The sequence below is a fragment of the Cavia porcellus genome, unplaced genomic scaffold (genome assembly GCF_034190915.1).
Source record: "Cavia porcellus strain 051 isolate PalLab524CR breed Dunkin Hartley unplaced genomic scaffold, mCavPor4.1 scaffold_7, whole genome shotgun sequence".
Lineage (NCBI taxonomy): Eukaryota > Metazoa > Chordata > Mammalia > Rodentia > Caviidae > Cavia > Cavia porcellus.
The window spans coordinates 3687607-3821958 of record NW_026947490.1 but is presented as its reverse complement, the minus strand read 5'-3'; positions in this window follow the sequence as shown (position 1 = coordinate 3821958).

Below are 134352 nucleotides of genomic sequence, written 5' to 3'. Positions count from 1 at the left end.
TTAGGGTTGGGGCTTAGGGTTAGGGTTTTGATTAGGTTTAGGGTTATTGTAAGGGTTAATGTTAGGGTTAGGTTTAGGATTGGGTTAGCATTAGGTTTAGCATTAGGTTTAGGGTTAGGTGTGAGTGATAGGGTTAGTGTTAGGCTTCAGGTTTCGGTTAGGTTTAGTGTTATGAATAGATTAAAGTTTAGTGCTAGCGTTAAGGTTAGGCTTAGGGTTAGGGTTAGGTTTAGGGTTAGGGTTAGGTTGTGGGTTAGTGTAGCATTTTATGGTTTGGGTTATGGTTAGGTTTTAGGGTTAGGGTTATATTTAGGCTTTGGGTTAGGGTTAGGGTTAGCGTTATGTGTTAGGGATAGGGTTAGGATTTGGCTTCGGGTTATGGTTATGGTTAGGGTTATGATTAGGTTTAGAGTTAGGGTTATGTTTGCCGTTAGGTTTAGGTTAATTGTAGGTTTAGTGTTAGGTTTAGGTGTTAGGTGTTAGGGAGAGTTTTAGGGTTAGGGTTAGGGTTAAGGTTAGGTTTAGCATTAGTTTTATGGTTAGGGTTAGGGTTAGGGTTAGAGTTAGTGTTAGGTTTAGGGTTAGGGTTAGGAGTTAGGTGTTAGGGCTTAGGTTTAAGGTTGGGGTTAATGTCAGAGTTAGAGTTAGGTTTAAGCATAGGGTTACGGGTTAGGTGTTAGGGACAGGGTTAGTGTTAGGGTTCGGGTTACTCTTAGCGTTAGGGTTATGAATAGGTTTAGGGTTAGGGTTGGGGTTAGCGTTAGGTTTATGTTTGGGTTTAGGTAAGGGTTAGGGTTAGGGTTTAGGGTTAGGGTTAGCATTAGGTTTAGGTTTAGGGTTAGTGTTAGGGTTAGGGTTAGGCTTAGAGTTTCGGGTTAGGTTTATGGTTAGGGTTAGAGTAATTGTTACCATTTAGGGTTAGTCTTATAATTAGTGTTAGGGTTATGGTTAGTGTTAGGGTTAGTTATAGGGTTATGTTTAAGGTCTGACTTAGGTTTAGTGTTAGGGGTTAGGGTTAGTGTGAGGGTTAGGGTTATATTTTGGGGTTAGTGTTATGGGTAGAGTTAGGTTTAGGGTTATGGTTAGGGTTAGGTATAGGGTAAGGTTTAGGATTAGAGTGAGAGATTATGGTTAGGGTAAGTGTTCAGGTTAGGGTTTGGTTTAGGTTTACAGCTTAGGGTTAGGGTTATGATTAGGTTTAGGTTTAGGGTTAGGGTTACGGTTAGGGTTAGGGTTAGGATTAGTGTTAGGTTTCGCTTAGGGTTAGGTTTTAGGTGTTGGGCATAGGGTTAGTGTTAGGTTTCGGTTTACCCTTAGTGTTAGGGTTATGAATAGTTTTAGGTTAGGGCTGTGTTTAGTGTTAGGTTTCGGTTTTGGTTCAGGGTTAGGTTTAGGGTTAGGGTTAGGATTAGGGTTTGGGTAAGTGTTAGGTTTAGGCTTAGGGTTAGGGCTTAGGTGTTAGGAATAGGTTTAGTGTTAGGTTTCCTGTTACCCTTAGGGTTAGGGTTAAGAATATGTTTAGGGTTCGGGTTGGGGTTAGCATTAGGTTTAGATTTAGGCTTAGTGTTAGGCTTAACCTTAGGTTTAGGGTTAGTTTTAGTTTTAGGATTAGGTTTAGTTTTAGGGTTAGGGTTAGGATTAGGTTTAGAGCTTAGGGTTATATTTAGGGTTAGGGTTAGCTTTAGGTGTAGGTTTAGGTTTAGGTTTAGGTTTACGGTTAGCATTAGGGTTAGGTTTAGGGTTAGGGCTTAGGGTTAGGGTTATGATTAGGTTTAGGCTTAGGGTAAGTGTTAGTGTTAGGGTTAGGTTTAGGTTTAGGGTTAGCATTAGTTTTCAGGTAAAGTGTAGTGTTTGGGTTAATGCTAGGTTTAGGATTAGTCTTAGGTGTAGGGTTAGGTGTGAGGGATTAGGGTTCTGGTTAGTGTTTGGGTTAGAAGGTTAGAGAGTTTTGGTTAAGGTTAGTGTTAGGGTTAGACGTTTAGAGTTAGGGTTAGGATTAGGGTTAGGGTTAGATGGTTAGAGTTAGGGTTGGGTTATGTTTAGGGTTAGTGTTAGGGTTAGGGTTAGCATTAGCGTTAGGGTTAGATTTAGGATTAGGGTTACATTTATATTTAGGGTTAGGGTTAGGCTTAGGTTTAGGTTTAGGATTAGGTTTAGGATTAAGTTTAGGGTTAGCATTAATGTTATCATTAGGGTAAGTGTTAGGGTTAGGTTTAGGTTTAGGGTTAGGCTAAGGGGTAGGGTTAGAGTGTTAGAGTTAGGGTTAGCGTTAGGGTTAGGACTAGAGGGTTATAGCTAGGGTTGGGTTATGTTTAGGGATAATGTTAGGGTTAGTGTAAGGGTTAGGGTTAGGGTTAGGTTTGCGGTTAGGTTTAGAGTTAGGTTTAAGGTTAGCATTAGCGTTAGTGTTAGGGTTAGGATTAAGGTTTGGGTTAGCGTTAGGATTAGGATTAGGGTTATGGTTATGGTTATGTTTATGGTTAGGGTTAGGGTTAGAGGGTTAGAGTTAATGGTGGGTTATGTTTTGCATTAGGGTTAGAGGGTTAGGTTTAGGTTTATGTTCAGAGTTATGCTTCGAGTTAGGGTTAGGATTAGTGTTAGGGTGTTTGGTTTAGGTTTTGAGTTATGGTTATGGTTATGGTTAGAGGGTTAGAGGGTTAGGGTTAGGATTAGTGTTAGCGGGTGAGATTTAGGGTGAGGTTTAGCATTAGAAGGTTAGATTTATGGTTGCGTTATGTTTATTGTTAGTGTTAGAGTGTTTGGTTTAGGTTTAGGTTTAGGGTTAGGGTTAGGGTTAGGGTTCGGGTTAGGGTTAGAGCATTAGGTTTAGGGTTAGGGTTAGGGTTAGGATTAGGGTTTGGTTTAGTGTTAGGTTTAGGCTTAGGGTCAGGGGTTAGGTGTTAGGGATAGGTTTAGTGTTAGGTTTCCTGTTACCCTTAGGGTTAGGGTTATGAATAGTTTTAGGGTTCGGGTTTGGTTAGAATTAGGTTTAGATTTAGGCTTAGGTTTAGGCCTAACCATAGGTTTAGGGTTAGTTTTAATTTTAGGATTAGGTTTAGTTTTAGGGTTAGGTTAATTTTAGAGCTAAGGGTTAGATTTAGGGTTAGGGTTAGGTTTAGGTTTAGGTTTAGGTTTAGGTTTAGGTTTAGGTTTAGGTTTAGGTTTACCGTTAGGGTTCGGTTTAGGGTTAGGGCTTAGGTTTAGGGTTATGATTAAGTTTAGGCTTAGGGTAAGTGTTAGTGTTAGGATTAGGATTAGGTTTAGGTTTAGCATTAGTTTTCGGTTAAATATAGTGTTTGGGTTAGTGCTAGGGTTAGGATTAGTCTTAGGTTTAGGGTTAGGTGTGAGGAATTGGCGTTAGGGTTAGGGTTAGGTTAAGGGTTAGGGTGAAGTGTTGGGTGTTATGGTTATGGTTAGGGTTAGGGTTAGCGTTGGGCTTAACATTAGCGTTAGGTTTAATTTTAGTGTTAGGGTTAGGGTTAGTGTTAGGGTTAGGGTTTAGGGTTAGGGTTTGTGTGAGGGTTAGATTTAGGGTTAGATTTAGTTTTAGGGTTAGGGTTAGGTTTACAGCTTATGGTTAATGTTAGGGTTGGGGCTTAGGGTTAGGTTTTTGATTAGGTTTAGGGTTATTGTAAGGGTTAATGTTAGGGTTAGGTTTAGGATGGGTTAGCATTAGGTTTAGCATTAGGTATAGGGTTAGGTGTGAGTGATAGGGTTAGTGTTAGGCTTCAGGTTTCGGTTAGGGTTAGTGTTATGATTAGGTTAACGTTTAGTGTTAGCATTAATGTTAGGCTTAGGGTTAGGGTTAGGTTTAGGGTTAGGGTTAGGTTTGGGTTTAGTCTAGTATTTTATGGTTTGGGTTATGGTTAGGCTTTAGGGTTAGGGTTATGGTTAGCCTTTGGTTTAGGGTTAGGGTTACCGTTATGTGGTATGTGTTAGGTGTTAGGGATAGGGTTAGGGTTTGGCTTCGGTTTATGGTTATGGTTAGGGTTATGATTAAGTTTAGAGTTAGGGTTATGTTTGCCGTTAGGTTTGAGTTTAGTTTTAGGTTTAGTGTTAGGTTTAGGGGTTAGGTGTTAGGGATAGTTTTAGGGTTAGGGTTAGGGTTAAGGTTAGGTTTAGCATTAGTTTTAGGGTTAGGGTTAGGGTTAGGGTTAGAGTTAGGGTTAGGGTTAGGATTAGGGTTAGAGGGTGAGAGTTAGGGTTAGGTTTAGCATTAGAGGGTTAGAGTTAGGGTTGCATTATGTTTATGGATAGTGTTAGATGGTTTGGTTTAGGTTTAGGTTTAGGGTTAGGGTTAGGGTTCGGGTTAGGGTTAGACCGTTAGGGTTAGGGTTAGGGTTAGGGTTAGGATTAGGTTTTGGTTTAGTGTTAGGTTTAGGCTTAGGTGCAGGGGTTAGGTGTTAGGGATAGGTTTAGTGTTAGGTTTCCTGTTACCCTTAGGGTTAGGGTTATGAATAGGTTTAGGGTTCGGGTTGGTGTTAGCATTAGGTTTAGATTTAGGCTTAGGGTTAGCCCTAACCTTAGGTTTAGGGTTAGTTTTAATTTTAGGATTAGGTTTAATTTTAAGGTTAGGTTTAATTTTAGAGCTTAGGGTTAGATTTAGGTTTAGGTTTAGGTTTAGGTTTAGGTTTAGGTTTAGGTTTAGGTTTACGGTTAGGGTTCGGTTTAGGGTTAGGGCTTAGGGTTAGGGTTATGATTAGGTTTAGGCTTAGGGTAAGTGTTAGTGTTAGGGTTAGGTTTAGGTTTAGGGTTAGCATTAGTTTTCGGGTAAAGTGTAGTGTTTGGGTTAGTGCTAGGGTTAGGATTAGTCTTAGGTTTAGGGTTAGGTGTGAGGGATTAGGGTTAGGGTTAGGGTTAGGTTTAGGGTGAGGGTGAAGTGTTGGTTATTATGGTTATGGTTAGGGTTAGGTTTAGCGTTGGGCTTAATATTAGCGTTAGGGTTAATTTTAGTGTTAGGGTTAGGGTTAGTGTTAGGGTTAGGGTTTAGGGTTAGGGTTAGTGTTAGGGTTAGGATTAGGGTTAGATTTAGTTTTAGGGTTAGATTTAGGGTTAGGTTTACAGCTTAGGGTTAATGTTAGGGTTGGGGCTTAGGGTTAGAGTTTTGATTACGTTTAGTGTTATTGTAAGGGTTAATGTTAGGGTTCGGTTTAGGATTGGGTTAGCATTAGGTTTAGCGTTAGGTTTAGAGTTATGTGTCAGTGATAGGGTTAGTGTTAGGCTTCAGGTTTCGATTAGGGTTAGTGTTATGAATAGGTTAACGTTTAGTGCTAGCGTTAAGGTTAGGCTTAGGATTAGGGTTAGGTTTAGGGTTAGGGTTAGGTTTTGGGTTAGTCTAGCATTTTATGGTTTGGGTTATGGTTAGGCTTTAGGGTTAGGATTTTGGTTAGGCTTTGGGTTAGTGTTAGGGTTAGCGTTATGTGTTAGGTGTTAGGTGTTAGGGATAGGGTTAGGGTTTGGTTTCGGGTTATGGTTATGGTTAGGGTTATGATTAGGTTTAGAGTTAGGTTTATATTTGCATTTAGGTTTAGGTTTAGTGTTAGGTTATTGTTAGGTTTAGGGGTTAGGTGTTAGGGATAGTTTTATCGTTAGTGTTAGGGTTAAGGTTAGGTTTAGCATTAGTTTTAGGGTTAGGGTTAGCATTAGTTTTAGGGTTAGGTTTAGGGTTAGGGTTCGGGTTAGGGTTAGAGTTAGTGTTAGGTTTAGAGTTAGGGTTAGGGGTTAGGTGTTAGGGCTTAGGTTTAAGGTTGGGGTTAGTGTCCCAGTTAGAGTTAGGTTTAAGCATAGGGTTACGGGTTAGGTGTTAGGGATAGGGTTAGTGTTAGTGTTCGGGTTTCTCTAAGGGTTAGGATTATGAATAGGTTTAGGGTTAGGGTTGGGGTTAGCGTTAGGTTTATGTTTGGGTTTAGGTAAGGGTTAGGGTTAGGGTTTAGTGTTAGAATTAGGTTTAGGTTTAGGGTTAGTGTTAGGGTTAGGGTTAGGCTTAGAGGTTAGGGTTAGGTTTATGGTTAGGGTTAGAGTAATGGTTACCATTTAGGGTTAGACTTAGGATTAGTGTTAGGGTTATGGTTATGGTTAGGGTTAGGGTTAGGGTTAGGTTTAGGTTTAGGTGTAGGGTTAGCATTAGTTTTCGGGTAAAGTGTAGTGTTTGGGTTAGTGCTAGGGTTAGATTTAGTCTTAGGTTTAGGGTTAGTTGTGAGGGATTAGGGTTAGGGTTAGGGTTAGGTTTAGGTTGAGGGTGAAGTCTTGGTTGTTATGTTTATAGTTAGGGTTAGGTTTAGGGTTAGCGTTGGGCTTAACATTAGTGTTATTGTTAATTTTAGTGTTAGGGTTAGGGTTAGAGTTAGGTTTAGGGTTTAGGGTTAGGGTTAGTGTTAGGGTTAGGATTAGGTTAGATTTAGTTTTAGGGTTAGGGTTAGGGTTAGGTTTACAGCTTAGGGTTAATGTTAGGGTTGGGGCTTAGGGTTAGAGTTTTGATTAGGTTTAGGGTTATTGTAAGGGTTAATGTTAGTGTTAGGTTTAGGATTGGGTTAGCATTAGGTTTAGCGTTAGGTTTAGGGTTAGGTGTGAGTGATAGGGTTAGTGTTAGGCTTCAGGTTTCGGTTAGGGTTAGTGTTATGAATAGTTTAACGTTTAGTGCTAACATTAAGGTTACGGTTAGGGTTAGTTTTAGGGTTACGGTTAGGTTTTGGGTTAGTCTAGCATTTTATGGTTTGGGTTATGGTTAGGCTTTAGGGTTAGGGTTTTGGTTAGGCTTTGGGTTAGGGTTAGGGTTAGCGTTATGTGTTAGGTGTTAGGTGTTAGGGATAGGGTTAGGGTTTGGCTTCGGGTTATGGTTATGGTTAGGGTTATGATTAGGTTTAGAGTTAGGGTTATGTTTGCCGTTAGGTTTAGGTTTAGTGTTAGGTTTAGGGGTTAGGTGTTAGGGATAGTTTTAGGGTTAGGGTTACGGTTAAGGTTAGGTTTAGCATTAGTTTTACGGTTATGGTTAGCATTAGTTTTAGGGTTAGGGTTAGGGTTAGGGTTCGGGTTAGGGTTAGAGTTAGTGCTAGGTTTAGGGTTAGGGTTGGGGGTTAGGTGTTAGGGCTTAGGTTTAAGGTTGGGGTTAGTGTCAGAGTTAGAGTTAGGTTTAAGCATAGGGTTACGGGTTAGGTGTTAGGGATAGGGTTAGTGTGAGGGTTCGGGTTAATCTTAGGGTTAGGGTTATGAATAGGTATAGGGTTAGGTTTGGGGTTAGCGTTAGGTTTATGTTTGGGTTTAGGTAAGGGTTAGGGTTAGGGTTAAGGGTTAGGGTTAGCATTAGGTTTAGGTTTGGGGTTAGTGTTAGGGTTTGGGTTAGGCTTAGGGTTAGCATTAATGTTATCATTAGGGTAAGTGTTAGGGTGAGGTTTAGGTTTAAGGTTAGGCTAAGGGTTAGGGTTAGAGGGTTAGAGTTAGGGTTAGCCTTAGGGTTAGGGCTAGAGGGTTATAGCTAGGGTGGGCTTATGTTTAGGGATAATGTTAGGGTTAGTGTAAGGGTTAGGGTTAGGGTTAGGTTTGCGGTTAGGTTTGGAGTTAGGGTTAGGGTTATCATTTGCATTAGGGTTAGGGTTAGGATTAAGGTTTGGGTTAGCGTTAGGGTTAGGATTAGGGTTATGGTTATGGTTATGTTTATGGTTAGGATTAGGATTAGAGGGTTAGAGTTAATGGTGGGTTATGTTTTGCGTTAGGGTTAGAGCGTTAGGTTTAGGTTTAGGCTTAAAGTTATGGTTAGTGTTAGGGTTAGGATTAGTGTTAGAGTGTTTGGTTTAGGTTTTGAGTTATGGTTATGGTTATGGTTAGAGTGTTAGAGGGTTAGAGGGTTAGGGTTAGGATTAGGGTTAGAGGGTGAGAGTTAGGGTTAGGTTTAGCATTAGAGGGTTAGAGTTAGGGTTGCGTTATGTTTATGGTTAGTGTTAGAGGGTTTGGTTTAGGTTTAGGTTTAGGGTTAGGGTTAGGGTTCGGGTTAGGGTTAGAGCGTTAGGGTTACGGTTATTGTTAGGGTTCGGGTTAGGATTAGGGTTTGGTTTAGTGTTAGGTTTAGGCTTAGGGTCAGGGGTTAGGTGTTAGGGATAGGTTTAGTGTTAGGTTTCCTGTTACCCTTAGGGTTAGGGTTATGAATACTTTTAGGGTTCGGGTTTTGGTTAGCATTAGGTTTATATTTAGGCTTAGGGTTAGGCTTAACCTTAGGTTTAGGGTTAGTTTTAGTTTTAGGATTAGGTTTAGTTTTAGGGTTAGGTTTAGTTTTAGAGCTTAGGGTTAGATTTAGGGTTAGAGTTAGGTTTAGGTTTAGGTTTAGGTTTAGGTTTACCGTTAGGGTTCGGTTTAGGGTTAGGGCTTAGGGTTAGGTTTATGATTAGGTTTAGGCTTAGGGTAAGTGTTAGTGTTAGGATTAGGTTTAGGTTTAGGTTTAGCATTAGTTTTCGGGTAAATGTAGTGTTTGGGTTAGTGCTAGGGTTAGGATTAGTCTTAGGTTTAGGGTTAGGTGTGAGGGATTAGGGTTAGGGTTAGGGTTAGGTTAAGGGTGAGGGTGAAATGTTGGTTGTTATGGTTATGGTTAGGGTTAGGGTTAGCATTGGGCTTAACATTAGCGTTAGGGTTAATTTTAGTGTTAGGGTTAGGGTTAGTGTTAGGGTTAGGGTTTAGGGTTAGTGTTAGTGTTAGCGTTAGGATTAGGGTTAGATTTAGTTTTAGGGTTAGGGTTAGGGTTAAGTTTACAGCTTAGGGTTAACGTTAGGGTTGGGGCTTGGGGTTAGGGTTTTGATTAGGTTTAGGGTTATTGTAAGGGTTAATGTTAGGGTTAGGTTTAGGATTGGGTTAGCATTAGGTTTAACGTTAGGTTTAGGGTTCAGTGTGAGTGATATGGTTAGTGTTAGGCTTCAGGTTTCGGTTAGTGTTAGTGTTATGAATAGGTTAACGTTTAGTGCTAGCGTTAAGGTTAGGCTTAGGGTTAGGGTTAGTTTTAGGGTTAGGGTTAGGTTTTGGGTTAGTCTAGCATTTTATGGTTTGGGTTATGGTAAGGCTTTAGGGTTAGGGTTATGGTTAGGCTTTGGGTTAGGGTTAGGGTTAGCGTTATGTGTTAGGTGTTAGGTGTTAGGGATAGGGTTAGGGTTTGGCTTCGGGTTATGGTTATGGTTAGGGTTTTGATTAGGTTTAGAGTTAGGGTTATGTTTGCCGTTAGGTTTAGGTTTAGTGTTAGGTTTAGGGGTTAGGTGTTAGGGATAGTTTTAGGGTTAGGGTTAGGGTTAAGGTTAGGTTTAGCATTAGTTTTACGGTTAGGGTTAGCATTAGTTTTAGGGTTAGGGTTAGGGTTAGGGTTCGGGTTAGGGTTAGAGTTAGTGCTAGGTTTAGGGTTAGGGTTGGGGGTTAGGTGTTAGGGCTTAGGTTTATGGTTGCGGTTAGTGTCAGAGTTAGATTTAGGTTTAAGCATAGGGTTACGGGTTAGGTGTTAGGGATACGGTTAGTGTGAGGGTTCGGGTTACTCTTAGGGTTAGGGTTATGAATAGGTATAGGGTTAGGTTTGGTGTTAGCGTTAGGTTTATGTTTGGGTTTAGGTAAGGGTTAGGGTTAGTGTTTAGGGTTAGGGTTAACATTAGGTTTAGGTTTAGGGTTAGTGTTAGGGTTAGGGTTAGGCTTAGAGGTTAGGGTTAGGTTTATGGTTAGGGTAAGATTAATGGTTACCGTTTAGGGTTAGACTTAGGATTAGTGTTAGGGTTATGGTTAGAGTTAGGGTTAGTTATAGGGTTATGTTTAAGGTCTGACTTAGGTTTAGTGTTAGGGGTTAGGGTTAGTGTGAGTGTTTGGGTTATGGTTTGGGGTTAGTATTATGGGTAGATTTAGGTTTAGGGTTATGGTTAGGGTTAGGTATAGGGTAAGGTTTAGGATTAGAGTGAGAGATTATGGTTAGGGTATGGGTTCAGATTAGGATTTGGTTTAGGGTTACAGCTTAGGGTTAGGGTTATGATTAGGTTTAGGTTTAAGGTTAGGGTTAGGGTTAGGGTTAGGGTTAGAATTAGTGTTAAGTTTAGGCTTAGGGTTCGGTGTTAGTTGTTGGGCATAGGGTTAGTGTTAGGTTTCGGGTTACCCTTAGTGTTAGGGTTATGAATAGGTTTAGGTTAGGGCTGTGTTTAGCGTTAGATTTTGGTTTCAGTTTAGGGTTAGGTTTAGGGTTAGGGTTAGGATTAGGGTTTGGGTTAGTGTTAGGTTTAGGCTTAGGTTTAGGGCTTAGGTGTTAGGGATAGGTATAGTGTTAGGTTTCCTGTTACCCTTAGGGTTAGGGTTATGAATAGGTTTAGGGTTCGGGTTGGGGTTAGCATTAGGTTTAGATTTAGGCTTAGTGTTAGGCTTAACCGTAGGTTTAGGGTTAGTTTTAGTTTTAGGATTAGGTTTAGTTTTAGGGTTATGGTTAGGATTAGGTTAGGGTTAGGGTTAGTGTTAGGGTGATGGTGAAGTGTTGGGTGTTATGGTTATGGTTAGGGTTAGGGTTAGCGTTGGGCTTAACATTAGCGTTAGGGTTAATTTTAGTGTTAGAGTTAGGGTTAGTGTTAGGGTTAGGGTTTAGGGTTAGGGTTAGTATTAGGGTTAGATTTAGTTTTAGAGTTATGGTTATTGTTAGGTTTACAACTTAGGGTTAGGGTTAGGGTTGGGGCTTAGGGCTTGGGTTTTGATTATGTTTAGGGTTATTGTAAGGGTTAATATTAGGGTTAGGTTTAGGATTGTATCAGCATTAGGTTTAGCGTTAGTGATAGGCTTAGGGTGAGTGTTAGGGATAGGATTAGCGTTAGGTTTAGGGTTAGGTGTTAGGGATAGGGTTAGTGTTAGTCTTCAGGATTCAGTTAGGTTTAGTGTTTTGAATAAGTTAATGTTTAGTGCTAGCGTTAAGGTTAGTGTTAGGGTTAGGGCTAGGTTTTGGGTTAGGGTTAGGTTTTGGGTTAGTCTAGCATTTTATGGAATGGGTTAAGTTTAGGCTTTAGGGTTAGGGTTATGGTTAGGCTTTGGTTAGGGTTAGGTTTAGCGTTATGTGTTAGGTTTTAGGGATAGGGTTAGGATTTGTCTTCTGGTTATGTTTATGGTTAGGGTTATGATTAGGTTTAGAGTTAGGGTTATGTTTGCCGATAGGTTTAGGTTTAGTTTTAGTTTTAGTGTTAGGTTTAGGGGTTAGGTGTTAGGGATAGTTTTAGGGTTAGCGTTAGGGTTAATGTTAGGGTTAGCATTAGTTTTAGGTTTAGCGTTAGCATTAGTTTTAGGGTTAGGGTTCGGGTTAGAGTTAGTGTTAGGTTTAGGGTTAGGGTTAGGGGTTAGGTGTTAGGGCTTAGGTTTATGGTTAGGGTTAGTGTCAGAGTTAGAGGTAGGTTTAGCCTTAGGTGTACGGGTTAGGTGTTAGGCATAGGGTTAGTGTTAGGGTTCGGGTTAGTCCTAGGGTTAGGGTTATGAATAGGTTTAGGGTTAGGATTGGGGTTAGCGTTAGGTTTTTTGTTTGGGTTTAGGTAAAGTTTAGGGTTAGGGTTTAGGGTTAGGGTTAGCATTAGGTTTACGTTTAGGGTTAGTGTTAGGCATAGAGGTTAGGGTTAGGTTTATGGTTAGGGTTAGAGTAATTTTTACAGTTTAGGGTTCGTCTTAGGATTTGTGTTAGTGTTATGGTTAGTGTTAGGGTTAGTTATAGCGTTAGGTTTAAGGTCTGACTTAGGTTTAGTGTTAGGAGATAGGGTTCGTGTGAGGGTTAGGGTTATGGTTAGGGTTAGTGTTATGTTTAGATTTAGTTTTAGGGTTATGGTTAGGGTTAGGTATAGGGTCAGGTTTAGGATTAGTGTTAGAGTTTAAGGTTAGGGTTAGCGTTCAGGTAATGGTTTGGATTAGGGTTACGGCTTCGGGTTAGTGTTATGATTAGGTTTAGGTTTAGGTTTAGGTTTAGGGTTAGGATTAGGTTTAGGTTTTTGGTTAGTTGTAGGTTTAGCGGTTAGGTGTTAGGCATAGGTTTAATGTTAGATTTCGTGTTACCCTTAGGGTTAGGGTTATGAGTAGGTTTAGGGTTCGGGTTGGGGTTAGCATTATGTTTAGGTTTAGGGTTAGGGTTAGGCTTAACGTTAGGTTTAGCGTTAGTTTTAGTGTAAGCCTTAGGTTTAGTTTTAGGGTTAGGGTTAGGTTTAGGTTTAGAGCTTAGGGTTAGAGTTAGAGTTAGGTTTAGGTTTAGGTTTAGGTTTAGGGTTAGGCCTTAGGGTTAGTGTTAGTGTTAGGGTTAGGTTTAGGTTTAGGTTTAGGTTTAGATTTAGGTTTAGGTTTAGGGTTAGGTTTAGGTTTAGGGCTTAGGGTTAGGGTTAGCATTAGGTTTCGGGTTAGGGTGTTAGTGTTAGTGTTAGGGTTAGGTTTAGGCTTAGGGTTAGCATTAGGTTTCGGGTTAAGGGTAGGGTTAGGGTTAGTGTCATCCTTAGGTTTAGTCTTACGTTTAGGGTTAGGTGTTAGGGATTAGGTTTAGGGTTGGGGTTAGGGTTAGGGTTAGGTTAGGGTTAGTTTAGGGTGAGGTTTAAGAGTTGGGTGTTAGGGTTAGGCTTAGGGTCAGGGTTAGCGTTAGGCTTAACATTTGTGTTAGGGTTAGTTTTAGTGTTAGGTTTAGAGTAAGTGTTATGGTTAGGTTTTAGGGTTAGGTTTAGTGTTAGGGGTAGGTTTAGGGTTAGGTTTAGTTTCAGGGTTAGGGTTAGGATTAAGTTTACAGCTTAGGGTTAGGGTTAGGTTTAGGGTTAGGGTAAGGCTTAGGGCTTAGTGTTAGTGTTTTGGTTTAGGGTTAGTGTTAGGGTTAGGATTAGGGTTAGGTTTAGTTTTAGGGTTAGGGTTAGAGTAAGGGTTAGGGTTACAGCTTAGGGTTAATGTTAGGGTTGGGGCTTATGGTTAGGGTTTTGATTAGGTTTAGGGTTATTATAAGGGTTAATGTAAGGGTTAGGTTTAGGATTGGGTTAGCATTAGGTTTAGCGTTAGGTTTAGGGTTAAGTGTGAGTGATAGGGTTAGTGTTAGGCTTCAGGTTTCGGTTAGGGTTAGTGTTATGAATAGGTTAACGTTTAGTGCTAGCGTTAAGGTTAGGCTTAGTGTTAGGGTTAGGTTAAGGGTTAGGGTTAGGTTTTGGGTTAGTCTAGCATTTTATGGTTTGGCTTATGGTTAGGTTTTAGGGTTAGGGTTATGGTTAGTCTTTGGGTTAGTGTTAGGGTTAGCGTTATGTGTTAGGTGTTAGGTGTTAGGGACAGGGTTAGGGTTTGGCTTCGGTTTATGGTTATGGTTAGGGTTATGATTATGTTTAGAGTTAGGGTTATGTTTGCCATTAGGTTTAGGTTTAGTGTTAGGTTTAGTGTTAGGTTTAGGGGTTAGGTGTTAGGGATAGTTTTAGGGTTAGAGTTAGGGTTAGGGTTAAGGTTAGGTTTAGCATTAGTTTTAGGGTTAGGGTTAGCATTAGTTTTATGGTTAGGGTTAGGGTTAGGGTTAGGGTTAGGGTTAGGGTTAGGATTAGGGTTTGGTTTAGTATTAGGTTTAGGCTTTGGTCAGGGGTTAGGTGTTAGGGATAGGTTTAGTGTTAGGTTTCCTGTTACCCTTAGGGTTAGGGTTATGAATCGGTTTAGGGTTAGGGTTGGGGTTAGCGTTAGCTTTATGTTTGGGTTTAGGTAAGGGTTAGGGTTAGGGTTTAGGGTTAGGGTTAGGGGTTAGGTGTTAGGGCTTAGGTTTAAGGTTGGGGTTAGTGTCAGAGTTAGAGTTAGGTTTAAGCATAGGGTTACGCGTTAGGTGTTATGGATAGGGTTAGTGTTAGGGTTCGGGTTACTCTTAGGGTTAGGGTTATGAATAGGTTTAGGGTTAGGGTTGGGGTTAGCGTTAGGTTTATGTTTGGGTTTAGGTAAGGGTTAGGGTTAGGGTTTAGGGTTAGTGTTAGCATTAGGTTTAGGTTTAGGGTTAGTGTTAGGGTTAGGGTTAGGCTTAGAGTTTAGGGTTAGGTTTATGGTTAGGGTTAGAGTAATGGTTACCGTTTAGGGTTAGTCTTAGGATTAGTGTTAGGGTTATGTTTAGTGTTAGGGTTAGTTATAGGTTTAAGTTTAAGGTCTGACTTAGGTTTAGTGTTAGGGGTTAGGGTTAGTGTGAGGGTTAGGGTTATGGTTTGGGGTTAGTGTTATGGGTAGATTTAGGTTTAGGGTTATGGTTAGAGTTAGATATAGGGTAAGGTTTACGATTGGAGTGAGAGATTATGGTTGGGGTAAGGGTTCAGGTTAGGGTTTGGTTTAGGGTTACAGCTTAGGGTTAGGGTTATGATTAGGGTTAGGTTTAGGTTTAGGGTTAGGGTTAGGTTTAGGGTTAAGATTAGTGTTAGGTTTCGGCTTAGGGTTAGGTGTTAGGTGTTGGGCATAGGGTTAGTGTTAGGTTTCGGGTTACCCTTAGTTTTAGGTTTATGAATAGGTTTAGGTTAGGGCTGTGTTTAGCGTTAGGTTTAGGTTTCGGTTTAGGGTTAGGTTTAGGGTTAGGGTTAGGATTAGGGTTTGGGTTAGTGTTAGGTTTAGGCTTAGGTTTAGGGCTTAGGTGTTAGGGATAGGTATAGTGTTAGGTTTCCTGTTACCCTTAGGGTTAGGGTTATGAATAGGTTTAGGGTTCGGGTTGGGGTTAGCATTAGGTTTAGATTTAGGCTTAGTGTTAGGCTTAACCGTAGGTTTAGGGTTAGTTTTAGTTTTAGGATTAGGTTTAGTTTTAGGGTTATGGTTAGGATTAGGTTAGGGTTAGGGTTAGTGTTAGGGTGATGGTGAAGTGTTGGGTGTTATGGTTATGGTTAGGGTTAGGGTTAGCGTTGGGCTTAACATTAGCGTTAGGGTTAATTTTAGTGTTAGGGTTAGGGTTAGTGTTAGGGTTAGGGTTTAGGGTTAGGGTTAGTATTAGGGTTAGATTTAGTTTTAGAGTTATGGTTATTGTTAGGTTTACAACTTAGGGTTAGGGTTAGGGTTGGGGCTTAGGGCTTGGGTTTTGATTATGTTTAGGGTTATTGTAAGGGTTAATATTAGGGTTAGGTTTAGGATTGTATTAGCATTAGGTTTAGCGTTAGTGATAGGCTTAGGGTGAGTGTTAGGGATAGGATTAGCGTTAGGTTTAGGGTTAGGTGTTAGGGATAGGGTTAGTGTTAGTCTTCAGGATTCAGTTAGGTTTAGTGTTTTGAATAAGTTAATGTTTAGTGCTAGCGTTAAGGTTAGTGTTAGGGTTAGGGCTAGGTTTTGGGTTAGGGTTAGGTTTTGGGTTAGTCTAGCATTTTATGGAATGGGTTATGTTAAGGCTTTAGGGTTAGGGTTATGGTTAGGCTTTGGTTAGGGTTAGGTTTAGCGTTATGTGTTAGGTTTTAGGGATAGGGTTAGGATTTGTCTTCTGGTTATGTTTATGGTTAGGGTTATGATTAGGTTTAGAGTTAGGGTTATGTTTGCCGATAGGTTTAGGTTTAGTTTTAGTTTTAGTGTTAGGTTTAGGGGTTAGGTGTTAGGGATAGTTTTAGGGTTAGCGTTAGGGTTAATGTTAGGGTTAGCATTAGTTTTAGGTTTAGCGTTAGCATTAGTTTTAGGGTTAGGGTTCGGGTTAGAGTTAGTGTTAGGTTTAGGGTTTTGGTTAGGGGTTAGGTGTTAGGGCTTAGGTTTAAGGTTAGGGTTAGTGTCAGAGTTAGAGGTAGGTTTAGCCTTAGGTGTACGGGTTAGGTGTTAGGCATAGGGTTAGTGTTAGGGTTCGGGTTAGTCTTAGGGTTAGGGTTATGAATAGGTTTAGGGTTAGGATTGGGGTTAGCGTTAGGTTTTTGTTTGGGTTTAGGTAAAGTTTAGGGTTAGGGTTTAGGGTTAGGGTTAGCATTAGGTTTACGTTTAGGGTTAGTGTTAGGCTTAGAGGTTAGGGTTAGGTTTATGGTTAGGGTTAGAGTAATGTTTACAGTTTAGGGTTCGTCTTAGGATTTGTGTTAGGGTTATGGTTAGTGTTAGGGTTAGTTATAGCGTTAGGTTTAAGGTCTGACTTAGGTTTAGTGTTAGGGGATAGGATTCGTGTGAGGGTTATTGTTATGGTTAGGGTTAGTGTTATGTTTAGATTTAGTTTTAGGGTTATGGTTAGGGTTAGGTATAGGGTCAGGTTTAGGATTAGTGTTAGAGTTTAAGGTTAGGGTTAGCGTTCAGGTAATGGTTTGGATTAGGGTTACGGCTTCGGGTTAGTGTTATGATTAGGTTTAGGTTTAGGTTTAGGGTTAGGGTTAGGATTAGGTTTAGGTTTTTGGTTAGTTGTAGGTTTAGCGGTTAGGTGTTAGGCATAGGTTTAATGTTAGATTTCGTGTTACCCTTAGGGTTAGGGTTATGAGTAGGTTTAGGGTTCGGGTTGGGGTTAGCATTATGTTTAGGTTTAGGGTTAGGGTTAGGCTTAACGTTAGGTTTAGCGTTAGTTTTAGTGTAAGCCTTAGGTTTAGTTTTAGGGTTAGGGTTAGGTTTAGGTTTAGAGCTTAGGGTTAGAGTTAGAGTTAGGTTTAGGTTTAGGTTTAGGTTTAGGGTTAGGCCTTAGGGTTAGTGTTAGTGTTAGGGTTAGGTTTAGGTTTAGGTTTAGGTTTAGATTTAGGTTTAGGTTTAGGGTTAGATTTAGGTTTAGGGCTTAGGGTTAGGGTTAGCATTAGGTTTCGGGTTAGGGTGTTAGTGTTAGTGTTAGGGTTAGGTTTAGGCTTAGGGTTAGCATTAGGTTTCGGGTTAAGGGTAGGGTTAGGGTTAGTGTCATCCTTAGGTTTAGTCTTACGTTTAGGGTTAGGTGTTAGGGATTAGGTTTAGGGTTGGGGTTAGGGTTAGGGTTAGGTTAGGGTTAGTTTAGGGTGAGGTTTAAGAGTTGGGTGTTAGGGTTAGGCTTAGGGTCAGGGTTAGCGTTAGGCTTAACATTTGTGTTAGGGTTAGTTTTAGTGTTAGGTTTAGAGTAAGTGTTATGGTTAGGTTTTAGGGTTAGGTTTAGTGTTAGGGGTAGGTTTAGGGTTAGGTTTAGTTTCAGGGTTAGGGTTAGGATTAAGTTTACAGCTTAGGGTTAGGGTTAGGTTTAGGGTTAGGGTAAGGCTTAGGGCTTAGTGTTAGTGTTTTGGTTTAGGGTTAGTGTTAGGGTTAGGATTAGGGTTAGGTTTAGTTTTAGGGTTAGGGTTAGGGTTAGGGTTAGGGTTACAGCTTAGGGTTAATGTTAGGGTTGGGGCTTATGGTTAGGGTTTTGATTAGGTTTAGGGTTATTATAAGGGTTAATGTAAGGGTTAGGTTTAGGATTGGGTTAGCATTAGGTTTAGCGTTAGGTTTAGGGTTAAGTGTGAGTGATAGGGTTAGTGTTAGGCTTCAGGTTTCGGTTAGGGTTAGTGTTATGAATAGGTTAACGTTTAGTGCTAGCGTTAAGGTTAGGCTTAGTGTTAGGGTTAGGTTAAGGGTTAGGGTTAGGTTTTGGGTTAGTCTAGCATTTTATGGTTTGGCTTATGGTTAGGTTTTAGGGTTAGGGTTATGGTTAGTCTTTGGGTTAGTGTTAGGGTTAGCGTTATGTGTTAGGTGTTAGGTGTTAGGGACAGGGTTAGGGTTTGGCTTCGGTTTATGGTTATGGTTAGGGTTATGATTATGTTTAGAGTTAGGGTTATGTTTGCCGTTAGGTTTAGGTTTAGTGTTAGGTTTAGTGTTAGGTTTAGGGGTTAGGTGTTAGGGATAGTTTTAGGGTTAGAGTTAGGGTTAGGGTTAAGTTTAGGTTTAGCATTAGTTTTAGGGTTAGGGTTAGCATTAGTTTTATGGTTAGGGTTAGGGTTAGGGTTAGGGTTAGGGTTAGGGTTAGGATTAGGGTTTGGTTTAGTATTAGGTTTAGGCTTTGGTCAGGGGTTAGGTGTTAGGGATAGGTTTAGTGTTAGGTTTCCTGTTACCCTTAGGGTTAGGGTTATGAATCGGTTTAGGGTTAGGGTTGGGGTTAGCGTTAGCTTTATGTTTGGGTTTAGGTAAGGGTTAGGGTTAGGGTTTAGGGTTAGGGTTAGGCTTTAGGTGTTAGGTCTTAGGTTTAAGGTTGGGGTTAGTGTCAGAGTTAGAGTTAGGTTTAAGCATAGGGTTACGGGTTAGGTGTTATGGATAGGGTTAGTGTTAGGGTTTGGGTTACTCTTAGGGTTAGGGTTATGAATAGGTTTAGGGTTAGGGTTGGGGTTAGCGTTAGGTTTATGTTTGGGTTTAGGTAAGGGTTAGGGTTAGGGTTTAGGGTTAGTGTTAGCATTAGGTTTAGGTTTAGGGTTAGTGTTAGGGTTAGGGTTAGGCTTAGAGTTTAGGGTTAGGTTTATGGTTAGGGTTAGAGTAATGGTTACCGTTTAGGGTTAGTCTTAGGATTAGTGTTAGGGTTATGTTTAGTGTTAGGGTTAGTTATAGGTTTAAGTTTAAGGTCTGACTTAGGTTTAGTGTTAGGGGTTAGGGTTAGTGTGAGGGTTAGGGTTATGGTTTGGGGTTAGTGTTATGGGTAGATTTGGGTTTAGGGTTATGGTTAGATTTAGATATAGGGTAAGGTTTACGATTGGAGTGAGAGATTATGGTTAGGGTAAGGGTTCAGGTTAGGGTTTGGTTTAGGGTTACAGCTTAGGGTTAGGGTTATGATTAGGGTTAGGTTTAGGTTTAGGGTTAGGGTTAGGTTTAGGGTTAAGATTAGTGTTAGGTTTAGGCTTAGGGTTAGGTGTTAGATGTTGGGCATAGGGTTAGTGTTAGGTTTCGGGTTACCCTTAGTGTTAGGTTTATGAATAGGTTTAGGTTAGGGCTGTGTTTAGCGTTAGGTTTAGGTTTCGGTTTAGGGTTAGGTTTAGGGTTAGGGTTAGGATTAGGGTTTGGGTTAGTGTTAGGTTTAGGCTTAGGGTTAGGGCTTAGGTGTTAGGGATAGGTTTAGTGTTAGGTTTCCTGTTACCCTTAGGGTTAGGGTTATGAATAGGTTTAGGGTTCGGGTTGGGGTTAGCATTAGGTTTAGATTTAGGCTTAGTGTTAGGCTTAACCTTAGGTTTAGGTTTAGTTTTAGTTTTAGGATTAGGTTTACTTTTAGGGTTAGGGTTAGGTTTAGATTTAGGGCTTAGGGTTATATTTAGGGTTAGCGTTAGGTTTAGGTTTAGGTTTAGGTTTCTGTTTAGGTTTACGGTTAGCGTTAGGGTTAGGGTTAGGGTTAGGGCTTATGGTTATGATTAGGTTATGCTTAGGGTAAGTGTTAGTGTTAGGGTTAGGTTTAGGTTTAGGGTTACCATTGGTTTTCGGGTAAAGTGTAGTGTTTGGGTTAGTGCTAGGTTTAGGATTAGTCTTAGGTGTAGCGTTAGGTGTGAGGGATTAGGGTTTTGGTAAGGGTTTGGGTTAGAAGGTTAGAGAGTTTTGGTTAAGTTTAGTGTTAGGGTTAGACGTTTAGAGTTAGGGTTAGAATTAGGGTTAGTGTTAGAGGGTTAGAGTTAGGGTTGGGTTATGTTTAGGTTAAGTGTTAGGGTTAGGGTTAGCATTAGGGTTATGGGTAGATTTAGGATTAGGTTTACATTTGTGGTTAGGGTTAGGTTTAGGCTTAGGGTTAGCATTAGGGTTAGGTTTAGGGTTAGGTTTAGGGTTAGCATTAATGTTATCGTTAGGGTAAGTGTTAGGGTTAGGTTTAGGTTTAGGGTTAGGCTAAGGGGTAGGGTTAGAGGGTTAGAGCTAGGGTCAGCGTTAGTGTTAGGGCTAGAGGGTTATAGCTAGGGTTGGCTTATGTTTAGGGTTAATGTTAGGGTTAGTGTAAGGGTTAGGGTTAGGATTAGGTTTGCGGGTAGTTTTGAGTTAGGGTTAGGGTTAACATTAGCGTTAGGGTTTGGGTAAGGGTTAGGATTAAGGTTTGGGTTAGCGTTATGGTTAGGGTTAGGTTTATGGTTATGATTATGTTTAGGGTTCGGGTTATGGTTAGGGTTAGGGTAAGGTTAAGGGTTCGCATAAGGTTTAGGTTTAAGATTAGCTTTAGGGTTAGTGTTAGGATTTGGATTAGGTTAGGGTTAGGGTTAGGGATAGCATAAGTGTTAGGGTTAGGGTTTAGGGTCAGTGTTAGGTTTATTTTTAGGCATAGAGGGTTAGGGATAGTGTTTAGGTTATGGTTCGGTTTACGGTTCGTGTTGGGATTAGACTTTGTGTTAGATTTAAGGTTAGGGTTAGGGTTAGGCTTAGCGGGTTAGGGTTGCACTAGGGTTAGGGTTCTGGTTAGGGTTAGGGTTAGAAGGTTAGAGAGTTTTGGTTAAGGTTAGTGTTAGGGTTAGGCGTTTAGAGTTAGGGTTAGGATTAGAGTTAGGGTTAGAGGGTTAAAGTTAGGGTTGGGTTATGTTTAGGGTTAGTGTTAGTGTTAGGGTTAGCATTAGGGTTAGAGGTAGATTTAGGATTAGGGTTAAATTTATGGTTAGGGTTAGGGTTAGGCTTAGGGTTAGCATTAGGGTTAGGTTTAGGATTAGGTTTAGGGTTAGGTTTAGGGTTAGCATTAATGTTAACGTTAAGGTAAGTGTTAGGGTTAGGTTTAGGTTTAGGGTTAAGCAAAGGGGTAGGGTTAGAGGGTTAGAGTTAGGTTTAGCGTTACGGTTCGGGCTAGAGGGTTATAGCTAGGGGTGGCTTATGTTTAGGGATAATGTTAGGGTTAGTGTAAGGGTTAGGGTTAGGGTTAGGTTTGCGGTTAGGTTTAGAGTTAGGTTTAGGATTAGCATTAGCGTTAGGGTTAGGGTTAGGGTTAGGATTAAGGTTCGGGTTAGTGTTAGGGTTAGGGTTAGGGTTATGGTTATGGTTATGTTTATGGTTAGGGTTAGGGTTAGCGGGTTAGAGTTAATGGTGGGTTATGTTTTGCGTTAGTGTTAGAGGGTTAGGTTTAGGTTTAGGCTTAGAGTTATGGTTCGAGTTAGGGTTAGGATTAGTGTTAGAATGTTTGGTTTAGGTTTTGAGTTATGGTTATGGTTATGGTTACAGGGTTAGAGGGTTAGGGTTAGGATTAGGGTTAGAGTTTGAGAGTTAGGGTTAGGTTTAGCATTAGAGGGTTAGAGTTAGGGTTGCATTATGTATATGGTTTGTGTTAGAGGGTTTGGTTTAGGTTTAGGTTTAGAGTTAGGGTTAGGGTTCGGGTTAGGGTTAGAGCGTTAGGGTTAGGGTTAGGGTTAGGGTTAGGATTAGGTTTTGGTTTAGTGTTAGGTTTAGGCTTATGGTCAGTGGTTAGGTGTTAGGGATAGGTTTAGTGTTAGGTTTCCTGTTAACCTTAGGGTTAGGGTTATGAATAGGTTTAGGGTTCCGGTTGGTGTTAGCATTAGGTTTAGATTTAGGCTTATGGTTATGCCTAACCTTAGGTTTAGGATTAGTTTTAGTTTTAGGATTAGGTTTAGTTTTAGGGTTAGGTTTAGTTTTAGAGCTTAGTGTTACATTTAGGGTTAGGTTTAGGTTTAGGTTTAGGTTTAGGTTTAGGTTTACGGTTAGGGTTCGGTTTAGGTTTAGGGCTTAGGGTTAGGGTTATGATTAGGTTTAGGCTTAGGGTAAGTGTTAGTGTTAGGGTTAGGTTTAGGTTTAGGTTTAGCATTAGTTTTCGGTTAAATGTAGTGTTTGGGTTAGTGCTAGGTTTAGGATTAGTCTTAGGTTTAGGGTTAGGTGTGAGGGATTAGCGTTAGGGTTAGGGTTAGTTTAAGGGTTAGGGTGAAGTGTTGGTTGTTATGGTTATGGTTAGGGTTAGGGTTAGCGTTGGGCTTAACATTAGCGTTAGGGTTAATTTTAGTGTTAGGGTTAGGGTTAATGTTAGGGTTAAGGTTTAGGGTTAGGGTTAGTGTTAGGGTTAGGATTAGGGTTAGATTTAGTTTTAGGGTTAGGTTTAGGGTTAGGTTTACAGCTTAGGTTTAATGTTAGGGTTGGGGCTTAGGGTTAGAGTTTTGATTAGGTTTAGGGTTATTGTAAGGGTTAATGTTAGGCTTAGGTTTAGGATTGGGTTAGCATTAGGTTTAGCGTTAGGTTTAGGGTTAGGTGTGAGTGATAGGGTTAGTGTTAGGCTTCAGGTTTCGGTTAGGGTTAGTGTTATGATTAGGTTAACGTTTAGTGCTAGCGTTAAGGTTAGGCTTAGGGTTAGGGTTAGCTTTAGGGTTAGGGTTAGGTTTTGGGTTAGTCTAGCATTTTATGGTTTGGTTTATGGTTAGGCTTTAGGGTTAGGGTTTTGGTTAGGCTTTGGGTTAGGGTTAGGGTTAGCGTTATGTGTTAGGTGTTAGGTGTTAGGGATAGGGTTAGGGTTTGGCTTCGGCTTATGGTTATGGTTAGGGTTATGATTAGGTTTAGAGTTAGGGTTATGTTTGCCGTTAGGTTTAGGTTTAGTGTTAGGTTTAGGGGTTAGGTGTTAGGGATAGTTTTAGGGTTAGGGTTAGGTTTAAGGTTAGGTTTAGCATTAGTTTTACAGTTAGGGTTAGCATTAGTTTTAGGGTTAGGGTTAGGGTTAGGGTTCGGGTTAGGGTTAGAGTTAGTGCTAGGTTTAGGGTTAGCGTTAGGGGTTAGATGTTAGGGCTTAGGTTTAAGGTTGGTGTTAGTGTCAGAGTTAGAGTTAGGTTTAAGCATAGGGTTACGGGTTAGGTGTTATGGATAGGGTTAGTGTGAGGGTTCGGGTTACTCTTAGGGTTATCGTTATGAATAGGTTTAGGGTTAGGTTTGGGGTTAGCATTAGGTTTATGTTTGGGTTTAGGTAAGGGTTAGGGTTAGGGTTTAGGGTTAGGGTTAGCATTAGCATGAGTTTTAGCGTTAGTGTTACTGTTAGGGTTAGGCTTAGAGGTTAGGGTTAGGTTTATGGTTAGGGTAAGAGTAATGGTTACCATTTAGGGTTAGTCTTAGGGTTAGTGTTAGGGTTATGGTTAGTGTTAGGGTTAGTTATAGGGTTATGTTTAAGGTCTGACTTAGGTTTAGTGTTAGGGGTTAGGGTTAGTGTGAGGGTTTGGGTTATGGTTTGGGGTTAGTGTTATGGGTAGATTTAGGTTTAGGGTTATGGTTAGGGTTAGGTATAGGGTAAGGTTTTAGGTTAGGGCTGTGTTTAGCGTTAGGTTTTGCTTTCAGTTTAGGGTTAGGGTTAGGATTAGGGTTTGGGTTAGTGTTAGGTTTAAGCTTAGGGTTAGGGCTTAGGTGTCAGGGATAGGTTTAGTGTTAGGTTTCCTGTTACCCTTAGGGTTAGCGTTATGAATAGGTTTAGGGTTCGGGTTGGGGTTAGCATTAGGTTTAGATTTAGGCTTAGGGTTAGGCCTAACCTTAGGTTTAGGGTTAGTTTTAGTTTTAGGATTAGGTTTAGTTTTAGGGTTAGGGTTATTTTTAGGTTTAGAGCTTAGGGTTATATTTAGGGTTAGGGTTAGGGTTAGGTTTAGGTTTAGGTTTAGGTTTAGGTTTACGGTTAGCGTTAGGGTTAGCTTTAGGATTAGGGCTTAGGGTTAGGGTTATGATTAGATTTAGGCTTAAGGTAAGTGTTAGTGTTAATGTTAGGTTTAGGTTTAGGGTTAGCATTAGTTTTCGGGTAAAGTGTAGTGTTTGGGTTAGTGCTAGGGGTAGAATTAGTCTTAGGTTTAGGGTTAGGTGTGAGGGATTAGAGTTAGGGTTAGGGTTAGTGTTACGGTGATGGTGAAGTGTTGGGTGTTATGGTTATGGTTAGGGTTAGGGTTAGCATTGGGCTTAACATTAGCGTTAGGGTTAATTTTAGTGTTAGGGTTAGGGTGAGTGTTAGGGTTAGGGTTTAGGGTTAGGGTTAGTATTAGGGTTAGATTTAGTTTTAGAGGTATGGTTATTGTTAGGTTTACAGCTTAGGGTTAGGGTTAGGGTTGGGGCTTAGGGCTAGGGTTTTGATTATGTTTAGGGTTATTGTAAGGGTTAATATTAAGGTTAGGTTTAGGATTGTATTAGCATTAGGTTTAGCGTTAGTGATAGGCTTAGGGTGAGTGTTAGGGATAGGATTAGCGTTAGGTTTAGGGTTAGGTGTTAGGGATAGGGTTCGTGTTAGTCTTCAGGATTCAGTTAGGTTTAGTGTTTTGAATAAGTTAATGTTTAGTGCTAGCGTTAAGGTTAGTGTTAGGGTTAGGGCTAGGTTTTGGGTTAGGGTTAGGTTTTGGGTTAGTCTAGCATTTTATGCAATGGGTTATGTTTAGGCTTTAGGGTTAGGGTTATGGTTAGGCTTTGGTTAGGGTTAGGGGTAGCGTTATGTGTTAGGTTTTAGGGATAGGGTTAGGATTTGTCTTCCGGTTATGTTTATGGTTAGGGTTATGATTAGGTTTAGAGTTAGGGTTATGTTTGCCGATAGGTTTAGGTTTAGTTTTAGTTTGTGTTAGATTTAGGGGTTAGGTGTTAGGGATAGTTTTAGGGTTAGCGTTAGGGTTAATGTTAGGGTTAGCATTAGTTTTAGGTTTAGTGTTAGCATTAGTTTTAGGGTTAGGGTTCGGGTTAGAGTTAGTGTTAGGTTTAGGGTTAGGTTTAGGTGTTAGGTGTTAGGGCTTAGGTTTAAGGTTAGGGTTAGTGTCAGAGTTAGAGGTAGGTTTAGCCTTAGGTTTACGGGTTAGGTGTTAGGCATAGGGTTAGTGTTAGGGTTCGGGTTAGTCTTAGGGTTAGGGTTATGAATAGGTTTAGGGTTAGGATTGGGGTTAGCGTTAGGTTTTTGTTTGGGTTTAGGTAAAGGTTAGGGTTAGGGTTTAGGGTTAGGGTTAGCATTAGGTTTACGTTTAGGGTTAGTGTTAGACTTAGAGGTTAGGGTTAGGTTTATGGTTAGGGTTAGAGTAATGTTTACAGTTTAGGGTTCGTCTTAGGATTTGTGTTAGGGTTATGGTTAGTGTTAGGGTTAGTTATAGCGTTAGGTTTAAGGTCTGACTTAGGTTTAGTGTTAGGGGATAGGGTTAGGGTTCGTGTGAGGGTTAGGGTTATGGTTAGGGTTAGTGTTATGTTTAGATTTAGTTTTAGGGTTATGGTTAGGGTTAGGTATAGGGTCAGGTTTAGGATTAGTGTTAGAGTTTAAGGTTAGGGTTAGCGTTCAGGTAATGGTTTGGATTAGGGTTACGGCTTCGGGTTAGTGTTATGATTAGGTTTATGTTTAGGTTTAGGTTTAGGGTTAGGGTTAGGGTTAGCATTAGTGTTAGGTTTAGGCTTAGGGTTAGGTGTTAGGTGTTGGGCATAGGGTTAGTGTTAGGTTTCGGGTTACCCTTAGTGTTAGGCTCATGAGTAGGTTTTGGGTTAGGGTTGGGGTTAGCGTTAGGTTTAGGTTTGGGTTTAGGGTTAGGGTTAGGATTAGGTTTAGGTTTTGGGTTAGTTGTAGGTTTAGCGGTTAGGTGTTAGGCATAGGTTTAATGTTAGATTTCGTGTTACCCTTAGGGTTAGGGTTATGAGTAGGTTTAGGGTTCGGGTTGGGGTTAGCATTATATTTAGGTTTAGGGTTAGGGTTAGGCTTAACATTAGGTTTAGGGTTAGTTTTAGTGTAAGCCTTAGGTTTAGTTTTAGGGTTAGGGTTAGGTTTAGGTTTAGAGCTTAGGGTTAGAGTTAGAGTTAGGTTTAGGTTTAGGTTTAGGTTTAGGGTTAGGTTTAGGGTTAGGCCTTAGGGTTAGTGTTAGTGTTAGGGTTGGGTTTAGGTTTAGGTTTAGGTTTAGATTTAGGTTTAGGGTTAGGTTTAGGTTTAGGGCTTAGGGTTAGGGTTAGCATTAGGTTTCGGGTTAGGGTGTTAGGGTTAGGGTTAGGGTTAGGTTTAGGCTTAGGGTTAGCATTAGGTTTCGGGTTAAGGGTAGGGTTAGGGTTAGTGTCATTCTTAGGATTAGTCTTACGTTTAGGGTTAGGTGTTAGGGATTAGGTTTAGGGTTGGGGTTAGGGTTAGGGTTAGGTTAGGGTTAGTTTAAGGTGAGGTTTAAGAGTTGGGTGTTAGGGTAAGGCTTAGGGTCAGGGTTAGCGTTAGGCTTAACATTTGTGTTAGGGTTAGTTTTAGTGTTAGGTTTAGATTAAGTGTTATGGTTAGGTTTTAGGGTTAGGTTTAGTGTTAGGGGTAGGTTTAGGGTTAGGTTTAGTTTCAGGGTTAGGGTTAGGATTCAGTTTACAGCTTAGGGTTAGGGTTAGGTTTAGGGTTAGGGTAAGGCTTAGGGCTTAGTGTTAGTGTTTTGGTTTAGGGTTAGTGTTACGTTTAGGATTAGGGTTAGGTTTAGATTTAGGGTTAGGGTTAGGGTTAGGTTTACAGCTTAGGGTTAATGTTAGGGTTGGGGCTTATGGTTAGGGTTTTGATTAGGTTTAGGGTTATTGTAAGTTTTAATGTAAGGATTAGGTTTAGGATTGGGTTAGCATTAGGTTTAGCATTAGGTTTAGGGTTAAGTGTGAGTGATAGGGTTAGTGTTAGGCTTCAGGTTTCGGTTAGGGTTAGTGTTATGAATAGGTTAACGTTTAGTGCTAGCGTTAAGGTTAGGCTTAGTGTTAGGGTTAGGTTTAGGGTTAGGGTTAGGTTTTGGGTTAGTCTAGCATTTTATGGTTTGGGTTATGGTTAGGTTTTAGGGTTAGGGTTATGGTTAGTCTTTGGGTTAGTGTTAGGGTTAGCGTTATGTGTTAGGTGTTAGGTGTTAGGGATAGGGTTAGGGTTTGGCTTCGGTTTATGGTTTAGGTTAGGGTTATGATTAGGTTTAGAGTTAGGGTTATGTTTGCTGTTATGTTTAGGTTTAGTGTTAGGTTTAGTGTTAGGTTTAGGGGTTAGGTGTTAGGGATAGTTTTAGGGTTAGAGTTAGGGTTAAGGTTAAGGTTAGGTTTAGCATTAGTTTTAGGGTTAGGGTTAGCATTAGTTTTATGGTTAGGGTTAGGGTTAGGGTTAGGGTTAGGGTTAGGATTAGGGTTTGGTTTAGTGTTAGGTTTAGGCTTTGGTCAGGGGGTAGGTGTTAGGGATAGGTTTAGTGTTAGGTTTCCTGTTACCCTTAGGGTTAGTGTTATGAATCGGTTTAGGGTTAGGGTTGGGGTTAGCGTTAGGTTTATGTTTGGGTTTAGGTAAGGGTTAGGGTTAGGGTTTAGGGTTAGGGTTAGGGGTTAGGTGTTAGGGCTTAGGTTTAAGGTTGGGGTTAGTGTCAGAGTTAGAGTTAGGTTTAAGCATAGGGTTACGGGTTAGGTGTTATGGATAGGGTTAGTGTTAGGGTTCGGGTTACTCTTAGGGTTAGGGTTATGAATAGGTTTAGGGTTAGGGTTGGGGTTAGCGTTAGGTTTATGTTTGGGTTTAGGTAAGGGTTAGGGTTAGGGTTTAGGGTTAGTGTTAGCATTAGGTTTAGGTTTAGGGTTAGTGTTTGGGTTAGGGTTAGGCTTAGAGTTTAGGGTTAGGTTTATGGTTAGGGTTAGAGTAATGGTTACCGTTTAGGGTTAGTCTTAGGATTAGTGTTAGGGTTATGTTTAGTGTTAGGGTTAGTTATAGGTTTAAGGTTAAGGTCTGACTTAGGTTTAGTGTTAGGGGTTAGGGTTAGTGTGAGGGTTAGGGTTATGGTTTGGGGTTAGTGTTATGGGTAGATTTAGGTTTAGGGTTATGGTTAGAGTTAGATATAGGGTAAGGTTTACGATTGGAGTGAGAGATTATGGTTAGGGTAAGGGTTCAGGTTAGGGTTTGGTTTAGGGTTACAGCTTAGGGTTAGGGTTATGATTAGGGTTAGGTTTAGGGTTAGGGTTAGGGTTAGGGTTAAGATTACTGTTAGGTTTAGGCTTAGGGTTAGGGTTAGGTTTAGGGTTTGGGTTAGTGTTAGGTTTAGGCTTAGGGTTAGGGCTTAGGTGTTAGGGATAGGTTTAGTGTTAGGTTTCCTGTTACCCTTAGGGTTAGGGTTATGAATAGGTTTAGGGTTCGGGTTGGGGTTAGCATTAGGTTTAGTTTTAGGCTTAGTGTTAGGCTTAACCTTACGTTTAGGGTTAGTTTTAGTTTTAGGATTAGGTTTAGTTTTAGGGTTAGGGTTAGGTTTAGGTTTAGGGCTTAGGGTTATATTTAGGGTTAGGGTTAGGTTTAGGTTTAGGTTTAGGTTTCTGTTTAGGTTTACGGTTAGCATTAGGGTTAGGGTTAGGGTTAGGGCTTAGGGTTATGATTAGGTTTAGGCTTAGGGTAAGTGTTAGTGTTAGGGTTAGGTTTAGGTTTAGGGTTACCATTGGTTTTCGGGTAAAGTGTAGTGTTTGGGTTAGTGCTAGGTTTAGGATTAGTCTTAGGTGTAGCGTTAGGTGTGAGGGATTAGGGTTTTGGTTAGGGTTTGCGTTAGAAGGTTAGAGAGTTTTGGTTAAGGTTAGTGTTAGGGTTAGACCTTTAGAGTTAGGGTTAGGATTAGGGTTAGGGTTACATGTTTAGAGTTAGGGTTGGGTTATGTTTAGGTTAAGTGTTAGGGTTAGGGTTAGCATTAGGGTTAGGGGTAGATTTAGGATTAGGTTTACATTTGTGGTTAGGGTTAGGGTTAGGCTTAGGGTTAGCATTAGGGTTAGGTTTAGGGTTAGGTTTAGGGTTAGCATTAATGTTATCGTTAGGGTAAGTGTTAGGGTTAGGTTTAGGTTTAGGGTTAGGCTAAGGGGTAGGGTTTGAGGGTTAGAGCTAGGGTTAGCGTTAGTGTTAGGGCTAGAGGGTTATAGCTAGGGTTGGCTTATGTTTAGGGTTAATGTTAGGGTTAGTGTAAGGGTTAGGGTTAAGGTTAGGTATGCGGTTAGGTTTAGAGTTAGGGTTAGGGTTAACATTAGCGTTAGGGTTTGGGTAAGGGTTAGGATTAAGGTTTGGGTTAGCGTTATGGTTAGGGTTAGGTTTATGGTTATGGTTATGTTTAGGGTTAGGGTTAGGGTTAGGGTTAGGGTAAGGTTAAGGGTTCGCATAAGGTTTAGGTTTAAGGTTAGCTTTAGGGTTAGTGTTAGGATTTGGATTATGTTAGGCTTAGGGTTAGGGATAGCATAAGTGTTAGGGTTAGGGTTTAGGGTTAGTGTTAGGTTTATGGTTAGGCATAGAGGGTTAGGGATAGTGTTTAAGTTAGGGTTCGGTTTAGGGTTCGTGTTGGGATTAGACTTTGTGTTAGATTTAAGGTTAGGGTTAGGGTTAGGCTTAGCGGGTTAGGGTTGCACTAGGGTTAGGGTTCTGGTTAGGGTTAGGGTTAGAAGGTTAGAGAGTTTTGGTTAAGGTTAGTGTTAGGGTTAGACGTTTAGAGTTAGGGTTAGGATTAGAGTTAGGGTTAGAGGGTTAGAGTTAGGGTTGGGTTATGTTTAGGGTTAGTGTTAGTGTTAGGGTTAGCATTAGGGTTAGAGGTAGATTTAGGATTAGGGTTACATTTATGGTTAGGGTTAGGGTTAGGCTTAGGGTTAGCATTAGGGTTAGGTTTAGGATTAGGTTTAGGGTTAGGTTTAGGGTTAGCATTAATGTTATCGTTAAGGTAAGTGTTAGGGTTAGGTTTAGGTTTAGGGTTAAGCAAAGGGGTAGGGCTAGAGGGTTAGAGTTAGGTTTAGCGTTAGTGTTAGGGCTAGAGGGTTATAGCTAGGGTTGGCTTATGTTTAGGGATAATGTTAGGGTTAGTGTAAGGGTTAGGGTCAGGGTTAGTTTTGCGGTTAGGTTTAGAGTTAGGTTTAGGATTAACATTAGCGTTAGGGTTAGGGTTAGGGTTAGGATTAAGGTTCGGGTTAGTGTTAGGGTTAGGGTTAGGGTTATGGTTATGGTTATGTTTATGGTTAGGGTTTGGGTTAGCGGGTTAGAGTTAATGGTGGGTTATGTTTTGCGTTAGTGTTAGAGGGTTAGGTTTAGGTTTAGGCTTAGAGTTATGGTTCGAGTTAGGGTTTGGATTAGTGTTAGAATGTTTGGTTTAGGTTTTGAGTTATGGTTATGGTTATGGTTACAGGGTTAGAGGTTTAGGGTTAGGATTAGGGTTAGAGTTTGAGAGTTAGGGTTAGGTTTAGCATTAGAGGGTTAGAGTTAGGGTTGCATTATGTTTATGGTTTGTGTTAGAGGGTTTGGTTTAGGTTTAGGTTTAGAGTTAGGTTTAGGGTTCCGGTTAGGGTTAGAGCGTGAGGGTTAGGGTTAGGGTTAGGATTAGGTTTTGGTTTAGTGTTAGGTTTAGGCTTAGGGTCAGGGGTTAGGTGTTAGGGATAGGTTTAGTGTTAGGTTTCCTGTTAACCTTAGGGTTAGGGTTATGAATAGGTTTAGGGTTCCGGTTGGTGTTAGCATTAGGTTTAGATTTAGGCTTATGGTTAGGCCTAACCTTAGGTTTAGGATTAGTTTTAGTTTTAGGATTAGGTTTAGTTTTAGGGTTAGGTTTAGTTTTAGCGCTTAGGGTTACATTTAGGGTTAGGTTTAGGTTTAGGTTTAGGTTTAGGTTTACGGTTAGGGTTCGGTTTAGGGTTAGGGCTTAGGGATAGGGTTATGATTAGGTTTAGGCTTAGGGTAAGTGTTAGTGTTAGGGTTAGGTTTAGGTTTAGGGTTAGCATTAGTTTTTGGGTAAAGTGTAGTGCTTGGGTTAGTGCTAGGGTTAGATTTAGTCTTAGGTTTAGGGTTAGGTGTGAGGGATTAGGGTAGGGTTAGGGTTAGGTTTAGGGTGAGGGTGAAGTGTTGGTTGTTATGTTTATGGTTAGGGTTAGGGTTAGGGTTAGCGTTGGGCTTAACATTAGTGTTAGGGTTAATTTTAGTGTTAGGTTTAGGGTTAGTGTTAGGTTTAGGGTTTAGGGTTAGGTTTAGTGTTAGGGTTAGGATTAGGTTAGATTTAGTTTTAGGGTTAGGGTTAGGGTTAGGTTTACAGCTTAGGTTTAATGTTAGGGTTGGGGCTTAGGGTTAGAGTTTTGATTAGGTTTAGGGTTATTGTAAGGGTTCATGTTAGGGTTAGGTTTAGGATTGTGTTAGCATTAGGTTTAGCGTTAGGTTTAGGGTTAGGTTTGAGTGATAGGGTTAGTGTTAGGCTTCAGGTTTCGGTTAGGGTTAGTGTTATGATTAGGTTAACGTTTAGTGCTAGCATTAATGTTAGGCTTAGGGTTAGTGTTAGGTTTAGGGTTAGGGTTAGGTTTTGGGTTAGTCTAGCATTTTATGGTTAGGGTTATGGTTAGGCTTTAGGGTTAGGGTTTTGGTTAGGCTTTGGGTTAGGGTTAGGGTTAGCGTTATGTGTTAGGTGTTAGGTGTTAGGGATAGGGTTAGAGTTTGGCTTCGGGTTATGGTTATGGTTAGGGTTATGATTAGGTTTAGAGTTAGGGTTATGTTTGCCGTTAGGTTTAGGTTTAGTGTTAGGTTTAGGGGTTAGGTGTTAGGGATAGTTTTAGGGTTAGGGTTAGGGTTAAGGTTAGGTTTAGCATTAGTTTTACGTTTAGGGTTAGCATTAGTTTTATGGTTAGGGTTAGGGTTAGGGTTCGGGTTAGGGTTAGATTTAGTGCTAGGTTTAGGGTTAGGGTTAGGGGTTAGGTGTTAGGGCTTAGGTTTAAGGTTGGTGTTAGTGTCAGAGTTAGAGTTAGGTTTAAGCATAGGGTTACGGGTTAGGTGTTAGGGATAGGGTTAGTGTGAGGGTTCGGGTTACTCCTAGGGTTAGGGTTATGAATAGGTTTAGGGTTAGGTTTGGGGTTAGCGTTAGGTTTATGTTTGGGTTTAAGTAAGGGTTAGGGTTAGGGTTTAGGGTTAGGGTTAGCATTAGCTTGAGATTTAGGGTTAGTGTTAGGGTTAGGGTTAGGCTTAGAGGTTAGGGTTAGGTTTATGGTTAGGGTAAGAGTAATGGTTACCGTTTAGGGTTAGTCTTAGGATTAGTGTTAGGGTTATGGTTAGTGTTAGGGTTAGTTATAGGGTTATGTTTAAGGTCTGACTTAGGTTTAGTGTTAGGGGTTAGGGTTAGTGTGAGGGTTTGGGTTATGGTTTGGGGTTAGTGTTATGGGTAGATTTAGGTTTAGGGTTATGGTTAGGGTTAGGTATAGGGTAAGGTTTTAGGTTAGGGCTGTGTTTAGCGTTAGGTTTTGCTTTCAGTTTAGGGTTAGGGTTAGGATTAGGGTTTGGGTTAGTGTTAGGTTTAAGCTTAGGGTTAGGGCTTAGGTTAGGGATAGGTTTAGTGTTAGGTTTCCTGTTACCCTTAGGCTTAGCGTTATGAATAGGTTTAGGGTTCGGGTTGGGGTTAGCATTAGGTTTAGATTTAGGCTTAGGGTTAGGCCTAACCTTAGGTTTAGGGTTAGTTTTAGTTTTAGGATTAGGTTTAGTTTTAGGGTTAGGGTTATTTTTAGGTTTAGAGCTTAGGGTTATATTTAGGGTTAGGGTTAGGTTTAGGTTTAGGTTTAGGTTTAGGTTTACGGTTAGCGTTAGGGTTAGCTTTAGGATTAGGGCTTAGGGTTAGGGTTATGATTAGATTTAGGCTTAAGGTAAGTGTTAGTGTTAATGTTAGGTTTAGGTTTAGGGTTAGCATTAGTTTTCGGGTAAAGTGTAGTGTTTGGGTTAGTGCTAGGGTTAGGATTAGTCTTAGGTTTAGGGTTAGGTGTGAGGGATTAGAGTTAGGGTTAGGGTTAGTGTTAGGGTGATGGTGAAGTGTTGGGTGTTATGGTTATGGTTAGGGTTAGGGTTAGCGTTGGGATTAACATTAGCGTTAGGGTTAATTTTAGTGTTAGTGTTAGGGTTAGTGTTAGGGTTAGGGTTTAGGGTTAGGGTTAGTATTAGGGTTAGATTTAGTTTTAGAGTTATGGTTATTGTTAGGTTTACAGCTTAGGGTTAGGGTTAGGTTGGGGCTTAGGGCTAGGGTTTTGATTATGTTTAGGGTTATTGCAAGGGTTAATATTAGGGTTAGGTTTAGGATTGGGTTAGCATTAGGTTTAGCGTTAGTGATAGGCTTAGGGTGAGTGTTAGGGATAGGATTAGCGTTAGGTTTAGGGTTAGGTGTTAGGGATAGGTTTAGTGTTAGTCTTCAGGATTCAGTTAGGTTTAGTGTTTTGAATAAGTTAATGTTTAGTGCTAGCGTTAAGGTTAGTGTTAGGGTTAGGGCTAGGTTTTGGGTTAGGGTTAGGTTTTGGGTTAGTCTAGCATTTTATGGAATGGGTTATGTTTAGGCTTTAGGGTTAGGGTTATGGTTAGGCTTTGGTTAGGGTTAGGGTTAGCGTTATGTGTTAGGTTTTAGGGATAGGGTTAGGATTTGTCTTCCGGTTATGTTTATGGTTAAGGTTATGATTAGGTTTAGAGTTAGGGTTATGTTTGCCGATAGGTTTAGGTTTAGTTTTAGTTTGTGTTAGGTTTAGGGGTTAGGTGTTAGGGATAGTTTTAGGGTTAGCGTTAGGGTTAATGTTAGGGTTAGGATTAGTTTTAGGTTTAGCGTTAGCATTAGTTTTAGGGTTAGGGTTCGGGTTAGAGTTAGTGTTAGGTTTAGGGTTAGGGTTAGGGGTTAGGTGTTAGGGCTTAGGTTTAAGGTTAGGGTTAGTGTCAGAGTTAGAGGTAGGTTTAGCCTTAGGTTTACGGGTTACGTGTTAGGCATAGGGTTAGTGTTAGGGTTCGGGTTAGTCTTAGGGTTAGGGTTATGAATAGGTTTAGGGTTAGGATTGGGGTTAGCGTTAGGTTTTTGTTTGGGTTTAGGTAAAGGTTAGGTTTAGGGCTTAGGGTTAGGGTTAGCATTAGGTTTCGGGTTAGGGTGTTAGGGTTAGGGTTAGGGTTAGGTTTAGGCTTAGGGTTAGCATTAGGTTTCGGGTTAAGGGTAGGGTTAGGGTTAGTGTCATTCTTAGGATTAGTCTTACGTTTAGGGTTAGGTGTTAGGGATTAGGTTTAGGGTTGGGGTTAGGGTTAGGGTTAGGTTAGGGTTAGTTTAGGGTGAGGTTTAAGAGTTGGGTGTTAGGGTAAGGCTTAGGGTCAGGGTTAGCGTTAGGCTTAACATTTGTGTTAGGGTTAGTTTTAGTGTTAGGTTTAGATTAAGTGTTATGGTTAGGTTTTAGGGTTAGGTTTAGTGTTAGGGGTAGGTTTAGGGTTAGGTTTAGTTTCAGGGTTAGGGTTAGGATTCAGTTTACAGCTTAGGGTTAGGGTTAGGTTTAGGGTTAGGGTAAGGCTTAGGGCTTAGTGTTAGTGTTTTGGTTTAGGGTTAGTGTTACGTTTAGGATTAGGGTTAGGTTTAGTTTTAGGGTTAGGGTTAGGGTTAGGTTTACAGCTTAGGGTTAATGTTAGGGTTGGGGCTTATGGTTAGGGTTTTGATTAGGTTTAGGGTTATTGTAAGTTTTAATGTAAGGATTAGGTTTAGGATTGGGTTAGCATTAGGTTTAGCATTAGGTTTAGGGTTAAGTGTGAGTGATAGGGTTAGTGTTAGGCTTCAGGTTTCGGTTAGGGTTAGTGTTATGAATAGGTTAACGTTTAGTGCTAGCGTTAAGGTTAGGCTTAGTGTTAGGGTTAGGTTTAGGGTTAGGGTTAGGTTTTGGGTTAGTCTAGCATTTTATGGTTTGGGTTATGGTTAGGTTTTAGGGTTAGGGTTATGGTTAGTCTTTGGGTTAGTGTTAGGGTTAGCGTTATGTGTTAGGTGTTAGGTGTTAGGGATAGGGTTAGGGTTTGGCTTCGGTTTATGGTTATGGTTAGGGTTATGATTAGGTTTAGAGTTAGGGTTATGTTTGCTGTTATGTTTAGGTTTAGTGTTAGGTTTAGTGTTAGGTTTAGGGGTTAGGTGTTAGGGATAGTTTTAGGGTTAGAGTTAGGGTTAGGGTTAAGGTTAGGTTTAGCATTAGTTTTAGGGTTAGGGTTAGCATTAGTTTTATGGTTAGGGTTAGGGTTAGGTTTAGGGTTAGGGTTAGGGTTAGGATTAGGGTTTGGTTTAGTGTTAGGTTTAGGCTTTGGTCAGGGGGTAGGTGTTAGGGATAGGTTTAGTGTTAGGTTTCCTGTTACCCTTAGGGTTAGTGTTATGAATCGGTTTAGGGTTAGGGTTGGGGTTAGCGTTAGGTTTATGTTTGGGTTTAGGTAAGGGTTAGGGTTAGGGTTTAGGGTTAGGGTTAGGGGTTAGGTGTTAGGGCTTAGGTTTAAGGTTGGGGTTAGTGTCAGAGTTAGAGTTAGGTTTAAGCATAGGGTTACGGGTTAGGTGTTATGGATAGGGTTAGTGTTAGGGTTCGGGTTACTCTTAGGGTTAGGGTTATGAATAGGTTTAGGGTTAGGGTTGGGGTTAGCGTTAGGTTTATGTTTGGGTTTAGGTAAGGGTTAGGGTTAGGGTTTAGGGTTAGTGTTAGCATTAGGTTTAGGTTTAGGGTTAGTGTTTGGGTTAGGGTTAGGCTTAGAGTTTATGGTTAGGTTTATGGTTAGGGTTAGAGTAATGGTTACCGTTTAGGGTTAGTCTTAGGATTAGTGTTAGGGTTATGTTTAGTGTTAGGGTTAGTTATAGGTTTAAGGTTAAGGTCTGACTTAGGTTTAGTGTTAGGGGTTAGGGTTAGTGTGAGGGTTAGGGTTATGGTTTGGGGTTAGTGTTATGGGTAGATTTAGGTTTAGGGTTATGGTTAGAGTTAGATATAGGGTAAGGTTTACGATTGGAGTGAGAGATTATGGTTAGGGTAAGGGTTCAGGTTAGGGTTTGGTTTAGGGTTACAGCTTAGGGTTAGGGTTATGATTAGGGTTAGGTTTAGGGTTAGGGTTAGGGTTAGGGTTAAGATTACTGTTAGGTTTAGGCTTAGGGTTAGGTGTTAGGTGTTGGGCATAGGGTTAGTGTTAGGTTTCGGGTTACCCTTAGTGTTAGGGTTATGAATAGGTTTAGGTTAGGGCTGTGTTTAGCGTTAGGTTTAGGTTTCGGTTTAGGGTTAGGTTTAGGGTTAGGGTTAGGTTTAGGATTTGGGTTCGTGTTAGGTTTAGGCTTAGGGTTAGGGCTTAGGTGTTAGGGATAGGTTTAGTGTTAAGTTTCCTGTTACCCTTAGGGTTAGGGTTATGAATAGGTTTAGGGTTCGGGTTGTGGTTAGCATTAGGTTTAGATTTAGGCTTAGTGTTAGGCTTAACCTTAGGTTTAGGTTTAGTTTTAGTTTTAGGATTAGGTTTAGTTTTAGGGTTAGGTTTAGGTTTAGGTTTAGGGCTTAGGGTTATATTTAGGGTTAGGGTTAGGTTTAGGTTTAGGTTTAGGTTTCTGTTTAGGTTTACGGTTAGCATTAGGGTTAGGGTTAGGGTTAGGGCTTAGGGTTATGATTAGGTTTAGGCTTAGGGTAAGTGTTAGTGTTAGGGTTAGGTTTAGGTTTAGGGTTACCATTGGTTTTCGGGTAAAGTGTAGTGTTTGGGTTAGTGCTAGGTTTAGGATTAGTCTTAGGTGTAGCGTTAGGTGTGAGGGATTAGGGTTTTGGTTAGGGTTTGGGTTAGAAGGTTAGAGAGTTTTGGTTAAGGTTAGTGTTAGGGTTAGACCTTTAGAGTTAGGGTTAGGATTAGGGTTAGGGTTACAGGGTTAGAGTTAGGGTTGGGTTATGTTTAGGTTAAGTGTTAGGGTTAGGGTTAGCATTAGGGTTAGGGGTAGATTTAGGATTAGGTTTACATTTGTGGTTAGGGTTAGGGTTAGGCTTAGGGTTAGCATTAGGGTTAGGTTTAGGGTTAGGTTTAGGGTTAGCATTAATGTTATCGTTAGGGTAAGTGTTAGGGTTAGGTTTAGGTTTAGGGTTAGGCTAAGGGGTAGGGTTTGAGGGTTAGAGCTAGGGTTAGCGTTAGTGTTAGGGCTAGAGGGTTATAGCTAGGGTTGGCTTATGTTTAGGGTTAATGTTAGGGTTAGTGTAAGGGTTAGGGTTAGGGTTAGGTATGCAGTTAGGTTTAGAGTTAGGGTTAGGGTTAACATTAGCGTTAGGGTTTGGGTAAGGGTTAGGATTAAGGTTTGGGTTAGCGTTATGGTTAGGGTTAGGTTTATGGTTATGGTTATGTTTAGGGTTAGGGTTAGGGTTAGGGTTAGGGTAAGGTTAAGGGTTCGCATAAGGTTTAGGTTTAAGGTTAGCTTTAGGGTTAGTGTTAGGATTTGGATTATGTTAGGCTTAGGGTTAGGGATAGCATAAGTGTTAGGGTTAGGGTTTAGGGTTAGTGTTAGGTTTATGGTTAGGCATAGAGGGTTAGGGATAGTGTTTAGGTTAGGGTTCGGTTTAGGGTTCGTGTTGGGATTAGACTTTGTGTTAGATTTAAGGTTAGGGTTAGGGTTAGGCTTAGCGGGTTAGGGTTGCACTAGGGTTAGGGTTCTGGTTAGGGTTAGGGTTAGAAGGTTAGAGAGTTTTGGTTAAGGATAGTGTTAGGGTTAGACGTTTAGAGTTAGGGTTAGGATTAGAGTTAGGGTTAGAGGGTTATAGCTAGGGTTGGCTTATGTTTAGGGATAATGTTAGGGTTAGTGTAAGGGTTAGGGTTAGGGTTAGGTTTGCGGTTAGGTTTAGAGTTAGGTTTAGGATTAGCATTAGCGTTAGGGTTAGGGTTAGGGTTAGGATTAAGGTTCGGGTTAGTGTTAGGGTTAGGGTTAGGGTTATGGTTATGGTTATGTTTATGGTTAGGGTTTGGGTTAGCGGGTTAGAGTTAATGGTGGGTTATGTTTTGCGTTAGTGTTAGAGGGTTAGGTTTAGGTTTAGGCTTAGAGTTATGGTTCGAGTTAGGGTTTGGATTAGTGTTAGAATGTTTGGTTTAGGTTTTGAGTTATGGTTATGGTTATGGTTACAGGGTTAGAGGTTTAGGGTTAGGATTAGGGTTAGAGTTTGAGAGTTAGGGTTAGGTTTAGCATTAGAGGGTTAGAGTTAGGGTTGCATTATGTTTATGGTTTGTGTTAGAGGGTTTGGTTTAGGTTTAGGTTTAGAGTTAGGTTTAGGGTTCCGGTTAGGGTTAGAGCGTGAGGGTTAGGGTTAGGGTTAGGATTAGGTTTTGGTTTAGTGTTAGGTTTAGGCTTAGGGTCAGGGGTTAGGTGTTAGGGATAGGTTTAGTGTTAGGTTTCCTGTTAACCTTAGGGTTAGGGTTATGAATAGGTTTAGGGTTCCGGTTGGTGTTAGCATTAGGTTTAGATTTAGGCTTATGGTTAGGCCAAACCTTAGGTTTAGGATTAGTTTTAGTTTTAGGTTTAGGTTTAGTTTTAGGGTTAGGTTTAGTTTTAGAGCTTAGGGTTACATTTAGGGTTAGGTTTAGGTTTAGGTTTAGGTTTAGGTTTACGGTTAGGGTTCGGTTTAGGGTTAGGGCTTAGGGTTAGGGTTATGATTAGGTTTAGGCTTAGGGTAAGTGTTAGTGTTAGGGTTAGGTTTAGGTTTAGGGTTAGCATTAGTTTTTGGGTAAAGTGTAGTGCTTGGGTTAGTGCTAGGGTTAGATTTAGTCTTAGGTTTAGGGTTAGGTGTGAGGGATTAGGGTTAGGGTTAGAGTTAGGTTTAGGGTGAGGGTCAAGTGTTGGTTGTTATGTTTATGGTTAGGGTTAGGGTTAGGGTTAGCGTTGGGCTTAACGTTAGTGTTAGGGTTAATTTTAGTGTTAGGGTTAGGGTTAGTGTTAGGTTTAGGGTTTAGGGTTAGGGTTAGTGTTAGGGTTAGGATTAGGTTAGATTTAGTTTTAGGGTTAGGGTTAGGGTTACGTTTACAGCTTAGGTTTAATGTTAGTGTTGGGGCTTAGGGTTAGAGTTTTGATTAGGTTTAGGGTTATTGTAAGGGTTAATGTTAGGGTTAGGTTTAGGATTGGGTTAGCATTAGGTTTAGCGTTAGGTTTAGGGTTAGGTGTGAGTGATAGGGTTAGTGTTAGGCTTCAGGTTTTGGTTAGGGTTAGTGTTATGATTAGGTTAACGTTTAGTGCTAGCGTTAAGGTTAGGCTTAGGGTTAGGGTTAGGTTTAGGGTTAGGGTTAGGTTTTGTGTTAGTCTAGCATTTTACGTTTTGGGTTATGGTTAGGCTTTAGTGTTAGTGTTTTGGTTAGGCTTTGGGTTAGGGTTAGGGTTAGCGTTATGTGTTAGGTGTTAGGTGTTAGGGATAGGGTTAGGGTTTGGCTTCGGGTTATGGTTATGGTTAGGGTTATGATTAGGTTTAGAGTTAGGGTTAAGTTTGCCGTTAGGTTTAGGTTTAGTGTTAGGTTTAGGGGTTAGGTGTTAGGGATAGTTTTAGGGTTAGGGTTAGGGTTAAGGTTAGGTTTAGCATTAGTTTTACGGTTAGGGTTAGCATTAGTTTTAGGGTTAGGGTTAGGGTTAGGGTTCGGGTTAGGGTTAGAGTTAGTGCTAGGTTTAGGGTTAGGGTTAGGGGTTAGGTGTTAGGGCTTAGGTTTAAGGCTGGTGTTAGTGTCAGAGTTAGAGTTAGGTTTAAGCATAGGGTTACGGGTTAGGTGTTAGTGATAGGGTTAGTGTGAGGGTTCGGGTTACTCTTAGGGTTATCGTTATGAATAGGTTTAGGCTTAGGTTTGGGGTTAGCGTTAGGTTTATGTTTGGGTTTAGGTAAGGGTTAGGGTTAGGGTTTAGGGTTAGGGTTAGCATTAGCTTTAGTTTTAGGGTTAGGGTTAGGGTTAGACTTAGAGGTTAGGGTTAGGTTTATGGTTAGGGTAAGAGTAATGGTTACCGTTTAGGGTTAGTCTTAGGATTAGTGTTAGTGTTATGGTTAGTGTTAGGGTTAGTTATAATGTTATGTTTAAGGTCTGACTTAGGTTTAGTGTTAGGGGTTAGGGTTAGTGTGAGGGTTTGGGTTATGGTTTGGGGTTAGTGTTATTGGTAGATTTAGGTTTAGGGTTATGGTTAGGGTTAGGTATAGGGTAAGGTTTTAGGTTAGGGCTGTGTTTAGCGTTAGGTTTTGCTTTCAGTTTAGGGTTAGGGTTAGGATTAGGGTTTGGGTTAGTGTTAGGTTTAAGCTTAGGGTTAGGGCTTAGGTGTTAGGGATAGGTTTAGTGTTAGGTTTCCTGTTACTATTAGGGTTAGCGTTATGAATAGGTTTAGGGTTCGGGTTGGGGTTAGCATTAGGTTTAGATTTAGGCTTAGGGTTAGCCCTAACCTTAGGTTTAGGGTTAGTTTTAGTTTTAGGATTAGGTTTAGTTGTAGGGTTAGGGTTATTTTTAGGTTTAGAGCTTAGGATTATATTTAGGGTTAGGGTTAGGGTTAGGTTTAGGTTTAGGTTTAGGTTTAGGTTTAGGTTTACGGTTAGCGTTAGGGTTAGCTTTAGGATTAGGGCTTAGGGTTAGGGTTATGATTAGATTTAGGCTTAAGGTAAGTGTTAGTGTTAATGTTAGGTTTAGGTTTAGGGTTAGCATTAGTTTTCGGGTAAAGTGTAGTGTTTGGGTTAGTGCTAGGGTTAGGATTAGTCTTATGTTTAGGGTTAGGTGTGAGGGATTAGAGTTAGGGTTAGGGTTAGTGTTAGGGTGATGGTGAAGTGTTGGGTGTTATGGTTATGGTTAGGGTTAGGGTTAGCGTTGGGCTTAACATTAGCGTTAGGGTTAATTTTAGTGTTAGGTTTAGGGTTAGAGTTAGGGTTAGGGTTAAGGTTAGGTTTAGCATTAGTTTTAGGGTTAGGGTTAGCATTAGTTTTATGGTTAGGGTTAGGGTTAGGGTTAGGGTTAGGATTAGGGTTTGGTTTAGTGTTAGGTTTAGGCTTTGGTCAGGGGTTAGGTGTTAGGGATAGGTTTAGTGTTAGGTTTCCTGTTACCCTTAGGGTTAGTGTTATGAATCGGTTTAGGGTTAGGGTTGGGGTTAGCGTTAGGTTTATGTTTGGGTTTAGGTAAGGGTTAGGGTTAGGGTTTAGGGTTAGGGTTAGGTGTTAGGTGTTAGGGCTTAGGTTTAAGGTTGGGGTTAGTGTCAGAGTTAGAGTTAGGTTTAAGCATAGGGTTACGGGATAGGTGTTATGGATAGGGTTAGTGTTAGGGTTCGGGTTACTCTTAGGGTTAGGGTTATGAGTAGGTTTAGGGTTAGGGTTGGGGTTAGCGTTAGGTTTATGTTTGGGTTTAGGTAAGGGTTAGGGTTAGGGTTTAGGGTTAGTGTTAGCATTAGGTTTAGGTTTAGGGTTAGTGTTAGGGTTAGGGTTAGGCTTAGAGTTTAGGGTTAGGTTTATGGTTAGGGTTAGAGTAATGGTTACCATTTAGGGTTAGTCTTAGGATTAGTGTTAGGGTTATGTTTAGTGTTAGGGTTAGTTATAGGTTTAAGGTTAAGGTCTGACTTAGGTTTAGTGTTAGGGGTTAGGGTTAGTGTGAGGGTTAGGGATATGGTTTGGGGTTAGTGTTATGGGTAGATTTAGGTTTAGGGTTATGGTTAGAGTTAGATATAGGGTAAGGTTTACGATTGGAGTGAGAGATTATGGTTAGGGTAAGGGTTCAGGTTAGGGTTTGGTTTAGGGTTACAGCTTAGGGTTAGGGTTATGATTAGGGTTAGGTTTAGGGTTAGGGTTAGGGTTAGGGTTAAGATTAGTGTTAGGTTTAGGCTTAGGGTTAGGTGTTAGGTGTTGGGCATAGGGTTAGTGTTAGGTTTCGGGTTACCCTTAGTGTTAGGTTTATGAATAGGTTTAGGATAGGGCTGTGTTTAGCGTTAGGTTTACGTTTCGGTTTAGGGTTACGTTTAGGGTTAGGGTTAGGTTTAGGGTTTGGGTTAGTGTTAGGTTTAGGCTTAGGGCTAGGGCTTAGGTGTTAGGGATAGGTTTAGTGTTAGGTTTCCTGTTACCCTTACGGTTAGGGTTATGAATAGGTTTAGGGTTCGGGTTGGGGTTAGCATTAGGTTTAGATTTAGGCTTAGTGTTAGGCTTAACCTTAGGTTTAGGGTTAGTTTTAGTTTTAGGATTAGGTTTAGTTTTAGGGTTAGGGTTAGGTTTAGGTTTAGGGCTTAGTGTTATATTTAGGGTTAGGGTTAGGTTTAGGTTTAGGTTTAGGTTTCTGTTTAGGTTTACGGTTAGCGTTAGGGTTAGGGTTAGGGTTAGGGCTCAGGGTTATGATTAGGTTTAGGCTTAGGGTAAGTGTTAGTGTTAGGGTTAGGTTTAGGTTTAGGGTTACCATTGGTTTTCGGGTAAAGTGTAGTGTTTGGGTTAGTGCTAGGGTTAGGATTAGTCTTAGGTGTAGCGTTAGGTGTGAGGGATTAGGGTTTTGGTTAGGGTTTGGGTTAGAAGGTTAGAGAGTTTTGGTTAAGGTTAGTGTTAGGGTTAGACCTTTAGAGTTAGGGTTAGGATTAGGGTTAGGGTTACAGGGTTAGAGTTAGGGTTGGGTTATGTTTAGGTTAAGTGTTAGGGTTAGGGTTAGCATTAGGGTTAGGGGTAGATTTAGGATTAGGTTTACATTTGTGGTTAGGGTTAGGGTTAGGCTTAGGGTTAGCATTAGGGTTAGGTTTAGGGTTAGGTTTAGGGTTAGCATTAATGTTATCGTTAGGGTAAGTGTTAGGGTTAGGTTTAGGTTTAGGGTTAGGCTAAGGGGTAGGGTTTGAGGGTTAGAGCTAGGGTTAGCGTTAGTGTTAGGGCTAGAGGGTTATAGCTAGGGTTGGCTTATGTTTAGGGTTAATGTTAGGGTTAGTGTAAGGGTTAGGGTTAGGGTTAGGTATGCAGTTAGGTTTAGAGTTAGGGTTAGGGTTAACATTAGCGTTAGGGTTTGGGTAAGGGTTAGGATTAAGGTTTGGGTTAGCGTTATGGTTAGGGTTAGGTTTATGGTTATGGTTATGTTTAGGGTTAGGGTTAGGGTTAGGGTTAGGGTAAGGTTAAGGGTTCGCATAAGGTTTAGGTTTAAGGTTAGCTTTAGGGTTAGTGTTAGGATTTGGATTATGTTAGGCTTAGGGTTAGGGATAGCATAAGTGTTAGGGTTAGGGTTTAGGGTTAGTGTTAGGTTTATGGTTAGGCATAGAGGGTTAGGGATAGTGTTTAGGTTAGGGTTCGGTTTAGGGTTCGTGTTGGGATTAGACTTTGTGTTAGATTTAAGGTTAGGGTTAGGGTTAGGCTTAGCGGGTTAGGGTTGCACTAGGGTTAGGGTTCTGGTTAGGGTTAGGGTTAGAAGGTTAGAGAGTTTTGGTTAAGGATAGTGTTAGGGTTAGACGTTTAGAGTTAGGGTTAGGATTAGAGTTAGGGTTAGAGGGTTATAGCTAGGGTTGGCTTATGTTTAGGGATAATGTTAGGGTTAGTGTAAGGGTTAGGGTTAGGGTTAGGTTTGCGGTTAGGTTTAGAGTTAGGTTTAGGATTAGCATTAGCGTTAGGGTTAGGGTTAGGGTTAGGATTAAGGTTCGGGTTAGTGTTAGGGTTAGGGTTAGGGTTATGGTTATGGTTATGTTTATGGTTAGGGTTTGGGTTAGCGGGTTAGAGTTAATGGTGGGTTATGTTTTGCGTTAGTGTTAGAGGGTTAGGTTTAGGTTTAGGCTTAGAGTTATGGTTCGAGTTAGGGTTTGGATTAGTGTTAGAATGTTTGGTTTAGGTTTTGAGTTATGGTTATGGTTATGGTTACAGGGTTAGAGGTTTAGGGTTAGGATTAGGGTTAGAGTTTGAGAGTTAGGGTTAGGTTTAGCATTAGAGGGTTAGAGTTAGGGTTGCATTATGTTTATGGTTTGTGTTAGAGGGTTTGGTTTAGGTTTAGGTTTAGAGTTAGGTTTAGGGTTCCGGTTAGGGTTAGAGCGTGAGGGTTAGGGTTAGGGTTAGGATTAGGTTTTGGTTTAGTGTTAGGTTTAGGCTTAGGGTCAGGGGTTAGGTGTTAGGGATAGGTTTAGTGTTAGGTTTCCTGTTAACCTTAGGGTTAGGGTTATGAATAGGTTTAGGGTTCCGGTTGGTGTTAGCATTAGGTTTAGATTTAGGCTTATGGTTAGGCCAAACCTTAGGTTTAGGATTAGTTTTAGTTTTAGGTTTAGGTTTAGTTTTAGGGTTAGGTTTAGTTTTAGAGCTTAGGGTTACATTTAGGGTTAGGTTTAGGTTTAGGTTTAGGTTTAGGTTTACGGTTAGGGTTCGGTTTAGGGTTAGGGCTTAGGGTTAGGGTTATGATTAGGTTTAGGCTTAGGGTAAGTGTTAGTGTTAGGGTTAGGTTTAGGTTTAGGGTTAGCATTAGTTTTTGGGTAAAGTGTAGTGCTTGGGTTAGTGCTAGGGTTAGATTTAGTCTTAGGTTTAGGGTTAGGTGTGAGGGATTAGGGTTAGGGTTAGAGTTAGGTTTAGGGTGAGGGTCAAGTGTTGGTTGTTATGTTTATGGTTAGGGTTAGGGTTAGGGTTAGCGTTGGGCTTAACGTTAGTGTTAGGGTTAATTTTAGTGTTAGGGTTAGGGTTAGTGTTAGGTTTAGGGTTTAGGGTTAGGGTTAGTGTTAGGGTTAGGATTAGGTTAGATTTAGTTTTAGGGTTAGGGTTAGGGTTACGTTTACAGCTTAGGTTTAATGTTAGTGTTGGGGCTTAGGGTTAGAGTTTTGATTAGGTTTAGGGTTATTGTAAGGGTTAATGTTAGGGTTAGGTTTAGGATTGGGTTAGCATTAGGTTTAGCGTTAGGTTTAGGGTTAGGTGTGAGTGATAGGGTTAGTGTTAGGCTTCAGGTTTTGGTTAGGGTTAGTGTTATGATTAGGTTAACGTTTAGTGCTAGCGTTAAGGTTAGGCTTAGGGTTAGGGTTAGGTTTAGGGTTAGGGTTAGGTTTTGTGTTAGTCTAGCATTTTACGTTTTGGGTTATGGTTAGGCTTTAGTGTTAGTGTTTTGGTTAGGCTTTGGGTTAGGGTTAGGGTTAGCGTTATGTGTTAGGTGTTAGGTGTTAGGGATAGGGTTAGGGTTTGGCTTCGGGTTATGGTTATGGTTAGGGTTATGATTAGGTTTAGAGTTAGGGTTAAGTTTGCCGTTAGGTTTAGGTTTAGTGTTAGGTTTAGGGGTTAGGTGTTAGGGATAGTTTTAGGGTTAGGGTTAGGGTTAAGGTTAGGTTTAGCATTAGTTTTACGGTTAGGGTTAGCATTAGTTTTAGGGTTAGGGTTAGGGTTAGGGTTCGGGTTAGGGTTAGAGTTAGTGCTAGGTTTAGGGTTAGGGTTAGGGGTTAGGTGTTAGGGCTTAGGTTTAAGGCTGGTGTTAGTGTCAGAGTTAGAGTTAGGTTTAAGCATAGGGTTACGGGTTAGGTGTTAGTGATAGGGTTAGTGTGAGGGTTCGGGTTACTCTTAGGGTTATCGTTATGAATAGGTTTAGGCTTAGGTTTGGGGTTAGCGTTAGGTTTATGTTTGGGTTTAGGTAAGGGTTAGGGTTAGGGTTTAGGGTTAGGGTTAGCATTAGCTTTAGTTTTAGGGTTAGGGTTAGGGTTAGACTTAGAGGTTAGGGTTAGGTTTATGGTTAGGGTAAGAGTAATGGTTACCGTTTAGGGTTAGTCTTAGGATTAGTGTTAGTGTTATGGTTAGTGTTAGGGTTAGTTATAATGTTATGTTTAAGGTCTGACTTAGGTTTAGTGTTAGGGGTTAGGGTTAGTGTGAGGGTTTGGGTTATGGTTTGGGGTTAGTGTTATTGGTAGATTTAGGTTTAGGGTTATGGTTAGGGTTAGGTATAGGGTAAGGTTTTAGGTTAGGGCTGTGTTTAGCGTTAGGTTTTGCTTTCAGTTTAGGGTTAGGGTTAGGATTAGGGTTTGGGTTAGTGTTAGGTTTAAGCTTAGGGTTAGGGCTTAGGTGTTAGGGATAGGTTTAGTGTTAGGTTTCCTGTTACTATTAGGGTTAGCGTTATGAATAGGTTTAGGGTTCGGGTTGGGGTTAGCATTAGGTTTAGATTTAGGCTTAGGGTTAGCCCTAACCTTAGGTTTAGGGTTAGTTTTAGTTTTAGGATTAGGTTTAGTTGTAGGGTTAGGGTTATTTTTAGGTTTAGAGCTTAGGATTATATTTAGGGTTAGGGTTAGGGTTAGGTTTAGGTTTAGGTTTAGGTTTAGGTTTAGGTTTACGGTTAGCGTTAGGGTTAGCTTTAGGATTAGGGCTTAGGGTTAGGGTTATGATTAGATTTAGGCTTAAGGTAAGTGTTAGTGTTAATGTTAGGTTTAGGTTTAGGGTTAGCATTAGTTTTCGGGTAAAGTGTAGTGTTTGGGTTAGTGCTAGGGTTAGGATTAGTCTTATGTTTAGGGTTAGGTGTGAGGGATTAGAGTTAGGGTTAGGGTTAGTGTTAGGGTGATGGTGAAGTGTTGGGTGTTATGGTTATGGTTAGGGTTAGGGTTAGCGTTGGGCTTAACATTAGCGTTAGGGTTAATTTTAGTGTTAGGTTTAGGGTTAGAGTTAGGGTTAGGGTTAAGGTTAGGTTTAGCATTAGTTTTAGGGTTAGGGTTAGCATTAGTTTTATGGTTAGGGTTAGGGTTAGGGTTAGGGTTAGGATTAGGGTTTGGTTTAGTGTTAGGTTTAGGCTTTGGTCAGGGGTTAGGTGTTAGGGATAGGTTTAGTGTTAGGTTTCCTGTTACCCTTAGGGTTAGTGTTATGAATCGGTTTAGGGTTAGGGTTGGGGTTAGCGTTAGGTTTATGTTTGGGTTTAGGTAAGGGTTAGGGTTAGGGTTTAGGGTTAGGGTTAGGTGTTAGGTGTTAGGGCTTAGGTTTAAGGTTGGGGTTAGTGTCAGAGTTAGAGTTAGGTTTAAGCATAGGGTTACGGGATAGGTGTTATGGATAGGGTTAGTGTTAGGGTTCGGGTTACTCTTAGGGTTAGGGTTATGAGTAGGTTTAGGGTTAGGGTTGGGGTTAGCGTTAGGTTTATGTTTGGGTTTAGGTAAGGGTTAGGGTTAGGGTTTAGGGTTAGTGTTAGCATTAGGTTTAGGTTTAGGGTTAGTGTTAGGGTTAGGGTTAGGCTTAGAGTTTATGGTTAGGTTTATGGTTAGGGTTAGAGTAATGGTTACCATTTAGGGTTAGTCTTAGGATTAGTGTTAGGGTTATGTTTAGTGTTAGGGTTAGTTATAGGTTTAAGGTTAAGGTCTGACTTAGGTTTAGTGTTAGGGGTTAGGGTTAGTGTGAGGGTTAGGGATATGGTTTGGGGTTAGTGTTATGGGTAGATTTAGGTTTAGGGTTATGGTTAGAGTTAGATATAGGGTAAGGTTTACGATTGGAGTGAGAGATTATGGTTAGGGTAAGGGTTCAGGTTAGGGTTTGGTTTAGGGTTACAGCTTAGGGTTAGGGTTATGATTAGGGTTAGGTTTAGGGTTAGGGTTAGGGTTAGGGTTAAGATTAGTGTTAGGTTTAGGCTTAGGGTTAGGTGTTAGGTGTTGGGCATAGGGTTAGTGTTAGGTTTCGGGTTACCCTTAGTGTTAGGTTTATGAATAGGTTTAGGATAGGGCTGTGTTTAGCGTTAGGTTTACGTTTCGGTTTAGGGTTACGTTTAGGGTTAGGGTTAGGTTTAGGGTTTGGGTTAGTGTTAGGTTTAGGCTTAGGGCTAGGGCTTAGGTGTTAGGGATAGGTTTAGTGTTAGGTTTCCTGTTACCCTTACGGTTAGGGTTATGAATAGGTTTAGGGTTCGGGTTGGGGTTAGCATTAGGTTTAGATTTAGGCTTAGTGTTAGGCTTAACCTTAGGTTTAGGGTTAGTTTTAGTTTTAGGATTAGGTTTAGTTTTAGGGTTAGGGTTAGGTTTAGGTTTAGGGCTTAGTGTTATATTTAGGGTTAGGGTTAGGTTTAGGTTTAGGTTTAGGTTTCTGTTTAGGTTTACGGTTAGCGTTAGGGTTAGGGTTAGGGTTAGGGCTCAGGGTTATGATTAGGTTTAGGCTTAGGGTAAGTGTTAGTGTTAGGGTTAGGTTTAGGTTTAGGGTTACCATTGGTTTTCGGGTAAAGTGTAGTGTTTGGGTTAGTGCTAGGGTTAGGATTAGTCTTAGGTGTAGCGTTAGGTGTGAGGGATTAGGGTTTTGGTTAGGGTTTGGGTTAGAAGGTTAGAGAGTTTTGGTTAAGGTTAGTGTTAGGGTTAGACCTTTAGAGTTAGGGTTAGGATTAGGGTTAGGGTTACAGGGTTAGAGTTAGGGTTGGGTTATGTTTAGGTTAAGTGTTAGGGTTAGGGTTAGCATTAGGGTTAGGGGTAGATTTAGGATTAGGTTTACATTTGTGGTTAGGGTTAGGGTTAGGCTTAGGGTTAGCATTAGGGTTAGGTTTAGGGTTAGGTTTAGGGTTAGCATTAATGTTATCGTTAGGGTAAGTGTTAGGGTTAGGTTTAGGTTTAGGGTTAGGCTAAGGGGTAGGGTTTGAGGGTTAGAGCTAGGGTTAGCGTTAGTGTTAGGGCTAGAGGGTTATAGCTAGGGTTGGCTTATGTTTAGGGTTAATGTTAGGGTTAGTGTAAGGGTTAGGGTTAGGGTTAGGTATGCAGTTAGGTTTAGAGTTAGGGTTAGGGTTAACATTAGCGTTAGGGTTTGGGTAAGGGTTAGGATTAAGGTTTGGGTTAGCGTTATGGTTAGGGTTAGGTTTATGGTTATGGTTATGTTTAGGGTTAGGGTTAGGGTTAGGGTTAGGGTAAGGTTAAGGGTTCGCATAAGGTTTAGGTTTAAGGTTAGCTTTAGGGTTAGTGTTAGGATTTGGATTATGTTAGGCTTAGGGTTAGGGATAGCATAAGTGTTAGGGTTAGGGTTTAGGGTTAGTGTTAGGTTTATGGTTAGGCATAGAGGGTTAGGGATAGTGTTTAGGTTAGGGTTCGGTTTAGGGTTCGTGTTGGGATTAGACTTTGTGTTAGATTTAAGGTTAGGGTTAGGGTTAGGCTTAGCGGGTTAGGGTTGCACTAGGGTTAGGGTTCTGGTTAGGGTTAGGGTTAGAAGGTTAGAGAGTTTTGGTTAAGGATAGTGTTAGGGTTAGACGTTTAGAGTTAGGGTTAGGATTAGAGTTAGGGTTAGAGGGTTATAGCTAGGGTTGGCTTATGTTTAGGGATAATGTTAGGGTTAGTGTAAGGGTTAGGGTTAGGGTTAGGTTTGCGGTTAGGTTTAGAGTTAGGTTTAGGATTAGCATTAGCGTTAGGGTTAGGGTTAGGGTTAGGATTAAGGTTCGGGTTAGTGTTAGGGTTAGGGTTAGGGTTATGGTTATGGTTATGTTTATGGTTAGGGTTTGGGTTAGCGGGTTAGAGTTAATGGTGGGTTATGTTTTGCGTTAGTGTTAGAGGGTTAGGTTTAGGTTTAGGCTTAGAGTTATGGTTCGAGTTAGGGTTTGGATTAGTGTTAGAATGTTTGGTTTAGGTTTTGAGTTATGGTTATGGTTATGGTTACAGGGTTAGAGGTTTAGGGTTAGGATTAGGGTTAGAGTTTGAGAGTTAGGGTTAGGTTTAGCATTAGAGGGTTAGAGTTAGGGTTGCATTATGTTTATGGTTTGTGATAGAGGGTTTGGTTTAGGTTTAGGTTTAGAGTTAGGTTTAGGGTTCCGGTTAGGGTTAGAGCGTGAGGGTTAGGGTTAGGGTTAGGATTAGGTTTTGGTTTAGTGTTAGGTTTAGGCTTAGGGTCAGGGGTTAGGTGTTAGGGATAGGTTTAGTGTTAGGTTTCCTGTTAACCTTAGGGTTAGGGTTATGAATAGGTTTAGGGTTCCGGTTGGTGTTAGCATTAGGTTTAGATTTAGGCTTATGGTTAGGCCAAACCTTAGGTTTAGGATTAGTTTTAGTTTTAGGTTTAGGTTTAGTTTTAGGGTTAGGTTTAGTTTTAGAGCTTAGGGTTACATTTAGGGTTAGGTTTAGGTTTAGGTTTAGGTTTAGGTTTACGGTTAGGGTTCGGTTTAGGGTTAGGGCTTAGGGTTAGGGTTATGATTAGGTTTAGGCTTAGGGTAAGTGTTAGTGTTAGGGTTAGGTTTAGGTTTAGGGTTAGCATTAGTTTTTGGGTAAAGTGTAGTGCTTGGGTTAGTGCTAGGGTTAGATTTAGTCTTAGGTTTAGGGTTAGGTGTGAGGGATTAGGGTTAGGGTTAGAGTTAGGTTTAGGGTGAGGGTGAAGTGTTGGTTGTTATGTTTATGGTTAGGGTTAGGGTTAGGGTTAGCGTTGGGCTTAACGTTAGTGTTAGGGTTAATTTTAGTGTTAGGGTTAGGGTTAGTGTTAGGTTTAGGGTTTAGGGTTAGGGTTAGTGTTAGGGTTAGGATTAGGTTAGATTTAGTTTTAGGGTTAGGGTTAGGGTTACGTTTACAGCTTAGGTTTAATGTTAGTGTTGGGGCTTAGGGTTAGAGTTTTGATTAGGTTTAGGGTTATTGTAAGGGTTAATGTTAGGGTTAGGTTTAGGATTGGGTTAGCATTAGGTTTAGCGTTAGGTTTAGGGTTAGGTGTGAGTGATAGGGTTAGTGTTAGGCTTCAGGTTTTGGTTAGGGTTAGTGTTATGATTAGGTTAACGTTTAGTGCTAGCGTTAAGGTTAGGCTTAGGGTTAGGGTTAGGTTTAGGGTTAGGGTTAGGTTTTGTGTTAGTCTAGCATTTTACGTTTTGGGTTATGGTTAGGCTTTAGTGTTAGTGTTTTGGTTAGGCTTTGGGTTAGTGTTAGGGTTAGCGTTATGTGTTAGGTGTTAGGTGTTAGGGATAGGGTTAGGGTTTGGCTTCGGGTTATGGTTATGGTTAGGGTTATGATTAGGTTTAGAGTTAGGGTTAAGTTTGCCGTTAGGTTTAGGTTTAGTGTTAGGTTTAGGGGTTAGGTGTTAGGGATAGTTTTAGGGTTAGGGTTAGGGTTAAGGTTAGGTTTAGCATTAGTTTTACGGTTAGGGTTAGCATTAGTTTTAGGGTTAGGGTTAGGGTTAGGGTTCGGGTTAGGGTTAGAGTTAGTGCTAGGTTTAGGGTTAGGGTTAGGGGTTAGGTGTTAGGGCTTAGGTTTAAGGTTGGTGTTAGTGTCAGAGTTAGAGTTAGGTTTAAGCATAGGGTTACGGGTTAGGTGTTAGTGATAGGGTTAGTGTGAGGGTTCGGGTTACTCTTAGGGTTATCGTTATGAATAGGTTTAGGCTTAGGTTTGGGGTTAGCGTTAGGTTTATGTTTGGGTTTAGGTAAGGGTTAGGGTTAGGGTTTAGGGTTAGGGTTAGCATTAGCTTTAGTTTTAGGGTTAGGGTTAGGGTTAGACTTAGAGGTTAGGGTTAGGTTTATGGTTAGGGTAAGAGTAATGGTTACCGTTTAGGGTTAGTCTTAGGATTAGTGTTAGTGTTATGGTTAGTGTTAGGGTTAGTTATAATGTTATGTTTAAGGTCTGACTTAGGTTTAGTGTTAGGGGTTAGGGTTAGTGTGAGGGTTTGGGTTATGGTTTGGGGTTAGTGTTATTGGTAGATTTAGGTTTAGGGTTATGGTTAGGGTTAGGTATAGGGTAAGGTTTTAGGTTAGGGCTGTGTTTAGCGTTAGGTTTTGCTTTCAGTTTAGGGTTAGGGTTAGGATTAGGGTTTGGGTTAGTGTTAGGTTTAAGCTTAGGGTTAGGGCTTAGGTGTTAGGGATAGGTTTAGTGTTAGGTTTCCTGTTACTATTAGGGTTAGCGTTATGAATAGGTTTAGGGTTCGGGTTGGGGTTAGCATTAGGTTTAGATTTAGGCTTAGGGTTAGCCCTAACCTTAGGTTTAGGGTTAGTTTTAGTTTTAGGATTAGGTTTAGTTGTAGGGTTAGGGTTATTTTTAGGTTTAGAGCTTAGGATTATATTTAGGGTTAGGGTTAGGGTTAGGTTTAGGTTTAGGTTTAGGTTTAGGTTTAGGTTTACGGTTAGCGTTAGGGTTAGCTTTAGGATTAGGGCTTAGGGTTAGGGTTATGATTAGATTTAGGCTTAAGGTAAGTGTTAGTGTTAATGTTAGGTTTAGGTTTAGGGTTAGCATTAGTTTTCGGGTAAAGTGTAGTGTTTGGGTTAGTGCTAGGGTTAGGATTAGTCTTAGGTTTAGGGTTAGGTGTGAGGGATTAGAGTTAGGGTTAGGGTTAGTGTTAGGGTGATGGTGAAGTGTTGGGTGTTATGGTTATGGTTAGGGTTAGGGTTAGCGTTGGGCTTAACATTAGCGTTAGGGTTAATTTTAGTGTTAGGTTTAGGGTTAGAGTTAGGGTTAGGGTTAAGGTTAGGTTTAGCATTAGTTTTAGGGTTAGGGTTAGCATTAGTTTTATGGTTAGGGTTAGGGTTAGGGTTAGGGTTAGGATTAGGGTTTGGTTTAGTGTTAGGTTTAGGCTTTGGTCAGGGGTTAGGTGTTAGGGATAGGTTTAGTGTTAGGTTTCCTGTTACCCTTAGGGTTAGTGTTATGAATCGGTTTAGGGTTAGGGTTGGGGTTAGCGTTAGGTTTATGTTTGGGTTTAGGTAAGGGTTAGGGTTAGGGTTTAGGGTTAGGGTTAGGTGTTAGGTGTTAGGGCTTAGGTTTAAGGTTGGGGTTAGTGTCAGAGTTAGAGTTAGGTTTAAGCATAGGGTTACGGGATAGGTGTTATGGATAGGGTTAGTGTTAGGGTTCGGGTTACTCTTAGGGTTAGGGTTATGAGTAGGTTTAGGGTTAGGGTTGGGGTTAGCGTTAGGTTTATGTTTGGGTTTAGGTAAGGGTTAGGGTTAGGGTTTAGGGTTAGTGTTAGCATTAGGTTTAGGTTTAGGGTTAGTGTTAGGGTTAGGGTTAGGCTTAGAGTTTAGGGTTAGGTTTATGGTTAGGGTTAGAGTAATGGTTACCATTTAGGGTTAGTCTTAGGATTAGTGTTAGGGTTATGTTTAGTGTTAGGGTTAGTTATAGGTTTAAGGTTAAGGTCTGACTTAGGTTTAGTGTTAGGGGTTAGGGTTAGTGTGAGGGTTAGGGATATGGTTTGGGGTTAGTGTTATGGGTAGATTTAGGTTTAGGGTTATGGTTAGAGTTAGATATAGGGTAAGGTTTACGATTGGAGTGAGAGATTATGGTTAGGGTAAGGGTTCAGGTTAGGGTTTGGTTTAGGGTTACAGCTTAGGGTTAGGGTTATGATTAGGGTTAGGTTTAGGGTTAGGGTTAGGGTTAGGGTTAAGATTAGTGTTAGGTTTAGGCTTAGGGTTAGGTGTTAGGTGTTGGGCATAGGGTTAGTGTTAGGTTTCGGGTTACCCTTAGTGTTAGGTTTATGAATAGGTTTAGGATAGGGCTGTGTTTAGCGTTAGGTTTACGTTTCGGTTTAGGGTTACGTTTAGGGTTAGGGTTAGGTTTAGGGTTTGGGTTAGTGTTAGGTTTAGGCTTAGGGTTAGGGCTTAGGTGTTAGGGATAGGTTTAGTGTTAGGTTTCCTGTTACCCTTACGGTTAGGGTTATGAATAGGTTTAGGGTTCGGGTTGGGGTTAGCATTAGGTTTAGATTTAGGCTTAGTGTTAGGCTTAACCTTAGGTTTAGGGTTAGTTTTAGTTTTAGGATTAGGTTTAGTTTTAGGGTTAGGGTTAGGTTTAGGTTTAGGGCTTAGTGTTATATTTAGGGTTAGGGTTAGGTTTAGGTTTAGGTTTAGGTTTCTGTTTAGGTTTACGGTTAGCGTTAGGGTTAGGGTTAGGGTTAGGGCTCAGGGTTATGATTAGGTTTAGGCTTAGGGTAAGTGTTAGTGTTAGGGTTAGGTTTAGGTTTAGGGTTACCATTGGTTTTCGGGTAAAGTGTAGTGTTTGGGTTAGTGCTAGGGTTAGGATTAGTCTTAGGTGTAGCGTTAGGTGTGAGGGATTAGGGTTTTGGTTAGGGTTTGGGTTAGAAGGTTAGAGAGTTTTGGTTAAGGTTAGTGTTAGGGTTAGACCTTTAGAGTTAGGGTTAGGATTAGGGTTAGGGTTACAGGGTTAGAGTTAGGGTTGGGTTATGTTTAGGTTAAGTGTTAGGGTTAGGGTTAGCATTAGGGTTAGGGGTAGATTTAGGATTAGGTTTACATTTGTGGTTAGGGTTAGGGTTAGGCTTAGGGTTAGCATTAGGGTTAGGTTTAGGGTTAGGTTTAGGGTTAGCATTAATGTTATCGTTAGGGTAAGTGTTAGGGTTAGGTTTAGGTTTAGGGTTAGGCTAAGGGGTAGGGTTTGAGGGTTAGAGCTAGGGTTAGCGTTAGTGTTAGGGCTAGAGGGTTATAGCTAGGGTTGGCTTATGTTTAGGGTTAATGTTAGGGTTAGTGTAAGGGTTAGGGTTAGGGTTAGGTATGCAGTTAGGTTTAGAGTTAGGGTTAGGGTTAACATTAGCGTTAGGGTTTGGGTAAGGGTTAGGATTAAGGTTTGGGTTAGCGTTATGGTTAGGGTTAGGTTTATGGTTATGGTTATGTTTAGGGTTAGGGTTAGGGTTAGGGTTAGGGTAAGGTTAAGGGTTCACATAAGGTTTAGGTTTAAGGTTAGCTTTAGGGTTAGTGTTAGGATTTGGATTATGTTAGGCTTAGGGTTAGGGATAGCATAAGTGTTAGGGTTAGGGTTTAGGGTTAGTGTTAGGTTTATGGTTAGGCATAGAGGGTTAGGGATAGTGTTTAGGTTAGGGTTCGGTTTAGGGTTCGTGTTGGGATTAGACTTTGTGTTAGATTTAAGGTTAGGGTTAGGGTTAGGCTTAGCGGGTTAGGGTTGCACTAGGGTTAGGGTTCTGGTTAGGGTTAGGGTTAGAAGGTTAGAGAGTTTTGGTTAAGGATAGTGTTAGGGTTAGACGTTTAGAGTTAGGGTTAGGATTAGAGTTAGGGTTAGAGGGTTATAGCTAGGGTTGGCTTATGTTTAGGGATAATGTTAGGGTTAGTGTAAGGGTTAGGGTTAGGGTTAGGTTTGCGGTTAGGTTTAGAGTTAGGTTTAGGATTAGCATTAGCGTTAGGGTTAGGGTTAGGGTTAGGATTAAGGTTCGGGTTAGTGTTAGGGTTAGGGTTAGGGTTATGGTTATGGTTATGTTTATGGTTAGGGTTTGGGTTAGCGGGTTAGAGTTAATGGTGGGTTATGTTTTGCGTTAGTGTTAGAGGGTTAGGTTTAGGTTTAGGCTTAGAGTTATGGTTCGAGTTAGGGTTTGGATTAGTGTTAGAATGTTTGGTTTAGGTTTTGAGTTATGGTTATGGTTATGGTTACAGGGTTAGAGGTTTAGGGTTAGGATTAGGGTTAGAGTTTGAGAGTTAGGGTTAGGTTTAGCATTAGAGGGTTAGAGTTAGGGTTGCATTATGTTTATGGTTTGTGTTAGAGGGTTTGGTTTAGGTTTAGGTTTAGAGTTAGGTTTAGGGTTCCGGTTAGGGTTAGAGCGTGAGGGTTAGGGTTAGGGTTAGGATTAGGTTTTGGTTTAGTGTTAGGTTTAGGCTTAGGGTCAGGGGTTAGGTGTTAGGGATAGGTTTAGTGTTAGGTTTCCTGTTAACCTTAGGGTTAGGGTTATGAATAGGTTTAGGGTTCCGGTTGGTGTTAGCATTAGGTTTAGATTTAGGCTTATGGTTAGGCCAAACCTTAGGTTTAGGATTAGTTTTAGTTTTAGGTTTAGGTTTAGTTTTAGGGTTAGGTTTAGTTTTAGAGCTTAGGGTTACATTTAGGGTTAGGTTTAGGTTTAGGTTTAGGTTTAGGTTTACGGTTAGGGTTCGGTTTAGGGTTAGGGCTTAGGGTTAGGGTTATGATTAGGTTTAGGCTTAGGGTAAGTGTTAGTGTTAGGGTTAGGTTTAGGTTTAGGGTTAGCATTAGTTTTTGGGTAAAGTGTAGTGCTTGGGTTAGTGCTAGGGTTAGATTTAGTCTTAGGTTTAGGGTTAGGTGTGAGGGATTAGGGTTAGGGTTAGAGTTAGGTTTAGGGTGAGGGTGAAGTGTTGGTTGTTATGTTTATGGTTAGGGTTAGGGTTAGGGTTAGCGTTGGGCTTAACGTTAGTGTTAGGGTTAATTTTAGTGTTAGGGTTAGGGTTAGTGTTAGGTTTAGGGTTTAGGGTTAGGGTTAGTGTTAGGGTTAGGATTAGGTTAGATTTAGTTTTAGGGTTAGGGTTAGGGTTACGTTTACAGCTTAGGTTTAATGTTAGTGTTGGGGCTTAGGGTTAGAGTTTTGATTAGGTTTAGGGTTATTGTAAGGGTTAATGTTAGGGTTAGGTTTAGGATTGGGTTAGCATTAGGTTTAGCGTTAGGTTTAGGGTTAGGTGTGAGTGATAGGGTTAGTGTTAGGCTTCAGGTTTTGGTTAGGGTTAGTGTTATGATTAGGTTAACGTTTAGTGCTAGCGTTAAGGTTAGGCTTAGGGTTAGGGTTAGGTTTAGGGTTAGGGTTAGGTTTTGTGTTAGTCTAGCATTTTACGTTTTGGGTTATGGTTAGGCTTTAGTGTTAGTGTTTTGGTTAGGCTTTGGGTTAGGGTTAGGGTTAGCGTTATGTGTTAGGTGTTAGGTGTTAGGGATAGGGTTAGGGTTTGGCTTCGGGTTATGGTTATGGTTAGGGTTATGATTAGGTTTAGAGTTAGGGTTAAGTTTGCCGTTAGGTTTAGGTTTAGTGTTAGGTTTAGGGGTTAGGTGTTAGGGATAGTTTTAGGGTTAGGGTTAGGGTTAAGGTTAGGTTTAGCATTAGTTTTACGGTTAGGGTTAGCATTAGTTTTAGGGTTAGGGTTAGGGTTAGGGTTCGGGTTAGGGTTAGAGTTAGTGCTAGGTTTAGGGTTAGGGTTAGGGGTTAGGTGTTAGGGCTTAGGTTTAAGGTTGGTGTTAGTGTCAGAGTTAGAGTTAGGTTTAAGCATAGGGTTACGGGTTAGGTGTTAGTGATAGGGTTAGTGTGAGGGTTCGGGTTACTCTTAGGGTTATCGTTATGAATAGGTTTAGGCTTAGGTTTGGGGTTAGCGTTAGGTTTATGTTTGGGTTTAGGTAAGGGTTAGGGTTAGGGTTTAGGGTTAGGGTTAGCATTAGCTTTAGTTTTAGGGTTAGGGTTAGGGTTAGACTTAGAGGTTAGGGTTAGGTTTATGGTTAGGGTAAGAGTAATGGTTACCGTTTAGGGTTAGTCTTAGGATTAGTGTTAGTGTTATGGTTAGTGTTAGGGTTAGTTATAATGTTATGTTTAAGGTCTGACTTAGGTTTAGTGTTAGGGGTTAGGGTTAGTGTGAGGGTTTGGGTTATGGTTTGGGGTTAGTGTTATTGGTAGATTTAGGTTTAGGGTTATGGTTAGGGTTAGGTATAGGGTAAGGTTTTAGGTTAGGGCTGTGTTTAGCGTTAGGTTTTGCTTTCAGTTTAGGGTTAGGGTTAGGATTAGGGTTTGGGTTAGTGTTAGGTTTAAGCTTAGGGTTAGGGCTTAGGTGTTAGGGATAGGTTTAGTGTTAGGTTTCCTGTTACTATTAGGGTTAGCGTTATGAATAGGTTTAGGGTTCGGGTTGGGGTTAGCATTAGGTTTAGATTTAGGCTTAGGGTTAGCCCTAACCTTAGGTTTAGGGTTAGTTTTAGTTTTAGGATTAGGTTTAGTTGTAGGGTTAGGGTTATTTTTAGGTTTAGAGCTTAGGATTATATTTAGGGTTAGGGTTAGGGTTAGGTTTAGGTTTAGGTTTAGGTTTAGGTTTAGGTTTACGGTTAGCGTTAGGGTTAGCTTTAGGATTAGGGCTTAGGGTTAGGGTTATGATTAGATTTAGGCTTAAGGTAAGTGTTAGTGTTAATGTTAGGTTTAGGTTTAGGGTTAGCATTAGTTTTCGGGTAAAGTGTAGTGTTTGGGTTAGTGCTAGGGTTAGGATTAGTCTTAGGTTTAGGGTTAGGTGTGAGGGATTAGAGTTAGGGTTAGGGTTAGTGTTAGGGTGATGGTGAAGTGTTGGGTGTTATGGTTATGGTTAGGGTTAGGGTTAGCGTTGGGCTTAACATTAGCGTTAGGGTTAATTTTAGTGTTAGGTTTAGGGTTAGAGTTAGGGTTAGGGTTAAGGTTAGGTTTAGCATTAGTTTTAGGGTTAGGGTTAGCATTAGTTTTATGGTTAGGGTTAGGGTTAGGGTTAGGGTTAGGATTAGGGTTTGGTTTAGTGTTAGGTTTAGGCTTTGGTCAGGGGTTAGGTGTTAGGGATAGGTTTAGTGTTAGGTTTCCTGTTACCCTTAGGCTTAGTGTTATGAATCGGTTTAGGGTTAGGGTTGGGGTTAGCGTTAGGTTTATGTTTGGGTTTAGGTAAGGGTTAGGGTTAGGGTTTAGGGTTAGGGTTAGGTGTTAGGTGTTAGGGCTTAGGTTTAAGGTTGGGGTTAGTGTCAGAGTTAGAGTTAGGTTTAAGCATAGGGTTACGGGATAGGTGTTATGGATAGGGTTAGTGTTAGGGTTCGGGTTACTCTTAGGGTTAGGGTTATGAGTAGGTTTAGGGTTAGGGTTGGGGTTAGCGTTAGGTTTATGTTTGGGTTTAGGTAAGGGTTAGGGTTAGGGTTTAGGGTTAGTGTTAGCATTAGGTTTAGGTTTAGGGTTAGTGTTAGGGTTAGGGTTAGGCTTAGAGTTTAGGGTTAGGTTTATGGTTAGGGTTAGAGTAATGGTTACCATTTAGGGTTAGTCTTAGGATTAGTGTTAGGGTTATGTTTAGTGTTAGGGTTAGTTATAGGTTTAAGGTTAAGGTCTGACTTAGGTTTAGTGTTAGGGGTTAGGGTTAGTGTGAGGGTTAGGGATATGGTTTGGGGTTAGTGTTATGGGTAGATTTAGGTTTAGGGTTATGGTTAGAGTTAGATATAGGGTAAGGTTTACGATTGGAGTGAGAGATTATGGTTAGGGTAAGGGTTCAGGTTAGGGTTTGGTTTAGGGTTACAGCTTAGGGTTAGGGTTATGATTAGGGTTAGGTTTAGGGTTAGGGTTAGGGTTAGGGTTAAGATTAGTGTTAGGTTTAGGCTTAGGGTTAGGTGTTAGGTGTTGGGCATAGGGTTAGTGTTAGGTTTCGGGTTACCCTTAGTGTTAGGTTTATGAATAGGTTTAGGATAGGGCTGTGTTTAGCGTTAGGTTTACGTTTCGGTTTAGGGTTACGTTTAGGGTTAGGGTTAGGTTTAGGGTTTGGGTTAGTGTTAGGTTTAGGCTTAGGGTTAGGGCTTAGGTGTTAGGGATAGGTTTAGTGTTAGGTTTCCTGTTACCCTTACGGTTAGGGTTATGAATAGGTTTAGGGTTCGGGTTGGGGTTAGCATTAGGTTTAGATTTAGGCTTAGTGTTAGGCTTAACCTTAGGTTTAGGGTTAGTTTTAGTTTTAGGATTAGGTTTAGTTTTAGGGTTAGGGTTAGGTTTAGGTTTAGGGCTTAGTGTTATATTTAGGGTTAGGGTTAGGTTTAGGTTTAGGTTTAGGTTTCTGTTTAGGTTTACGGTTAGCGTTAGGGTTAGGGTTAGGGTTAGGGCTCAGGGTTATGATTAGGTTTAGGCTTAGGGTAAGTGTTAGTGTTAGGGTTAGGTTTAGGTTTAGGGTTACCATTGGTTTTCGGGTAAAGTGTAGTGTTTGGGTTAGTGCTAGGGTTAGGATTAGTCTTAGGTGTAGCGTTAGGTGTGAGGGATTAGGGTTTTGGTTAGGGTTTGGGTTAGAAGGTTAGAGAGCTTTGGTTAAGGTTAGTGTTAGGGTTAGACGTTTAGAGTTAGGGTTAGGATTAAGGTTAGGGTTAGAGGGTTAGAGTTAGGGTTGGGTTATGTTTAGGTTAAGTGTTAGGGTTAGGGTTAGCATTAGGGTTAGGGGTAGATTTAGGATTAGGTTTACATTTGTAGTTAGGGTTAGGGTTAGGCTTAGGGTTAGCATTAGGGTTAGGTTTAGGGTTAGGTTTAGGGTTAGCATTAATGTTATCGTTAGGGTAAGTGTTAGGGTTAGGTTTAGGTTTAGGGTTAGGCTAAGTGGTAGGGTTAGACGGTTAGAGCTAGGGTTAGCGTTAGTGTTAGGGCTAGAGGGTTATAGCTAGGGTTGGCTTATGTTTAGGGATAATGTTCGGGTTAGTGTAAGGGTTAGGGTTAGGGTTAGGTTTGCGGTTAGGTTTAGAGTTAGGTTTAGGATTAGCATTAGCGTTAGGGTTAGGGTTAGGGTTAGGGTTAGGATTAAGGTTCGGGTTAGTGTTAGGGTTAGGGTTAGGGTTATGGTTATGGTTATGTTTATGGTTAGGGTTAGGGTTAGCGGGTTAGAGTTAATGGTGGGTTATGTTTTGCGTTAGGGTTAGAGGGTTAGGTTTAGGTTTCGGCTTAGAGTTATGGTTCGAGTTAGGGTTAGGATTAGTGTTAGAATGTTTGGTTTAGGTTTTGTGTTATGGTTATGGTTATGGTTACAGGGTTAGAGGGTTAGGGTTAGGATTAGGGTTAGAGTTTGAGAGTTAGGGTTAGGTTTAGCATTAGAGGGTTAGAGTTAGGGTTGCATTATGTTTATGGTTTGTGTTAGAGGGTTTGATTTAGGTTTAGGTTTAGAGTTAGGGTTAGGGTTCGGGTTAGGGTTAGAGCATTAGGGTTAGGGTTAGGGATAGGGTTAGGGTTAGGATTAGGTTTTGGTTTAGTGTTAGGTTTAGGCTTAGGGTCAGGGGTTAGGTGTTAGGGATAGGTTTAGTGTTAGGTTTCCTGTTACCCTTAGGGTTAGGGTTATGAATAGGTTTAGGGTTCCGGTTGGTGTTAGCATTAGGTTTAGATTTAGGCTTATGGTTAGGCCAAACCTTAGGTTTAGGATTAGTTTTAGTTTTAGGTTTAGGTTTAGTTTTAGGGTTAGGTTTAGTTTTAGAGCTTAGGGTTACATTTAGGGTTAGGTTTAGGTTTAGGTTTAGGTTTACGGTTAGGGTTCGGTTTAGGGTTAGGGCTTAGGGTTAGGGTTATGATTAGGTTTAGGCTTAGGGTAAGTGTTAGTGTTAGGGTTAGGTTTAGGTTTAGGGTTAGCATTAGTTTTCGGGTAAAGTGTAGTGCTTGGGTTAGTGCTAGGGTTAGATTTAGTCTTAGGTTTAGGGTTAGGTGTGAGGGATTAGGGTAGGGTTAGGGTTAGGTTTAGGGTGAGGGTGAAGTGTTGGTTGTTATGTTTATGGTTAGGGTTAGGGTTAGTGTTAGCGTTGGGCTTAACATTAGTGTTAGGGTTAATTTTAGTGTTAGGGTTAGGGTTAGTGTTAGGTTTAGGGTTTAGGGTTAGGGTTAGTGTTAGGGTTAGGATTAGGTTAGATTTAGTTTTAGGGTTAGGGTTAGGGTTAGGTTTACAGCTTAGGTTTAATGTTAGGGTTGGGGCTTAGGGTTAGAGTTTTGATTAGGTTTAGGGTTATTGTAAGGGTTAATGTTAGGGTTAGGTTTAGGATTGGGTTAGCATTAGGTTTAGCGTTAGGTTTAGGGTTAGGTGTGAGTGATAGGGTTAGTGTTAGGCTTCAGGTTTCGGTTAGGGTTAGTGTTATGATTAGGTTAACGTTTAGTGCTAGCGTTAAGGTTAGGCTTAGGGTTAGGGTTAGGTTTAGGGTTAGGGTTAGGTTTTGTGTTAGTCTAGCATTTTACGTTTTGGGTTATGGTTAGGCTTTAGTGTTAGTGTTTTGGTTAGGCTTTGGGTTAGGGTTAGGGTTAGCGTTATGTGTTAGGTGTTAGGTGTTAGGGATAGGGTTAGGGTTTGGCTTCGGGTTATGGTTATGGTTAGGGTTATGATTAGGTTTAGAGTTAGGGTTATGTTTGCCGTTAGGTTTAGGTTTAGTGTTAGGTTTAGGGGTTAGGTGTTAGGGATAGTTTTAGGGTTAGGGTTAGGGTTAAGGTTAGGTTTAGCATTAGTTTTACGGTTAGGGTTAGCATTAGTTTTAGGGTTAGGGTTAGGGTTAGGGTTCGGGTTAGGGTTAGAGTTAGTGCTAGGTTTAGGGTTAGGGTTAGGGGTTAGGTGTTAGGGCTTAGGTTTAAGGTTGGTGTTAGTGTCAGAGTTAGAGTTAGGTTTAAGCATAGGGTTACGGGTTAGGTGTTAGGGATAGGGTTAGTGTGAGGGTTCGGGTTACTCTTAGGGTTATCGTTATGAATAGGTTTAGGCTTAGGTTTGGGGTTAGCGTTAGGTTTATGTTTGGGTTTAGGTAAGGGTTAGGGTTAGGGTTTAGGGTTAGGGTTAGCATTAGCTTTAGTTTTAGGGTTAGGGTTAGGGTTAGACTTAGAGGTTAGGGTTAGGTTTATGGTTAGGGTAAGAGTAATGGTTACCGTTTAGGGTTAGTCTTAGGATTAGTGTTAGTGTTATGGTTAGTGTTAGGGTTAGTTATAATGTTATGTTTAAGGTCTGACTTAGGTTTAGTGTTAGGGGTTAGGGTTAGTGTGAGGGTTTGGGTTATGGTTTGGGGTTAGTGTTATTGGTAGATTTAGGTTTAGGGTTATGGTTAGGGTTAGGTATAGGGTAAGGTTTTAGGTTAGGGCTGTGTTTAGCGTTAGGTTTTGCTTTCAGTTTAGGGTTAGGGTTAGGATTAGGGTTTGGGTTAGTGTTAGGTTTAAGCTTAGGGTTAGGGCTTAGGTGTTAGGGATAGGTTTAGTGTTAGGTTTCCTGTTACTATTAGGGTTAGCGTTATGAATAGGTTTAGGGTTCGGGTTGGGGTTAGCATTAGGTTTAGATTTAGGCTTAGGGTTAGCCCTAACCTTAGGTTTAGGGTTAGTTTTAGTTTTAGGATTAGGTTTAGTTGTAGGGTTAGGGTTATTTTTAGGTTTAGAGCTTAGGGTTATATTTAGGGTTAGGGTTAGGGTTAGGTTTAGGTTTAGGTTTAGGTTTAGGTTTAGGTTTACGGTTAGCGTTAGGGTTAGCTTTAGGATTAGGGCTTAGGGTTAGGGTTATGATTAGATTTAGGCTTAAGGTAAGTGTTAGTGTTAATGTTAGGTTTAGGTTTAGGGTTAGCATTAGTTTTCGGGTAAAGTGTAGTGTTTGGGTTAGTGCTAGGGTTAGGATTAGTCTTAGGTTTAGGGTTAGGTGTGAGGGATTAGAGTTAGGGTTAGGGTTAGTGTTAGGGTGATGGTGAAGTGTTGGGTGTTATGGTTATGGTTAGGGTTAGGGTTAGCGTTGGGCTTAACATTAGCGTTATGGTTAATTTTAGTGTTAGGTTTAGGGTTAGAGTTAGGGTTAGGGTTAAGGTTAGGTTTAGCATTAGTTTTAGGGTTAGGGTTAGCATTAGTTTTATGGTTAGGGTTAGGGTTAGGGTTAGGGTTAGGGTTAGGATTAGGGTTTGGTTTAGTGTTAGGTTTAGGCTTTGGTCAGGGGTTAGGTGTTAGGGATAGGTTTAGTGTTAGGTTTCCTGTTACCCTTAGGGTTAGTGTTATGAATCGGTTTAGGGTTAGGGTTGGGGTTAGCGTTAGGTTTATGTTTGGGTTTAGGTAAGGGTTAGGGTTAGGGTTTAGGGTTAGGGTTAGGTGTTAGGTGTTAGGGCTTAGGTTTAAGGTTGGGGTTAGTGTCAGAGTTAGAGTTAGGTTTAAGCATAGGGTTACGGGATAGGTGTTATGGATAGGGTTAGTGTTAGGGTTCGGGTTACTCTTAGGGTTAGGGTTATGAGTAGGTTTAGGGTTAGGGTTGGGGTTAGCGTTAGGTTTATGTTTGGGTTTAGGTAAGGGTTAGGGTTAGGGTTTAGGGTTAGTGTTAGCATTAGGTTTAGGTTTAGGTTTAGTGTTAGGGTTAGGGTTAGGCTTAGAGTTTAGGGTTAGGTTTATGGTTAGGGTTAGAGTAATGGTTACCATTTAGGGTTAGTCTTAGGATTAGTGTTAGGGTTATGTTTAGTGTTAGGGTTAGTTATAGGTTTAAGGTTAAGGTCTGACTTAGGTTTAGTGTTAGGGGTTAGGGTTAGTGTGAGGGTTAGGGATATGGTTTGGGGTTAGTGTTATGGGTAGATTTAGGTTTAGGGTTATGGTTAGAGTTAGATATAGGGTAAGGTTTACGATTGGAGTGAGAGATTATGGTTAGGGTAAGGGTTCAGGTTAGGGTTTGGTTTAGGGTTACAGCTTAGGGTTAGGGTTATGATTAGGGTTAGGTTTAGGGTTAGGGTTAGGGTTAGGGTTAAGATTAGTGTTAGGTTTAGGCTTAGGGTTAGGTGTTAGGTGTTGGGCATAGGGTTAGTGTTAGGTTTCGGGTTACCCTTAGTGTTAGGTTTATGAATAGGTTTAGGATAGGGCTGTGTTTAGCGTTAGGTTTACGTTTCGGTTTAGGGTTACGTTTAGGGTTAGGGTTAGGTTTAGGGTTTGGGTTAGTGTTAGGTTTAGGCTTAGGGTTAGGGCTTAGGTGTTAGGGATAGGTTTAGTGTTAGGTTTCCTGTTACCCTTACGGTTAGGGTTATGAATAGGTTTAGGGTTCGGGTTGGGGTTAGCATTAGGTTTAGATTTAGGCTTACTGTTAGGCTTAACCTTAGGTTTAGGGTTAGTTTTAGTTTTAGGATTAGGTTTAGTTTTAGGGTTAGGGTTAGGTTTAGGTTTAGGGCTTAGGGTTATATTTAGGGTTAGGGTTAGGTTTAGGTTTAGGTTTAGGTTTCTGTTTAGGTTTACGGTTAGCGTTAGGGTTAGGGTTAGGGTTAGGGCTCAGGGTTATGATTAGGTTTAGGCTTAGGGTAAGTGTTAGTGTTAGGGTTAGGTTTAGGTTTAGGGTTACCATTGGTTTTCGGGTAAAGTGTAGTGTTTGGGTTAGTGCTAGGGTTAGGATTAGTCTTAGGTGTAGCGTTAGGTGTGAGGGATTAGGGTTTTGGTTAGGGTTTGGGTTAGAAGGTTAGAGAGCTTTGGTTAAGGTTAGTGTTAGGGTTAGACGTTTAGAGTTAGGGTTAGGATTAAGGTTAGGGTTAGAGGGTTAGAGTTAGGGTTGGGTTATGTTTAGGTTAAGTGTTAGGGTTAGGGTTAGCATTAGGGTTAGGGGTAGATTTAGGATTAGGTTTACATTTGTAGTTAGGGTTAGGGTTAGGCTTAGGGTTAGCATTAGGGTTAGGTTTAGGGTTAGGTTTAGGGTTAGCATTAATGTTATCGTTAGGGTAAGTGTTAGGGTTAGGTTTAGGTTTAGGGTTAGGCTAAGTGGTAGGGTTAGACGGTTAGAGCTAGGGTTAGCGTTAGTGTTAGGGCTAGAGGGTTATAGCTAGGGTTGGCTTATGTTTAGGGATAATGTTCGGGTTAGTGTAAGGGTTAGGGTTAGGGTTAGGTTTGCGGTTAGGTTTAGAGTTAGGTTTAGGATTAGCATTAGCGTTAGGGTTAGGGTTAGGGTTAGGGTTAGGATTAAGGTTCGGGTTAGTGTTAGGGTTAGGGTTAGGGTTATGGTTATGGTTATGTTTATGGTTAGGGTTAGGGTTAGCGGGTTAGAGTTAATGGTGGGTTATGTTTTGCGTTAGGGTTAGAGGGTTAGGTTTAGGTTTCGGCTTAGAGTTATGGTTCGAGTTAGGGTTAGGATTAGTGTTAGAATGTTTGGTTTAGGTTTTGTGTTATGGTTATGGTTATGGTTACAGGGTTAGAGGGTTAGGGTTAGGATTAGGGTTAGAGTTTGAGAGTTAGGGTTAGGTTTAGCATTAGAGGGTTAGAGTTAGGGTTGCATTATGTTTATGGTTTGTGTTAGAGGGTTTGATTTAGGTTTAGGTTTAGAGTTAGGGTTAGGGTTCGGGTTAGGGTTAGAGCATTAGGGTTAGGGTTAGGGATAGGGTTAGGGTTAGGATTAGGTTTTGGTTTAGTGTTAGGTTTAGGCTTAGGGTCAGGGGTTAGGTGTTAGGGATAGGTTTAGTGTTAGGTTTCCTGTTACCCTTAGGGTTAGGGTTATGAATAGGTTTAGGGTTCCGGTTGGTGTTAGCATTAGGTTTAGATTTAGGCTTATGGTTAGGCCAAACCTTAGGTTTAGGATTAGTTTTAGTTTTAGGTTTAGGTTTAGTTTTAGGGTTAGGTTTAGTTTTAGAGCTTAGGGTTACATTTAGGGTTAGGTTTAGGTTTAGGTTTAGGTTTACGGTTAGGGTTCGGTTTAGGGTTAGGGCTTAGGGTTAGGGTTATGATTAGGTTTAGGCTTAGGGTAAGTGTTAGTGTTAGGGTTAGGTTTAGGTTTAGGGTTAGCATTAGTTTTCGGGTAAAGTGTAGTGCTTGGGTTAGTGCTAGGGTTAGATTTAGTCTTAGGTTTAGGGTTAGGTGTGAGGGATTAGGGTTAGGGTTAGGGTTAGGTTTAGGGTGAGGGTGAAGTGTTGGTTGTTATGTTTATGGTTAGGGTTAGGGTTAGTGTTAGCGTTGGGCTTAACATTAGTGTTAGGGTTAATTTTAGTGTTAGGGTTAGGGTTAGTGTTAGGTTTAGGGTTTAGGGTTAGGGTTAGTGTTAGGGTTAGGATTAGGTTAGATTTAGTTTTAGGGTTAGGGTTAGGGTTAGGTTTACAGCTTAGGTTTAATGTTAGGGTTGGGGCTTAGGGTTAGAGTTTTGATTAGGTTTAGGGTTATTGTAAGGGTTAATGTTAGGGTTAGGTTTAGGATTGGGTTAGCATTAGGTTTAGCGTTAGGTTTAGGGTTAGGTGTGAGTGATAGGGTTAGTGTTAGGCTTCAGGTTTCGGTTAGGGTTAGTGTTATGATTAGGTTAACGTTTAGTGCTAGCGTTAAGGTTAGGCTTAGGGTTAGGGTTAGGTTTAGGGTTAGGGTTAGGTTTTGTGTTAGTCTAGCATTTTACGTTTTGGGTTATGGTTAGGCTTTAGTGTTAGTGTTTTGGTTAGGCTTTGGGTTAGGGTTAGGGTTAGCGTTATGTGTTAGGTGTTAGGTGTTAGGGATAGGGTTAGGGTTTGGCTTCGGGTTATGGTTATGGTTAGGGTTATGATTAGGTTTAGAGTTAGGGTTATGTTTGCCGTTAGGTTTAGGTTTAGTGTTAGGTTTAGGGGTTAGGTGTTAGGGATAGTTTTAGGGTTAGGGTTAGGGTTAAGGTTAGGTTTAGCATTAGTTTTACGGTTAGGGTTAGCATTAGTTTTAGGGTTAGGGTTAGGGTTAGGGTTCGGGTTAGGGTTAGAGTTAGTGCTAGGTTTAGGGTTAGGGTTAGGGGTTAGGTGTTAGGGCTTAGGTTTAAGGTTGGTGTTAGTGTCAGAGTTAGAGTTAGGTTTAAGCATAGGGTTACGGGTTAGGTGTTAGGGATAGGGTTAGTGTGAGGGTTCGGGTTACTCTTAGGGTTATCGTTATGAATAGGTTTAGGCTTAGGTTTGGGGTTAGCGTTAGGTTTATGTTTGGGTTTAGGTAAGGGTTAGGGTTAGGGTTTAGGGTTAGGGTTAGCATTAGCTTTAGTTTTAGGGTTAGGGTTAGGGTTAGACTTAGAGGTTAGGGTTAGGTTTATGGTTAGGGTAAGAGTAATGGTTACCGTTTAGGGTTAGTCTTAGGATTAGTGTTAGTGTTATGGTTAGTGTTAGGGTTAGTTATAATGTTATGTTTAAGGTCTGACTTAGGTTTAGTGTTAGGGGTTAGGGTTAGTGTGAGGGTTTGGGTTATGGTTTGGGGTTAGTGTTATTGGTAGATTTAGGTTTAGGGTTATGGTTAGGGTTAGGTATAGGGTAAGGTTTTAGGTTAGGGCTGTGTTTAGCGTTAGGTTTTGCTTTCAGTTTAGGGTTAGGGTTAGGATTAGGGTTTGGGTTAGTGTTAGGTTTAAGCTTAGGGTTAGGGCTTAGGTGTTAGGGATAGGTTTAGTGTTAGGTTTCCTGTTACTATTAGGGTTAGCGTTATGAATAGGTTTAGGGTTCGGGTTGGGGTTAGCATTAGGTTTAGATTTAGGCTTAGGGTTAGCCCTAACCTTAGGTTTAGGGTTAGTTTTAGTTTTAGGATTAGGTTTAGTTGTAGGGTTAGGGTTATTTTTAGGTTTAGAGCTTAGGGTTATATTTAGGGTTAGGGTTAGGGTTAGGTTTAGGTTTAGGTTTAGGTTTAGGTTTAGGTTTACGGTTAGCGTTAGGGTTAGCTTTAGGATTAGGGCTTAGGGTTAGGGTTATGATTAGATTTAGGCTTAAGGTAAGTGTTAGTGTTAATGTTAGGTTTAGGTTTAGGGTTAGCATTAGTTTTCGGGTAAAGTGTAGTGTTTGGGTTAGTGCTAGGGTTAGGATTAGTCTTAGGTTTAGGGTTAGGTGTGAGGGATTAGAGTTAGGGTTAGGGTTAGTGTTAGGGTGATGGTGAAGTGTTGGGTGTTATGGTTATGGTTAGGGTTAGGGTTAGCGTTGGGCTTAACATTAGCGTTAGGGTTAATTTTAGTGTTAGGTTTAGGGTTAGAGTTAGGGTTAGGGTTAAGGTTAGGTTTAGCATTAGTTTTAGGGTTAGGGTTAGCATTAGTTTTATGGTTAGGGTTAGGGTTAGGGTTAGGGTTAGGGTTAGGATTAGGGTTTGGTTTAGTGTTAGGTTTAGGCTTTGGTCAGGGGTTAGGTGTTAGGGATAGGTTTAGTGTTAGGTTTCCTGTTACCCTTAGGGTTAGTGTTATGAATCGGTTTAGGGTTAGGGTTGGGGTTAGCGTTAGGTTTATGTTTGGGTTTAGGTAAGGGTTAGGGTTAGGGTTTAGGGTTAGGGTTAGGTGTTAGGTGTTAGGGCTTAGGTTTAAGGTTGGGGTTAGTGTCAGAGTTAGAGTTAGGTTTAAGCATAGGGTTACGGGATAGGTGTTATGGATAGGGTTAGTGTTAGGGTTCGGGTTACTCTTAGGGTTAGGGTTATGAGTAGGTTTAGGGTTAGGGTTGGGGTTAGCGTTAGGTTTATGTTTGGGTTTAGGTAAGGGTTAGGGTTAGGGTTTAGGGTTAGTGTTAGCATTAGGTTTAGGTTTAGGGTTAGTGTTAGGGTTAGGGTTAGGCTTAGAGTTTAGGGTTAGGTTTATGGTTAGGGTTAGAGTAATGGTTACCATTTAGGGTTAGTCTTAGGATTAGTGTTAGGGTTATGTTTAGTGTTAGGGTTAGTTATAGGTTTAAGGTTAAGGTCTGACTTAGGTTTAGTGTTAGGGGTTAGGGTTAGTGTGAGGGTTAGGGATATGGTTTGGGGTTAGTGTTATGGGTAGATTTAGGTTTAGGGTTATGGTTAGAGTTAGATATAGGGTAAGGTTTACGATTGGAGTGAGAGATTATGGTTAGGGTAAGGGTTCAGGTTAGGGTTTGGTTTAGGGTTACAGCTTAGGGTTAGGGTTATGATTAGGGTTAGGTTTAGGGTTAGGGTTAGGGTTAGGGTTAAGATTAGTGTTAGGTTTAGGCTTAGGGTTAGGTGTTAGGTGTTGGGCATAGGGTTAGTGTTAGGTTTCGGGTTACCCTTAGTGTTAGGTTTATGAATAGGTTTAGGATAGGGCTGTGTTTAGCGTTAGGTTTACGTTTCGGTTTAGGGTTACGTTTAGGGTTAGGGTTAGGTTTAGGGTTTGGGTTAGTGTTAGGTTTAGGCTTAGGGTTAGGGCTTAGGTGTTAGGGATAGGTTTAGTGTTAGGTTTCCTGTTACCCTTACGGTTAGGGTTATGAATAGGTTTAGGGTTCGGGTTGGGGTTAGCATTAGGTTTAGATTTAGGCTTAGTGTTAGGCTTAACCTTAGGTTTAGGGTTAGTTTTAGTTTTAGGATTAGGTTTAGTTTTAGGGTTAGGGTTAGGTTTAGGTTTAGGGCTTAGGGTTATATTTAGGGTTAGGGTTAGGTTTAGGTTTAGGTTTAGGTTTCTGTTTAGGTTTACGGTTAGCGCTAGGGTTAGGGTTAGGGTTAGGGCTCAGGGTTATGATTAGGTTTAGGCTTAGGGTAAGTGTTAGTGTTAGGGTTAGGTTTAGGTTTAGGGTTACCATTGGTTTTCGGGTAAAGTGTAGTGTTTGGGTTAGTGCTAGGGTTAGGATTAGTCTTAGGTGTAGCGTTAGGTGTGAGGGATTAGGGTTTTGGTTAGGGTTTGGGTTAGAAGGTTAGAGAGCTTTGGTTAAGGTTAGTGTTAGGGTTAGACGTTTAGAGTTAGGGTTAGGATTAAGGTTAGGGTTAGAGGGTTAGAGTTAGGGTTGGGTTATGTTTAGGTTAAGTGTTAGGGTTAGGGTTAGCATTAGGGTTAGGGGTAGATTTAGGATTAGGTTTACATTTGTAGTTAGGGTTAGGGTTAGGCTTAGGGTTAGCATTAGGGTTAGGTTTAGGGTTAGGTTTAGGGTTAGCATTAATGTTATCGTTAGGGTAAGTGTTAGGGTTAGGTTTAGGTTTAGGGTTAGGCTAAGTGGTAGGGTTAGACGGTTAGAGCTAGGGTTAGCGTTAGTGTTAGGGCTAGAGGGTTATAGCTAGGGTTGGCTTATGTTTAGGGATAATGTTCGGGTTAGTGTAAGGGTTAGGGTTAGGGTTAGGTTTGCGGTTAGGTTTAGAGTTAGGTTTAGGATTAGCATTAGCGTTAGGGTTAGGGTTAGGGTTAGGGTTAGGATTAAGTTTCGGGTTAGTGTTAGGGTTAGGGTTAGGGTTATGGTTATGGTTATGTTTATGGTTAGGGTTAGGGTTAGCGGGTTAGAGTTAATGGTGGGTTATGTTTTGCGTTAGGGTTAGAGGGTTAGGTTTAGGTTTCGGCTTAGAGTTATGGTTCGAGTTAGGGTTAGGATTAGTGTTAGAATGTTTGGTTTAGGTTTTGTGTTATGGTTATGGTTATGGTTACAGGGTTAGAGGGTTAGGGTTAGGATTAGGGTTAGAGTTTGAGAGTTAGGGTTAGGTTTAGCATTAGAGGGTTAGAGTTAGGGTTGCATTATATTTATGGTTTGTGTTAGAGGGTTTGATTTAGGTTTAGGTTTAGAGTTAGGGTTAGGGTTCGGGTTAGGGTTAGAGCATTAGGGTTAGGGTTAGGGATAGGGTTAGGGTTAGGATTAGGTTTTGGTTTAGTGTTAGGTTTAGGCTTAGGGTCAGGGGTTAGGTGTTAGGGATAGGTTTAGTGTTAGGTTTCCTGTTACCCTTAGGGTTAGGGTTATGAATAGGTTTAGGGTTCCGGTTGGTGTTAGCATTAGGTTTAGATTTAGGCTTATGGTTAGGCCAAACCTTAGGTTTAGGATTAGTTTTAGTTTTAGGTTTAGGTTTAGTTTTAGGGTTAGGTTTAGTTTTAGAGCTTAGGGTTACATTTAGGGTTAGGTTTAGGTTTAGGTTTAGGTTTAGGTTTACGGTTAGGGTTCGGTTTAGGGTTAGGGCTTAGGGTTAGGGTTATGATTAGGTTTAGGCTTAGGGTAAGTGTTAGTGTTAGGGTTAGGTTTAGGTTTAGGGTTAGCATTAGTTTTCGGGTAAAGTGTAGTGCTTGGGTTAGTGCTAGGGTTAGATTGAGTCTTAGGTTTAGGGTTAGGTGTGAGGGATTAGGGTTAGGGTTAGGGTTAGGTTTAGGGTGAGGGTGAAGTGTTGGTTCTTATGTTTATGGTTAGGGTTAGGGTTAGTGTTAGCGTTGGGCTTAACATTAGTGTTAGGGTTAATTTTAGTGTTAGGGTTAGGGTTAGTGTTAGGTTTAGGGTTTAGGGTTAGGGTTAGTGTTAGGGTTAGGATTAGGTTAGATTTAGTTTTAGGGTTAGGGTTAGGGTTAGGTTTACAGCTTAGGTTTAATGTTAGGGTTGGGGCTTAGGGTTAGAGTTTTGATTAGGTTTAGGGTTATTGTAAGGGTTAATGTTAGGGTTAGGTTTAGGATTGGGTTAGCATTAGGTTTAGCGTTAGGTTTAGGGTTAGGTGTGAGTGATAGGGTTAGTGTTAGGCTTCAGGTTTCGGTTAGGGTTAGTGTTATGATTAGGTTAACGTTTAGTGCTAGCGTTAAGGTTAGGCTTAGGGTTAGGGTTAGGTTTAGGGTTAGGGTTAGGTTTTGTGTTAGTCTAGCATTTTACGTTTTGGGTTATGGTTAGGCTTTAGTGTTAGTGTTTTGGTTAGGCTTTGGGTTAGGGTTAGGGTTAGCGTTATGTGTTAGGTGTTAGGTGTTAGGGATAGGGTTAGGGTTTGGCTTCGGGTTATGGTTATGGTTAGGGTTATGATTAGGTTTAGAGTTAGGGTTATGTTTGCCGTTAGGTTTAGGTTTAGTGTTAGGTTTAGGGGTTAGGTGTTAGGGATAGTTTTAGGGTTAGGGTTAGGGTTAAGGTTAGGTTTAGCATTAGTTTTACGGTTAGGGTTAGCATTAGTTTTAGGGTTAGGGTTAGGGTTAGGGTTCGGGTTAGGGTTAGAGTTAGTGCTAGGTTTAGGGTTAGGGTTAGGGGTTAGGTGTTAGGGCTTAGGTTTAAGGTTGGTGTTAGTGTCAGAGTTAGAGTTAGGTTTAAGCATAGGGTTACGGGTTAGGTGTTAGGGATAGGGTTAGTGTGAGGGTTCGGGTTACTCTTAGGGTTATCGTTATGAATAGGTTTAGGCTTAGGTTTGGGGTTAGCGTTAGGTTTATGTTTGGGTTTAGGTAAGGGTTAGGGTTAGGGTTTAGGGTTAGGGTTAGCATTAGCTTTAGTTTTAGGGTTAGGGTTAGGGTTAGACTTAGAGGTTAGGGTTAGGTTTATGGTTAGGGTAAGAGTAATGGTTACCGTTTAGGGTTAGTCTTAGGATTAGTGTTAGTGTTATGGTTAGTGTTAGGGTTAGTTATAATGTTATGTTTAAGGTCTGACTTAGGTTTAGTGTTAGGGGTTAGGGTTAGTGTGAGGGTTTGGGTTATGGTTTGGGGTTAGTGTTATTGGTAGATTTAGGTTTAGGGTTATGGTTAGGGTTAGGTATAGGGTAAGGTTTTAGGTTAGGGCTGTGTTTAGCGTTAGGTTTTGCTTTCAGTTTAGGGTTAGGGTTAGGATTAGGGTTTGGGTTAGTGTTAGGTTTAAGCTTAGGGTTAGGGCTTAGGTGTTAGGGATAGGTTTAGTGTTAGGTTTCCTGTTACTATTAGGGTTAGCGTTATGAATAGGTTTAGGGTTCGGGTTGGGGTTAGCATTAGGTTTAGATTTAGGCTTAGGGTTAGCCCTAACCTTAGGTTTAGGGTTAGTTTTAGTTTTTGGATTAGGTTTAGTTGTAGGGTTAGGGTTATTTTTAGGTTTAGAGCTTAGGGTTATATTTAGGGTTAGGGTTAGGGTTAGGTTTAGGTTTAGGTTTAGGTTTAGGTTTAGGTTTACGGTTAGCGTTAGGGTTAGCTTTAGGATTAGGGCTTAGGGTTAGGGTTATGATTAGATTTAGGCTTAAGGTAAGTGTTAGTGTTAATGTTAGGTTTAGGTTTAGGGTTAGCATTAGTTTTCGGGTAAAGTGTAGTGTTTGGGTTAGTGCTAGGGTTAGGATTAGTCTTAGGTTTAGGGTTAGGTGTGAGGGATTAGAGTTAGGGTTAGGGTTAGTGTTAGGGTGATGGTGAAGTGTTGGGTGTTATGGTTATGGTTAGGGTTAGGGTTAGCGTTGGGCTTAACATTAGCGTTAGGGTTAATTTTAGTGTTAGGTTTAGGGTTAGAGTTAGGGTTAGGGTTAAGGTTAGGTTTAGCATTAGTTTTAGGGTTAGGGTTAGCATTAGTTTTATGGTTAGGGTTAGGGTTAGGGTTAGGGTTAGGGTTAGGATTAGGGTTTGGTTTAGTGTTAGGTTTAGGCTTTGGTCAGGGGTTAGGTGTTAGGGATAGGTTTAGTGTTAGGTTTCCTGTTACCCTTAGGGTTAGTGTTATGAATCGGTTTAGGGTTAGGGTTGGGGTTAGCGTTAGGTTTATGTTTGGGTTTAGGTAAGGGTTAGGGTTAGGGTTTAGGGTTAGGGTTAGGTGTTAGGTGTTAGGGCTTAGGTTTAAGGTTGGGGTTAGTGTCAGAGTTAGAGTTAGGTTTAAGCATAGGGTTACGGGATAGGTGTTATGGATAGGGTTAGTGTTAGGGTTCGGGTTACTCTTAGGGTTAGGGTTATGAATAGGTTTAGGGTTAGGGTTGGGGTTAGCGTTAGGTTTATGTTTGGGTTTAGGTAAGGGTTAGGGTTAGGGTTTAGGGTTAGTGTTAGCATTAGGTTTAGGTTTAGGGTTAGTGTTAGGGTTAGGGTTAGGCTTAGAGTTTAGGGTTAGGTTTATGGTTAGGGTTAGAGTAATGGTTACCATTTAGGGTTAGTCTTAGGATTAGTGTTAGGGTTATGTTTAGTGTTAGGGTTAGTTATAGGTTTAAGGTTAAGGTCTGACTTAGGTTTAGTGTTAGGGGTTAGGGTTAGTGTGAGGGTTAGGGATATGGTTTGGGGTTAGTGTTATGGGTAGATTTAGGTTTAGGGTTATGGTTAGAGTTAGATATAGGGTAAGGTTTACGATTGGAGTGAGAGATTATGGTTAGGGTAAGGGTTCAGGTTAGGGTTTGGTTTAGGGTTACAGCTTAGGGTTAGGGTTATGATTAGGGTTAGGTTTAGGGTTAGGGTTAGGGTTAGGGTTAAGATTAGTTTTAGGTTTAGGCTTAGGGTTAGGTGTTAGGTGTTGGTCATAGGGTTAGTGTTAGGTTTCGGGTTACCCTTAGTGTTAGGTTTATGAATAGGTTTAGGATAGGGCTGTGTTTAGCGTTAGGTTTACGTTTCGGTTTAGGGTTACGTTTAGGTTTAGGGTTAGGTTTAGGGTTTGGGTTAGTGTTAGGTTTAGGCTTAGGGTTAGGGCTTAGGTGTTAGGGATAGGTTTAGTGTTAGGTTTCCTGTTACCCTTACGGTTAGGGTTATGAATAGGTTTAGGGTTCGGGTTGGGGTTAGCATTAGGTTTAGATTTAGGCTTAGTGTTAGGCTTAACCTTAGGTTTAGGGTTAGTTTTAGTTTTAGGATTAGGTTTAGTTTTAGGGTTAGGGTTAGGTTTAGGTTTAGGGCTTAGGGTTATATTTAGGGTTAGGGTTAGGTTTAGGTTTAGGTTTAGGTTTCTGTTTAGGTTTACGGTTAGCGTTAGGGTTAGGGTTAGTGTTAGGGCTCAGGGTTATGATTAGGTTTAGGCTTAGGGTAAGTGTTAGTGTTAGGGTTAGGTTTAGGTTTAGGGTTACCATTGGTTTTCGGGTAAAGTGTAGTGTTTGGGTTAGTGCTAGGGTTAGGATTAGTCTTAGGTGTAGCGTTAGGTGTGAGGGATTAGGGTTTTGGTTAGGGTTTGGGTTAGAAGGTTAGAGAGCTTTGGTTAAGGCTAGTGTTAGGGTTAGACGTTTAGAGTTAGGGTTAGGATTAAGGTTAGGGTTAGAGGGTTAGAGTTAGGGTTGGGTTATGTTTAGGTTAAGTGTTAGGGTTAGGGTTAGCATTAGGGTTAGGGGTAGATTTAGGATTAGGTTTACATTTGTAGTTAGGGTTAGGGTTAGGCTTAGGGTTAGCATTAGGGTTAGGTTTAGGGTTAGGTTTAGGGTTAGCATTAATGTTATCGTTAGGGTAAGTGTTAGGGTTAGGTTTAGGTTTAGGGTTAGGCTAAGTGGTAGGGTTAGACGGTTAGAGCTAGGGTTAGCGTTAGTGTTAGGGATAGAGGGTTATAGCTAGGGTTGGCTTATGTTTAGGGATAATGTTCGGGTTAGTGTAAGGGTTAGGGTTAGGGTTAGGTTTGCGGTTAGGTTTAGAGTTAGGTTTAGGATTAGCATTAGCGTTAGGGTTAGGGTTAGGGTTAGGATTAAGGTTCGGGTTAGTGTTAGGGTTAGGGTTAGGGTTATGGTTATGGTTATGTTTATGGTTAGGGTTAGGGTTAGCGGGTTAGAGTTAATGGTGGGTTATGTTTTGCGTTAGGGTTAGAGGGTTAGGTTTAGGTTTCGGCTTAGAGATATGGTTCGAGTTAGGGTTAGGATTAGTGTTAAAATGTTTGGTTTAGGTTTTGTGTTATGGTTATGGTTATGGTTACAGGGTTAGAGGGTTAGGGTTAGGATTAGGGTTAGAGTTTGAGAGTTAGGGTTAGGTTTAGCATTAGAGGGTTAGAGTTAGGGTTGCATTATGTTTATGGTTTGTGTTAGAGGGTTTGATTTAGGTTTAGGTTTAGAGTTAGGGTTAGGGTTCGGGTTAGGGTTAGAGCATTAGGGTTAGGGTTAGGGATAGGGTTAGGGTTAGGATTAGGTTTTGGTTTAGTGTTAGGTTTAGGCTTAGGGTCAGGGGTTAGGTGTTAGGGATAGGTTTAGTGTTAGGTTTCCTGTTACCCTTAGGGTTAGGGTTATGAATAGGTTTAGGGTTCCGGTTGGTGTTAGCATTAGGTTTAGATTTAGGCTTATGGTTAGGCCAAACCTTAGGTTTAGGATTAGTTTTAGTTTTAGGTTTAGGTTTAGTTTTAGGGTTAGGTTTAGTTTTAGAGCTTAGGGTTACATTTAGGGTTAGGTTTAGGTTTAGGTTTAGGTTTAGGTTTACGGTTAGGGTTCGGTTTAGGGTTAGGGCTTAGGGTTAGGGTTATGATTAGGTTTAGGCTTAGGGTAAGTGTTAGTGTTAGGGTTAGGTTTAGGTTTAGGGTTAGCATTAGTTTTCGGGTAAAGTGTAGTGCTTGGGTTAGTGCTAGGGTTAGATTTAGTCTTAGGTTTAGAGTTAGGTGTGAGGGATTAGCGTTAGGGTTAGGGTTAGGTTTAGGGTGAGGGTGAAGTGTTGGTTGTTATGTTTATGGTTAGGGTTAGGGTTAGGGTTAGCGTTGGGCTTAACATTAGTGTTAGGGTTAATTTTAGTGTTAGGGTTAGGGTTAGTGTTAGGTTTAGGGTTTAGGGTTAGGGTTAGTGTTAGGGTTAGGATTAGGTTAGATTTAGTTTTAGGGTTAGGGTTAGGGTTAGGTTTACAGCTTAGGTTTAATGTTAGGGTTGGGGCTTAGGGTTAGAGTTTTGATTAGGTTTAGGGTTATTGTAAGGGTTAATGTTAGGGTTAGGTTTAGGATTGGGTTAGAATTAGGTTTAGCGTTAGGTTTAGGGTTAGGTGTGAGTGATAGGGTTAGTGTTAGGCTTCAGGTTTCCGTTAGGGTTAGTGTTATGATTAGGTTAACGTTTAGTGCTAGCGTTAAGGTTAGGCTTAGGGTTAGGGTTAGGTTTAGGGTTAGGGTTAGGTTTTGTGTTAGTCTAGCATTTTACGTTTTGGGTTATGGTTAGGCTTTAGTGTTAGTGTTTTGGTTAGGCTTTGGGTTAGGGTTAGGGTTAGCGTTATGTGTTAGGTGTTAGGTGTTAGGGATAGGGTTAGGGTTTGGCTTCGGGTTATGGTTATGGTTAGGGTTATGATTAGGTTTAGAGTTAGGGTTATGTTTGCCGTTAGGTTTAGGTTTAGTGTTAGGTTTAGGGGTTAGGTGTTAGGGATAGTTTTAGGGTTAGGGTTAGGGTTAAGGTTAGGTTTAGCATTAGTTTTACGGTTAGGGTTAGCATTAGTTTTAGGGTTAGGGTTAGGGTTAGGGTTCGGGTTAGGGTTAGAGTTAGTGCTAGGTTTAGGGTTAGGGTTAGGTGTTAGGTGTTAGGGCTTAGGCTTAAGGTTGGGGTTAGTGTCAGAGTTAGAGTTAGGTTTAAGCATAGGATTACGGGTTAGGTGTTAGGGATAGGGTTAGTGTGAGGGTTCGGGTTACTCTTAGGGTTATCGTTATGAATAGGTTTAGGCTTAGGTTTGGGGTTAGCGTTAGGTTTATGTTTGGGTTTATTTAAGGGTTAGGGTTAGGGTTTAGGATTAGGGTTAGCATTAGCTTTAGTTTTAGGGTTAGGGTTAGGGTTAGACTTAGAGGTTAGGGTTAGGTTTATGGTTAGGGTAAGAGTAATGGTTACCGTTTAGGGTTAGTCTTAGGATTAGTGTTAGTGTTATGGTTAGTGTTAGGGTTAGTTATAATGTTATGTTTAAGGTCTGACTTAGGTTTAGTGTTAGGGGTTAGGGTTAGTGTGAGGGTTTGGGTTATGGTTTGGGGTTAGTGTTATTGGTAGATTTAGGTTTAGGGTTATGGTTAGGGTTAGGTATAGGGTAAGGTTTTAGGTTAGGGCTGTGTTTAGCGTTAGGTTTTGCTTTCAGTTTAGGGTTAGGGTTAGGATTAGGGTTTGGGTTAGTGTTAGGTTTAAGCTTAGGGTTAGGGCTTAGGTGTTAGGGATAGGTTTAGTGTTAGGTTTCCTGTTACCCTTAGGCTTAGCGTTATGAATAAGTTTAGGGTTCGGGTTGGGGTTAGCATTAGGTTTAGATTTAGGCTTAGGGTTAGCCCTAACCTTAGGTTTAGGGTTAGTTTTAGTTTTAGGATTAGGTTTAGTTGTAGGGTTAGGGTTATTTTTAGGTTTAGAGCTTAGGGTTATATTTAGGGTTAGGGTTAGGGTTAGGTTTAGGTTTAGGTTTAGGTTTACGGTTAGCGTTAGTGTTAGCTTTAGGATTAGGGCTTAGGGTTAGGGTTATGATTAGATTTAGGCTTAAGGTAAGTGTTAGTGTTAATGTTAGGTTTAGGTTTAGGGTTAGCATTAGTTTTCGGGTAAAGTGTAGTGTTTGGGTTAGTGCTAGGGTTAGGATTAGTCTTAGGTTTAGGGTTAGGTGTGAGGGATTAGAGTTAGGGTTAGGGTTAGTGTTAGGGTGATGGTGAAGTGTTGGGTGTTATGGTTATGGTTAGGGTTAGGGTTAGCGTTGGGATTAACATTAGCGTTAGGGTTAATTTTAGTGTTAGTGTTAGGGTTAGTGTTAGGGTTAGGGTTTAGGGTTAGGGTTAGTATTAGGGTTAGATTTAGTTTTAGAGTTATGGTTATTGTTAGGTTTACAGCTTAGGGTTAGGGTTAGGTTGGGGCTTAGGGCTAGGGTTTTGATTATGTTTAGGGTTATTGCAAGGGTTAATATTAGGGTTAGGTTTAGGAATGGGTTAGCATTAGGTTTAGCGTTAGTGATAGGCTTAGGGTGAATGTTAGGGATAGGATTAGCGTTAGGTTTAGGGTTAGGTGTTAGGGATAGGTTTAGTGTTAGTCTTCAGGATTCAGTTAGGTTTAGTGTTTTGAATAAGTTAATGTTTAGTGCTAGCGTTAAGGTTAGTGTTAGGGTTAGGGCTAGGTTTTGGGTTAGGGTTAGGTTTTGGGTTAGTCTAGCATTTTATGGAATGGGTTATGTTTAGGCTTTAGGGTTAGGGTTATGGTTAGGCTTTGGTTAGGGTTAGGGTTAGCGTTATGTGTTAGGTTTTAGGGATAGGGTTAGGATTTGTCTTCCGGTTATGTTTATGGTTAGGGTTATGATTAGGTTTAGAGTTAGGGTTATGTTTGCCGATAGGTTTAGGTTTAGTTTTAGTTTGTGTTAGGTTTAGGGGTTAGGTGTTAGGGATAGTTTTAGGGTTAGCGTTAGGGTTAATGTTAGGGTTAGGATTAGTTTTAGGTTTAGCGTTAGCATTAGTTTTAGGGTTAGGGTTCGGGTTAGAGTTAGTGTTAGGTTTAGGGTTAGGGTTAGGGGTTAGGTGTTAGGGCTTAGGTTTAAGGTTAGGGTTAGTGTCAGAGTTAGAGGTAGGTTTAGCCTTAGGTTTACGGGTTAGGTGTTAGGCATAGGGTTAGTGTTAGGGTTCGGGTTAGTCTTAGGGTTAGGGTTATGAATAGGTTTAGGGTTAGGATTGGGGTTAGCGTTAGGTTTTTGTTTGGGTTTAGGTAAAGGTTAGGGTTAGGGTTTAGGGTTAGGGTTAGCATTAGGTTTACGTTTAGGGTTAGTGTTAGGCTTAGAGGTTAGGGTTAGGTTTATGGTTAGGGTTAGAGTAATGTTTACAGTTTAGGGTTCGTCTTAGGATTTGTGTTAGTGTTATGGTTAGTGTTAGGGTTAGTTATAGCGTTAGGTTTAAGGTCTGACTTAGGTTTAGTGTTAGGGGATAGGGTTCGTGTGAGGGTTAGGGTTATGGTTAGGGTTAGTGTTATGTTTAGATTTAGTTTTAGGGTTATGGTTAGGGTTAGGTATAGGGTCAGGTTTAGGATTAGTGTTAGAGTTTAAGGTTAGGGTTAGCGTTCAGGTAATGGTTTGGATTAGGGTTACGGCTTCGGGTTAGTGTTATGATTAGGTTTATGTTTAGGTTTAGGTTTAGGGTTAGGGTTAGCATTAGTGTTAGGTTTAGGCTTAGGGTTAGGTGTTCGGTGTTGGGCATAGGGTTAGTGTTAGGTTTCGGGTTACCCTTAGTGTTAGGCTCATGAGTAGGTTTTGGGTTAGGGTTGGGGTTAGCGTTAGGTTTAGGTTTGGGTTTAGGGTTAGGGTTAGGATTAGGTTTAGGTTTTTGGTTAGTTGTAGGTTTAGCGGTTAGGTGTTAGGCATAGGTTTAATGTTAGATTTCGTGTTACCCTTAGGGTTAGGGTTATGAGTAGGTTTAGGGTTCGGGTTGGGGTTAGCATTATGTTTAGGTTTAGGGTTAGGGTTAGGCTTAACGTTAGGTTTAGCATTAGTTTTAGTGTAAGCCTTAGGTTTAGTTTTAGGTTTAGGGTTAGGTTTAGGTTTAGAGCTTAGGGTTAGAGTTAGGTTTAGGTTTAGGTTTAGGTTTAGGGTTAGGTTTAGGGTTAGGCCTTAGGGTTAGTGTTAGTGTTAGGGTTGGGTTTAGGTTTAGGTTTAGGTTTAGATTTAGGTTTAGGGTTAGGTTTAGGTTTAGGGCTTAGGGTTAGGGTTAGCATTAGGTTTCGGGTTAGGGTGTTAGGGTTAGGGTTAGGGTTAGGTTTAGGCTTAGGGTTAGCATTAGGTTTCGGGTTAAGGGTAGGGTTAGGGTTAGTGTCATTCTTAGGATTAGTCTTACGTTTAGGGTTAGGTGTTAGGGATTAGGTTTAGGGTTGGGGTTAGGGTTAGGGTTAGGTTAGGGTTAGTTTAGGGTGAGGTTTAAGAGTTGGGTGTTAGGGTAAGGCTTAGGGTCAGGGTTAGCGTTAGGCTTAACATTTGTGTTAGGGTTAGTTTTAGTGTTAGGTTTAGAATAAGTGTTATGGTTAGGTTTTAGGGTTAGGTTTAGTGTTAGGGGTAGGTTTAGGGTTAGGTTTAGTTTCAGGGTTAGGGTTAGGATTAAGTTTACACCTTAGGGTTAGGGTTAGGTTTAGGGTTAGGGTAAGGCTTAGGGCTTAGTGTTAGTGTTTTGGTTTAGGGTTAGTGTTACGTTTAGGATTAGGGTTAGGTTTAGTTTTAGGGTTAGGGTTAGGGTTAGGTTTACAGCTTAGGGTTAATGTTAGGGTTGGGGCTTATGGTTAGGGTTTTGATTAGGTTTAGGGTTATTGTAAGTTTTAATGTAAGGATTAGGTTTAGGATTGGGTTAGCATTAGGTTTAGCATTAGGTTTAGGGTTAAGTGTGAGTGATAGGGTTAGTGTTATGCTTCAGGTTTCGGTTAGAGTTAGTGTTATGAATAGGTTAACGTTTAGTGCTAGCGTTAAGGTTAGGCTTAGTGTTAGGGTTAGGTTTAGGGTTAGGGTTAGGTTTTGGGTTAGTCTAGCATTTTATGGTTTGGGTTATGGTTAGGTTTTAGGGTTAGGGTTATGGTTAGTCTTTGGGTTAGTGTTAGGGTTAGTGTTATGTGTTAGGTGTTAGGTGTTAGGGATAGGGTTAGGGTTTGGCTTCGGTTTATGGTTATGGTTAGGGTTATGATTAGGTTTAGAGTTAGGGTTATGTTTGCTGTTATGTTTAGGTTTAGTGTTAGGTTTAGTGTTAGGTTTAGGGGTTAGGTGTTAGGGATAGTTTTAGGGTTAGAGTTAGGGTTAGGGTTAAGGTTAGGTTTAGCATTAGTTTTAGGGTTAGGGTTAGCATTAGTTTTATGGTTAGGGTTAGGGTTAGGGTTAGGGTTAGGGTTAGGATTAGGGTTTGGTTTAGTGTTAGGTTTAGGCTTTGGTCAGGGGGTAGGTGTTAGGGATAGGTTTAGTGTTAGGTTTCCTGTTACCCTTAGGGTTAGTGTTATGAATCGGTTTAGGGTTAGGGTTGGGGTTAGCGTTAGGTTTATGTTTGGGTTTAGGTAAGGGTTAGGGTTAGGGTTTAGGGTTAGGGTTAGGTGTTAGGTGTTAGGGCTTAGGTTTAAGGTTGGGGTTAGTGTCAGAGTTAGAGTTAGGTTTAAGCATAGGGTTACGGGATAGGTGTTATGGATAGGGTTAGTGTTAGGGTTCGGGTTACTCTTAGGGTTAGGGTTATGAATAGGTTTAGGGTTAGGGTTGGGGTTAGCGTTAGGTTTATGTTTGGGTTTAGGTAAGTGTTAGGGTTAGGGTTTAGGGTTAGTGTTAGCATTAGGTTTAGGTTTAGGGTTAGTGTTAGGGTTAGGGTTAGGCTTAGAGTTTAGGGTTAGGTTTATGGTTAGGGTTAGAGTAATGGTTACCGTTTAGGGTTAGTCTTAGGATTAGTGTTAGGGTTATGTTTAGTGTTAGGGTTAGTTATAGGTTTAAGGTTAAGGTCTGACTTAGGTTTAGTGTTAGGGGTTAGGGTTAGTGTGAGGGTTAGGGATATGGTTTGGGGTTAGTGTTATGGGTAGATTTAGGTTTAGGGTTATGGTTAGAGTTAGAATTAGGGTAAGGTTTACGATTGGAGTGAGAGATTATGGTTAGGGTAAGGGTTCAGGTTAGGGTTTGGTTTAGGGTTACAGCTTAGGGTTAGGGTTATGATTAGGGTTAGGTTTAGGGTTAGGGTTAGGGTTAGGGTTAAGATTAGTGTTAGGTTTAGGCTTAGGGTTAGGTGTTAGGTGTTGGGCATAGGGTTAGTGTTAGGTTTCGGGTTACCCTTAGTGTTAGGTTTATGAATAGGTTTAGGATAGGGCTGTGTTTAGCGTTAGGTTTAGGTTTCGGTTTAGGGTTACGTTTAGGGTTAGGGTTAGGTTTAGGGTTTGGGTTAGTGTTAGGTTTAGGCTTAGGGTTAGGGCTTAGGTGTTAGGGATAGGTTTAGTGTTAGGTTTCCTGTTACCCTTAGGGTTAGGGTTATGAATAGGTTTAGGGTTCGGGTTGGGGTTAGCATTAGGTTTAGATTTAGGCTTAGTGTTAGGCTTAACCTTAGGTTTAGGGTTAGTTTTAGTTTTAGGATTAGGTTTAGTTTTAGGGTTAGGGTTAGGTTTAGGTTTAGGGCTTAGGGTTATATTTAGGGTTAGGGTTAGGTTTAGGTTTAGGTTTAGGTTTCTGTTTAGGTTTACGGTTAGCGTTAGGGTTAGGGTTAGGGTTAGGGCTCAGGGTTATGATTAGGTTTAGGCTTAGGGTAAGTGTTAGTGTTAGGGTTAGGTTTAGGTTTAGGGTTACCATTGGTTTTCGGGTAAAGTGTAGTGTTTGGGTTAGTGCTAGGGTTAGGATTAGTCTTAGGTGTAGCGTTAGGTGTGAGGGATTAGGGTTTTGGTTAGGGTTTGGGTTAGAAGGTTAGAGAGCTTTGGTTAAGGTTAGTGTTAGGGTTAGACGTTTAGAGTTAGGGTTAGGATTAAGGTTAGGGTTAGAGGGTTAGAGTTAGGGTTGGGTTATGTTTAGGTTAAGTGTTAGGGTTAGGGTTAGCATTAGGGTTAGGGGTAGATTTAGGATTAGGTTTACATTTGTAGTTAGGGTTAGGGTTAGGCTTAGGGTTAGCATTAGGGTTAGGTTTAGGGTTAGGTTTAGGGTTAGCATTAATGTTATCGTTAGGGTAAGTGTTAGGGTTAGGTTTAGGTTTAGGGTTAGGCTAAGTGGTAGGGTTAGACGGTTAGAGCTAGGGTTAGCGTTAGTGTTAGGGCTAGAGGGTTATAGCTAGGGTTGGCTTATGTTTAGGGATAATGTTCGGGTTAGTGTAAGGGTTAGGGTTAGGGTTAGGTTTGCGGTTAGGTTTAGAGTTAGGTTTAGGATTAGCATTAGCGTTAGGGTTAGGGTTAGGGTTAGGATTAAGGTTCGGGTTAGTGTTAGGGTTAGGGTTAGGGTTATGGTTATGGTTATGTTTATGGTTAGGGTTAGGGTTAGCGGGTTAGAGTTAATGGTGGGTTATGTTTTGCGTTAGGGTTAGAGGGTTAGGTTTAGGTTTCGGCTTAGAGTTATGGTTCGAGTTAGGGTTAGGATTAGTGTTAGAATGTTTGGTTTAGGTTTTGTGTTATGGTTATGGTTATGGTTACAGGGTTAGAGGGTTAGGGTTAGGATTAGGGTTAGAGTTTGAGAGTTAGGGTTAGGTTTAGCATTAGAGGGTTAGAGTTAGGGTTGCATTATGTTTATGGTTTGTGTTAGAGGGTTTGATTTAGGTTTAGGTTTAGAGTTAGGGTTAGGGTTCGGGTTAGGGTTAGAGCATTAGGGTTAGGGTTAGGGATAGGGTTAGGGTTAGGATTAGGTTTTGGTTTAGTGTTAGGTTTAGGCTTAGGGTCAGGGGTTAGGTGTTAGGGATAGGTTTAGTGTTAGGTTTCCTGTTACCCTTAGGGTTAGGGTTATGAATAGGTTTAGGGTTCCGGTTGGTGTTAGCATTAGGTTTAGATTTAGGCTTATGGTTAGGCCAAACCTTAGGTTTAGGATTAGTTTTAGTTTTAGGTTTAGGTTTAGTTTTAGGGTTAGGTTTAGTTTTAGAGCTTAGGGTTACATTTAGGGTTAGGTTTAGGTTTAGGTTTAGGTTTAGGTTTACGGTTAGGGTTCGGTTTAGGGTTAGGGCTTAGGGTTAGGGTTATGATTAGGTTTAGGCTTAGGGTAAGTGTTAGTGTTAGGGTTAGGTTTAGGTTTAGGGTTAGCATTAGTTTTCGGGTAAAGTGTAGTGCTTGGGTTAGTGCTAGGGTTAGATTTAGTCTTAGGTTTAGGGTTAGGTGTGAGGGATTAGGGTTAGGGTTAGGGTTAGGTTTAGGGTGAGGGTGAAGTGTTGGTTGTTATGTTTATGGTTAGGGTTAGGGTTAGGGTTAGCGTTGGGCTTAACATTAGTGTTAGGGTTAATTTTAGTGTTAGGGTTAGGGTTAGTGTTAGGTTTAGGGTTTAGGGTTAGGGTTAGTGTTAGGGTTAGGATTAGGTTAGATTTAGTTTTAGGGTTAGGGTTAGGGTTAGGTTTACAGCTTAGGTTTAATGTTAGGGTTGGGGCTTAGGGTTAGAGTTTTGATTAGGTTTAGGGTTATTGTAAGGGTTAATGTTAGGGTTAGGTTTAGGATTGGGTTAGCATTAGGTTTAGCGTTAGGTTTAGGGTTAGGTGTGAGTGATAGGGTTAGTGTTAGGCTTCAGGTTTCGGTTAGGGTTAGTGTTATGATTAGGTTAACGTTTAGTGCTAGCGTTAAGGTTAGGCTTAGGGTTAGGGTTAGGTTTAGGGTTAGGGTTAGGTTTTGTGTTAGTCTAGCATTTTACGTTTTGGGTTATGGTTAGGCTTTAGTGTTAGTGTTTTGGTTAGGCTTTGGGTTAGGGTTAGGGTTAGCGTTATGTGTTAGGTGTTAGGTGTTAGGGATAGGGTTAGGGTTTGGCTTCGGGTTATGGTTATGGTTAGGGTTATGATTAGGTTTAGAGTTAGGGTTATGTTTGCCGTTAGGTTTAGGTTTAGTGTTAGGTTTAGGGGTTAGGTGTTAGGGATAGTTTTAGGGTTAGGGTTAGGGTTAAGGTTAGGTTTAGCATTAGTTTTACGGTTAGGGTTAGCATTAGTTTTAGGGTTAGGGTTAGGGTTAGGGTTCGGGTTAGGGTTAGAGTTAGTGCTAGGTTTAGGGTTAGGGTTAGGGGTTAGGTGTTAGGGCTTAGGTTTAAGGTTGGTGTTAGTGTCAGAGTTAGAGTTAGGTTTAAGCATAGGGTTACGGGTTAGGTGTTAGGGATAGGGTTAGTGTGAGGGTTCGGGTTACTCTTAGGGTTATCGTTATGAATAGGTTTAGGCTTAGGTTTGGGGTTAGCGTTAGGTTTATGTTTGGGTTTAGGTAAAGGTTAGGGTTAGGGTTTAGGGTTAGGGTTAGCATTAGCTTTAGTTTTAGGGTTAGGGTTAGGGTTAGACTTAGAGGTTAGGGTTAGGTTTATGGTTAGGGTAAGAGTAATGGTTACCGTTTAGGGTTAGTCTTAGGATTAGTGTTAGTGTTATGGTTAGTGTTAGGGTTAGTTATAATGTTATGTTTAAGGTCTGACTTAGGTTTAGTGTTAGGGGTTAGGGTTAGTGTGAGTGTTTGGGTTATGGTTTGGGGTTAGTGTTATTGGTAGATTTAGGTTTAGGGTTATGGTTAGGGTTAGGTATAGGGTAAGGTTTTAGGTTAGGGCTGTGTTTAGCGTTAGGTTTTGCTTTCAGTTTAGGGTTAGGGTTAGGATTAGGGTTTGGGTTAGTGTTAGGTTTAAGCTTAGGGTTAGGGCTTCGGTGTTAGGGATAGGTTTAGTGTTAGGTTTCCTGTTACTATTAGGGTTAGCGTTATGAATAGGTTTAGGGTTCGGGTTGGGGTTAGCATTAGGTTTAGATTTAGGCTTAGGGTTAGCCCTAACCTTAGGTTTAGGGTTAGTTTTAGTTTTAGGATTAGGTTTAGTTGTAGGGTTAGGGTTATTTTTAGGTTTAGAGCTTAGGGTTATATTTAGGGTTAGGGTTAGGCTTAGGTTTAGGTTTAGGTTTAGGTTTAGGTTTACGGTTAGCGTTAGGGTTAGCTTTAGGATTAGGGCTTAGGGTTAGGGTTATGATTAGATTTAGGCTTAAGGTAAGTGTTAGTGTTAATGTTAGGTTTAGGTTTAGGGTTAGCATTAGTTTTCGGGTAAAGTGTAGTGTTTGGGTTAGTGCTAGGGTTAGGATTAGTCTTAGGTTTAGGGTTAGGTGTGAGGGATTAGAGTTAGGGTTAGGGTTAGTGTTAGGGTGATGGTGAAGTGTTGGGTGTTATGGTTATGGTTAGGGTTAGGGTTAGCGTTGGGCTTAACATTAGCGTTAGGGTTAATTTTAGTGTTAGGTTTAGGGTTAGTGTTAGGGTTAGGGTTTAGGGTTAGGGTTAATATTAGGGTTAGATTTAGTTTTAGAGTTATGGTTATTTTTAGGTTTACAGCTTAGGGTTAGGGTTAGGGTTGGGGCTTAGGGCTAGGGTTTTGATTATATTTAGGGTTATTGTAAGGGTTAATATTAGGGTTAGGTTTAGGATTGGTTTAGCATTAGGTTTAGCGTTAGTGATAGGCTTAGGGAGAGTGTTAGGGATAGGATTAACGTTAGGTTTAGGGTTAGGTGTTAGGGATAGGGTTAGTGTTAGTCTTCAGGATTCAGTTAGGTTTAGTGTTTTGAATAAGTTAATGTTTAGTGCTAGCGTTAAGGTTAGTGTTAGGGTTAGGGCTAGGTTTTGGGTTAGGGTTAGGTTTTGGGTTAGTCTAGCATTTTATGGAATGGGTTATGTTTAGGCTTTAGGGTTAGGGTTATGGTTAGGCTTTGGTTAGGGTTAGGGTTAGCGTTATGTGTTAGGTTTTAGGGATAGGGTTAGGATTTGTCTTCCGGTTATGTTTATGGTTAGGGTTATGATTAGGTTTAGAGTTAGGGTTATGTTTGCCGATAGGTTTAGGTTTAGTTTTAGTTTGTGTTAGGTTTAGGGGTTAGGTGTTAGGGATAGTTTTAGGGTTAGGGTTAGGGTTAAGGTTAGGTTTAGCATTAGTTTTACGGTTAGGGTTAGCATTAGTTTTAGGGTTAGGGTTAGGGTTAGGGTTTGGGTTAGGATTAGAGTTAGTGCTAGGTTTAGGGTTAGGGTTAGGGGTTAGGTGTTAGGGCTTAGGTTTAAGGTTAGGGTTAGTGTCAGAGTTAGCGGTAGGTTTAGCCTTAGGTTTACGGGTTAGGTGTTAGGCATAGGGTTAGTGTTAGGGTTCGGGTTAGTCTTAGGTTTAGGGTTATGAATAGGTTTAGGGTTAGGATTGGGGTTAGCGTTAGGTTTTTGTTTGGGTTTAGGTAAAGGTTAGGGTTAGGGTTTAGGGTTAGGGTTAGCATTAGGTTTACGTTTAGGGTTAGTGTTAGGCTTAGAGGTTAGGGTTAGGTTTATGGTTAGGGTTAGAGTAATGTTTACAGTTTAGGGTTCGTCTTAGGATTTGTGTTAGTGTTATGGTTAGTGTTAGGGTTATTTATAGCGTTAGGTTTAAGGTCTGACTTAGGTTTAGTGTTAGGGGATAGGGTTCGTGTGAGGGTTAGGGTTATGGTTAGGGTTAGTGTTATGTTTAGATTTAGTTTTAGGGTTATGGTTAGGGTTAGGTATAGGGTCAGGTTTAGGATTAGTGTTAGAGTTTAAGGTTAGGGTTAGCGTTCAGGTAATGGTTTGGATTAGGGTTATGGCTTCGGGTTAGTGTTATGATTAGGTTTAGCTTTAGGTTTAGGTTTAGGGTTGGGGTTAGGGTTAGCATTAGTGTTAGGTTTAGGCTTAGGGTTAGGTGTTAGGTGTTGGGCATAGGGTTAGTGTTAGGTTTCGGGTTACCCTTAGTGTTAGGCTCATGAGTAGGTTTTGGGTTAGGGTTGGGGTTAGCGTTAGGTTTAGGTTTGGGTTTAGGGTTAGGGTTAGGATTAGGTTTAGGTTTTTGGTTAGTTGTAGGTTTAGCGGTTAGGTGTTAGGCATAGGTTTAATGTTAGATTTCGTGTTACCCTTAGGGTTAGGGTTATGAGTAGGTTTAGGGTTCGGGTTGGGGTTAGCATTATGTTTAGGTTTAGGGTTAGGGTTAGGCTTAACGTTAGGTTTAGCGTTAGTTTTAGTGTAAGCCTTAGGTTTAGTTTTAGGGTTAGGGTTAGGTTTAGGTTTAGAGCTTAGGGTTAGAGTTAGAGTTAGGTTTAGGTTTAGGTTTAGGTTTAGGGTTAGGTTTAGGGTTAGGCCTTAGGGTTAGTGTTAGTGTTTGGGTTAGGTTTAGGTTTAGGTTTAGGTTTAGATTTAGGTTTAGGGTTAGGTTTAGGTTTAGGGCTTAGGGTTAGGGTTAGCATTAGGTTTCGGGTTAGGGTGTTAGGGTTAGGGTTAGGGTTAGGTTTAGGCTTAGGGTTAGCATTAGGTTTCGGGTTAAGGGTAGGGTTAGGGTTAGTGTCATTCTTAGGATTAGTCTTACGTTTAGGGTTAGGTGTTAGGGATTAGGTTTAGGGTTGGGGTTAGGGTTAGGGTTAGGTTAGGGTTAGTTTAGGGTGAGGTTTAAGAGTTGGGTGTTAGGGTAAGGCTTAGGGTCAGGGTTAGCGTTAGGCTTAACATTTGTGTTAGGGTTAGTTTTAGTGTTAGGTTTAGATTAAGTGTTATGGTTAGGTTTTAGGGTTAGGTTTAGTGTTAGGGGTAGGTTTAGGGTTAGGTTTAGTTTCAGGGTTAGGGTTAGGATTAAGTTTACAGCTTAGGGTTAGGGTTAGGTTTAGGGTTAGGGTAAGGCTTAGGGCTTAGTGTTAGTGTTTTGGTTTAGGGTTAGTGTTACGTTTAGGATTAGGGTTAGGTTTAGTTTTAGGGTTAGGGTTAGGGTTAGGTTTACAGCTTAGGGTTAATGTTAGGGTTGGGGCTTATGGTTAGGGTTTTGATTAGGTTTAGGGTTATTGTAAGTTTTAATGTAAGGATTAGGTTTAGGATTGGGTTAGCATTAGGTTTAGCATTAGGTTTAGGGTTAAGTGTGAGTGATAGGGTTAGTGTTAGGCTTCAGGTTTCGGTTAGGGTTAGTGTTATGAATAGGTTAACGTTTAGTGCTAGCGTTAAGGTTAGGCTTAGTGTTAGGGTTAGGTTTAGGGTTAGGGTTAGGTTTTGGGTTAGTCTAGCATTTTATGGTTTGGGTTATGGTTAGGTTTTAGGGTTAGGGTTATGGTTAGTCTTTGGGTTAGTGTTAGGGTTAGCGTTATGTGTTAGGTGTTAGGTGTTAGGTATAGGGTTAGGGTTTGGCTTCGGTTTATGGTTATGGTTAGGGTTATGATTAGGTTTAGAGTTAGGGTTATGTTTGCTGTTATGTTTAGGTTTAGTGTTAGGTTTAGTGTTAGGTTTAGGGGTTAGGTGTTAGGGATAGTTTTAGGGTTAGAGTTAGGGTTAAGGTTAAGGTTAGGTTTAGCATTAGTTTTAGGGTTAGGGTTAGCATTAGTTTTATGGTTAGGGTTAGGGTTAGGGTTAGGGTTAGGGTTAGGATTAGGGTTTGGTTTAGTGTTAGGTTTAGGCTTTGGTCAGGGGGTAGGTGTTAGGGATAGGTTTAGTGTTAGGTTTCCTGTTACCCTTAGGGTTAGTGTTATGAATCGGTTTAGGGTTAGGGTTGGGGTTAGCGTTAGGTTTATGTTTGGGTTTAGGTAAGGGTTAGGGTTAGGGTTTAGGGTTAGGGTTAGGGGTTAGGTGTTAGGGCTTAGGTTTAAGGTTGGGGTTAGTGTCAGAGTTAGAGTTAGGTTTAAGCATAGGGTTACGGGTTAGGTGTTATGGATAGGGTTAGTGTTAGGGTTCGGGTTACACTTAGGGTTAGGGTTATGAACAGGTTTAGGGTTAGGGTTGGGGTTAGCGTTAGGTTTATGTTTGGGTTTAGGTAAGGGTTAGGGTTAGGGTTTAGGGTTAGTGTTAGCATTAGGTTTAGGTTTAGGGTTAGTGTTTGGGTTAGGGTTAGGCTTAGAGTTTAGGGTTAGGTTTATGGTTAGGGTTAGAGTAATGGTTACCGTTTAGGGTTAGTCTTAGGATTAGTGTTAGGGTTATGTTTAGTGTTAGGGTTAGTTATAGGTTTAAGGTTAAGGTCTGACTTAGGTTTAGTGTTAGGGGTTAGGGTTAGTGTGAGGGTTAGGGTTATGGTTTGGGGTTAGTGTTATGGGTAGATTTAGGTTTAGGGTTATGGTTAGAGTTAGATATAGGGTAAGGTTTACGATTGGAGTGAGAGATTATGGTTAGGGTAAGGGTTCAGGTTAGGGTTTGGTTTAGGGTTACAGCTTAGGGTTAGGGTTATGATTAGGGTTAGGTTTAGGGTTAGGGTTAGGGTTAGGGTTAAGATTACTGTTAGGTTTAGGCTTAGGGTTAGGGTTAGGTTTAGGGTTTGGGTTAGTGTTAGGTTTAGGCTTAGGGTTAGGGCTTAGGTGTTAGGGATAGGTTTAGTGTTAGGTTTCCTGTTACCCTTAGGGTTAGGGTTATGAATAGGTTTAGGGTTCGGGTTGGGGTTAGCATTAAGTTTTGTTTTAGGCTTAGTGTTAGGCTTAACCTTACGTTTAGGGTTAGTTTTAGTTTTAGGATTAGCTTTAGTTTTAGGGTTAGGGTTAGGTTTAGGTTTAGGGCTTAGGGTTATATTTAGGGTTAGGGTTAGGTTTAGGTTTAGGTTTAGGTTTCTGTTTAGGTTTACGGTTAGCATTAGGGTTAGGGTTAGGGTTAGGGCTTAGGGTTATGATTAGGTTTAGGCTTAGGGTAAGTGTTAGTGTTAGGGTTAGGTTTAGGTTTAGGGTTACCATTGGTTTTCGGGTAAAGTGTAGTGTTTGGGTTAGTGCTAGGTTTAGGATTAGTCTTAGGTGTAGCGTTAGGTGTGAGGGATTAGGGTTTTGGTTAGGGTTTGCGTTAGAAGGTTAGAGAGTTTTGGTTAAGGTTAGTGTTAGGGTTAGACCTTTAGAGTTAGGGTTAGGATTAGGGTTAGGGTTACATGGTTAGAGTTAGGGTTGGGTCATGTTTAGGTTAAGTGTTAGGGTTAGGGTTAGCATTAGGGTTAGGGGTAGATTTAGGATTAGGTTTACATTTGTGGTTAGGGTTAGGGTTAGGCTTAGGGTTAGCATTAGGGTTAGGTTTAGGGTTAGGTTTAGGGTTAGCATTAATGTTATCGTTAGGGTAAGTGTTAGGGTTAGGTTTAGGTTTAGGGTTAGGCTAAGGGGTAGGGTTTGAGGGTTAGAGCTAGGGTTAGCGTTAGTGTTAGGGCTAGAGGGTTATAGCTAGGGTTGGCTTATGTTTAGGGTTAATGTTAGGGTTAGTGTAAGGGTTAGGGTTAGGGTTAGGTATGCGGTTAGGTTTAGAGTTAGGGTTAGGGTTAACATTAGCGTTAGGGTTTGGGAAAGGGTTAGGATTAAGGTTTGGGTTAGCGTTATGGTTAGGGTTAGGTTTATGGTTATGGTTATGTTTAGGGTTAGGGTTAGGGTTAGGGTTAGGGTAAGGTTAAGGGTTCGCATAAGGTTTAGGTTTAAGGTTAGCTTTAGGGTTAGTGTTAGGATTTGGATTATGTTAGGCTTAGGGTTAGGGATAGCATAAGTGTTAGGGTTAGGGTTTAGGGTTAGTGTTAGGTTTATGGTTAGGCATAGAGGGTTAGGGATAGTGTTTAAGTTAGGGTTCGGTTTAGGGTTCGTGTTGGGATTAGACTTTGTGTTAGATTTAAGGTTAGGGTTAGGGTTAGGCTTAGCGGGTTAGGGTTGCACTAGGGTTAGGGTTCTGGTTAGGGTTAGGGTTAGAAGGTTAGAGAGTTTTGGTTAAGGTTAGTGTTAGGGTTAGACGTTTAGAGTTAGGGTTAGGATTAGAGTTAGGGTTAGAGGGTTAGAGTTAGGGTTGGGTTATGTTTAGGGTTAGTGTTAGTGTTAGGGTTAGCATTAGGGTTAGAGGTAGATTTAGGATTAGGGTTACATTTATGGATAGGGTTAGGGTTAGGCTTAGGGTTAGCATTAGGGTTAGGTTTAGGATTAGGTTTAGGGTTAGGTTTAGGGTTAGCATTAATGTTATCGTTAAGGTAAGTGTTAGGGTTAGGTTTAGGTTTAGGGTTAAGCAAAGGGGTAGGGCTAGAGGGTTAGAGTTAGGTTTAGCGTTAGGGTTAGGGCTAGAGGGTTATAGCTAGGGTTGGCTTATGTTTAGGGATAATGTTAGGGTTAGTGTAAGGGTTAGGGTCAGGGTTAGGTTTGCGGTTAGGTTTAGAGTTAGGTTTAGGATTAGCATTAGCATTAGGGTTAGGGTTAGGGTTAGGATTAAGGTTCGGGTTAGTGTTAGGGTTAGGGTTAGGGTTATGGTTATGGTTATGTTTATGGTTAGGGTTTGGGTTAGCGGGTTAGAGTTAATGGTGGGTTATGTTTTGCGTTAGTGTTAGAGGGTTAGGTTTAGGTTTAGGCTTAGAGTTATGGTTCGAGTTAGGGTTTGGATTAGTGTTAGAATGTTTGGTTTAGGTTTTGAGTTATGGTTATGGTTATGGTTACAGGGTTAGAGGTTTAGGGTTAGGATTAGGGTTAGAGTTTGAGAGTTAGGGTTAGGTTTAGCATTAGAGGGTTAGAGTTAGGGTTGCATTATGTTTATGGTTTGTGTTAGAGGGTTTGGTTTAGGTTTAGGTTTAGAGTTAGGTTTAGGGTTCCGGTTAGGGTTAGAGCGTGAGGGTTAGGATTAGGTTTTGGTTTAGTGTTAGGTTTAGGCTTAGGGTCAGGGGTTAGGTGTTAGGGATAGGTTTAGTGTTAGGTTTCCTGTTAACCTTAGGGTTAGGGTTATGAATAGGTTTAGGGTTCCGGTTGGTGTTAGCATTAGGTTTAGATTTAGGCTTATGGTTAGGCCTAACCTTAGGTTTAGGATTAGTTTTAGTTTTAGGATTAGGTTTAGTTTTAGGGTTAGGTTTAGTTTTAGCGCTTAGGGTTACATTTAGGGTTAGGTTTAGGTTTAGGTTTAGGTTTAGGTTTACGGTTAGGGTTCGGTTTAGGGTTAGGGCTTAGGGATAGGGTTATGATTAGGTTTAGGCTTAGGGTAAGTGTTAGTGTTAGGGTTAGGTTAGGTTTAGGGTTAGCATTAGTTTTTGGGTAAAGTGTAGTGCTTGGGTTAGTGCTAGGGTTAGATTTAGTCTTAGGTTTAGGGTTAGGTGTGAGGGATTAGGGTAGGGTTAGGGTTAGGTTTAGGGTGAGGGTGAAGTGTTGGTTGTTATGTTTATGGTTAGGGTTAGGGTTAGTGTTAGCGTTGGGCTTAACATTAGTGTTAGGGTTAATTTTAGTGTTAGGGTTAGGGTTAGTGTTAGGTTTAGGGTTTAGGGTTAGGGTTAGTGTTAGGGTTAGGATTAGGTTAGATTTAGTTTTAGGGTTAGGGTTAGGGTTAGGTTTACAGCTTAGGTTTAATGTTAGGGTTGGGGCTTAGGGTTAGAGTTTTGATTAGGTTTAGGGTTATTGTAAGGGTTAATGTTAGGGTTAGGTTTCGGATTGGGTTAGCATTAGGTTTAGCGTTAGGTTTAGGGTTAGGTGTGAGTGATAGGGTTAGTGTTAGGCTTCAGGTTTCGGTTAGGGTTAGTGTTATGATTAGGTTAACGTTTAGTGCTAGCGTTAAGGTTAGGCTTAGGGTTAGGGTTAGGTTTAGGGTTAGGGTTAGGTTTTGTGTTAGTCTAGCATTTTACGTTTTGGGTTATGGTTAGGCTTTAGTGTTAGTGTTTTGGTTAGGCTTTGGGTTAGGGTTAGGGTTAGCGTTATGTGTTAGGTGTTAGGTGTTAGGGATAGGGTTAGGGTTTGGCTTCGGGTTATGGTTATGGTTAGGGTTATGATTAGGTTTAGAGTTAGGGTTATGTTTGCCGTTAGGTTTAGGTTTAGTGTTAGGTTTAGGGGTTAGGTGTTAGGGATAGTTTTAGGGTTAGGGTTAGGGTTAAGGTTAGGTTTAGCATTAGTTTTACGGTTAGGGTTAGCATTAGTTTTAGGGTTAGGGTTAGGGTTAGGGTTCGGGTTAGGGTTAGAGTTAGTGCTAGGTTTAGGGTTAGGGTTAGGGGTTAGGTGTTAGGGCTTAGGTTTAAGGTTGGTGTTAGTGTCAGAGTTAGAGTTAGGTTTAAGCATAGGGTTACGTGTTAGGTGTTAGGGATAGGGTTAGTGTGAGGGTTCGGGTTACTCTTATGGTTATCGTTATGAATAGGTTTAGGCTTAGGTTTGGGGTTAGCGTTAGGTTTATGTTTGGGTTTAGGTAAGGGTTAGGGTTAGGGTTTAGGGTTAGGGTTAGCATTAGCTTTAGTTTTAGGGTTAGGGTTAGGGTTAGACTTAGAGGTTAGGGTTAGTTTTATGGTTAGGGTAAGAGTAATGGTTACCGTTTAGGGTTAGTCTTAGGATTAGTGTTAGTGTTATGGTTAGGGTTAGGGTTAGTTATAATGTTATGTTTAAGGTCTGACTTAGGTTTAGTGTTAGGGGTTAGGGTTAGTGTGAGGGTTTGGGTTATGGTTTGGGGTTAGTGTTATTGGTAGATTTAGGTTTAGGGTTATGGTTAGGGTTAGGTATAGGGTAAGGTTTTAGGTTAGGGCTGTGTTTAGCGTTAGGTTTTGCTTTCAGTTTAGGGTTAGGGTTAGGATTAGGGTTTGGGTTAGTGTTAGGTTTAAGCTTAGGGTTAGGGCTTAGGTGTTAGGGATAGGTTTAGTGTTAGGTTTCCTGTTACTATTAGGGTTAGCGTTATGAATAGGTTTAGGGTTCGGGTTGGGGTTAGCATTAGGTTTAGATTTAGGCTTAGGGTTAGCCCTAACCTTAGGTTTAGGGTTAGTTTTAGTTTTAGGATTAGGTTTAGTTGTAGGGTTAGGGTTATTTTTAGGTTTAGAGCTTAGGGTTATATTTAGGGTTAGGGTTAGGGTTAGGTTTAGGTTTAGGTTTAGGTTTAGGTTTAGGTTTAGGTTTACGGTTAGCGTTAGGGTTAGCTTTAGTATTAGGGCTTAGGGTTAGGGTTATGATTAGATTTAGGCTTAAGGTAAGTGTTAGTGTTAATGTTAGGTTTAGGTTTAGGGTTAGCATTAGTTTTCGGGTAAAGTGTAGTGTTTGGGTTAGTGCTAGGGTTAGGATTAGTCTTAGGTTTAGGGTTAGGTGTGAGGGATTAGAGTTAGGGTTAGGGTTAGTGTTAGGGTGATGGTGAAGTGTTGGGTGTTATGGTTATGGTTAGGGTTAGGGTTAGCGTTGGGCTTAACATTAGCGTTAGGGTTAATTTTAGTGTTAGGTTTAGGGTTAGTGTTAGGGTTAGGGTTTAGGGTTAGGGTTAATATTAGGGTTAGATTTAGTTTTAGAGTTATGGTTATTTTTAGGTTTACAGGTTAGGGTTAGGGTTGGGGCTTAGGGCTAGGGTTTTGATTATATTTAGGGTTATTGTAAGGGTTAATATTAGGGTTAGGTTTAGGATTGGTTTAGCATTAGGTTTAGCGTTAGTGATAGGCTTAGGGTGAGTGTTAGGGATAGGATTAGCGTTAGGTTTAGGGTTAGGTGTTAGGGATAGGGTTAGTGTTAGTCTTCAGGATTCAGTTAGGTTTAGTGTTTTGAATAAGTTAATGTTTAGTGCTAGCGTTAAGGTTAGTGTTAGGGTTAGGGCTAGGTTTTGGGTTAGGGATAGGTTTTGGGTTAGTCTAGCATTTTATGGAATGGGTTATGTTTAGGCTTTTGGGTTAGGGTTATGGTTAGGCTTTGGTTAGGGTTAGGGTTAGCGTTATGTGTTAGGTTTTAGGGATAGGGTTAGGATTTGTCTTCCGGTTATATTTATGGTTAGGGTTATGATTAGGTTTAGAGTTAGGGTTATGTTTGCCGTTAGGTTTAGGTTTAGTGTTAGGTTTAGGGGTTAGGTGTTAGGGATAGTTTTAGGGTTAGGGTTAGGGTTAAGGTTAGGTTTAGCATTAGTTTTACGGTTAGGGTTAGCATTAGTTTTAGGGTTAGGGTTAGGGTTAGGGTTTGGGTTAGGATTAGAGTTAGTGCTAGGTTTAGGGTTAGGGTTAGGGGTTAGGTGTTAGGGCTTAGGTTTAAGGTTAGGGTTAGTGTCAGAGTTAGCGGTAGGTTTAGCCTTAGGTTTACGGGTTAGGTGTTAGGCATAGGGTTAGTGTTAGGGTTCGGGTTAGTCTTAGGGTTAGGGTTATGAATAGGTTTAGGGTTAGGATTGGGGTTAGCGTTAGGTTTTTGTTTGGGTTTAGGTAAAGGTTAGGGTTAGGGTTTAGGGTTAGGGTTAGCATTAGGTTTACGTTTAGGGTTAGTGTTAGGCTTAGAGGTTAGGGTTAGGTTTATGGTTAGGGTTAGAGTAATGTTTACAGTTTAGGGTTCGTCTTAGGATTTGTGTTAGTGTTATGGTTAGTGTTAGGGTTAGTTATAGCGTTAGGTTTAAGGTCTGACTTAGGTTTAGTGTTAGGGGATAGGGTTCGTGTGAGGGTTAGGGTTATGGTTAGGGTTAGTGTTATGTTTAGATTTAGTTTTAGGGTTATGGTTAGGGTTAGGTATAGGGTCAGGTTTAGGATTAGTGTTAGAGTTTAAGGTTAGGGTTAGCGTTCAGGTAATGGTTTGGATTACGGTTACGGCTTCGGGTTAGTGTTATGATTAGGTTTAGCTTTAGGTTTAGGTTTAGGGTTGGGGTTAGGGTTAGCATTAGTGTTAGGTTTAGGCTTAGGGTTAGGTGTTAGGTGTTGGGCATAGGGTTAGTGTTAGGTTTCGGGTTACCCTTAGTGTTAGGCTCATGAGTAGGTTTTGGGTTAGGGTTGGGGTTAGCATTAGGTTTAGGTTTGGGTTTAGGGTTAGGGTTAGGATTAGGTTTAGGTTTTTGGTTAGTTGTAGGTTTAGCGGTTAGGTGTTAGGCATAGGTTTAATGTTAGATTTCGTGTTACCCTTAGGGTTAGGGTTATGAGTAGGTTTAGGGTTCGGGTTGGGGTTAGCATTATGTTTAGGTTTAGGGTTAGGGTTAGGCTTAACGTTAGGTTTAGCGTTAGTTTTAGTGTAAGCCTTAGGTTTAGTTTTAGGGTTAGGGTTAGGTTTAGGTTTAGAGCTTAGGGTTAGAGTTAGAGTTAGGTTTAGGTTTAGGTTTAGGTTTAGGGTTAGGTTTAGGGTTAGGCCTTAGGGTTAGTGTTAGTGTTAGGGTTAGGTTTAGGTTTAGGTTTAGGTTTAGATTTAGGTTTAGGGTTAGGTTTAGGTTTAGGGCTTAGGGTTAGGGTTAGCATTAGGTTTCGGGTTAGGGTGTTAGGGTTAGGGTTAGGGTTAGGTTTAGGCTTAGGGTTAGCATTAGGTTTCGGGTTAAGGGTAGGGTTAGGGTTAGTGTCATTCTTAGGATTAGTCTTACGTTTAGGGTTAGGTGTTAGGGATTAGGTTTAGGGTTGGGGTTAGGGTTAGGGTTAGGTTAGGGTTAGTTTAGGGTGAGGTTTAAGAGTTGGGTGTTAGGGTAAGGCTTAGGGTCAGGGTTAGCGTTAGGCTTAACATTTGTGTTAGGGTTAGTTTTAGTGTTAGGTTTAGATTAAGTGTTATGGTTAGGTTTTAGGGTTAGGTTTAGTGTTAGGGGTAGGTTTAGGGTTAGGTTTAGTTTCAGGGTTAGGGTTAGGATTAAGTTTACAGCTTAGGGTTAGGGTTAGGTTTAGGGTTAGGGTAAGGCTTAGGGCTTAGTGTTAGTGTTTTGGTTTAGGGTTAGTGTTACGTTTAGGATTAGGGTTAGGTTTAGTTTTAGGGTTAGGGTTAGGGTTAGGTTTACAGCTTAGGGTTAATGTTAGGGTTGGGGCTTATGGTTAGGGTTTTGATTAGGTTTAGGGTTATTGTAAGTTTTAATGTAAGGATTAGGTTTAGGATTGGGTTAGCATTAGGTTTAGCGTTAGGTTTAGGGTTAAGTGTGAGTGATAGGGTTAGTGTTAGGCTTCAGGTTTCGGTTAGGGTTAGTGTTATGAATAGGTTAACGTTTAGTGCTAGCGTTAAGGTTAGGCTTAGTGTTAGGGTTAGGTTTAGGGTTAGGGTTAGGTTTTGGGTTAGTCTAGCATTTTATGGTTTGGGTTATGGTTAGGTTTTAGGGTTAGGGTTATGGTTAGTCTTTGGGTTAGTGTTAGGGTTAGCGTTATGTGTTAGGTGTTAGGTGTTAGGGATAGGGTTAGGGTTTGGCTTCGGTTTATGGTTATGGTTAGGGTTATGATTAGGTTTAGAGTTAGGGTTATGTTTGCTGTTATGTTTAGGTTTAGTGTTAGGTTTAGTGTTAGGTTTAGGGGTTAGGTGTTAGGGATAGTTTTAGGGTTAGAGTTAGGGTTAGGGTTAAGGTTAGGTTTAGCATTAGTTTTAGGGTTAGGGTTAGCATTAGTTTTATGGTTAGGGTTAGGGTTAGGGTTAGGGTTAGGGTTAGGATTAGGGTTTGGTTTAGTGTTAGGTTTAGGCTTTGGTCAGGGGGTAGGTGTTAGGGATAGGTTTAGTGTTAGGTTTCCTGTTACCCTTAGGGTTAGTGTTATGAATCGGTTTAGGGTTAGGGTTGGGGTTAGCGTTAGGTTTATGTTTGGGTTTAGGTAAGGGTTAGGGTTAGGGTTTAGGGTTAGGGTTAGGTGTTAGGTGTTAGGGCTTAGGTTTAAGGTTGGGGTTAGTGTCAGAGTTAGAGTTAGGTTTAAGCATAGGGTTACGGGTTAGGTGTTAGGGATAGGGTTAGTGTGAGGGTTCGGGTTACTCCTAGGGTTAGGGTTATGAATAGGTTTAGGGTTAGGTTTGGGATTAGCGTTAGGTTTATGTTTGGGTTTAGGTAAGGGTTAGGGTTAGGGTTTAGGGTTAGGGTTAGCATTAGCTTGAGATTTAGGGTTAGTGTTAGGGTTAGGGTTAGGCTTAGAGGTTAGGGTTAGGTTTATGGTTAGGGTAAGAGTAATGGTTACCATTTAGGGTTAGTCTTAGGATTAGTGTTAGGGTTATGGTTAGTGTTAGGGTTAGTTATAGGGTTATGTTTAAGGTCTGACTTAAGTTTAGTGTTAGGGGTTAGGGTTAGTGTGAGGGTTTGGGTTATGGTTTGGGGTTAGTGTTATGGGTAGATTTAGGTTTAGGGTTATGGTTAGGGTTAGGTATAGGGTAAGGTTTTAGGTTCGGGCTGTGTTTAGCGTTAGGTTTTGCTTTCAGTTTAGGGTTAGGGTTAGGATTAGGGTTTGGGTTAGTGTTAGGTTTAAGCTTAGGGTTAGGGCTTAGGTGTTAGGGATAGGTTTAGTGTTAGGTTTCCTGTTACCCTTAGGCTTAGCGTTATGAATAGGTTTAGGGTTCGGGTTGGGGTTAGCATTAGGTTTAGATTTAGTCTTAGGGTTAGGCCTAACCTTAGGTTTAGGGTTAGTTTTAGTTTTAGGATTAGGTTTAGTTTTAGGGTTAGGATTATTTTTAGGTTTGGAGCTTAGGGTTATATTTAGGGTTAGGGTTAGGTTTAGGTTTAGGTTTAGGTTTAGGTTTAGGTTTACGGTTAGCGTTAGGGTTAGCTTTAGGATTAGGGCTTAGGGTTAGGGTTATGATTAGATTTAGGCTTAAGGTAAGTGTTAGTGTTAATGTTAGGTTTAGGTTTAGGGTTAGCATTAGTTTTCGGGTAAAGTGTAGTGTTTGGGTTAGTGCTAGGGTTAGGATTAGTCTTAGGTTTAGGGTTAGGTGTGAGGGATTAGAGTTAGGGTTAGGGTTAGTGTTAGGGTGATGGTGAAGTGTTGGGTGTTATGGTTATGGTTAGGGTTAGGGTTAGCGTTGGGCTTAACATTAGCGTTAGGGTTAATTTTAGTGTTAGTGTTAGGGTTAGTGTTAGGGTTAGGGTTTAGGGTTAGGGTTAGTATTAGGGTTAGATTTAGTTTTAGAGTTATGGTTATTGTTTGGTTTACAGCTTAGGGTTAGGGTTAGGTTGGGGCTTAGGGCTAGGGTTTTGATTATGTTTAGGGTTATTGCAAGAGTTAATATTAGGGTTAGGTTTAGGATTGGCTTAGCATTACGTTTAGCGTTAGTGATAGGCTTAGGGTGAGTGTTAGGGATAGGATTAGCGTTAGGTTTAGGGTTAGGTGTTAGGGATAGGTTTAGTGTTAGTCTTCAGGATTCAGTTAGGTTTAGTGTTTTGAATAAGTTAATGTTTAGTGCTAGCGTTAAGGTTAGTGTTAGGGTTAGGGCTAGGTTTTGGGTTAGGGTTAGGTTTTGGGTTAGTCTAACATTTTATGGAATGGGTTATGTTTAGGCTTTAGGGTTAGGGTTATGGTTAGGCTTTGGTTAGGGTTAGGGTTAGCGTTAGGTGTTAGGTTTTAGGGATAGGGTTAGGATTTGTCTTCCGGTTATGTTTATGGTTAGGGTTATGATTAGGTTTAGAGTTAGGGTTATGTTTGCCGATAGGTTTAGGTTTAGTTTTAGTTATTGTTAGGTTTAGGGGTTAGGTGTTAGGGATAGTTTTAGGGTTAGCGTTAGGGTTAATGTTAGGGTTAGGATTAGTTTTAGGTTTAGCATTAGCGTTAGTTTTAGGGTTAGGGTTCGGGTTAGAGCTAGTGTTAGGTTTAGGGTTAGGGTTAGGGGTTAGGTGTTAGGGCTTAGGTTTAAGGTTAGGGTTAGTGTCAGAGTTAGAGGTAGGTTTAGCCTTAGGTTTACGGGTTAGGTGTTAGGCATAGGGTTAGTGTTAGGGTTCGGGTTAGTCTTAGGGTTAGGGTTATGAATAGGTTTAGGGTTAGGATTGGGGTTAGCGTTAGGTTTTTGTTTGGGTTTAGGTAAAGGTTAGGGTTAGGGTTCAGGGTTAGGGTTAGCATTAGTTTTACGTTTAGGGTTAGTGTTAGGCTTAGAGGTTAGGGTTAGGTTTATGGTTAGGGTTAGAGTAATGTTTACAGTTTAGGGTTCGTCTTAGGATTTGTGTTAGTGTTATGGTTAGTGTTAGGGTTAGTTATAGCGTTAGGTTTAAGGTCTGACTTAGGTTTAGTGTTAGGGGATAGGGTTCGTGTGAGGGTTAGGGTTATGGTTAGGGTTAGTGTTATGTTTAGATTTAGGTTTAGGGTTATGGTTAGGGTTAGGTATAGGGTCAGGTTTAGGATTAGTGTTAGAGTTTAAGGTTAGGGTTAGCGTTCAGGTAATGGTTTGGATTAGGGTTACGGCTTCGGGTTAGTGTTATGATTAGGTTTATGTTTAGGTTTAGGTTTAGGGTTAGGGTTAGCATTAGTGTTAGGTTTAGGCTTAGGGTTAGGTGTTAGGTGTTGGGCATAGGGTTAGTGTTAGGTTTCGGGTTACCCTTATTGTTAGGCTCATGAGTAGGTTTTGGGTTAGGGTTGGGGTTAGCGTTAGGTTTAGGTTTGGGTTTAGGGTTAGGGTTAGGATTAGGTTTAGGTTTTTGGTTAGTTGTAGGTTTAGCGGTTAGGTGTTAGGCATAGGTTTAATGTTAGATTTCGTGTTACCCTTAGGGTTAGGGTTATGAGTAGGTTTAGGGTTCGGGTTGGGGTTAGCATTATGTTTAGGTTTAGGGTTAGGGTTAGGCTTAACGTTAGGTTTAGCGTTAGTTTTAGTGTAAGCCTTAGGTTTAGTTTTAGGGTTAGGGTTAGATTTAGGTTTAGGTTTAGGTTTAGGTTTAGGGTTAGGTTTAGGGTTAGGCCTTAGGGTTAGTGTTAGTGTTAGGGTTGGGTTTAGGTTTAGGTTTAGGTTTAGATTTAGGTTTAGGGTTAGGTTTAGGTTTAGGGCTTAGGGTTAGGGTTAGCATTAGGTTTCGGGTTAGGGTGTTAGGGTTAGGGTTAGGGTTAGGTTTAGGCTTAGGGTTAGCATTAGGTTTCGGGTTAAGGGTAGGGTTAGGGTTAGTGTCATTCTTAGGATTAGTCTTACGTTTAGGGTTAGGTGTTAGGGATTAAGTTTAGGGTTGGGGTTAGGGTTAGGGTTAGGTTAGGGTTAGTTTAGGGTGAGGTTTAAGAGTTGGGTGTTAGGGTAAGGCTTAGGGTCAGGGTTAGCGTTAGGCTTAACATTTGTGTTAGGGTTAGTTTTAGTGTTAGGTTTAGATTAAGTGTTATGGTTAGGTTTTAGGGTTAGGTTTAGTGTTATGGGTAGGTTTAGGGTTAGGTTTAGTTTCAGGGTTAGTGTTAGGATTAAGTTTACAGCTTAGGGTTAGGGTTAGGTTTAGGGTTAGGGTAAGGCTTAGGGCTTAGTGTTAGTGTTTTGGTTTAGGGTTAGTGTTACGTTTAGGATTAGGGTTAGGTTTAGTTTTAGGGTTAGGGTTAGGGTTAGGTTTACAGCTTAGGGTTAATGTTAGGGTTGGGGCTTATGGTTAGGGTTTTGATTAGGTTTAGGGTTATTGTAAGTTTTAATGTAAGGATTAGGTTTAGGATTGGGTTAGCATTAGGTTTAGCATTAGGTTTAGGGTTAAGTGTGAGTGATAGGGTTAGTGTTAGGCTTCAGGTTTCGGTTAGGGTTAGTGTTATGAATAGGTTAACGTTTAGTGCTAGCGTTAAGGTTAGGCTTAGTGTTAGGGTTAGGTTTAGGGTTAGGGTTAGGTTTTGGGTTAGTCTAGCATTTTATGGTTTGGGTTATGGTTAGGTTTTAGGGTTAGGGTTATGGTTAGTCTTTGGGTTAGTGTTAGGGTTAGTGTTATGTGTTAGGTGTTAGGTGTTAGGGATAGGGTTAGGGTTTGGCTTCGGTTTATGGTTATGGTTAGGGTTATGATTAGGTTTAGAGTTAGGGTTATGTTTGCTGTTATGTTTAGGTTTAGTGTTAGGTTTAGTGTTAGGTTTAGGGGTTAGGTGTTAGGGATAGTTTTAGGGTTAGAGTTAGGGTTAGGGTTAAGGTTAGGTTTAGCATTAGTTTTAGGGTTAGGGTTAGCATTAGTTTTATGGTTAGGGTTAGGGTTAGGGTTAGGGTTAGTGTTAGGATTAGGGTTTGGTTTAGTGTTAGGTTTAGGCTTTGGTCAGGGGGTAGGTGTTAGGGATAGGTTTAGTGTTAGGTTTCCTGTTACCCTTAGGGTTAGTGTTATGAATCGGTTTAGGGTTAGGGTTGGGGTTAGCGTTAGGTTTATGTTTGGGTTTAGGTAAGGGTTAGGGTTAGGGTTTAGGGTTAGGGTTAGGTGTTAGGTGTTAGGGCTTAGGTTTAAGGTTGGGGTTAGTGTCAGAGTTAGAGTTAGGTTTAAGCATAGGGTTACGGGATAGGTGTTATGGATAGGGTTAGTGTTAGGGTTCGGGTTACTCTTAGGGTTAGGGTTATGAATAGGTTTAGGGTTAGGGTTGGGGTTAGCGTTAGGTTTATGTTTGGGTTTAGGTAAGGGTTAGGGTTAGGGTTTATCGTTAGTGTTAGCATTAGGTTTAGGTTTAGGGTTAGTGTTAGGGTTAGGGTTAGGCTTAGAGTTTAGGGTTAGGTTTATGGTTAGGGTTAGAGTAATGGTTACCGTTTAGGGTTAGTCTTAGGATTAGTGTTAGGGTTATGTTTAGTGTTAGGGTTAGTTATAGGTTTAAGGTTAAGGTCTGACTTAGGTTTAGTGTTAGGGGTTAGGGTTAGTGTGAGGGTTAGGGATATGGTTTGGGGTTAGTGTTATGGGTAGATTTAGGTTTAGGGTTATGGTTAGAGTTAGATATAGGGTAAGGTTTACGATTGGAGTGAGAGATTATGGTTAGGGTAAGGGTTCAGGTTAGGGTTTGGTTTAGGGTTACAGCTTAGGGTTAGGGTTATGATTAGGGTTAGGTTTAGGGTTAGGGTTAGGGTTAGGGTTAAGATTAGTGTTAGGTTTAGGCTTAGGGTTAGGTGTTAGGTGTTGGGCATAGGGTTAGTGTTAGGTTTCGGGTTACCCTTAGTGTTAGGTTTATGAATAGGTTTAGGATAGGGCTGTGTTTAGCGTTAGGTTTAGGTTTCGGTTTAGGGTTACGTTTAGGGTTAGGGTTAGGTTTAGGGTTTGGGTTAGTGTTAGGTTTAGGCTTAGGGTTAGGGCTTAGGTGTTAGGGATAGGTTTAGTGTTAGGTTTCCTGTTACCCTTAGGGTTAGGGTTATGAATAGGTTTAGGGTTCGGGTTGGGGTTAGCATTAGGTTTAGATTTAGGCTTAGTGTTAGGCTTAACCTTAGGTTTAGGGTTAGTTTTAGTTTTAGGATTAGGTTTAGTTTTAGGGTTAGGGTTAGGTTTAGGTTTAGGGCTTAGGGTTATATTTAGGGTTAGGGTTAGGTTTAGGTTTAGGTTTAGGTTTCTGTTTAGGTTTACGGTTAGCGTTAGGGTTAGGGTTAGGGTTAGGGCTCAGGGTTATGATTAGGTTTAGGCTTAGGGTAAGTGTTAGTGTTAGGGTTAGGTTTAGGTTTAGGGTTACCATTGGTTTTCGGGTAAAGTGTAGTGTTTGGGTTAGTGCTAGGGTTAGGATTAGTCTTAGGTGTAGCGTTAGGTGTGAGGGATTAGGGTTTTGGTTAGGGTTTGGGTTAGAAGGTTAGAGAGCTTTGGTTAAGGTTAGTGTTAGGGTTAGACGTTTAGAGTTAGGGTTAGGATTAAGGTTAGGGTTAGAGGGTTAGAGTTAGGGTTGGGTTATGTTTAGGTTAAGTGTTAGGGTTAGGGTTAGCATTAGGGTTAGGGGTAGATTTAGGATTAGGTTTACATTTGTAGTTAGGGTTAGGGTTAGGCTTAGGGTTAGCATTAGGGTTAGGTTTAGGGTTAGGTTTAGGGTTAGCATTAATGTTATCGTTAGGGTAAGTGTTAGGGTTAGGTTTAGGTTTAGGGTTAGGCTAAGTGGTAGGGTTAGACGGTTAGAGCTAGGGTTAGCGTTAGTGTTAGGGCTAGAGGGTTATAGCTAGGGTTGGCTTATGTTTAGGGATAATGTTCGGGTTAGTGTAAGGGTTAGGGTTAGGGTTAGGTTTGCGGTTAGGTTTAGAGTTAGGTTTAGGATTAGCATTAGCGTTAGGGTTAGGGTTAGGGTTAGGGTTAGGATTAAGGTTCGGGTTAGTGTTAGGGTTAGGGTTAGGGTTATGGTTATGGTTATGTTTATGGTTAGGGTTAGGGTTAGCGGGTTAGAGTTAATGGTGGGTTATGTTTTGCGTTAGGGTTAGAGGGTTAGGTTTAGGTTTCGGCTTAGAGTTATGGTTCGAGTTAGGGTTAGGATTAGTGTTAGAATGTTTGGTTTAGGTTTTGTGTTATGGTTATGGTTATGGTTACAGGGTTAGAGGGTTAGGGTTAGGATTAGGGTTAGAGTTTGAGAGTTAGGGTTAGGTTTAGCATTAGAGGGTTAGAGTTAGGGTTGCATTATGTTTATGGTTTGTGTTAGAGGGTTTGATTTAGGTTTAGGTTTAGAGTTAGGGTTAGGGTTCGGGTTAGGGTTAGAGCATTAGGGTTAGGGTTAGGGATAGGGTTAGGGTTAGGATTAGGTTTTGGTTTAGTGTTAGGTTTAGGCTTAGGGTCAGGGGTTAGGTGTTAGGGATAGGTTTAGTGTTAGGTTTCCTGTTACCCTTAGGGTTAGGGTTATGAATAGGTTTAGGGTTCCAGTTGGTGTTAGCATTAGGTTTAGATTTAGGCTTATGGTTAGGCCAAACCTTAGGTTTAGGATTAGTTTTAGTTTTAGGTTTAGGTTTAGTTTTAGGGTTAGGTTTAGTTTTAGAGCTTAGGGTTACATTTAGGGTTAGGTTTAGGTTTAGGTTTAGGTTTAGGTTTACGGTTAGGGTTCGGTTTAGGGTTAGGGCTTAGGGTTAGGGTTATGATTAGGTTTAGGCTTAGGGTAAGTGTTAGTGTTAGGGTTAGGTTTAGGTTTAGGGTTAGCATTAGTTTTCGGGTAAAGTGTAGTGCTTGGGTTAGTGCTAGGGTTAGATTTAGTCTTAGGTTTAGGGTTAGGTGTGAGGGATTAGGGTTAGGGTTAGGGTTAGGTTTAGGGTGAGGGTGAAGTGTTGGTTGTTATGTTTATGGTTAGGGTTAGGGTTAGGGTTAGCGTTGGGCTTAACATTAGTGTTAGGGTTAATTTTATTGTTAGGGTTAGGGTTAGTGTTAGGTTTAGGGTTTAGGGTTAGGGTTAGTGTTAGGGTTAGGATTAGGTTAGATTTAGTTTTAGGGTTAGGGTTAGGGTTAGGTTTACAGCTTAGGTTTAATGTTAGGGTTGGGGCTTAGGGTTAGAGTTTTGATTAGGTTTAGGGTTATTGTAAGGGTTAATGTTAGGGTTAGGTTTAGGATTGGGTTAGCATTAGGTTTAGCGTTAGGTTTAGGGTTAGGTGTGAGTGATAGGGTTAGTGTTAGGCTTCAGGTTTCGGTTAGGGTTAGTGTTATGATTAGGTTAACGTTTAGTGCTAGCGTTAAGGTTAGGCTTAGGGTTAGGGTTAGGTTTAGGGTTAGGGTTAGGTTTTGTGTTAGTCTAGCATTTTACGTTTTGGGTTATGGTTAGGCTTTAGTGTTAGTGTTTTGGTTAGGCTTTGGGTTAGGGTTAGGGTTAGCGTTATGTGTTAGGTGTTAGGTGTTAGGGATAGGGTTAGGGTTTGGCTTCGGGTTATGGTTATGGTTAGGGTTATGATTAGGTTTAGAGTTAGGGTTATGTTTGCCGTTAGGTTTAGGTTTAGTGTTAGGTTTAGGGGTTAGGTGTTAGGGATAGTTTTAGGGTTAGGGTTAGGGTTAAGGTTAGGTTTAGCATTAGTTTTACGGTTAGGGTTAGCATTAGTTTTAGGGTTAGGGTTAGGGTTAGGGTTCGGGTTAGGGTTAGAGTTAGTGCTAGGTTTAGGGTTAGGGTTAGGGGTTAGGTGTTAGGGCTTAGGTTTAAGGTTGGTGTTAGTGTCAGAGTTAGAGTTAGGTTTAAGCATAGGGTTACGGGTTAGGTGTTAGGGATAGAGTTAGTGTGAGGGTTCGGGTTACTCTTAGGGTTATCGTTATGAATAGGTTTAGGCTTAGGTTTGGGGTTAGCGTTAGGTTTATGTTTGGGTTTAGGTAAGGGTTAGGGTTAGGGTTTAGGGTTAGGATTAGCATTAGCTTTAGTTTTAGGGTTAGGGTTAGGGTTAGACTTAGAGGTTAGGGTTAGGTTTATGTTTAGGGTAAGAGTAATGGTTACCGTTTAGGGTTAGTCTTAGGATTAGTGTTAGTGTTATGGTTAGTGTTAGGGTTAGTTATAATGTTATGTTTAAGGTCTGACTTAGGTTTAGTGTTAGGGGTTAGGGTTAGTGTGAGGGTTTGGGTTATGGTTTGGGGTTAGTGTTATTGGTAGATTTAGGTTTAGGGTTATGGTTAGGGTTAGGTATAGGGTAAGGTTTTAGGTTAGGGCTGTGTTTAGCGTTAGGTTTTGCTTTCAGTTTAGGGTTAGGGTTAGGATTAGGGTTTGGGTTAGTGTTAGGTTTAAGCTTAGGGTTAGGGCTTAGGTGTTAGGGATAGGTTTAGTGTTAGGTTTCCTGTTACTATTAGGGTTAGCGTTATGAATAGGTTTAGGGTTCGGGTTGGGGTTAGCATTAGGTTTAGATTTAGGCTTAGGGTTAGCCCTAACCTTAGGTTTAGGGTTAGTTTTAGTTTTAGGATTAGGTTTAGTTGTAGGGTTAGGGTTATTTTTAGGTTTAGAGCTTAGGGTTATATTTAGGGTTAGGGTTAGGGTTAGGTTTAGGTTTAGGTTTAGGTTTAGGTTTAGGTTTACGGTTAGCGTTAGGGTTAGCTTTAGGATTAGGGCTTAGGGTTAGGGTTATGATTAGATTTAGGCTTAAGGTAAGTGTTAGTGTTAATGTTAGGTTTAGGTTTAGGGTTAGCATTAGTTTTCGGGTAAAGTGTAGTGTTTGGGTTAGTGCTAGGGTTAGGATTAGTCTTAGGTTTAGGGTTAGGTGTGAGGGATTAGAGTTAGGGTTAGGGTTAGTGTTAGGGTGATGGTGAAGTGTTGGGTGTTATGGTTATGGTTAGGGTTAGGGTTAGCGTTGGGCTTAACATTAGCGTTAGGGTTAATTTTAGTGTTAGGTTTAGGGTTAGTGTTAGGGTTAGGGTTTAGGGTTAGGGTTAATATTAGGGTTAGATTTAGTTTTAGAGTTATGGTTATTTTTAGGTTTACAGCTTAGGGTTAGGGTTAGGGTTGGGGCTTAGGGCTAGGGTTTTGATTATATTTAGGGTTATTGTAAGGGTTAATATTAGGGTTAGGTTTAGGATTGGTTTAGCATTAGGTTTAGCGTTAGTGATAGGCTTAGGGTGAGTGTTAGGGATAGGATTAGCGTTAGGTTTAGGGTTAGGTGTTAGGGATAGGGTTAGTGTTAGTCTTCAGGATTCAGTTAGGTTTAGTGTTTTGAATAAGTTAATGTTTAGTGCTAGCGTTAAGGTTAGTGTTAGGGTTAGGGCTAGGTTTTGGGTTAGGGTTAGGTTTTGGGTTAGTCTAGCATTTTATGGAATGGGTTATGTTTAGGCTTTAGGGTTAGGGTTATGGTTAGGCTTTGGTTAGGGTTAGGGTTAGCGTTATGTGTTAGGTTTTAGGGATAGGGTTAGGATTTGTCTTCCGGTTATGTTTATGGTTAGGGTTATGATTAGGTTTAGAGTTAGGGTTATGTTTGCCGTTAGGTTTAGGTTTAGTGTTAGGTTTAGGGGTTAGGTGTTAGGGATAGTTTTAGGGTTAGGGTTAGGGTTAAGGTTAGGTTTAGCATTAGTTTTACGGTTAGGGTTAGCATTAGTTTTAGGGTTAGGGTTAGGGTTAGGGTTCGGGTTAGGGTTAGAGTTAGTGCTAGGTTTAGGTTTAGGGTTAGGGGTTAGGTGTTAGGGCTTAGGTTTAAGGTTAGGGTTAGTGTCAGAGTTAGCGGTAGGTTTAGCCTTAGGTTTACGGGTTAGGTGTTAGGCATAGGGTTAGTGTTAGGGTTCGGGTTAGTCTTAGGGTTAGGGTTATGAATAGGTTTAGGGTTAGGATTGGGGTTAGCGTTAGGTTTTTGTTTGGGTTTAGGTAAAGGTTAGGGTTAGGGTTTAGGGTTAGGGTTAGCATTAGGTTTACGTTTAGGGTTAGTGTTAGGCTTAGAGGTTAGGGTTAGGTTTATGGTTAGGGTTAGAGTAATGTTTACAGTTTAGGGTTCGTCTTAGGATTTGTGTTAGTGTTATGGTTAGTGTTAGGGTTAGTTATAGCGTTAGGTTTAAGGTCTGACTTAGGTTTAGTGTTAGGGGATAGGGTTCGTGTGAGGGTTAGGGTTATGGTTAGGGTTAGTGTTATGTTTAGATTTAGTTTTAGGGTTATGGTTAGGGTTAGGTATAGGGTCAGGTTTAGGATTAGTGTTAGAGTTTAAGGTTAGGGTTAGCGTTCAGGTAATGGTTTGGATTAGGGTTACGGCTTCGGGTTAGTGTTATGATTAGGTTTAGCTTTAGGTTTAGGTTTAGGGTTGGGGTTAGGGTTAGCATTAGTGTTAGGTTTAGGCTTAGGGTTAGGTGTTAGGTGTTGGGCATAGGGTTAGTGTTAGGTTTCGGGTTACCCTTAGTGTTAGGCTCATGAGTAGGTTTTGGGTTAGGGTTGGGGTTAGCGTTAGGTTTAGGTTTGGGTTTAGGGTTAGGGTTAGGATTAGGTTTAGGTTTTTGGTTAGTTGTAGGTTTAGCGGTTAGGTGTTAGGCATAGGTTTAATGTTAGATTTCGTGTTACCCTTAGGGTTAGGGTTATGAGTAGGTTTAGGGTTCGGGTTGGGGTTAGCATTATGTTTAGGTTTAGGGTTAGGGTTAGGCTTAACGTTAGGTTTAGCGTTAGTTTTAGTGTAAGCCTTAGGTTTAGTTTTAGGGTTAGGGTTAGGTTTAGGTTTAGAGCTTAGGGTTAGAGTTAGAGTTAGGTTTAGGTTTAGGTTTAGGTTTAGGGTTAGGTTTAGGGTTAGGCCTTAGGGTTAGTGTTAGTGTTTGGGTTAGGTTTAGGTTTAGGTTTAGGTTTAGATTTAGGTTTAGGGTTAGGTTTAGGTTTAGGGCTTAGGGTTAGGGTTAGCATTAGGTTTCGGGTTAGGGTGTTAGGGTTAGGGTTAGGGTTAGGTTTAGGCTTAGGGTTAGCATTAGGTTTCGGGTTAAGGGTAGGGTTAGGGTTAGTGTCATTCTTAGGATTAGTCTTACGTTTAGGGTTAGGTGTTAGGGATTAGGTTTAGGGTTGGGGTTAGGGTTAGGGTTAGGCTAGTGTTAGTTTAGGGTGAGGTTTAAGAGTTGGGTGTTAGGGTAAGGCTTAGGGTCAGGGTTAGCGTTAGGCTTAACATTTGTGTTAGGGTTAGTTTTAGTGTTAGGTTTAGATTAAGTGTTATGGTTAGGTTTTAGGGTTAGGTTTAGTGTTAGGGGTAGGTTTAGGGTTAGGTTTAGTTTCAGGGTTAGGGTTAGGATTAAGTTTACAGCTTAGGGTTAGGGTTAGGTTTAGGGTTAGGGTAAGGCTTAGGGCTTAGTGTTAGTGTTTTGGTTTAGGGTTAGTGTTACGTTTAGGATTAGGGTTAGGTTTAGTTTTAGGGTTAGGGTTAGGGTTAGGTTTACAGCTTAGGGTTAATGTTAGGGTTGGGGCTTATGGTTAGGGTTTTGATTAGGTTTAGGGTTATTGTAAGTTTTAATGTAAGGATTAGGTTTAGGATTGGGTTAGCATTAGGTTTAGCGTTAGGTTTAGGGTTAAGTGTGAGTGATAGGGTTAGTGTTAGGCTTCAGGTTTCGGTTAGGGTTAGTGTTATGAATAGGTTAACGTTTAGTGCTAGCGTTAAGGTTAGGCTTAGTGTTAGGGTTAGGTTTAGGGTTAGGGTTAGGTTTTGGGTTAGTCTAGCATTTTATGGTTTGGGTTATGGTTAGGTTTTAGGGTTAGGGTTATGGTTAGTCTTTGGGTTAGTGTTAGGGTTAGCGTTATGTGTTAGGTGTTAGGTGTTAGGGATAGGGTTAGGGTTTGGCTTCGGTTTATGGTTATGGTTAGGGTTATGATTAGGTTTAGAGTTAGGGTTATGTTTGCTGTTATGTTTAGGTTTAGTGTTAGGTTTAGTGTTAGGTTTAGGGGTTAGGTGTTAGGGATAGTTTTAGGGTTAGAGTTAGGGTTAGGGTTAAGGTTAGGTTTAGCATTAGTTTTAGGGTTAGGGTTAGCATTAGTTTTATGGTTAGGGTTAGGGTTAGGGTTAGGGTTAGGGTTAGGATTAGGGTTTGGTTTAGTGTTAGGTTTAGGCTTTGGTCAGGGGGTAGGTGTTAGGGATAGGTTTAGTGTTAGGTTTCCTGTTACCCTTAGGGTTAGTGTTATGAATCGGTTTAGGGTTAGGGTTGGGGTTAGCGTTAGGTTTATGTTTGGGTTTAGGTAAGGGTTAGGGTTAGGGTTTAGGGTTAGGGTTAGGTGTTAGGTGTTAGGGCTTAGGTTTAAGGTTGGGGTTAGTGTCAGAGTTAGAGTTAGGTTTAAGCATAGGGTTACAGGTTAGGTGTTAGGGATAGGGTTAGTGTGAGGGTTCGGGTTACTCCTAGGGTTAGGGTTATGAATAGGTTTAGGGTTAGGTTTGGGGTTAGCGTTAGGTTTATGTTTGGGTTTAGGTAAGGGTTAGGGTTAGGGTTTAGGGTTAGGGTTAGCATTAGCTTGAGATTTAGTGTTAGTGTTAGGGTTAGGGTTAGGCTTAGAGGTTAGGCTTAGGTTTATGGTTAGGGTAAGAGTAATGGTTACCGTTTAGGGTTAGTCTTAGGATTAGTGTTAGGGTTATGGTTAGTGTTAGGGTTAGTTATAGGGTTATGTTTAAGGTCTGACTTAAGTTTAGTGTTAGGGGTTAGGGTTAGTGTGAGGGTTTGGGTTATGGTTTGGGGTTAGTGTTATGGGTAGATTTAGGTTTAGGGTTATGGTTAGGGTTAGGTATAGGGTAAGGTTTTAGGTTAGGGCTGTGTTTAGCGTTAGGTTTTGCTTTCAGTTTAGGGTTAGGGTTAGGATTAGGGTTTGGGTTAGTGTTAGGTTTAAGCTTAGGGTTAGGGCTTAGGTGTTAGGGATAGGTTTAGTGTTAGGTTTCCTGTTACCCTTAGGCTTAGCGTTATGAATAGGTTTAGGGTTCGGGTTGGGGTTAGCATTAGGTTTAGATTTAGGCTTAGGGTTAGGCCTAACCTTAGGTTTAGGGTTAGTTTTAGTTTTAGGATTAGGTTTAGTTTTAGGGTTAGGATTATTTTTAGGTTTAGAGCTTAAGGTTATATTTAGGGTTAGGGTTAGGTTTAGGTTTAGGTTTAGGTTTAGGTTTACGGTTAGCGTTAGGGTTAGCTTTAGGATTAGGGCTTAGGGTTAGGGTTATGATTAGATTTAGGCTTAAGGTAAGTGTTAGTGTTAATGTTAGGTTTAGGTTTAAGGTTAGCATTAGTTTTCGGGTAAAGTGTAGTGTTTGGGTTAGTGCTAGGGTTAGGATTAGTCTTAGGTTTAGGGTTAGGTGTGAGGGATTAGAGTTAGGGTTAGGGTTAGTGTTAGGGTGATGGTGAAGTGTTGGGTGTTATGGTTATGGTTAGGGTTAGGGTTAGCGTTGGGATTAACATTAGCGTTAGGGTTAATTTTAGTGTTAGTGTTAGGGTTAGTGTTAGGGTTAGGGTTTAGGGTTAGGGTTAGTATTAGGGTTAGATTTAGTTTTAGAGTTATGGTTATTGTTAGGTTTACAGCTTAGGGTTAGGGTTAGGTTGGGGCTTAGGGCTAGGGTTTTGATTATGTTTAGGGTTATTGCAAGGGTTAATATTAGGGTTAGGTTTAGGATTGGGTTAGCATTAGGTTTAGCGTTAGTGATAGGCTTAGGGTGAGTGTTAGGGATAGGATTAGCGTTAGGTTTAGGGTTAGGTTTTAGGGATAGGTTTAGTGTTAGTCTTCAGAATTCAGTTAGGTTTAGTGTTTTGAATAAGTTAATGTTTAGTGCTAGCGTTAAGGTTAGTGTTAGGGTTAGGGCTAGGTTTTGGGTTAGGGTTAGGTTTTGGGTTAGTCTAGCATTTTATGGAATGGGTTATGTTTAGGCTTTAGGGTTAGGGTTATGGTTAGGCTTTGGTTAGGGTTAGGGTTAGCGTTATGTGTTAGGTTTTAGGGATAGGGTTAGGATTTGTCTTCCGGTTATATTTATGGTTAGGGTTATGATTAGGTTTAGAGTTAGGGTTATGTTTGCCGATAGGTTTAGGTTTAGTTTTAGTTTGTGTTAGGTTTAGGGGTTAGGTGTTAGGGATAGTTTTAGGGTTAGCGTTAGGGTTAATGTTAGGGTTAGGATTAGTTTTAGGTTTAGCGTTAGCATTAGTTTTAAGGTTAGGGTTCGGGTTAGAGCTAGTGTTAGGTTTAGGGTTAGGGTTAGGGGTTAGGTGTTAGGGCTTAGGTTTAAGGTTAGGGTTAGTGTCAGAGTTAGAGGTAGGTTTAGCCTTAGGTTTACGTGTTAGGTGTTAGGCATAGGGTTAGTGTTAGGGTTCGGGTTAGTCTTAGGGTTAGGGTTATGAATAGGTTTAGGGTTAGGATTGGGGTTAGCGTTAGGTTTTTGTTTGGGTTTAGGTAAAGGTTAGGGTTAGGGTTTAGGGTTAGGGTTAGCATTAGGTTTACGTTTAGGGTTAGTGTTAGGCTTAGAGGTTAGGGTTAGGTTTATGGTTAGGGTTAGAGTAATGTTTACAGTTTAGGGTTCGTCTTAGGATTTGTGTTAGTGTTATGGTTAGTGTTAGGGTTAGTTATAGCGTTAGGTTTAAGGTCTGACTTAGGTTTAGTGTTAGGGGATAGGGTTCGTGTGAGGGTTAGGGTTATGGTTAGGGTTAGTGTTATGTTTAGATTTAGTTTTAGGGTTATGGTTAGGGTTAGGTATAGGGTCAGGTTTAGGATTAGTGTTAGAGTTTAAGGTTAGGGTTAGCGTTCAGGTAATGGTTTGGATTAGGGTTACGGCTTCGGGTTAGTGTTATGATTAGGTTTATGTTTAGGTTTAGGTTTAGGGTTAGGGTTAGCATTAGTGTTAGGTTTAGGCTTAGGGTTAGGTGTTAGGTGTTGGGCATAGGGTTAGTGTTAGGTTTCGGGTTACCCTTAGTGTTAGGCTCATGAGTAGGTTTTGGGTTAGGGTTGGGGTTAGCGTTAGGTTTAGGTTTGGGTTTAGGGTTAGGGTTAGGATTAGGTTTAGGTTTTTGGTTAGTTGTAGGTTTAGCGGTTAGGTGTTAGGCATAGGTTTAATGTTAGATTTCGTGTTACCCTTAGGGTTAGGGTTATGAGTAGGTTTAGGGTTCGGGTTGGGGTTAGCATTATGTTTAGGTTTAGGGTTAGGGTTAGGCTTAACGTTAGGTTTAGCGTTAGTTTTAGTGTAAGCCTTAGGTTTAGTTTTAGGGTTAGGGTTAGGTTTAGGTTTAGAGCTTAGGGTTAGAGTTAGAGTTAGGTTTAGGTTTAGGTTTAGGTTTAGGGTTAGGTTTAGGGTTAGGCCTTAGGGTTAGTGTTAGTGTTAGGGTTGGGTTTAGGTTTAGGTTTAGGTTTAGATTTAGGTTTAGGGTTAGGTTTAGGTTTAGGGCTTAGGGTTAGGGTTAGCATTAGGTTTCGGGTTAGGGTGTTAGGGTTAGGGTTAGGGTTAGGTTTAGGCTTAGGGTTAGCATTAGGTTTCGGGTTAAGGGTAGGGTTAGGGTTAGTGTCATTCTTAGGATTAGTCTTACGTTTAGGGTTAGGTGTTAGGGATTAGGTTTAGGGTTGGGGTTAGGGTTAGGGTTAGGTTAGGGTTAGTTTAGGGTGAGGTTTAAGAGTTGGGTGTTAGGGTAAGGCTTAGGGTCAGGGTTAGCGTTAGGCTTAACATTTGTGTTAGGGTTAGTTTTAGTGTTAGGTTTAGATTAAGTGTTATGGTTAGGTTTTAGGGTTAGGTTTAGTGTTAGGGGTAGGTTTAGGGTTAGGTTTAGTTTCAGGGTTAGGGTTAGGATTAAGTTTACAGCTTAGGGTTAGGGTTAGGTTTAGGGTTAGGGTAAGGCTTAGGTCTTAGTGTTAGTGTTTTGGTTTAGGGTTAGTGTTACGTTTAGGATTAGGGTTAGGTTTAGTTTTAGGGTTAGGGTTAGGGTTAGGTTTACAGCTTAGGGTTAATGTTAGGGTTGGGGCTTATGGTTAGGGTTTTGATTAGGTTTAGGGTTATTGTAAGTTTTAATGTAAGGATTAGGTTTAGGATTGGGTTAGCATTAGGTTTAGCATTAGGTTTAGGGTTAAGTGTGAGTGATAGGGTTAGTGTTAGGCTTCAGGTTTCGGTTAGGGTTAGTGTTATGAATAGGTTAACGTTTAGTGCTAGCGTTAAGGTTAGGCTTAGTGTTAGGGTTAGGTTTAGGGTTAGGGTTAGGTTTTGGGTTAGTCTAGCATTTTATGGTTTGGGTTATGGTTAGGTTTTAGGGTTAGGGTTATGGTTAGTCTTTGGGTTAGTGTTAGGGTTAGCGTTATGTGTTAGGTGTTAGGTGTTAGGGATAGGGTTAGGGTTTGGCTTCGGTTTATGGTTATGGTTAGGGTTATGATTAGGTTTAGAGTTAGGGTTATGTTTGCTGTTATGTTTAGGTTTAGTGTTAGGTTTAGTGTTAGGTTTAGGGGTTAGGTGTTAGGGATAGTTTTAGGGTTAGAGTTAGGGTTAGGGTTAAGGTTAGGTTTAGCATTAGTTTTAGGGTTAGGGTTAGCATTAGTTTTATGGTTAGGGTTAGGGTTAGGGTTAGGGTTAGGGTTAGGATTAGGGTTTGGTTTAGTGTTAGGTTTAGGCTTTGGTCAGGGGGTAGGTGTTAGGGATAGGTTTAGTGTTAGGTTTCCTGTTACCCTTAGGGTTAGTGTTATGAATCGGTTTAGGGTTAGGGTTGGGGTTAGCGTTAGGTTTATGTTTGGGTTTAGGTAAGGGTTAGGGTTAGGGTTTAGGGTTAGGGTTAGGTGTTAGGTGTTAGGGCTTAGGTTTAAGGTTGGGGTTAGTGTCAGAGTTAGAGTTAGGTTTAAGCATAGGGTTACGGGATAGGTGTTATGGATAGGGTTAGTGTTAGGGTTCGGGTTACTCTTAGGGTTAGGGTTATGAATAGGTTTAGGGTTAGGGTTGGGGTTAGCGTTAGGTTTATGTTTGGGTTTAGGTAAGGGTTAGGGTTAGGGTTTATCGTTAGTGTTAGCATTAGGTTTAGGTTTAGGGTTAGTGTTAGGGTTAGGGTTAGGCTTAGAGTTTAGGGTTAGGTTTATGGTTAGGGTTAGAGTAATGGTTACCGTTTAGGGTTAGTCTTAGGATTAGTGTTAGGGTTATGTTTAGTGTTAGGGTTAGTTATAGGTTTAAGGTTAAGGTCTGACTTAGGTTTAGTGTTAGGGGTTAGGGTTAGTGTGAGGGTTAGGGATATGGTTTGGGGTTAGTGTTATGGGTAGATTTAGGTTTAGGGTTATGGTTAGAGTTAGATATAGGGTAAGGTTTACGATTGGAGTGAGAGATTATGGTTAGGGTAAGGGTTCAGGTTAGGGTTTGGTTTAGGGTTACAGCTTAGGGTTAGGGTTATGATTAGGGTTAGGTTTAGGGTTAGGGTTAGGGTTAGGGTTAAGATTAGTGTTAGGTTTAGGCTTAGGGTTAGGTGTTAGGTGTTGGGCATAGGGTTAGTGTTAGGTTTCGGGTTACCCTTAGTGTTAGGTTTATGAATAGGTTTAGGATAGGGCTGTGTTTAGCGTTAGGTTTAGGTTTCGGTTTAGGGTTACGTTTAGGGTTAGGGTTAGGTTTAGGGTTTGGGTTAGTGTTAGGTTTAGGCTTACGGTTAGGGCTTAGGTGTTAGGGATAGGTTTAGTGTTAGGTTTCCTGTTACCCTTAGGGTTAGGGTTATGAATAGGTTTAGGGTTCGGGTTGGGGTTAGCATTAGGTTTAGATTTAGGCTTAGTGTTAGGCTTAACCTTAGGTTTAGGGTTAGTTTTAGTTTTAGGATTAGGTTTAGTTTTAGGGTTAGGGTTAGGTTTAGGTTTAGGGCTTAGGGTTATATTTAGGGTTAGGGTTAGGTTTAGGTTTAGGTTTAGGTTTCTGTTTAGGTTTACGGTTAGCGTTAGGGTTAGGGTTAGGGTTAGGGCTCAGGGTTATGATTAGGTTTAGGCTTAGGGTAAGTGTTAGTGTTAGGGTTAGGTTTAGGTTTAGGGTTACCATTGGTTTTCGGGTAAAGTGTAGTGTTTGGGTTAGTGCTAGGGTTAGGATTAGTCTTAGGTGTAGCGTTAGGTGTGAGGGATTAGGGTTTTGGTTAGGGTTTGGGTTAGAAGGTTAGAGAGCTTTGGTTAAGGTTAGTGTTAGGGTTAGACGTTTAGAGTTAGGGTTAGGATTAAGGTTAGGGTTAGAGGGTTAGAGTTAGGGTTGGGTTATGTTTAGGTTAAGTGTTAGGGTTAGGGTTAGCATTAGGGTTAGGGGTAGATTTAGGATTAGGTTTACATTTGTAGTTAGGGTTAGGGTTAGGCTTAGGGTTAGCATTAGGGTTAGGTTTAGGGTTAGGTTTAGGGTTAGCATTAATGTTATCGTTAGGGTAAGTGTTAGGGTTAGGTTTAGGTTTAGGGTTAGGCTAAGTGGTAGGGTTAGACGGTTAGAGCTAGGGTTAGCGTTAGTGTTAGGGCTAGAGGGTTATAGCTAGGGTTGGCTTATGTTTAGGGATAATGTTCGGGTTAGTGTAAGGGTTAGGGTTAGGGTTAGGTTTGCGGTTAGGTTTAGAGTTAGGTTTAGGATTAGCATTAGCGTTAGGGTTAGGGTTAGGGTTAGGATTAAGGTTTGGGTTAGTGTTAGGGTTAGGGTTAGGGTTATGGTTATGGTTATGTTTATGGTTAGGGTTAGGGTTAGCGGGTTAGAGTTAATGGTGGGTTATGTTTTGCGTTAGGTTTAGAGGGTTAGGTTTAGGTTTCGGCTTAGAGTTATGGTTCGAGTTAGGGTTAGGATTAGTAGAATGTTTGGTTTAGGTTTTGTGTTATGGTTATGGTTATGGTTACAGGGTTAGAGGGTTAGGGTTAGGATTAGGGTTAGAGTTTGAGAGTTAGGGTTAGGTTTAGCATTAGAGGGTTAGAGTTAGGGTTGCATTATGTTTATGGTTTGTGTTAGAGGGTTTGATTTAGGTTTAGGTTTAGAGTTAGGGTTAGGGTTCGGGTTAGGGTTAGAGCATTAGGGTTAGGGTTAGGGATAGGGTTAGGGTTAGGATTAGGTTTTGGTTTAGTGTTAGGTTTAGGCTTAGGGTCAGGGGTTAGGTGTTAGGGATAGGTTTAGTGTTAGGTTTCCTGTTACCCTTAGGGTTAGGGTTATGAATAGGTTTAGGGTTCCGGTTGGTGTTAGCATTAGGTTTAGATTTAGGCTTATGGTTAGGCCAAACCTTAGGTTTAGGATTAGTTTTAGTTTTAGGTTTAGGTTTAGTTTTAGGGTTAGGTTTAGTTTTAGAGCTTAGGGTTACATTTAGGGTTAGGTTTAGGTTTAGGTTTAGGTTTAGGTTTACGGTTAGGGTTCGGTTTAGGGTTAGGGCTTAGGGTTAGGGTTATGATTAGGTTTAGGCTTAGGGTAAGTGTTAGTGTTAGGGTTAGGTTTAGGTTTAGGGTTAGCATTAGTTTTCGGGTAAAGTGTAGTGTTTGGGTTAGTGCTAGGGTTAGATTTAGTCTTAGGTTTAGGGTTAGGTGTGAGGGATTAGGGTTAGGGTTAGGGTTAGGTTTAGGGTGAGGGTGAAGTGTTGGTTGTTATGTTTATGGTTAGGGTTAGGGTTAGGGTTAGCGTTGGGCTTAACATTAGTGTTAGGGTTAATTTTAGTGTTAGGGTTAGGGTTAGTGTTAGGTTTAGGGTTTAGGGTTAGGGTTAGTGTTAGGGTTAGGATTAGGTTAGATTTAGTTTTAGGGTTAGGGTTAGGGTTAGGTTTACAGCTTAGGTTTAATGTTAGGGTTGGGGCTTAGGGTTAGAGTTTTGATTAGGTTTAGGGTTATTGTAAGGGTTAATGTTAGGGTTAGGTTTAGGATTGGGTTAGCATTAGGTTTAGCGTTAGGTTTAGGGTTAGGTGTGAGTGATAGGGTTAGTGTTAGGCTTCAGGTTTCGGTTAGGGTTAGTGTTATGATTAGGTTAACGTTTAGTGCTAGCGTTAAGGTTAGGCTTAGGGTTAGGGTTAGGTTTAGGGTTAGGGTTAGGTTTTGTGTTAGTCTAGCATTTTACGTTTTGGGTTATGGTTAGGCTTTAGTGTTAGTGTTTTGGTTAGGCTTTGGGTTAGGGTTAGGGTTAGCGTTATGTGTTAGGTGTTAGGTGTTAGGGATAGGGTTAGGGTTTGGCTTCGGGTTATGGTTATGGTTAGGGTTATGATTAGGTTTAGAGTTAGGGTTATGTTTGCCGTTAAGTTTAGGTTTAGTGTTAGGTTTAGGGGTTAGGTGTTAGGGATAGTTTTAGGGTTAGGGTTAGGGTTAAGGTTAGGTTTAGCATTAGTTTTACGGTTAGGGTTAGCATTAGTTTTAGGGTTAGGGTTAGGGTTAGGGTTCGGGTTAGGGTTAGAGTTAGTGCTAGGTTTAGGGTTAGGGTTAGGGGTTAGGTGTTAGGGCTTAGGTTTAAGGTTGGTGTTAGTGTCAGAGTTAGAGTTAGGTTTAAGCATAGGGTTACGGGTTAGGTGTTAGGGATAGGGTTAGTGTGAGGGTTCGGGTTACTCTTAGGGTTATCGTTATGAATAGGTTTAGGCTTAGGTTTGGGGTTAGCGTTAGGTTTATGTTTGGGTTTAGGTAAGGGTTAGGGTTAGGGTTTAGGGTTAGGGTTAGCATTAGCTTTAGTTTTAGGGTTAGGGTTAGGGTTAGACTTAGAGGTTAGGGTTAGGTTTATGGTTAGGGTAAGAGTAATGGTTACCGTTTAGGGTTAGTCTTAGGATTAGTGTTAGTGTTATGGTTAGTGTTAGGGTTAGTTATAATGTTATGTTTAAGGTCTGACTTAGGTTTAGTGTTAGGGGTTAGGGTTAGTGTGAGGGTTTGGGTTATGGTTTGGGGTTAGTGTTATTGGTAGATTTAGGTTTAGGGTTATGGTTAGGGTTAGGTATAGGGTAAGGTTTTAGGTTAGGGCTGTGTTTAGCGTTAGGTTTTGCTTTCAGTTTAGGGTTAGGGTTAGGATTAGGGTTTGGGTTAGTGTTAGGTTTAAGCTTAGGGTTAGGGCTTAGGTGTTAGGGATAGGTTTAGTGTTAGGTTTCCTGTTACTATTAGGGTTAGCGTTATGAATAGGTTTAGGGTTCGGGTTGGGGTTAGCATTAGGTTTAGATTTAGGCTTAGGGTTAGCCCTAACCTTAGGTTTAGGGTTAGTTTTAGTTTTAGGATTAGGTTTAGTTGTAGGGTTAGGGTTATTTTTAGGTTTAGAGCTTAGGGTTATATTTAGGGTTAGGGTTAGGGTTAGGTTTAGGTTTAGGTTTAGGTTTAGGTTTACGGTTAGCGTTAGGGTTAGCTTTAGGATTAGGGCTTAGGGTTAGGGTTATGATTAGATTTAGGCTTAAGGTAAGTGTTAGTGTTAATGTTAGGTTTAGGTTTAGGGTTAGCATTAGTTTTCGGGTAAAGTGTAGTGTTTGGGTTAGTGCTAGGGTTAGGATTAGTCTTAGGTTTAGGGTTAGGTGTGAGGGATTAGAGTTAGGGTTAGGGTTAGTGTTAGGGTGATGGTGAAGTGTTGGGTGTTATGGTTATGGTTAGGGTTAGGGTTAGCGTTGGGATTAACATTAGCGTTAGGGTTAATTTTAGTGTTAGGTTTAGGGTTAGTGTTAGGGTTAGGGTTTAGGGTTAGGGTTAATATTAGGGTTAGATTTAGTTTTAGAGTTATGGTTATTTTTAGGTTTACAGCTTAGGGTTAGGGTTAGGGTTGGGGCTTAGGGCTAGGGTTTTGATTATATTTAGGGTTATTGTAAGGGTTAATATTAGGGTTAGGTTTAGGATTGGTTTAGCATTAGGTTTAGCGTTAGTGATAGGCTTAGGGTGAGTGTTAGGGATAGGATTAGCGTTAGGTTTAGGGTTAGGTGTTAGGGATAGGGTTAGTGTTAGTCTTCAGGATTCAGTTAGGTTTAGTGTTTTGAATAAGTTAATGTTTAGTGCTAGCGTTAAGGTTAGTGTTAGGGTTAGGGCTAGGTTTTGGGTTAGGGTTAGGTTTTGGGTTAGTCTAGCATTTTATGGAATGGGTTATGTTTAGGCTTTAGGGTTAGGGTTATGGTTAGGCTTTGGTTAGGGTTAGGGTTAGCGTTATGTGTTAGGTTTTAGGGATAGGGTTAGGATTTGTCTTCCGGTTATGTTTATGGTTAGGGTTATGATTAGGTTTAGAGTTAGGGTTATGTTTGCCGTTAGGTTTAGGTTTAGTGTTAGGTTTAGGGGTTAGGTGTTAGGGATAGTTTTAGGGTTAGGGTTAGGGTTAAGGTTAGGTTTAGCATTAGTTTTACGGTTAGGGTTAGCATTAGTTTTAGGGTTAGGGTTAGGGTTAGGGTTCGGGTTAGGGTTAGAGTTAGTGCTAGGTTTAGGTTTAGGGTTAGGGGTTAGGTGTTAGGGCTTAGGTTTAAGGTTAGGGTTAGTGTCAGAGTTAGCGGTAGGTTTAGCCTTAGGTTTACGGGTTAGGTGTTAGGCATAGGGTTAGTGTTAGGGTTCGGGTTAGTCTTAGGGTTAGGGTTATGAATAGGTTTAGGGTTAGGATTGGGGTTAGCGTTAGGTTTTTGTTTGGGTTTAGGTAAAGGTTAGGGTTAGGGTTTAGGGTTAGGGTTAGCATTAGGTTTACGTTTAGGGTTAGTGTTAGGCTTAGAGGTTAGGGTTAGGTTTATGGTTAGGGTTAGAGTAATGTTTACAGTTTAGGGTTCGTCTTAGGATTTGTGTTAGTGTTATGGTTAGTGTTAGGGTTAGTTATAGCGTTAGGTTTAAGGTCTGACTTAGGTTTAGTGTTAGGGGATAGGGTTCGTGTGAGGGTTAGGGTTATGGTTAGGGTTAGTGTTATGTTTAGATTTAGTTTTAGGGTTATGGTTAGGGTTAGGTATAGGGTCAGGTTTAGGATTAGTGTTAGAGTTTAAGGTTAGGGTTAGCGTTCAGGTAATGGTTTGGATTAGGGTTACGGCTTCGGGTTAGTGTTATGATTAGGTTTAGCTTTAGGTTTAGGTTTAGGGTTAGGGTTAGCATTAGTGTTAGGTTTAGGCTTAGGGTTAGGTGTTCGGTGTTGGGCATAGGGTTAGTGTTAGGTTTCGGGTTACCCTTAGTGTTAGGCTCATGAGTAGGTTTTGGGTTAGGGTTGGGGTTAGCGTTAGGTTTAGGTTTGGGTTTAGGGTTAGGGTTAGGATTAGGTTTAGGTTTTTGGTTAGTTGTAGGTTTAGCGGTTAGGTGTTAGGCATAGGTTTAATGTTAGATTTCGTGTTACCCTTAGGGTTAGGGTTATGAGTAGGTTTAGGGTTCGGGTTGGGGTTAGCATTATGTTTAGGTTTAGGGTTAGGGTTAGGCTTAACGTTAGGTTTAGCATTAGTTTTAGTGTAAGCCTTAGGTTTAGTTTTAGGTTTAGGGTTAGGTTTAGGTTTAGAGCTTAGGGTTAGAGTTAGGTTTAGGTTTAGGTTTAGGTTTAGGGTTAGGTTTAGGGTTAGGCCTTAGGGTTAGTGTTAGTGTTAGGGTTGGGTTTAGGTTTAGGTTTAGGTTTAGATTTAGGTTTAGGGTTAGGTTTAGGTTTAGGGCTTAGGGTTAGGGTTAGCATTAGGTTTCGGGTTAGGGTGTTAGGGTTAGGGTTAGGGTTAGGTTTAGGCTTAGGGTTAGCATTAGGTTTCGGGTTAAGGGTAGGGTTAGGGTTAGTGTCATTCTTAGGATTAGTCTTACGTTTAGGGTTAGGTGTTAGGGATTAGGTTTAGGGTTGGGGTTAGGGTTAGGGTTAGGTTAGGGTTAGTTTAGGGTGAGGTTTAAGAGTTGGGTGTTAGGGTAAGGCTTAGGGTCAGGGTTAGCGTTAGGCTTAACATTTGTGTTAGGGTTAGTTTTAGTGTTAGGTTTAGATTAAGTGTTATGGTTAGGTTTTAGGGTTAGGTTTAGTGTTAGGGGTAGGTTTAGGGTTAGGTTTAGTTTCAGGGTTAGGGTTAGGATTAAGTTTACAGCTTAGGGTTAGGGTTAGGTTTAGGGTTAGGGTAAGGCTTAGGGCTTAGTGTTAGTGTTTTGGTTTAGGGTTAGTGTTACGTTTAGGATTAGGGTTAGGTTTAGTTTTAGGGTTAGGGTTAGGGTTAGGTTTACAGCTTAGGGTTAATGTTAGGGTTGGGGCTTATGGTTAGGGTTTTGATTAGGTTTAGGGTTATTGTAAGTTTTAATGTAAGGATTAGGTTTAGGATTGGGTTAGCATTAGGTTTAGCGTTAGGTTTAGGGTTAAGTGTGAGTGATAGGGTTAGTGTTAGGCTTCAGGTTTCGGTTAGGGTTAGTGTTATGAATAGGTTAACGTTTAGTGCTAGCGTTAAGGTTAGGCTTAGTGTTAGGGTTAGGTTTAGGGTTAGGGTTAGGTTTTGGGTTAGTCTAGCATTTTATGGTTTGGGTTATGGTTAGGTTTTAGGGTTAGGGTTATGGTTAGTCTTTGGGTTAGTGTTAGGGTTAGCGTTATGTGTTAGGTGTTAGGTGTTAGGGATAGGGTTAGGGTTTGGCTTCGGTTTATGGTTATGGTTAGGGTTATGATTAGGTTTAGAGTTAGGGTTATGTTTGCTGTTATGTTTAGGTTTAGTGTTAGGTTTAGTGTTAGGTTTAGGGGTTAGGTGTTAGGGATAGTTTTAGGGTTAGAGTTAGGGTTAGGGTTAAGGTTAGGTTTAGCATTAGTTTTAGGGTTAGGGTTAGCATTAGTTTTATGGTTAGGGTTAGGGTTAGGGTTAGGGTTAGGGTTAGGATTAGGGTTTGGTTTAGTGTTAGGTTTAGGCTTTGGTCAGGGGGTAGGTGTTAGGGATAGGTTTAGTGTTAGGTTTCCTGTTACCCTTAGGGTTAGTGTTATGAATCGGTTTAGGGTTAGGGTTGGGGTTAGCGTTAGGTTTATGTTTGGCTTTAGGTAAGGGTTAGGGTTAGGGTTTAGGGTTAGGGTTAGGTGTTAGGTGTTAGGGCTTAGGTTTAAGGTTGGGGTTAGTGTCAGAGTTAGAGTTAGGTTTAAGCATAGGGTTACGGGTTAGGTGTTAGGGATAGGGTTAGTGTGAGGGTTCGGGTTACTCCTAGGGTTAGGGTTATGAATAGGTTTAGGGTTAGGTTTGGGATTAGCGTTAGGTTTATGTTTGGGTTTAGGTAAGGGTTAGGGTTAGGGTTTAGGGTTAGGGTTAGCATTAGCTTGAGATTTAGGGTTAGTGTTAGGGTTAGGGTTAGGCTTAGAGGTTAGGGTTAGGTTTATGGTTAGGGTAAGAGTAATGGTTACCGTTTAGGGTTAGTCTTAGGATTAGTGTTAGGGTTATGGTTAGTGTTAGGGTTAGTTATAGGGTTATGTTTAAGGTCTGACTTAAGTTTAGTGTTAGGGGTTAGGGTTAGTGTGAGGGTTAGGGATATGGTTTGGGGTTAGTGTTATGGGTAGATTTAGGTTTAGGGTTATGGTTAGGGTTAGGTATAGGGTAAGGTTTTAGGTTCGGGCTGTGTTTAGCGTTAGGTTTTGCTTTCAGTTTAGGGTTAGGGTTAGGATTAGGGTTTGGGTTAGTGTTAGGTTTAAGCTTAGGGTTAGGGCTTAGGTGTTAGGGATAGGTTTAGTGTTAGGTTTCCTGTTACCCTTAGGCTTAGCGTTATGAATAGGTTTAGGGTTCGGGTTGGGGTTAGCATTAGGTTTAGATTTAGTCTTAGGGTTAGGCCTAACCTTAGGTTTAGGGTTAGTTTTAGTTTTAGGATTAGGTTTAGTTGTAGGGTTAGGGTTATTTTTAGGTTTAGAGCTTAGGGTTATATTTAGGGTTAGGGTTAGGTTTAGGTTTAGGTTTAGGTTTAGGTTTACGGTTAGCGTTAGGGTTAGCTTTAGGATTAGGGCTTAGGGTTAGGGTTATGATTAGATTTAGGCTTAAGGTAAGTGTTAGTGTTAATGTTAGGTTTAGGTTTAGGGTTAGCATTAGTTTTCGGGTAAAGTGTAGTGTTTGGGTTAGTGCTAGGGTTAGGATTAGTCTTAGGTTTAGGGTTAGGTGTGAGGGATTAGAGTTAGGGTTAGGGTTAGTGTTAGGGTGATGGTGAAGTGTTGGGTGTTATGGTTATGGTTAGGGTTAGGGTTAGCGTTGGGCTTAACATTAGCGTTAGGGTTAATTTTAGTGTTAGGTTTAGGGTTAGTGTTAGGGTTAGGGTTTAGGGTTAGGGTTAGGTGTTAGGTGTTAGGGCTTAGGTTTAAGGTTGGGGTTAGTGTCAGAGTTAGAGTTAGGTTTAATCATAGGGTTACGGGATAGGTGTTATGGATAGGGTTAATGTTAGGGTTCGGGTTACTCTTAGGGTTAGGGTTATGAATAGGTTTAGGGTTAGGGTTGGGGTTAACGTTAGGTTTATGTTTGGGTTTAGGTAAGGGTTAGGGTTAGGGTTTATCGTTAGTGTTAGCATTAGGTTTAGGTTTAGGGTTAGTGTTAGGGTTAGGGTTAGGCTTAGAGTTTAGGGTTAGGTTTATGGTTAGGGTTAGAGTAATGGTTACCGTTTAGGGTTAGTCTTAGGATTAGTGTTAGGGTTATGTTTAGTGTTAGGGTTAGTTATAGGTTTAAGGTTAAGGTCTGACTTAGGTTTAGTGTTAGGGGTTAGGGTTAGTGTGAGGGTTAGGGATATGGTTTGGGGTTAGTGTTATGGGTAGATTTAGGTTTAGGGTTATGGTTAGAGTTAGATATAGGGTAAGGTTTACGATTGGAGTGAGAGATTATGGTTAGGGTAAGGGTTCAGGTTAGGGTTTGGTTTAGGGTTACAGCTTAGGGTTAGGGTTATGATTAGGGTTAGGTTTAGGGTTAGGGTTAGGGTTAGGGTTAAGATTAGTGTTAGGTTTAGGCTTAGGGTTAGGTGTTAGGTGTTGGGCATAGGGTTAGTGTTAGGTTTCGGGTTACCCTTAGTGTTAGGTTTATGAATAGGTTTAGGATAGGGCTGTGTTTAGCGTTAGGTTTAGGTTTCGGTTTAGGGTTACGTTTAGGGTTAGGGTTAGGTTTAGGGTTTGGGTTAGTGTTAGGTTTAGGCTTACGGTTAGGGCTTAGGTGTTAGGGATAGGTTTAGTGTTAGGTTTCCTGTTACCCTTAGGGTTAGGGTTATGAATAGGTTTAGGGTTCGGGTTGGGGTTAGCATTAGGTTTAGATTTAGGCTTAGTGTTAGGCTTAACCTTAGGTTTAGGGTTAGTTTTAGTTTTAGGATTAGGTTTAGTTTTAGGGTTAGGGTTAGGTTTAGGTTTAGGGCTTAGGGTTATATTTAGGGTTAGGGTTAGGTTTAGGTTTAGGTTTAGGTTTCTGTTTAGGTTTACGGTTAGCGTTAGGGTTAGGGTTAGGGTTAGGGCTCAGGGTTATGATTAGGTTTAGGCTTAGGGTAAGTGTTAGTGTTAGGGTTAGGTTTAGGTTTAGGGTTACCATTGGTTTTCGGGTAAAGTGTAGTGTTTGGGTTAGTGCTAGGGTTAGGATTAGTCTTAGGTGTAGCGTTAGGTGTGAGGGATTAGGGTTTTGGTTAGGGTTTGGGTTAGAAGGTTAGAGAGCTTTGGTTAAGGTTAGTGTTAGGGTTAGACGTTTAGAGTTAGGGTTAGGATTAAGGTTAGGGTTAGAGGGTTAGAGTTAGGGTTGGGTTATGTTTAGGTTAAGTGTTAGGGTTAGGGTTAGCATTAGGGTTAGGGGTAGATTTAGGATTAGGTTTACATTTGTAGTTAGGGTTAGGGTTAGGCTTAGGGTTAGCATTAGGGTTAGGTTTAGGGTTAGGTTTAGGGTTAGCATTAATGTTATCGTTAGGGTAAGTGTTAGGGTTAGGTTTAGGTTTAGGGTTAGGCTAAGTGGTAGGGTTAGACGGTTAGAGCTAGGGTTAGCGTTAGTGTTAGGGCTAGAGGGTTATAGCTAGGGTTGGCTTATGTTTAGGGATAATGTTCGGGTTAGTGTAAGGGTTAGGGTTAGGGTTAGGTTTGCGGTTAGGTTTAGAGTTAGGTTTAGGATTAGCATTAGCGTTAGGGTTAGGGTTAGGGTTAGGATTAAGGTTTGGGTTAGTGTTAGGGTTAGGGTTAGGGTTATGGTTATGGTTATGTTTATGGTTAGGGTTAGGGTTAGCGGGTTAGAGTTAATGGTGGGTTATGTTTTGCGTTAGGTTTAGAGGGTTAGGTTTAGGTTTCGGCTTAGAGTTATGGTTCGAGTTAGGGTTAGGATTAGTAGAATGTTTGGTTTAGGTTTTGTGTTATGGTTATGGTTATGGTTACAGGGTTAGAGGGTTAGGGTTAGGATTAGGGTTAGAGTTTGAGAGTTAGGGTTAGGTTTAGCATTAGAGGGTTAGAGTTAGGGTTGCATTATGTTTATGGTTTGTGTTAGAGGGTTTGATTTAGGTTTAGGTTTAGAGTTAGGGTTAGGGTTCGGGTTAGGGTTAGAGCATTAGGGTTAGGGTTAGGGATAGGGTTAGGGTTAGGATTAGGTTTTGGTTTAGTGTTAGGTTTAGGCTTAGGGTCAGGGGTTAGGTGTTAGGGATAGGTTTAGTGTTAGGTTTCCTGTTACCCTTAGGGTTAGGGTTATGAATAGGTTTAGGGTTCCGGTTGGTGTTAGCATTAGGTTTAGATTTAGGCTTATGGTTAGGCCAAACCTTAGGTTTAGGATTAGTTTTAGTTTTAGGTTTAGGTTTAGTTTTAGGGTTAGGTTTAGTTTTAGAGCTTAGGGTTACATTTAGGGTTAGGTTTAGGTTTAGGTTTAGGTTTAGGTTTACGGTTAGGGTTCGGTTTAGGGTTAGGGCTTAGGGTTAGGGTTATGATTAGGTTTAGGCTTAGGGTAAGTGTTAGTGTTAGGGTTAGGTTTAGGTTTAGGGTTAGCATTAGTTTTCGGGTAAAGTGTAGTGCTTGGGTTAGTGCTAGGGTTAGATTTAGTCTTAGGTTTAGGGTTAGGTGTGAGGGATTAGGGTTAGGGTTAGGGTTAGGTTTAGGGTGAGGGTGAAGTGTTGGTTGTTATGTTTATGGTTAGGGTTAGGGTTAGGGTTAGCGTTGGGCTTAACATTAGTGTTAGGGTTAATTTTAGTGTTAGGGTTAGGGTTAGTGTTAGGTTTAGGGTTTAGGGTTAGGGTTAGTGTTAGGGTTAGGATTAGGTTAGATTTAGTTTTAGGGTTAGGGTTAGGGTTAGGTTTACAGCTTAGGTTTAATGTTAGGGTTGGGGCTTAGGGTTAGAGTTTTGATTAGGTTTAGGGTTATTGTAAGGGTTAATGTTAGGGTTAGGTTTAGGATTGGGTTAGCATTAGGTTTAGCGTTAGGTTTAGGGTTAGGTGTGAGTGATAGGGTTAGTGTTAGGCTTCAGGTTTCGGTTAGGGTTAGTGTTATGATTAGGTTAACGTTTAGTGCTAGCGTTAAGGTTAGGCTTAGGGTTAGGGTTAGGTTTAGGGTAAGGGTTAGGTTTTGTGTTAGTCTAGCATTTTACGTTTTGGGTTATGGTTAGGCTTTAGTGTTAGTGTTTTGGTTAGGCTTTGGGTTAGGGTTAGGGTTAGCGTTATGTGTTAGGTGTTAGGTGTTAGGGATAGGGTTAGGGTTTGGCTTCGGGTTATGGTTATGGTTAGGGTTATGATTAGGTTTAGAGTTAGGGTTATGTTTGCCGTTAAGTTTAGGTTTAGTGTTAGGTTTAGGGGTTAGGTGTTAGGGATAGTTTTAGGGTTAGGGTTAGGGTTAAGGTTAGGTTTAGCATTAGTTTTACGGTTAGGGTTAGCATTAGTTTTAGGGTTAGGGTTAGGGTTAGGGTTCGGGTTAGGGTTAGAGTTAGTGCTAGGTTTAGGGTTAGGGTTAGGGGTTAGGTGTTAGGGCTTAGGTTTAAGGTTGGTGTTAGTGTCAGAGTTAGAGTTAGGTTTAAGCATAGGGTTACGGGTTAGGTGTTAGGGATAGGGTTAGTGTGAGGGTTCGGGTTACTCTTAGGGTTATCGTTATGAATAGGTTTAGGCTTAGGTTTGGGGTTAGCGTTAGGTTTATGTTTGGGTTTAGGTAAGGGTTAGGGTTAGGGTTTAGGGTTAGGGTTAGCATTAGCTTTAGTTTTAGGGTTAGGGTTAGGGTTAGACTTAGAGGTTAGGGTTAGGTTTATGGTTAGGGTAAGAGTAATGGTTACCGTTTAGGGTTAGTCTTAGGATTAGTGTTAGTGTTATGGTTAGTGTTAGGGTTAGTTATAATGTTATGTTTAAGGTCTGACTTAGGTTTAGTGTTAGGGGTTAGGGTTAGTGTGAGGGTTTGGGTTATGGTTTGGGGTTAGTGTTATTGGTAGATTTAGGTTTAGGGTTATGGTTAGGGTTAGGTTTACAGCTTAGGGTTAATGTTAGGGTTGGGGCTTATGGTTAGGGTTTTGATTAGGTTTAGGGTTATTGTAAGTTTTAATGTAAGGATTAGGTTTAGGATTGGGTTAGCATTAGGTTTAGCATTAGGTTTAGGGTTAAGTGTGAGTGATAGGGTTAGTGTTAGGCTTCAGGTTTCGGTTAGGGTTAGTGTTATGAATAGGTTAACGTTTAGTGCTAGCGTTAAGGTTAGGCTTAGTGTTAGGGTTAGGTTTAGGGTTAGGGTTAGGTTTTGGGTTAGTCTAGCATTTTATGGTTTGGGTTATGGTTAGGTTTTAGGGTTAGGGTTATGGTTAGTCTTTGGGTTAGTGTTAGGGTTAGCGTTATGTGTTAGGTGTTAGGTGTTAGGGATAGGGTTAGGGTTTGGCTTCGGTTTATGGTTATGGTTAGGGTTATGATTAGGTTTAGAGTTAGGGTTATGTTTGCTGTTATGTTTAGGTTTAGTGTTAGGTTTAGTGTTAGGTTTAGGGGTTAGGTGTTAGGGATAGTTTTAGGGTTAGAGTTAGGGTTAGGGTTAAGGTTAGGTTTAGCATTAGTTTTAGGGTTAGGGTTAGCATTAGTTTTATGGTTAGGGTTAGGGTTAGGGTTAGGGTTAGGGTTAGGATTAGGGTTTGGTTTAGTGTTAGGTTTAGGCTTTGGTCAGGGGGTAGGTGTTAGGGATAGGTTTAGTGTTAGGTTTCCTGTTACCCTTAGGGTTAGTGTTATGAATCGGTTTAGGGTTAGGGTTGGGGTTAGCGTTAGGTTTATGTTTGGGTTTAGGTAAGGGTTAGGGTTAGGGTTTAGGGTTAGGGTTAGGTGTTAGGTGTTAGGGCTTAGGTTTAAGGTTGGGGTTAGTGTCAGAGTTAGAGTTAGGTTTAAGCATAGGGTTACGGGATAGGTGTTATGGATAGGGTTAGTGTTAGGGTTCGGGTTACTCTTAGGGTTAGGGTTATGAATAGGTTTAGGGTTAGGGTTGGGGTTAGCGTTAGGTTTATGTTTGGGTTTAGGTAAGGGTTAGGGTTAGGGTTTATCGTTAGTGTTAGCATTAGGTTTAGGTTTAGGGTTAGTGTTAGGGTTAGGGTTAGGCTTAGAGTTTAGGGTTAGGTTTATGGTTAGGGTTAGAGTAATGGTTACCGTTTAGGGTTAGTCTTAGGATTAGTGTTAGGGTTATGTTTAGTGTTAGGGTTAGTTATAGGTTTAAGGTTAAGGTCTGACTTAGGTTTAGTGTTAGGGGTTAGGGTTAGTGTGAGGGTTAGGGATATGGTTTGGGGTTAGTGTTATGGGTAGATTTAGGTTTAGGGTTATGGTTAGAGTTAGATATAGGGTAAGGTTTACGATTGGAGTGAGAGATTATGGTTAGGGTAAGGGTTCAGGTTAGGGTTTGGTTTAGGGTTACAGCTTAGGGTTAGGGTTATGATTAGGGTTAGGTTTAGGGTTAGGGTTAGGGTTAGGGTTAAGATTAGTGTTAGGTTTAGGCTTAGGGTTAGGTGTTAGGTGTTGGGCATAGGGTTAGTGTTAGGTTTCGGGTTACCCTTAGTGTTAGGTTTATGAATAGGTTTAGGATAGGGCTGTGTTTAGCGTTAGGTTTAGGTTTCGGTTTAGGGTTACGTTTAGGGTTAGGGTTAGGTTTAGGGTTTGGGTTAGTGTTAGGTTTAGGCTTACGGTTAGGGCTTAGGTGTTAGGGATAGGTTTAGTGTTAGGTTTCCTGTTACCCTTAGGGTTAGGGTTATGAATAGGTTTAGGGTTCGGGTTGGGGTTAGCATTAGGTTTAGATTTAGGCTTAGTGTTAGGCTTAACCTTAGGTTTAGGGTTAGTTTTAGTTTTAGGATTAGGTTTAGTTTTAGGGTTAGGGTTAGGTTTAGGTTTAGGGCTTAGGGTTATATTTAGGGTTAGGGTTAGGTTTAGGTTTAGGTTTAGGTTTCTGTTTAGGTTTACGGTTAGCGTTAGGGTTAGGGTTAGGGTTAGGGCTCAGGGTTATGATTAGGTTTAGGCTTAGGGTAAGTGTTAGTGTTAGGGTTAGGTTTAGGTTTAGGGTTACCATTGGTTTTCGGGTAAAGTGTAGTGTTTGGGTTAGTGCTAGGGTTAGGATTAGTCTTAGGTGTAGCGTTAGGTGTGAGGGATTAGGGTTTTGGTTAGGGTTTGGGTTAGAAGGTTAGAGAGCTTTGGTTAAGGTTAGTGTTAGGGTTAGACGTTTAGAGTTAGGGTTAGGATTAAGGTTAGGGTTAGAGGGTTAGAGTTAGGGTTGGGTTATGTTTAGGTTAAGTGTTAGGGTTAGGGTTAGCATTAGGGTTAGGGGTAGATTTAGGATTAGGTTTACATTTGTAGTTAGGGTTAGGGTTAGGCTTAGGGTTAGCATTAGGGTTAGGTTTAGGGTTAGGTTTAGGGTTAGCATTAATGTTATCGTTAGGGTAAGTGTTAGGGTTAGGTTTAGGTTTAGGGTTAGGCTAAGTGGTAGGGTTAGACGGTTAGAGCTAGGGTTAGCGTTAGTGTTAGGGCTAGAGGGTTATAGCTAGGGTTGGCTTATGTTTAGGGATAATGTTCGGGTTAGTGTAAGGGTTAGGGTTAGGGTTAGGTTTGCGGTTAGGTTTAGAGTTAGGTTTAGGATTAGCATTAGCGTTAGGGTTAGGGTTAGGGTTAGGATTAAGGTTTGGGTTAGTGTTAGGGTTAGGGTTAGGGTTATGGTTATGGTTATGTTTATGGTTAGGGTTAGGGTTAGCGGGTTAGAGTTAATGGTGGGTTATGTTTTGCGTTAGGTTTAGAGGGTTAGGTTTAGGTTTCGGCTTAGAGTTATGGTTCGAGTTAGGGTTAGGATTAGTAGAATGTTTGGTTTAGGTTTTGTGTTATGGTTATGGTTATGGTTACAGGGTTAGAGGGTTAGGGTTAGGATTAGGGTTAGAGTTTGAGAGTTAGGGTTAGGTTTAGCATTAGAGGGTTAGAGTTAGGGTTGCATTATGTTTATGGTTTGTGTTAGAGGGTTTGATTTAGGTTTAGGTTTAGAGTTAGGGTTAGGGTTCGGGTTAGGGTTAGAGCATTAGGGTTAGGGTTAGGGATAGGGTTAGGGTTAGGATTAGGTTTTGGTTTAGTGTTAGGTTTAGGCTTAGGGTCAGGGGTTAGGTGTTAGGGATAGGTTTAGTGTTAGGTTTCCTGTTACCCTTAGGGTTAGGGTTATGAATAGGTTTAGGGTTCCGGTTGGTGTTAGCATTAGGTTTAGATTTAGGCTTATGGTTAGGCCAAACCTTAGGTTTAGGATTAGTTTTAGTTTTAGGTTTAGGTTTAGTTTTAGGGTTAGGTTTAGTTTTAGAGCTTAGGGTTACATTTAGGGTTAGGTTTAGGTTTAGGTTTAGGTTTAGGTTTACGGTTAGGGTTCGGTTTAGGGTTAGGGCTTAGGGTTAGGGTTATGATTAGGTTTAGGCTTAGGGTAAGTGTTAGTGTTAGGGTTAGGTTTAGGTTTAGGGTTAGCATTAGTTTTCGGGTAAAGTGTAGTGCTTGGGTTAGTGCTAGGGTTAGATTTAGTCTTAGGTTTAGGGTTAGGTGTGAGGGATTAGGGTTAGGGTTAGGGTTAGGTTTAGGGTGAGGGTGAAGTGTTGGTTGTTATGTTTATGGTTAGGGTTAGGGTTAGGGTTAGCGTTGGGCTTAACATTAGTGTTAGGGTTAATTTTAGTGTTAGGGTTAGGGTTAGTGTTAGGTTTAGGGTTTAGGGTTAGGGTTAGTGTTAGGGTTAGGATTAGGTTAGATTTAGTTTTAGGGTTAGGGTTAGGGTTAGGTTTACAGCTTAGGTTTAATGTTAGGGTTGGGGCTTAGGGTTAGAGTTTTGATTAGGTTTAGGGTTATTGTAAGGGTTAATGTTAGGGTTAGGTTTAGGATTGGGTTAGCATTAGGTTTAGCGTTAGGTTTAGGGTTAGGTGTGAGTGATAGGGTTAGTGTTAGGCTTCAGGTTTCGGTTAGGGTTAGTGTTATGATTAGGTTAACGTTTAGTGCTAGCGTTAAGGTTAGGCTTAGGGTTAGGGTTAGGTTTAGGGTTAGGGTTAGGTTTTGTGTTAGTCTAGCATTTTACGTTTTGGGTTATGGTTAGGCTTTAGTGTTAGTGTTTTGGTTAGGCTTTGGGTTAGGGTTAGGGTTAGCGTTATGTGTTAGGTGTTAGGTGTTAGGGATAGGGTTAGGGTTTGGCTTCGGGTTATGGTTATGGTTAGGGTTATGATTAGGTTTAGAGTTAGGGTTATGTTTGCCGTTAAGTTTAGGTTTAGTGTTAGGTTTAGGGGTTAGGTGTTAGGGATAGTTTTAGGGTTAGGGTTAGGGTTAAGGTTAGGTTTAGCATTAGTTTTACGGTTAGGGTTAGCATTAGTTTTAGGGTTAGGGTTAGGGTTAGGGTTCGGGTTAGGGTTAGAGTTAGTGCTAGGTTTAGGGTTAGGGTTAGGGGTTAGGTGTTAGGGCTTAGGTTTAAGGTTGGTGTTAGTGTCAGAGTTAGAGTTAGGTTTAAGCATAGGGTTACGGGTTAGGTGTTAGGGATAGGGTTAGTGTGAGGGTTCGGGTTACTCTTAGGGTTATCGTTATGAATAGGTTTAGGCTTAGGTTTGGGGTTAGCGTTAGGTTTATGTTTGGGTTTAGGTAAGGGTTAGGGTTAGGGTTTAGGGTTAGGGTTAGCATTAGCTTTAGTTTTAGGGTTAGGGTTAGGGTTAGACTTAGAGGTTAGGGTTAGGTTTATGGTTAGGGTAAGAGTAATGGTTACCGTTTAGGGTTAGTCTTAGGATTAGTGTTAGTGTTATGGTTAGTGTTAGGGTTAGTTATAATGTTATGTTTAAGGTCTGACTTAGGTTTAGTGTTAGGGGTTAGGGTTAGTGTGAGGGTTTGGGTTATGGTTTGGGGTTAGTGTTATTGGTAGATTTAGGTTTAGGGTTATGGTTAGGGTTAGGTATAGGGTAAGGTTTTAGGTTAGGGCTGTGTTTAGCGTTAGGTTTTGCTTTCAGTTTAGGGTTAGGGTTAGGATTAGGGTTTGGGTTAGTGTTAGGTTTAAGCTTAGGGTTAGGGCTTAGGTGTTAGGGATAGGTTTAGTGTTAGGTTTCCTGTTACTATTAGGGTTAGCGTTATGAATAGGTTTAGGGTTCGGGTTGGGGTTAGCATTAGGTTTAGATTTAGGCTTAGGGTTAGCCCTAACCTTAGGTTTAGGGTTAGTTTTAGTTTTAGGATTAGGTTTAGTTGTAGGGTTAGGGTTATTTTTAGGTTTAGAGCTTAGGGTTATATTTAGGGTTAGGGTTAGGGTTAGGTTTAGGTTTAGGTTTAGGTTTAGGTTTACGGTTAGCGTTAGGGTTAGCTTTAGGATTAGGGCTTAGGGTTAGGGTTATGATTAGATTTAGGCTTAAGGTAAGTGTTAGTGTTAATGTTAGGTTTAGGTTTAGGGTTAGCATTAGTTTTCGGGTAAAGTGTAGTGTTTGGGTTAGTGCTAGGGTTAGGATTAGTCTTAGGTTTAGGGTTAGGTGTGAGGGATTAGAGTTAGGGTTAGGGTTAGTGTTAGGGTGATGGTGAAGTGTTGGGTGTTATGGTTATGGTTAGGGTTAGGGTTAGCGTTGGGATTAACATTAGCGTTAGGGTTAATTTTAGTGTTAGGTTTAGGGTTAGTGTTAGGGTTAGGGTTTAGGGTTAGGGTTAATATTAGGGTTAGATTTAGTTTTAGAGTTATGGTTATTTTTAGGTTTACAGCTTAGGGTTAGGGTTAGGGTTGGGGCTTAGGGCTAGGGTTTTGATTATATTTAGGGTTATTGTAAGGGTTAATATTAGGGTTAGGTTTAGGATTGGTTTAGCATTAGGTTTAGCGTTAGTGATAGGCTTAGGGTGAGTGTTAGGGATAGGATTAGCGTTAGGTTTAGGGTTAGGTGTTAGGGATAGGGTTAGTGTTAGTCTTCAGGATTCAG